This window comes from Meles meles, chromosome X, assembly GCF_922984935.1.
Source record: "Meles meles chromosome X, mMelMel3.1 paternal haplotype, whole genome shotgun sequence".
In the NCBI taxonomy this organism is placed as follows: domain Eukaryota; kingdom Metazoa; phylum Chordata; class Mammalia; order Carnivora; family Mustelidae; genus Meles; species Meles meles.
The window spans coordinates 102,400,698-102,531,003 of record NC_060087.1 but is presented as its reverse complement, the minus strand read 5'-3'; the positions used below and the strand labels follow the sequence as shown (position 1 = coordinate 102,531,003).

General features: G+C 45.5%; 3 protein-coding genes across 4 annotated transcripts; 2 read left to right on the top strand and 1 right to left on the bottom strand.

Annotated features, from left to right (window-relative positions):
• Positions 1 to 33,564: 33,564 nt before the first annotated feature.
• Positions 33,565 to 83,369, top strand: TMEM255A (transmembrane protein 255A). Of its 2 annotated transcripts, XM_045994427.1 has the most exons (10): positions 33,565 to 33,761; positions 40,453 to 40,595; positions 49,750 to 49,812; positions 51,864 to 51,953; positions 57,293 to 57,361; positions 58,522 to 58,593; positions 58,988 to 59,076; positions 67,288 to 67,450; positions 73,328 to 73,471; positions 80,950 to 83,369. In XM_045994427.1, the coding sequence occupies exons 1-10, from the start codon at positions 33,704 to 33,706 to the stop codon at positions 81,106 to 81,108; spliced, it is 1,050 nt and encodes a 349-aa protein (XP_045850383.1). In that variant the 5' UTR covers positions 33,565 to 33,703; the 3' UTR covers positions 81,109 to 83,369. The 2 variants fall into 2 exon arrangements, with proteins under 2 accessions (XP_045850383.1, XP_045850384.1); XM_045994428.1 differs by lacking the exon at positions 58,522 to 58,593.
• A 1,051-nt stretch (positions 83,370 to 84,420) lies between these two features.
• Positions 84,421 to 92,322, bottom strand: ZBTB33 (zinc finger and BTB domain containing 33). Its single transcript, XM_045996020.1, has 2 exons — positions 92,097 to 92,322; positions 84,421 to 89,411 (listed from the first exon to the last, which is right to left on the bottom strand). The coding sequence occupies exon 2, from the start codon at positions 89,407 to 89,409 to the stop codon at positions 87,391 to 87,393; it is 2,019 nt and encodes a 672-aa protein (XP_045851976.1). The 5' UTR covers positions 89,410 to 89,411; positions 92,097 to 92,322; the 3' UTR covers positions 84,421 to 87,390.
• Positions 92,323 to 101,730: 9,408 nt separating this feature from the next.
• Positions 101,731 to 114,449, top strand: LOC123934735. The gene is made up of 5 exons (XM_045994820.1): positions 101,731 to 101,737; positions 102,903 to 103,302; positions 104,908 to 105,060; positions 113,990 to 114,060; positions 114,253 to 114,449. Exons 1-5 carry the CDS (start codon positions 101,731 to 101,733, stop codon positions 114,447 to 114,449), a joined length of 828 nt encoding a protein of 275 aa, XP_045850776.1.
• The last annotated feature ends 15,857 nt before the right edge of the window (positions 114,450 to 130,306 follow it).

Below are 130,306 nucleotides of genomic sequence, written 5' to 3'. Positions count from 1 at the left end.
TGACATACCTCCTAAAAACTATGAGAAACTTAGAGCACTGGAACTGTAATCACTTCTTTCCAGATACTTCTTCATTTTTTTAAAAATTGTGAAATATACTTACAGATTTTTAGACTTTCTTTTTAAAGTCATTTTTAAGTTCCCAGCAACATTGAATGGAAACTACAGAGAGTTCCCATCTATCCCCTGCCCACTCCTCCACTATCAACATCCCACACCACAATGGTACCTTTGTTACAGTTGGTGAACCAACACTGACACATCATCATCACCCAGAGTCCATAGTTTACACTAGGGTTCACTTCTGGTGTCAAACATTCTGTGCATTTTGACAAGTGTATAAGGATACCATTAGAATATCATGCAGAATAATTTCAATCCTCTGTGCTCCATCTATGTATCCCCCCTCCCTAACCTTTGGCTGCCACTGACCTTTTCACTGTTTCCATAGTTTTTCATTTTCTAGACTGTTATATAATTGGAATCATACAGTGTATAACCTCAGATTGGCATCTCTCACCCCATGTATTCATTTAAGGTTCCTCCGTGTCTTTTCATGGCTCAAGAGCGGTTACAAACAAATTTGATGCATAGAATACTGCTGTGCAGCCCAGTGAAAAATTTTAAAAAGTTAACACTGTAGGGAATCCTACTACCCAGGTCAAGAAATAGAAAATAGACAGCTCTCAAGAAATAATCTTCTTCCCATGTGGGGAACTTCCAAAAGACAACTAGTCCAGACTTTTCAAAATATCAATAATATGAAAAGAAAGGTTGGAAGGTTTGTTTTAAATTAGAGAAATCTGTAGAGACAAAGCAACAAAATGCAATATGTGAATCTTGTTTTGTTACTGTCCCTACCCCCCCGACAAAAAAAGATGGATAAAAGACATTCTTAGAGAAATTTGAATATGGAATGTTTATTAGATGATACTATAGAACCATGTTAGTTTATTCAAGAATGATAATACTATAGTTATTATGTAGGAAAATGTCCTTATTTGGGGAAGATGCATACTGAGGTATTAAAGGAAACTTTATCCTAATGTCTGAAACTTATTTTGAGATGGCACAACAAGTTTTTATATATATATATATATATATATATATATATATATATATATACCACTTCCAGCATGACCGTGTGAGGAGCTCTGTAGATCAGTCCTCTGATGAAACTGGTGAAAATTATGGGCAAATATATGCAATCATTAAAGGTCTCTAGAAATGATCTTAAGGACATATATCAAATTAAGAAACATCTATTCAAGAAAATCTGTTAAAATTTGGTGAGAACATGGAGTGTCTATGGTATTTGAACCAAGACCTATTCCCTCAAGACTCCCTTTCTTAACCCTGTGAGGAGGGAACTCCACTCCAGATTGGTGCAGCCAAGAACCCAGGGCTCCAGCTTCTCCTAGCTCCCAGTTGGAGCACTATTTTCTCAGGGGTAGCAGGAGGTAAGCATTTCTCATCTGGCCCTTAGCTACCTATTGTGGGGTCTTAGATCCAGTGACTGTGAAAAGGTGCAGGCTTCCTTCTTCCACCTAGCCCCACTTGTGGATGGAGGCATGGCACCGCTGAGAATATGGGGATCCCAATCACCCTTGCCCTGCCTTGTAAGGTGGTGGTTCTGTATTAGGAGAAGCAAGCTTGGAAAACTTGAAGCTACTACTCTTTGTTCCACTGAGCACTAAGCTTCTAGAGTGGGGGTGCCATCAGAGAGAAGTGCGCCATTATCCCCACCCTCAACTCTAGATCCATGGCTCAGAGACTTTGCTGGGGGTGGGGGGCATGAGAAGCAGGCCATAAACAGAGGTCTCTGAATGTCTTCCCAAAAGAACTGATTTCATTTGCAACTGTGTAGAGAAGTTTTAGTTTAAAGGAGCTCTCAAAATTAGTGGAGGTTGTGATGAAAGGCAATTGGCAGGAGACTAGTAAATTCACTAGTTTGCTGGAGAGAACCTAGGAAAGAGATACCTGGGAGGAGTCCTTCTGGGGTCAGAACAAAGGTCAAAACACTTCCCTTGGGAATTGTCCTTTCTGAATTTGATTGGTTCAGTCTGTGGAGAAGTTCAGGGCCCTGGGCGTTGTTGAAAACAGCAGAGCAGTCTACTGACAATGGATAGAGCTTAACCACTAGATGTGGTTAGGAAAAGAGATAAGAAGAACTTTGTGAAAACCACTGTCATCCCAGGGTGACTACTGAACTGCCCAAGGCTGCACCCCGGTGAGGAGCAACATCAGAGTCTTCACACTGTGGTAGTGGGGGGTGGGGGACAGACTTCGCTTAACTAATCCAGATGGTCATGAAACAAATCAAACAAATAAATAAACAAATTCAAATAACAAGCCATTAGAGGGGAAACCAATACCCAGAGTTGCTATAATATATTATCTAAAATATCCAGTTTCTAACACAAAATTATGAGACATCCAAAGTAATCAGGCAGTTAAAAAAAAAAGCAGGCAACAGAAACTCTCATGACGGTGTTGTGAACTGAATGTGTCCCCCGCAAATTCATATGTTGAAGCCCTAACCCCCAATGTGACGGTATTTGGAGGTGTGGCTTTTGGAAGGTAACTAGTTTGAGAAGAGGTCATGAGAGTGGGGCCATCATAGGATCAGTGTTTGTATAAGTGTTCTCCTTTTACCCCTGCTGCCACCACGCCATGTGAGGAAACAAAAATGGCGGCCATCTGTAAGCCAGGAAGAGGGCACTCAACACCTGGTGAACTGGCACCCTGAACTCAGACTTCCAGCCTCCAGAACCTTGAGAAATAAATTCCTACTGTTTAAACCATCCTATCAATGGTACTCTGTTACCCTTAGCCTGAGCTAAGACCGATAGTGACCAGATGATGGACTTGGTAAAGACTGCAAGGTAAACCATATAAACATGCTCAAAGAACTAAAGGAAATCATGATTAAAGAAGAAAAGGTATGATGACAATGTCACATCAAATAGAGGACCTCAGTAAAGATGGATAAATTATAAGAAGAATGAAATAGGGGTGCCTGGCTGGCTCAGTCAGTGAAACATGTGATTTTCAATCTCAGAGGTTGTGAGTTTGAGCCCCACTTTGGAAATACAGATTACTTAAAAATAGAATATTTTTTTGGCAGAGAGAGGGTGAGAGCAGCAGAGGGAGAGGGAGAAACAGGCTCTCCACGGAGCAGGAAGCCTGATGTGGGGCTCCATCCCAGGACCCTGGGATCATGACCTGAGCTGAAGAAGGATGCTTAACCAACTGAGCCTCCCAGGTAACCCTAAAAATAAAATCTTTAAAGAAAACCTATGTAATATAAATCCTGAAGTTGAAAAGTACAGTAACTGAGAAGAATTTCACTAAAGGGACTCAACAGTGGATTTGAACTGGCAAAAGAATTAGGGAGCTTAAAGACAGACCAACAGTTTATCCAATCCAAAGAACAGAGAAAAAAGAACAATGAAAAATGCAAAGATCTTTGGAGAAATGTGGCAAATCATTAAGTATACCAACATACCTGCAATGGGTGTAATAGAAGGAGAAGAAAGAGAGGAAGAAGCAGAAAAAACTATTTGAAGAAATAATGGCTGAAAACTTCACAAATTTATTGAGAAACATTTATTTATGCTTCTGGGAAGCTCAAAAAGCTCTGAGGAAACACAAAATGAGACCAGAGCAGAAAATGAAAGAAATACAGAATAAGGAATATATAAAGAACCCTTACAGGTCAATAATACAAAGACAAATAACCCAGTTAAAAATTAGGCAAAGGACTTGAATAAATATTTCTCCAAAGAAGAAATGCAAATAGCCAATAAGTACAGTAAAAAAAATGCTTGATGTTATGAGTGATCAAAGAAATACAAATCAAAACCACAATGAGATACCACTCACAAACATGAAGATGACTAAGAGAGTCAGATAATAACAGTTTTTGTCAGAGACTTGGTGAGGTTGGAACACATATCCGTGGCTGGTGACAGTGTAAGTGGTGCAGCCATTTCAGAAAATGGGCTGGCAGGTCCTCAAATGGTTAAACATAGAGTTACCACATGACCAGCCCTCCAATTCCCAGGGATATAACCTAAGAGAAATGAACACACATGTCCACACAAAAACTTGTACACAACTGTTGATGGCGGTAGTATTCACAATAGATAAAAGGTGGAAACAACCCAAATGTCTATCACCTGATGAATAGAGAAACAAAGTGTGATTTATTCACACAATGGAATATTATTCAGTCATAAATAGGACTGCAGGACTGTTACAGACTGAACTGCACTCCCCCCCAAATTTATATGCTGAATCCCTGACCTCCAAGATGACTGTATTTGAACGTAGAGTCCTTAAGGAGATAATTAAGATTAAATGAGGTCATAAGGGTGGTGAGTCAGTCTAATAGGACTGGCATCCTTACAAGAAGAGGAGGAGAGGGCACTTGGATGACTCAGTCAGTTAAGCATCTGCCTTCGGCTCAGGTCATGATCCCAGGGTCCTGCGATTGAGTCCCGCATCAGGCTCCTTGCTCAGTGGGGAGTCTGCTTCTTTTATCTCTGCCCCTCCCCGCTGCTAGTGCGTGCTCTCTCTTACTCTGTCAAATAAATAAATAAAATCTTAAAAAAAAAAAAAAGAAGAGGAGGAGGAGATACCAGAGACAGCCCTCTCTCTCTCCGCAGGTACACAGAGGAGAGGCCATTCGAGGACCCAGCGGAAACTTGGCCATCTGCCAGCTAAGGAGAGAGGCTTCACTGGAAACCGATCCTGCTGGCACCTTGATCTTGGACTTCCAGTCTCCAGAACTGTGAAGAAACACATGTTTGTTGTTTAAGGCACCCAGTGTGTGGTATTTTGTTATGGCACAGCAAACAAGCTAATACAAGGACGAATGCATGCTACAACATTTGTGAACCTTGTAAACACTTCTTTAAGTGAAAGAAGTTAATTGCCAAAAACCACATATTACATGATTCCATTTATATGAAACATCCAAAATAGGCAGGGCTGGGAGGCTGAAGAGATAGGGAGCTAATAGCCAAAAGTATGGAATTTATTTCTGAGGTGATGAAAGTGTTCTAAAATTGAATATGGTGGTGGCTACATGTATCTGATCATGCCAAAAACCACCAGTTATACACTAAAAATGGGTAAAATTTATGGGATGTTAATTATATCTCAATAAAACCGTTAAAAATATATATGTAGGGCGCCTGGGTGGCTCAGTGGGTTAAGCCTCTGCCTTCGGCTCAGGTCATGATCTCAGGGTCCTGGGATAGAGTCCCGCATTAGGCTCTCTGCTCAGCGGCGAGCCTGCTTCCCTCTCTCTCTCTCTGCCTGCCTCTCTGTCTACTTGTGATCTCTCTCTCTGTCAAATAAATAAATAAATAATCTTTAAAATACATATATATATATATATATATATATATATATATATATATATATGTAGCGGCACCTGGGTGGCTCGGTTGGTTAAGCATTTTATTTATTTATTTATTTATTTAAGAGAGAGTACATGAGAGGGGAGAGGTCAGAGGGAGAAGCAGGCTCCCCACCAAGCTGGGAACCCAATGAGGGACTCGACCCTGGGACTCCAGGATTATGACCTGATCCAAAGGCAGCTGCTCAACCAACTGAACCACCCAGGTGCCCAAATAAATAAAATCTTAAAAAAACAAACAAACTTGTTTTCACTTTAAAAAGAAAGAAATATATTTTTTTAACTTAGCCATTCTAGGGGCACTTGTATGGCTCATTCAGTGAAACGTCTGCCTTCAGCTCAGATCATGATCTGGGGGTCCTGGGATCAAGTCCCACATCAGGCTTCCTGCTCAGTGGGGAGCCTGCTTCCCCTTCTCTCTCTGCCCCTCTGCTCCTGCTTTCTCTCTCAGTCACACTTGCTCTCTCTCTCAAGTAAATAAATAAAATCTTGAAAAAAAATTTAGCCATTCTAGTGAATGTGCAGTGATTTGCACAATGGTTTTAATTTGCATTTCTCTGATAAAATTGAGGACATTTTTGTATGTTTATTGGTCATTTGGATTTTCGCTTCTGTGGAGTAACTTTTTGTGACTTCTTGCCCATTCTTCTTATTTTCTTATCACTTTCCAACAGTTCTGTATATGTCCTAGAACTCTATTTGCAATGCATATATTGCAAATATCTTCTGCTACTGTTTCATTCTCTTCATGGTGTCTTTTCTATGAACTGCTTAATTTTATTGTGGTCAAAGTCATCCATTTTTTCCTTCTGTGATTAACAGTTTTGTATACTGTTTAAGAGATTCATCACTACCTCAAAGTTATGACCATAATCATGTACATTTTATTTTTTTAAGATCTTATGTATTTACTTAATTGACACACAGAGAGAGACAGCAAGAGAGGGAACACAAGCAGGAGGAGTGGGAGAGAGAGAAACAGGCTTCCCGCTGAGCAGGGAGCCCAAAGCGGGGCTCAATCCCAGGACCCTGAGATCATGACCTGAGCCAAAGGCAGACACTTAACAACTGAGCCACCCTGGAGCCCCAATCATGTACATTTTAAAAACATAATTTGGCCCTCTAAATTTAGACGTATAATCTACTTGTAACTCATTTGGGCACATTCGTTGAAGTAAGGGCCCAATCTCTTTCCGTTTTTCTGTGTGGGTACCCAATCATCCCAGCACATTTTTGAAAAGAACCATCTGCTCTGCTTGGCTCTGCTTTGAAGAAGAACTTGCCATCCAGCTGCCAAGAGAGCAGTGAGCAGTTGGCCTCACGCTGCTGTGCCTCGGAGGTCTGCTGGAGCATTCTTTAAACAGAAGCCAAACCCTTCCCTGGTAGCCCCCAGCCACTGACGGAATCTGGAAGGTATACTCTGGCCCCAGCCCACCAGCTCCCTGAGCAGTGTCTCTAAAGCGCTCTCCTGGATGCCCAAACTCTCAGTCTGAGGCTCTCCGTTCTCCTTCTTTATCTTTCACAGATGTTACCCTCTAAGAAGTTATCTATTCCCCAGCCCCAGGCCCTCTGCCTCTGCACCCTTAGAAGCTGCACAAGTGCCCCCCTCCTTCCTTGACTCAAGGAGTCAAGAAGATTAACACAGTATGGTCTCTAGGGCCATAGAGATGGACAGCCCACAAGGGTGTGTATATATGCTGGAGTCTGGACAAACTCTGATCCTTTGCTGAGTCTCTGGATCGGAGTCAGGTTTTGGAACTCATTGACTGATGGTCCCCAGAAGGAAGGACCCTAAGTCACCAGGACAATTACATATCTTACACTAGCCCCAGTTCTTCCCCAAAGGGTCCTATGGCCATTTATGTGGGTGACTGTACCCTGGGGAAAGGGGAAACCTTTAGAGGACTGCTGAACATTAATACCCAGGTCTACTGGGCCTGTAGACCTACCACGTGGTCATTTCCCTGCTCACTGAGTCTTCAATGGCATTGCCATGCTTAGCAGCTGGAGTAACCTCTGCTTAGGTCTTTGTCATGTGTCATAAGAACTACAGTAGTAGAAAGGCCAAGTCAAAAGTTCTGAAAATGCAGCCCATAGATGGCATAGTAAATCAAAATCAATACTCTGCCCCCTGCCCCGAGACGGGGTATGGCATAGATCGGGCACCTTTAAGGATCTCAATGACGAAGGGATGGTGTTCCCCATTCGATATACCAGTATAGACCCTGCAGAAACTGAATAGGCCTTGAAAGATAACTAGAGATGACTGCAAGCTCAAGAAAGTAGAAGCCAATCACAGCTTCTGTGGTAGTCATGGTACCTTTGCCAGAGCAAATTAATTTGGCTTCAGGTACATGATAGATGCCCATGATTTGGCAAATATGTTCTCTACTATCTCAATCAAGAGAGAGAATCAGAAAGAACTCACATTCATGCCAAATGTATAACAATCTTCAGTTATAGTTTTGTCCGGGGATGTGCTATTTCTTCTGCCTTCTGTCATAACATAGTTCAAAGAGATCTGGCCTCTCTGGACATCTGCAGAACATCACATTGATCCATTACATCGATGATCTCATTGTCCTGATTGAGCGGGATGAGCAAGAGATGACTAGCACTCTGGAGGCTTTGGTAAGACACATGTGCTCCAGATTGTAGGAGATAAATCCTATAAAGATTTAATGATGTTTTTAAGAATCCAGTGGTCAAGGGCATGCAGCAAAATCCCTACCAAAGCAATAGATAAATTGTGGTATCTTGTAATCCCTACCACAAAGAAAAAAAGCACAACACCAGGAAGGACCATTTGGATTTTAGAGCAAGTCATTCCATACCTGGGAATACCGATCCACTCCATATACCCAGGGATGTTGAAGTCTATCACTTTGCAGTAAGTCGCAGTAAGTCCTTCTTTGCAGGAAGTCTGGGTGGTAGAAGCAGCCCAGCTGCTTAACCCCCGTGATCCAGCAGACCCTATGGAGTGGGAAGAGTAAGGGGTGAGAAGACACGCATTGTAGAGTTTCTGGCAAGTCCCAGTGGCCTGCGGTTACAAAATGGGGACAGAGTAAAATAGGAATGGGGCTTATGTAATCTGTTTGAACAACCCTTGGTAATCCTTTGCCTTCTCCATTTTAATTGCAAATAGGCAAGGGCAGCAGCCCCAGACTGAGGTGTGTATGATTACTGGGGCTCAGGTTTCTCAGTAATGGACTTTACTCACTTCACCAAGTAAGCCACCGGGACTAGCAGAGGCGATAGTGGAGTGTAAGAGGAACTGAGAATGGACAGTGGGAGAGGAGACAATGGATTCCAGCTGTCGTTCTGGGACCGACTGCTATGGGTTTTTTCCACTAACTTCCCTCTTCTCAGTTCTACTAAGGAAGAGAATCCCATGGGAAAACTACAAAAACTTGTTCCCAAAAATGTATGGAGAAATTGATCCGCTCAGCACCAGGGATGTACTATGGCCGCCATGGAGAAAGAGAATGAGAAAGAACTTGCTGTTGAACATGGAGGAAGTGCTCCAACCTGGCAATTCTGCCCAGTGTGGGGACCCCTCTAACTGGTCATCTTTGCTCTAGAGCTCCCTGTTGGACTGGCCAAAAATTGATTAGGTATGTATCACAGTTGGAGGCTCTTTGCTGCACAATCCTGCTTCCTTCTCTTTGCTCTTTCACAGGTGATACTCACCCCACTCCCAATAAACCTCCCGCATTTCTAACTCCATTTCAGCATCTGTTTATCAGGGGTCTTGAAATGACAAACCATCGTCTCTCCATTTCTCTTCAGTAGCATCTTTGTCATATAACAAGTCTCCATATATGTGGATTGTTTTAGGGCTCTCTTTTGTCTGTCTGTGCCAGTATTATACCATCCTCTTTACTACAACTTTATAATATGGCTGGTATTTGGTAAAGTAAGTCCTCTCACTTCTGCTTCTGCTTCTTTAAAAGCATCAATAATACCTTTTGTGTTTTGAGATACATTTAAAATTTAGCTTTTAAGTATCTCTCTCCTTTCTCTGTGTCTCTGTCTCTGTCTCTTTCTCTCACACACACGCACACACAAATCATGGGGGGAGGTGATTATAATTTCATTGAATCTGTATTTGGGGAAACTGACGTCTTTACAATATGAGTCTTCTTATATCTCTTCTATATAGATCTTCAGTGTCTCTCAGTAAAGCATTATAGTTTTCCATATAGAGGTCCTACACACACTTTATTGAGTTTATTCCTAGGATTTTAAAAAAGGTTTTATTTATTTGAGAGAGAAAGAGAGAGAGAACAAACAGAGGGAGAAGCAGAGGGAGAGGGAGAAGCAGACTCCCGACTGAGCATGTAGCCCGACATGGGGCTCCATCCCAGGACCCTGAGATCATGACCTGAGCCGAAGACAGAGGCTTAACCCACTGAGCCACCCAGGTGTCCCTATTCCTAGAAATTTAAAAAACTTTTTATTTTGAAATAATACCAGACTTACAGATAATGTGCAAGAGTGTACTCTATACCCTTCACATACACAGACTGCCCAAATTACCAATTTTCAACATTTGCTTTCTCTTCCCCCATATATTTTTCTGAAACATTTAAAATGTAGTTCCAGACTTGATGTTCCTTCTCCTCTAAATAAATATTTCTTACAAACAGAACTTCTCATATTTAACTACAGAACAATGATCAAAATAAAAAATTAGCACCGATATCATACTTTTATCAAATGTACTAATCTTAAATTTAAATTTCACCAATTGTGACCCTGGTCATTTTTAGGGCAAAAGGAAAAACAGGATATAATCTAGAATCACACACTGCATTTAATTGTCTTTTTAGACTCCTTTTAATCTTGCTTAGTTCCTCATTCTTTGTCTGGACCTTGACTTTTTAGAGAGCACAGGCCAGTTATCTTATAGAATATCCCCCAATTTGGATTCTTCTGGTGATCCCTCATTATTAGATTTAAGTTATGCATTTTTGCCGGGAGTAGCAGAGAGTGATGCTGTGTCTTTTATAGAACATCAAATTAGAGATACATGATAGTGCTTTGTGCTTTTGCTCACAATGTTTATTAACTGCAACCATTTGGTTAAGGTGGTCCCTAACAGGCTTCTGCACTGTAAAGTTACATTTTACTCTTGGTAATTAATACAAATCTATGGAAAGATGCTTCAATACTATGTAGATATCCTTTTCCTGGTTATATTCTCACCCACTAGTCTTAGCATCCATTGGTGATTCTTCCCTGAAACAAGTATTATTACGGCGGTCACCAAATGGTGATTTTCTAGTTCTACATTTATTAGTTGGAATTCTACTGTAAGAAAATGCTTTCCCTTTCTGTTTGTATCAGTTAGACTCATCAACATTTGTTTTATTCTATGGTGGGTTTTATTGTGAGTTTGTTTTTGTTTCTGTTTTGGTTTTGTTTGTTTGTTTGTCTGTTTTTGTTCTTATTAGGTTTTTTTGTTTGTTTTTGTTCTTTGTTTTAGTTTTTTTTCCCCCCCAGAACCTAGGCAAATTGGCAGGGTAGTGAATCTGTTTATAGTTGTAGCTTGGGGCGGTTATTGTAGTTCCTTTGGTAAAATCTACATTTCCTTTCTTTTTTTTTTCTTTTTTACCATCTTACATAAATCTTATTATCTGCTCACTCTCTCTATATATACCCCACACACACTTATAATATTTATACTAGTGCGATAGCAGAATGTATTTTTTTAAAGGTTTCCCTACTTTCCAATTTATTTAAAAATGGTACTTTTGAATGTATGCATTTCGAATACACGACTAAGAGTTTATATCTCACGGGTAGTTTACATCTGGTTGGGGCAGTCTGCAGACATTAGAGGTAGCTTAGCATTCTAGAAAGGGCTTGTTGTCACAGTGTCTAGAACAGTACTGTATGCTTCTTGGGCACACAGTATTGTCTGATGAATTTGAAAGAAGCAAACAAGATATGGCTTTATTTTCCCCTTGACACTCCCTTGGACTAATTTTGAGCCTCAATGGGAAGTCACTCAGTAGGTTCGTAATGTACATGACAGAAATAAGCTTTACATACTGGTTTACCTTCCTTTAGCTTTGGAAATTTACCCTTGCCCTAGTTTGGAAAGTAAACTCTAGTCCTTTAATTCTCATTTGTAACAAACACATTAAAGACTACATTAAAATAATGCCTAAAGATTGGTCTTACTTAAAAAAGACTTGCTTCTACGATAAAAAAATTTTTTGTATGTATTCTATGGGTTACATTTCATTACTATCATTATTCTGTTCATCAAATTATCCCATATTGGACTATCAGAAGTCATTTCAAGCTAACTTCATTCTTTGAGTAGCTCCTTATTTTCTAGCACCACAAGATATTTCTGCTGTCCCAACCTTGGAATCAGCCATTTCTCCATGTAGCCCTGGTTCTTTTTACTAAGGAAGAGTAGATCTCAGATTCTGGGCATTAGATGTGCCCAAAGTCATTAGAGCATTATCAGTACTTGGTCTTACCAGTTGACAGAGCCATAAAATATGCAAGTGAAACTTATTACAAACCATGAGTTCATACTGATAGCTTGGATTGAAATCCAACAGCACAGAGTTCGTTCTAGCTTTCTTCCCTTCCATATTGTAGCTTGAGAATTTTTAACCTATACAACTGAAAAAAGCCTTACATACTAACTAGAGTATATTATTTGGTTATAATTATTTTGTTTGAGGGTATATAGTCAAAAAATTGTGTTCAAACATTTCTTGGGTTAGTTTTTTCTCCACCCCAAACCCTAAAGCGTTTATGTTATCTGTTTGAAATATGTTATATTCATTTGTTTCTTTTTGTATTCCATTTGGGTTTTCTGCCCTGCAGAGATACATGTGAAGAAAAAAGAAAGATTGACTCATACACAGGGGAAATAAGGTAGTCAATAGAAACTGTCCCTGAGAAAGCCCAGATGTTGGAATTACTAGACAAATATATGTATTTTTTAAGTAGGCTCCATGCCCAATGTGGGGCTTGAACTCATGACCTCGAGATCCAGAGTTGCATGCTCTACTAACTGGGCCAGCTGGGCACAGTAAGATGACTCATTGAAAGTGCTGAAAGAGAGGTTCCCGGATGGCTCAGTGGGTTAAAGCCTCTGCCTTCAGCTTGGGTCATGGTCCCAGGGTCCTGGGATTGAGCCCCACATCGGGCTCTCTGCTTAGCAGGGAGCCTGCTTCCCCCTCTCTCTCTGCCTGTCTGCCTACTTGTGATCTCTGTCTGTCAAATAAATAAATAAATAAATAATATATTTTTTAAAAGTGCTGAAAGAAAAAGACTGTCAGCTAAGAATTCTATATCCAGCAAAAGTTTTCTTGAAAAACAAGGGAGAAACCAAGACATTCCCAGATGAAAACTAATGGAATTTATTGCTGGCAGCCCTGACCTACAAGCAATACTAAACGGAGGATCTCAGGCTTGAGTGAAAGAACAGTAGATAGTAACATGAATCCACATTTAAAAAACTGATAAACTTCATTACATAGGTAAATATAAAGTGGTTTTTTTCTTTATAATGCCTTGTTTTAATCACCTCTTCTTCACCCCATCAGTGAAGAATGGATTCCCCAATGTGGAATTATGGGGATGGCCAAACACATGATGCCGGACAGTATGTAGATGAGACTAACAGTAGTTTCTAAGTCACATATACTCATAGTCCAGGGGAAGAGGACACCACTTGCCATGGATGGACATAAGGGGTTTGCACTTAAGAACAGAGTGAATAAACAGGGTCAGTGGGAGGCAGACTTTCTAGTATCAAGAGGGTGAGGTGACCCTTGTTTCCCACAAAGGATGTGATTGGCTTGTTTGAATAATTCCATGGGCCAGCAGAGAACTGAGCCCAGCTACTCAGGGATAAACAAGAACTGTGCCAGCTTCCCCATGATAAGAAGAAGTTTTTTGTTTTGTTTTGTTTTTTGGCTAGGGGACCTTATCCATGGGAGCAGAGTGGAGAGGTGAACTTGTGGTTAGTCTATTTGGGGCTCTCCTGATTTTACCAGCTGTCAGGGCAGCACAGAATATTACTTTTAGGACTGACATCACACCTGACCCCATGAATGTCTTATCAATTTCAATCTTGGTTATGACTGAAGTTTTTAGGGAGTAGAAGAGCCTCCCTAGGAAGTGAACTAAGTACTTGACCAGGAGGAAGAGGGCCATGTGGTGAAATGATGGTCAAAAAACATGAACTTTAGAGGGGTTCCCCTTTATGTTCCAAAAAGGCATTTGAGGGACCTGTGTGGCATTGGTACAGGGAGTACGTGTCCCCAGAAGCCATGAATTTAGACTAATCAATGTCTATAGTGACACCCAGTGGGGAGGGGTGTCCATTTGCCGCTCTGTAACTTAAATAAAAGTTATCTGAGGAGCTCATAATGCCTTTCAATTAAATCAACTTCATGGGCCCTATAGGGGAAATTCCACTGAATGCCTTCTTTAAAAGCCAGCATTGTATATTCTGAGAAAAGAAATGAGTGCACTTGTCACTAACAGTAATATAACTCCAAAGGTGATAAGGAACATCCTTGGTAAAGCCTTGTATTGTGTGTGGCCTTAGCATATGTAGAGACATGTGAGCTTCATTTATATTTTGGATATCTGTGAGGGAAGAGATTTCCAGAGTTCTTTACTCCAAAGGGGGCAACTCTCTCTCTCTCTTTTTTTTAAGGAGAGTCACATTTATTTATTTATTTTTAAAGATTTTTATTTATTTGTTTGACAGACAGAGATCACAAGTAGACAGAGAGGCAGGCAGAGAGAGAGAGGGGGAATCAGGCTCCCTGCTGAGAAGAGAGCCGATATGGGGCTTGATCCCAGGACCCTGAGATCATGACCTGAGCTGAAGACAGAGGCTTCAACCCACTGAGCCACCCAGGCGTCTCCAAAGGGGACAACTCTTAGGCAGTGGCCCAAGGGTTTTTAAAAGTGTGCAAATGAGGGCCACCTGGGTGGCTCAGTTGGTTAAGCTTTTGCCTTTGGCTGGGGTCATGATCCCAGGGTCCTGGGATTCAGCCCCTGCAGGGCCCTGGGGTTGAGCCCCGCATTGGGCTCCCTGCTCAGTGAAGAGTCTGTTCCTCCCTCTCCCTCTGCCCCCACCTCCTGTTTGTGTTCTTGCTCTCTATCAAATAAATAAATAAAATCTTTTTTTAAATGTGCAAATGATACTATTTGCTGACCAAGCATCCAATGTTAAAATGACTACCTGAAGTATGGCCAGTTGTACTGACTCTTGGGGTTGCCATCCTTTTCAGGGACTCTCCGTTATGGAATGAAAACTGTCAACATTCTACTGAACTCCATCATGTATGATGGTGCAATGCCATCCATTAAGTGTCTGGACTCCCATTACTGGTCACTCAGTCGATCCTAAAACAGTCCCTAGGTAGCCAAGAGTCTGGGAGAAGTTTGACCTCCTCTAGCATCATGGCCTCTAGCAAGTGACTGAGGATAGAGAAGGCCAGCCTCCTGTATGTGGAATCTACCAGAGAGTCCAGGTTTGGCTCCACCTAGTAGCAAGGAAGTCTCAGTAGCTGTGATCTGCTTGTGGGGTACTGCTTCCATCACACAAAGCATAATGGGCAGCTGGGTGTAGAAGGTCACAGGTTAAGGGACTGTGAGAGCCTTGACTTTCAGAAGATCTCTGTATGTGGCCAGCAAATTGCTGCCCTAGTAGTATAGTGCAGGGCTATGAAGGGCAGTTTCTTATATTAGAAGCCTATGGACCACTTTCTGTCATCATAGGTTGTCTAGAGATTCCAGGAGGCATGAAAGAAGGCATGAAGGAGTGTCTGAGGACACTAACAGGAGTGCTTGTTGATTTCAATTTGGACATATTCTGGAGCTTTTTGTTGGAGCCAACAAGGTGGCTCCAGTTTGCAAGCAACAACATGAATGAAATAAAGTAAAATTTTTAAATGAAGAATATGGTATCTCCAGAAAACTCCCACCCCCCAAAATCCTAGAAGATATTGGACTTGTATTAACATTGTGGGTGCTGAAATGGTCAACAGGTATTTTCTTCGGTGTCAGAGATGGAAAAACCCTCAGTTTAGTAAAGAATTTTCGGGAATGCAACAGAGATGGCGGGGCCTTGCACTATGTGTGGCAATGGTCTGTCCCCTTTTTGTGAGGTCCTTTATGAGTATTTCTATGTTGTTAATAAATGTGTCAAATGAATCTCCCTGGAAGAGGATGTCATCAATGTAACATCGTGTCTGTGTTTGTAGAGAAAGGTGGTTACAGTTAGGATCTTGCTGGCAAAGACCGTGTGTAATGGCAAGGCTGCTGAAGTACCCCATGGGTAGCCTGGTAAAGCGTGTCCTTTCAGAGGTGAAGGCAAACAGCAGCTGAGAGCCTATTGAAATAGACACTGAACAGAATATATTATTCAAATCTAACTAGCAAAATATTTCCTAGTGGATGGAGTCAGTCATTCCAATAGTCAGTATTGGCTACGGGGGTCTTAATGGTTAGGGCCAGAGCACTGATGAGTGGTTACTTACTGTGAGGCACCCTTCATTCTTTCCAGGTTTAAGGACAGGTCAAACCGAGATGTTAAATAAAGAAGCAGTGGGGATAATCACCCCTTCACCAATTAGGTCTTCTATAATAACTTTTAATCCGTCAGGGCCCTGTTTTAAGTTACATTGGGCCATCTTAACTTTTTAAACTGGGGAATCCATGGCATCTCACTTAGCCAAGCCAACTGATAAGGGCCGGAGACTTTATATAATTTTCACTTATTACTCAATTGGGTCAGAATGTCTATGCCCACTAGATGATATTTTAGGGTAATGGGTGCTATGACCATGGGAATTTAGATAAAATAATAATTCTAATTGTTAAGGTGAGTCATACCTATTTGTCCTTTCTTTTATATTCAGCAACTCCCTGAAGATTATAGAGAGTACCTTGTTTAAATTTAATGGGTCCCCAGGTATAACTGTAATTTGAGTCTCAGTATTGATCAAGTCCATGTAGGTTTGCCAGTTGGTGCCTTTCAGCAAATGCTGACTTTAATTCAGAGCCTATATTATAGGGACGCAAAAACCAGTCAGTGCCCTTTTGTCTTTTTGCTATACAATTCTTTTAGTAAATTTTGGATTTCCAATAGTGTCAAATTGGGTACCTTTGTTTCAATTTAGTTTTTTTTCTTGTAGCCCTGAGGCGTGAGCATCTTGGTTGCCATAAGCAACAGAATGGTGTAGCAGAAGAGATTTGGGTACACAATTCCACCATGATCTACTCTTTTCCCCACAAGGGCTTCCTTCTGTTCTCCTATTTTTCTCTCTGTAAAAAGTCCCTAGTAAGAATTTAGATTTTGGGATACCTGGGTGGCTAAGTTGGTTAAGCATCTACCTTTGACTCAGGTCATGATCCCGAGGTCCTGGGATTGAGCTCCGCCTCTCCCTCTGCTCCTCCTCCTTATTGTGCGCTCTCTCTCCCTCTCTATTAAATTAATAAAATCTTTTTAAAAATTTTAGATTTCTAGCCAAGTAAAGCCTCAACTTTTAGTTTCTGTTTCTGCCCACTCATCCGTGATGTGGACCTTCTTGATGGTTTGGGGAAATGTTCAGGGACCCCGAGACCTGCCCCATAGGCAGCTGTCTCTTCCTCCAGAGAATACCAGTCAATCTTTCCTGGGTTGAGGTCCACATAGAGTAAAATCACTTTGTCTGTGACCTGCATGGGATCCATCAAGTCCCATGATCACAAGATTAGCCCTTTGGCACACTGGTGAGCAGCAGTGTTGGGCAAAGTCCAGGCACTCTGGGGGCTTATGCATTGGGAAAGCAATTAAGTACCAACATACTCCTTCCCTTTTTATTTTTTTAGAGATTTTTTTTAACAGACAGAGATCACAAGTAGGCAGAGAGAGAGAGGAAGGGTGAAGCAGGCTCCCTGCTGAGCAGAGAGCCCCATGCGGGGCTTGATCCCAGAACCCTGGGACCATGACCCGAGCTGAAGGCAGAGGCTTTAACCCACTGAGCCACCCAGGAGCCCCACTCCTTCCCTTTTTAAAAATCAGTACCTGGGCCATGGGTTACCCCTGGATGTGCACCTCAATATCTCTGGGGGGGGGTGTCAGGAGATCAGACATGACAACAGCAAGGAAAGTAACACCTCATGAGAGAAGCAAAGATACTCGTCTGAACAACAATGATGGTTAGGCAACTGAGATGCCATGCTTCATTCTCCCAGGATGGTGGCCTCCTTCCTTTCCAGAAACTTTACCAAGAGGTGTCCCCAGGCCCGTCCTGGCAGCGCACAATCACAGACAAGTTTGACATGGCTGCCCAAGCAGCCAGTGACAATAAGCAGGCTACACACAGTCACCAGAGCACTACAGCCTCATCCTTGGTAGTTGGGACTCAAGTGCCAAGTGATTAGGATACTGCACGTGCTGCCTTCACAGTCAGAAGTCTCAGGTACCACCTGCCAACCCCAGACCAAACCCAATGGTATGTCATACTAGGGTAAAGTCAATTAGCAGCAATGCTTGTCATGAGGATTGGAGCATTTTGAGTGAGAAGAGACACCAATACCTGGAAAAGAGCACAGAGTGCCCCACAAGCTGAAGTGCAAGTTCATCAGCTATTGGCAGCTCTGTCCCAGGCAGCATTTGCCATATCATGGAAGCAGTTAATTAGCCATGAGCCCTTAATTAAAACTAACCAGGTGTCCATGGTCATGGTTGGTCTATCCTCTTCATGATGCCAATTGTTTTGATCATCTCTTCGATGAGGGAGGGATTCTTCCCTAGAATTATGGGGATGACTGAACACACAACACCCAACACTGGCCACATGAGATTGACCCTGTTTATTAGTCACAGACACTTACAGCCTGAGAAAGGTGGGCACTGTATATCACATAGAGGCATACGGGGTTTGCACATGGGATCAGAATGTACAACCAAGCATTGCGGGAAGGAAGTAGGCTTGGTAGTATCAAGAGGATGGGGTGTCCCCTGATTCCCATGGGAGAATGTGATTGGCTTGTTGAAATCATTCTATGGGCTGGCAGGGAATGAAAGCCCACTACTCAGGGATAAGTAGGCACCATGCCTGGTCTCCATGATAAGGAGGGTTGTTTGGCCAGAAGTCCTTAGCTGTGGAAGCAGAGTGGGGACAGAAATTTGCCATTAGGTCATCGGAGGCATTCCAAAGATTCCCAGATGTCAAAGCGACATGCAATATTAATTTTAGACTATGCATCACATTCCTTTTTCCCCTTTCTGATTTAAAAGACAACTGCACAAAACAATCATGATTAACCTGTATTACTGGGCATCTAGGGTACAAAGATGTAACTGGTATGACAATCAGCACAAAGGAGGGAGGAGGCAATGGAGCTCTCTTGGAGCAAAGTTCTTGAATTTTGACTCAATTTTTATAGGTCAATATGTTCATTTCAGTACCCGGGGAGGCCACTAAGAAAATAACTGAAAATATAGTAAAAAAAAAAAAAACCCAATAAGGTAATCAAAATGGTAGACCAGAAAATAATCCATTTAACACAAAATTAGGCAGTAATGGAGGGACTGATGAGCACAAAAGACATGAAATAGAAAAAACAAATAGCAAAAGAGCAGACGTGAATTTCACCTTTTTGATAATTACATTAAATCCAAATAGATTAAACACTAGTATCAAAGGGCAGAGATTGGATGAAGGGATAAAAAAGCATGATCTAATTATTTGCTGTCTACAGGAGACGTGCTTTGGATTCACAGACACAATTAAGTTCAGACTAAAAGGCTGGAAAAGATGTATCATGAAAACAGTAACCAAAAGAGAATTGGAGTGGAGATCCTAATATCAGGCAAAATAGACTTTAAGACGAAAATTGTTAGTAGAGGCGAGGAAGGAGATTTTATAATAATAATAATAAGGTCAATAATTCAAGGAGATACAGCAATTATAAATATATACACACCTAAAAACAGGCCGCCTCCACAAGGAAGAAGTCAAACTCTCTTCGCAGATGACATGATTCTTTATATGGAAAACCCCAAAGACTCCACCCCTACTAGAACTCATACAGCAATTCAGTAACGTGGCAGGATACAAAGTCAATGTACAGAAATCAGTGGCTTTCTTATACACTAACAATGAAAATACAGAAAGGGAAATTAGAGAATCGATTCCATTTACTATAGCACCAAGAACCATAAGATACCTGGGCATAAACCTAACCAAAGAAGTAAAGGACCTATACTCGAGGAACTACAGAACACTCATGAAAGAAATTGAAGAAGACACAAAAAGATGGAAGACTGTTCCATGCTCTTGGATTGGAAGAATAAACATTGTTAAAATGTCCATACTGCCTAGAGCAATCTATACTTTTAATGCCATTCCGATCAAAATTCCACCGATATTTTTCAAAGAGCTGGAGCAAATAATCCTAAAATTTGTATGGAGTCAGAAGAGACCCCGAATTGCTAAGGAAATGTTGAAAAACAAAAACAAAACTGGAGGCATCACATTACCCGATTTCAAGCTTTACTACAAAGCTGTGATCACCAAGACAGCGTGGTACTGGCATAAAAACAGACACATAGACCAGTGGAACAGAGTGGAGAGCCCAGATATGGACCCTCAACTCTATGGTCAAATAATCTTCGACAAAACAGGAAAAGATGTTCAATGGAAAAAAGACAGTCTCTTCAATAAATGGTGCTGGGAAAACTAGACAGCGATATGTAGAAGAATGAAACTCGACCATTCTCTTACACCGTACACAAAGATAAACTCGAAATGGATAAAAGACCTCAACGTGAGACTGGAATCTATCAGAATCCTAGAGGAGAACATAGGCAGTAACCTCTTCGATATCAGCCACAGCAACTTCTTTCAAGATATGTCTCCAAAGGCCAAGGAAACAAAAGCAAAAATGAACTTTTGGGACTTCATCAAGATCAAAAGCTTCTGCACAGCAAAGGAAACAGTCAACAAAACAAAGAGGCAACCCACGGAATGGGAGAAGATATTTGCCAATGACAGTACAGACAAAAGGTTGATATCCAGGATCTATAAAGAACTTCTCAAACTCAACACACACAAAACAGATAATCATATCAAAAAATGGGCAGAAGATATGAACAGGCACTTCTCCAACGAAGACATACAAATGGCTATCAGACACATGAAAAACCGTTCATCATCACTAGCCATCAGGGAGATTCAAATTAAAACAACATTGAGATACCACCTAACACCAGTTAGAATGGCCAAAATTAGCAAGACAGGAAACAACGTGTGTTGGAGAGGATGTGGAGAAAGGGGAACCCTCTTACACTGTTGGTGGGAATGCAAGTTAGTGCAGCCACTTTGGAGAACAGTGTGGAGATTCCTGAAGAAATTAAAAATAGAGCTTCCCTATGACCCTGCAATTGCACTGCTGAGTATTTACCCCAAAGATACAGATGTAGTGAAAAGAAGGGCCATTTGTACCCCAATGTTTATTGCAGCAATGGCTACGGTTGCCAAACTGTGGAAAGAACCAAGATGCCCTTCAACGGATGAATGGATAAGGAAGATGTGGTCCATATACACAATGGAGTATTATGCCTCCATCAGAAAGGACGAATACCCAACTTTTGTAACAACATGGACGGGACTGGAAGAAATTATGCTGAGCGAAATAAGTCAAGCAGAGAAAGTCAAGTATCATATGGTCTCACTTATTTGTGGAGCATAACAAATAACATGGAGGACATGGGGAGATGGAGAGGAGAGGGAGTTGAGGGAAACTGGAAGGGGAGATGAACCATGAGAGACTATGGACTCTGAAAAACAACCAGAGGGTTATGAAGGGGTGGCGGGGGGGGGGGGTGGAGGGGGGGGTGGGAGGTTGAGGAACCAGGTGGTGGGTAATAGGGAGGGCACGTACTGCATGGAGCACTGGGTGTGATGCCAAAACAATGAGCACTGTTATACTGTAAATAAACAAATAAAAATAAAAAAAAAACCAGGCCGCCTCCATATATGTGAAGTGAACGCCATCAGAATTGCAGGAAGAGGGGCGCCTGGGTGGCTCAGTGGGTTAAGCCTTGGCCTTTGGCTCAGGTCATGATTCCAGAGTCCTGGGATCGAGCCCCACATCGGGCTCTCTGCTCAGCAGGGAGCCTGCTTCCCCATCTCTCTCTGCCTGCATCTCTGCCAACTTGTGATCTCTCTCTGTGTCAAATAAATAAAATCTTTAAAAAAAAGAATTGCAGGGAGAAATAAACAATTCAATAATAACAGTTGCGGACATTACCTCCAAACATATAGAAATGTTTTAAAAGATTTTATCTTTTATTTGACAGAAACAGAGGCAGTGAGAGAGGGAACCCAAGCAGGAGGAGTGAGAGAGGGAGAAGCAGGCTTCCTGCCAAGCAAGGAGCCCGATGCAGGGCTCGATCCCAGAACCCTGGGATCACGACCTGAACTGAAGGCAGCCGCTTAAAGACTGAGCCACCCAGGCACCCCTAGAAATTTTTTTAAAAAGAAATGCTATAAACAGTTGTATGCTAACAAATTAGATAACCAGATGAAATGGAGAAATTTATAGAAAGACGCATTACCAAAGCTGACTTTCAGAGAAATCGAAAGTCTGAGTAGACCTGTGCAAGTGAAGGCATCAAAGCAGTGGTCGAAATTCCCACCAAAACAAAGCCTAGGACCAGAAAGCATCACTGGTGAATGCTACCAGAAGTTTAAAGAAGACTTAACACAATCCTTTTGCTCAAGCCAGAAACCTAGAATCTTTCTTGGTTCTTCCCTTTCCATCACCCCTCCCCCAAGTCTCCCAAGCACTTGGCACATAGTAGGCATGTATTCATTTCTTCAGTGAATATTGAGCTCCTACCACATTCCAGGTATGGATCTAGGCATTAGACTTACAACAGTGAACAAAACAAGTCCCTGAGCTCATGGGACTTGCATCCTAGAAAATGGATGAATGAGTCAGTCTTAAGTTAATACTTACATCAGGCACCACTTCCCCCACCTCTTTTGCCTGGGTTAGAAACCTCTTCTCAGTCCTTTCTCGGTATCCAGCATACACCTTTACCACTGCATTTAGTTTTCTGTGCTGAAATTATCTTTTTTTTTAAATTTACAAATCTCTCTCCCCTACTTAATTGTTTACTCCTTGAGGGCAGGATCTGAATCTTATCTATTTCTAGCATGTGGCACATAGCAAGTATTCAACGATGGTTTATTTTGTGCTAGTGAAGGTGTCTTCTAACTTTGGATAACATCTCTGCTTGCTCTGGTCCAGCTCTACCTCTAGACCTCCCCGAACGCATACACAACTTAATGCAGCTGGGAACACTCATCAGTTTTTTGTTTTTCCTGGATTCCAGATTCCTTTCACATATAGGGTCCCAGGGTGCTGCCTCCAGCAAAGCCTAGGAGAAGTCTCTCTCTCTCTCTCTTTCTTTCTTTTGAAATCCTTGTTTTATTCTTTGGCCTCCCCCTTTCTTTTTTTTTTTTTTAAAGATTTTTTATTTATTTGACAGAGAGAGATCACAAGTAGATAGAGAGGCAGGCAGAGAGAGAGAGGGAAGCAGGCTCCCTGCCAAGCAGAGACCCCGATGCAGGACTCGATCCCAGGACCCTGAGATCATGACCTGAGCCGAAGGCAGCGGCTTAACCCACTGAGCCACCCAGGCGCCCGGCCTCCCCCTTTCTTCTTCGAAATAACTATTTCTCTGTCCCTCTCTCCTTTAATCACTGGCGCAGTGGGAATTTCCACTCCCCAACCTGCACGTTGTCCCACCCGGGAAATCCTTCCCCACCGCCAAGACAAGTAGAAGGCAAGATAGCAGCCGCACCCACCTCCAGCGAGGGAAGCTTTCTCGCTGGTAGCAGGAAGGTTGTGCTGGTGGTGGCTGTATTTTTCCTGTTGCTTCTCCCTCGACCTCTTCCATGTCTCGTTCCTCCCTCCAGGCTGGGAGTCATGAAGTGCTCTCAGCTACACATGGAGAAGATACTGTTCAACGCTTTTTTTGAGCTTAGAGAGGCCTTGGGAGATGCTACCCATTTTAATCCTCTTGCTTCCAAAAGGCTACCCTTTCCAGTGTAAACTGGGTCCTCAATAATTCCAATCACTGCCCTCATCCCAGGTCGGATCCCCGTGGTGATATCAGAGTACGCTCTGGAGGGGTTGTATGGCCATTTTTCAAACCAGGGACCAAAGATCAGCAAGAATTTGTGCCTAGCTCATTCAACCTCTCTCTACTCTTGGGGCAACATCTCACACCACAGATACTGTTGAGGACAGTGCAACAGAGTCAGCTTGGATGTAAAGCATACTGTGTCATTTGAACGGTGGGACATGGCAGTCACCCGGGTCCTTGCTGCATTTCCTGCCTGTTAGAGAATGTAGGACTGATGACAGAATTTCTGCGAGTCAGTATAATAGCCTCTGTGCTTCTGATGGAAAAGTAGGCCAAGAAGGGTTAATTAGACCAGGGGACTCTGGCCATTTTATGAGGAGAGGCCATTTTTCATTCCACTGAAGCCTTGAGAACACCTCTTGGCGGGCGGGGGCGGTGGGGGGGAGGCAGGGGAGGGACGCCTGTGTGTATGTGCCAGCGTGTCGGAGGAGGCTGTCGGGGAAGGCCTTGAAGCTGGGGGGGGGGGTGTTGCACGACGAATGATGGATCTGAGGGGCCCGGGGAATGGGTAATAATGATAGGAGGGGGGTTAAAGGAGCAGACAGGAAAGACCCCGGGGGTGAGAGGGAGGCTGACAGCTAAGGTCCTCGGAGTGGGCAGGAACTGACAATCTGACAGTGATGACCCACTCAGGAGCCAGAGGGGGGCTGCCGGTGCTTGCTGCATTTCCTTACTAGTTGATCCAGTGTTCTAGCTGGGGCCCCCTGGGCTGGACTAATAATGTACGTGCCCCACTACAATGCCAACACATCAAACAAGCCACCATTAGAACAGGATCATTTTCCTGCAGGCAGCTGCTTGCTGCAATCATTCTGCTGATTAAATTTCATTCTGGAAAGTACTGCACAGACATTAATCAGGTGTCACAGCCCCTCCATCCTATAGAGCCAAAGCCTCTCTGACCTTTAAAAATACATCCAACAGTTGCTAGAACACATCTCCCTGGGGAGGACGGGTCTTCGGGCCAGCTCTCAGAAATCCATGCTGTCCTAGCCCCCCTGCCTCTTCCCTGGAGACAGAATAGGGTAACAGAGACCTTTCTGACATTTTTGCCTGGGGACTCTGGTCAGTCTTCTGTCCTGGCGGTGCCAGCAACCCCCTGCGTATGTGGATTTGAAGTCTGGAAGGGTTTCCCCATCTCAAAATAGCTTCCCCCCTGGCCTGCTCCATGGCCTGACATTTTCGCTGTAATAAGCACTCCTCCCCGTTAAAGCACTATACTCTCCAGAAATCCCCTGTTCAAACAAACACAAAATAAAACTGGCTTAGCTGGAGGAAGAATCCATAGATAATAACGGCACCTATACCATCACAGAACACTGTTCCTTGCTTTCAGTGTGCTTTGCCGTATGCGCTCATGTATCATCGCACATCAACCTTGTGAAGAAGATACTCGTATTAGCCCCATTTTGCAGACGTCAAAACGGAGGCTCTGAGAGATCGAAGCGGTCCAAGGCCAAGGGCTAGATGCCAAGCCTTCAGCACTGTCATGCTAACACAAATGAATCCTGACAACTGAATTCTACAAAAAAAAAAAAAAAAAGAGATGGACTTTGGTGGGGGTGCAGGCAATGATCGACATCACCCCCAAATAGGGGGGCAAAGAAAAAGCCTTTTACGTAGCCAGAAGGCATGGCGGAGACCGTCAGCACCTGGGTAAGAAAGAGGAGGCAGATGGGGGGAGAGCAGGGGAGTGGGGGGGGGGATAGGAGGGGGGTGGCGAGAGGGGCGGCAAGCAGCCTGATCTCCTACCATGTGGGTGTTGGCATTTGTGCTCCCCTATTTCTTTCCCTCAAGACAGTAGGTAGGCAAATAAGGTGCCTCCCTCTCTAGCTGGGCTTTCCTGCCAGAAGTCGTGGAGAGAGACTGGAAGTGAACAGAGGAGGGAAGGTCCCATATTTTGGTCCCTGAGCTGGGCGGCCCTGGGTGATGGTGCCGGGTCCGCCCACTCTCTTCAGCCGGTGCGCGTTCAAGTGCAGGGCGTTGGTATTAAGATAGAGCGTTGTAACCCTGCATCAGTAATGTAAGACAGCGTGCTGCCCTTAGCGCGGAACGTCGCTTAAAATGCAGAGGGTAGCAGACTGCAACTTAATTGGAAAGGATGCCTTGGACCATTCGGGACGCTACAGAACATTTGGCATAGCCATTAAAAACTGTTCTCCAGAGCCCAGGAAACTAATTGCAAATGGTTAGGTAATGCACAGCTGATGGAAAGAAGATTTCCCCTTAAATTGATTCCATGGTATATGTACAGGGATATTTACTGCAGTACTGCTTGTAACTATGAAAAACTGGAACTAAATTAAATGTCCAACCACGGGGGGTTGGTTAAATAAGTCTGAGATGTTGACACGGTGGAATGTTAGGCAGCTGCTGGGGGGAAAAAATGAGGTACATCTATACAAACTGATGTGGAAATCTGCCCATGAAACAGAATTGGGTTGGTTTTTTTTTTTTAAAGTAAGTTGCAGCATAAGAGTTACGGTTTGGCTCTATTTGTGTTCAATACCTACGCGTGTAAATGTGTGTGTGTGTGCATGTGCACACCTGTATATGCATAGGAAAAATGGAAAAGTCTGGGGAAATACACACCAGACTTTGAACAGAGGTTGCCTCTTAAAAGTGAGATGGGGAAGGGAAAGACTTTCCCCTTGTAGTTTATACACTTCTGGGCTGTTCGGCATGGAGGTGTCGGCTGTTTGCTCAAGGAAAGCAGGCTTTTTTGGACAACCCCTCCTCGTTATAGCGGGTCTCTGGGCTCCTGGGCAGAGCCGAGGGCCATGTCCGGAGTGAGGGGCATTTCATCTTCCAGGGAACTTATGACGGTTCCAACTGAACTGCAAAGCTGTGTTTTTTCTGAGCACTCGGACGCTAAAATGCAACCTTACCAAAGGATCCCTCGCTAATAAACAAAGCTGCTCTTTTTCTCCCTCTCTCTGTTCTGCCTTTGCCTCAAATTCCACCCACCCACCCCAACCCAGGCAGAGTTCCTTTTATCTTCCCAGACAGGTCAGTCTCTCAGAAAAACTCTTCCTTTCAGGCAATTCGCAGAGTAGACAGCCCCCTACCGGCATAATTTCAGGGGCATAGAAAGAGCTGGACCAGAAAAAGTACTTGCCCCCTACCAGCACCAACAAGCCTTAATAATCACGCGATGAAAGAGAAATACAAATTTCCTTGAAAGAGGTGACAGGTATTGTCTGAAACTTGCACATTGTCTGAAACTTGCACTCGGGCAAGGACGACTGAAAGCAGAGCCGTGTGTCTGTGTGAGAGAGAGAGACACACACAGAGAGAGGGAACCAAAGCAGGTGGGTCCTGAGCAGCCCCAAGCCCATACTGCAGGGAGGACAGAGTGCAATTTATGAAACATTCACAGGTTTATTTAATTTGTACATAAGCTAGAATTTGGAGGGTTTTGGGGGGGCTCATGTTAATAATATATGCTCGCTGAACATATTTGGAAGACACAGAAAAGTATAAAAAAGAAGGTAGTCATCTATAATTCCACTCCCCAGAGTTAACTACAGTAAATATCTTCATGGCTTTCCTTCTGGTCACTTTTCTCTACATATATATGCAATTTTAAACAGAATTGAGAACAAAATATACAACCCATTTTTTCACTCATTACTGGGGATATTTCTATGCCCTTAATATTTGAAAACACAATCTTAATAACTATATAACATATGCACCATATGGCTGTGTGATCTGGTTAATCATATCCCTAACTTGGAGCATTTCAGGGCTTTTTTTCCCAATTTTTTTCCTTATTATAAAGAACATTGCCATGGACATCCTTGCACATAAATCTCAGTTCAGACTTCTCTTTCCTTAGTGCAGATTCCCAGAAGTGGAATTACTGGGTCACGGAGTGTAAACATTTTTAAAGGCTCTGTGGGGCAGTTTGAACTGGGAGAAGATCTATTGATTCCCAGAATCTACTGAACACAAAAATCCTCTCCAGTTCAAACCCGAACCAAGCAGTTGGATGCACCCCTCCCCCACCCTGCCTGGGACAATGCCACATCTAATTAGATGTTTAATGGATATTTTTTGATGGGGATACAGGGAAAGGATGTACTCAGCTCTGTAATTAATTAGAGGAAGGAAACAGGGCAGTTACAGCTCAAATGAACGCTATTCTGCCGTCCCCAGCAACCGTCATTTCTAGCAGGTAAACCAGAACATCCAAACTGTGAGACCGACCTGAGACCAACCGACTGATCCTCCAACCCAGTCCTGTGGCCTTAAGGCCACTCACTCTCATCTCCTGCCCTTTTCCCCCTGATTAAAAAGAATATGTCTGGTGAATTTTTCTGTATGGATTTTCCTTCAATAAATAGTTTACTGTATAAAATATGGTAATGATGTTTACCCACTGACCGGTCTCGCTCTAACCTTAACATTAGGTGACTATTAACCTCTGTTAAATTTATTCGAAAATTCACAAAAGCATTATTTAGTCTTCGAATATCAAGATTTCCCTAGAGTATTCATTGATGCATGCGTTATTGTTCTCTGTTGCTGGTTTATGCCTTCAAATTAGGGAAGTGTGAAATTCTGTGAAAAAATAGACTTTGATCTTAAAAAGAAACCCTCCCTCTGGTAGTAAGAAACAGATGTTTTTCTGAACTTTCCTATCAAGAATACACTGGAAGCATGTATACCTCTCATATTTGGATGTTATTGTTAATTTTCCAAGCAATGTGCTTTGAAATCACAACCATTTCTTTTTTTTTTAAGATTTTATTTATTTATTTGACAGAGAGAGACACAGTGAGAGCAGGAACACAAGCGGGGGGGGGGGGGGGGGAGGGAGAAACAGACTTCCTGCTGAGTAGAGAGCCCGAGGCGGGACTCGATCCCAAGACCCTGGGATCATGACCTGAGCCAAAGGTAGGCACTTAACCCACTGAGCCACCCAGCACCCACAACCATTTCTTTATATTCATCTTCATAGACTTCTCCCGATGCTCTTCATCACACATTAGTGATCAGATAGGAGTTGTAATTTCCATTCCTTGCTCATAAGAGCTAAGTAGTTATTGTAACATAAATTGAAGAGAGTTTTGTTGTGCGAGAATCACTACCGTTGGGTTTGATGGACTGAAGATGGATGCCGTGTATTTGAGCGCTATTAAATGGAACTTATAACACTTAACAAAAAATATTTTCTTTTATTATTGAAAAGTTTACTTTTAAAAATGGAATATTTCATTCTCAAACCGAAAAAGGCATGCGTGGAGAAAAAAAATCAGGAAAAATGTATCTCAGCCCCTAAATTGTTATCTCTGGAGAGCAGAATTGAGGGGAAGAGGAATTTGCTGTTTCATGTGCCTCTGCAGGTTGGAGAATTTTTACAGGGTCATGTTTTAATCCAGGAAGCAGAAAAAAAACACAATGATTTAAAGTGCCCTGTATTCAGCAGGTATTTAAGTCCCTACTACAGACTGGGCATGACTAAGTGACCATTACAGAAATTTTGAAAGCTACGGAAAAAGAAGACTTTGGGGTATGTGCTACATAGCGCAGTGATGAACGCAACAGTGAAAACAACTAAGCAGCTGGAGGTTTCTAAGGTTCTTGCGAACGGTGACACTGTGTTTTCTCCCTACAGGGACTGCTCTCAGCCTCTGCCTCCTAGACCTGTGGTTCCCACCCAATGTTCCAGCCCCGCTGAGCTCCCACTGAGCTTTCTGGCTCGCCCCTCCTATCGCTGGCTGTAACCAGGTATGTCTTAAGTGCACAGACATCTCCTGTGCACTCTTGGCAAAGCCAAGAGACTGTGGGGATCCACACACGTGCTGGACATGCTGAGGGTGGGAAGACCCTTTGCCACAAAATAGTTTGGAGGACAGTTTGGCAATATGGATGAAAAGCCTTAAAAACACTCAGCGCCTGGGTGGCTCAGTGGGTTGGGCAATTGCCTTCGGCTTAGATCATGATCTCAGGGTCCTGGGATCGAGTCTGCTTCTCCCATTGCCCCTCCGCCTGCTCATGCTCTTTCTCAAATAAATAAATAAATAGTAAATTGTAAATGAGCAGCTGACAAGTGGAACCAGTCGAGCCTCGAGGGTGAAATCACACCCTCAAGCAGACTCTCCTCAGTGACGATTCAGTTGTTTGTGGCACAGGCGCTGGGGACCAGGCATTGACCTAAAGTACAACTCCAACCTCAATTAGGGATGTTTGGACTCTTTGAGGTTCTAGAGGATTCTGAAGCTCCCTTCTATTCTTACTCGACTCAAGCCTACGAACGGAAAGGATAACCAGAGTGGACGGATGATGGCTGGGATGTTTCCATGCACGTGCGTGCGTGCTTTTGGGAATAATTGTGTGGCCACCATTCCAAACACGCATGAACGCCCTGACGTGCACGTATCCATGTGGACAGGACTCCTCCAGCCCATCTCTCAAATTTGGAATCAGGAAGGCTCTACAGTGATTTGGTCAAATTGATCTTCAAAATAAGGCAGTGATGGAGCGCTACAGCTACACAGGGTGAATGTGTGAGAGACAGAGCGCCCTCTGGCATTTTTCTAGTGGTCCAAAGCCTTCCGGGGAGTGCTCTCATCATTGGTTTGAAGAAGATGGAGAGAAGCAGGCGCATTTCCTCGTGCTATAAAACAGTTTGCAACCTAGGGCAACATCATATGCTTGATTAAGCTTGCAATGAAAAGGATTTATTTTAAGCCATTTTAATAATTTCTTCTTTATCAGAAGCTAACCAAGCAGTTTTAATAGTAGCCTTGCTGGCATGAAAGACCTGTTCCTTCATCTAGATGGCTCTCCTATTGGTAAATTTTACTATGAGCCTATTACCGTATAAAATCTACATGCGTTCTGACTATGAAAAAAAAAATCTATGAAAAAAAAATCAGGGTGGAGCCCATGAAAAAATTGCCTCTTGCTTTCTAATTGTCCAGCTCATTTAGAGTAAAATGACCTTTTTTTTTTTTTTTTTTTTTTTTTTGAGGAAAAGGGGTCTTTGTACCAGGCTTGGTCGAAATGTGGGTTGCTTTTTTTTTTTTTTTCCTTTTCTTTTTCCAAGCTCCCATTCTAGTCCCTCCCCTTATCCCAGATGCTCTGTCCAAATAAGCACACCATTTCTGGAGAGAGGACTGCCACTACTCACTGAGTGGCTGCAGCTGCCGCTATGGTCACTGCTCCTGCTCTCAAAGTCATTTTTAACTTGACTGAGAGCCTGCTGTGTTCCAAGTCCCATAAGGTACCGCAAGAGACAGGATGAAGGAAATATAAGTATACAGTTCTTCTAAATAGCGAGCTCCTCTCATACTTTTTAAAATACCTTTCAATTTTCATGCAGGATTTGGGAATACAGATGTTGCATAAAGCAAGCCCCCCCCCCCTTAAGGGTACCTCACTCGTTTATGGCTTTGATTATAAAGGTCAAATTACATGGGCCCTCTGTGTCATTTAATAGGCAGTGTGCTAAAGTTGGAAAGGCCTCTGTCCACCGACACCAGCACAGTAACAAGTTTCTATTTGGCTTCTTCGGGGATCTCTAGCTCTCTGGTTGCTAGAGGGGAGCCAAAATCTCCAAAGAATGTGGAAATCTGTCTTTTCCAGCCTGTGTAAACTCTTGTTTCTTTTTTTTTTTTTAAGATTTATTTACTTGACAGAGAGACACACAGCGAGAGAGGGAACACAAGCAGTGGGAGTGGGAGAGGGAGAAGCAGACTTCCCGCTGAGCAGGGAGCCCCATGTGGGACTTGATCCCAGGACCCTGGGACCATGATCTGAGCTAAAGGCGGATGCTTAAGGACTGAGCCACCCAGGCGCCCCTAAACCCTTGTTTCTTCAAGACTACTTCCACAGAAACAAAACCAGTTAGTTATGAAGTACTCCTGAGAAATCAGCGCTGGTTGCAGGAGATCTTCACATTAAGTACATGAGATACTTAGCGTGAAGAGGGTGGGGAGAGATAAGTAAACAGGACTGAAGACAAACACGGCAAAAATATAAGTACATGACTGCTGTCTGCCCTTGTGGGGCTTACGGAGATTAACACTCGAGCCAAGCATGCTTAAGACACACACCTGTACACCAGTGGGCATCCTGTCTCTATCTAAGACATATATCGCAGATTTCTAAACCACATCTACAGTGTAAGGCTGCTGATAATACCCTCACGGGGCATTCAGCCGGGCCCCTGGGGGGCCCAAGTGTTTTACAAAGGGCTTCCTTTTTAACCTTCAGGAAGCATCTTTTCTTCCTTTGGAAGATGGGAAAGGGCAAGGGCTCTTGGTTCATTTTGTGGATAAGGAAACAAAGTCTCCCAGTAGATTAGTGAGAGCTGGAAAGAACCAGAGTTCTCTTCCATCCCATTGACTCTCAGGAGAGTTTTGTACTTGATTTCTTTCTTTCTTTCTTTCTTTCTTTCTTTCTTTCTTTCTTTCTTTCTTTCTTTCTTTCTTTCTTTTTCTGGGAAGACACGGGGAGAGCATTGCCCCAGTCATCAGGGGAGATGGTTGGAAAGAGACCTGGCAGTGGGGACCTGGGAGCTCTCACTGAAACAGAATGGATGCCTTCAAACAGGTAAATTCCGTGCGGGGCTCACAGGGCTGAGTCGCCAGAGGGAACTGCCAGCCCAGCTGTAACCCTCTTCCTCACCTTCCGCCTCATTCTGTTCTGCTGCTGTTTTGAGGACTCAAAGCCACTCTCTGGGCAGACAACGTAGTGATTCCAGCTCAATATCCTAAGGGCCTGGAAGGATCGGTTAGGAGGGGCTTTGCTGTCCTCCAAGATCAAGGACATTCCCCCTTCACCTTCAGTTTCCCTTAGCAATCCACAGTGGATACTGGCAGCCATGACTGTTTCACTTTTTCCAAAGCTACTGGCGTTTTCATCCTGTTGTCCCTCTTGGGGCTAGAGTGCCTTGAGTTTTCAATATGCCATATAGAGTAATCTTCCTTTTCAGCTGCCATAGCAGCAAGAGCACTGACCTGGGAGTCCAACAGATCTAGGTTCAAATCCCACCTCTGCCACTTACAGGCTGAGTGGCTACAGGAAAATTTCATGCCTTCTCTGCGATTCAGTCTCTTCATCTGTAAAATGGGATTATGGATACTTCCTCTTCCTGCCTTGCATGGCTGCTGTGATGAGAAAATGAGACCCCTGACCTAAAAGCATCTTGGCCGAAGCACAGACTGGAATGGTGCTGATGCAGAGTCGTATTTGCTTTAGCTGAATCTCCTTCTAGCTCTTAGGGGGCTGTTGGTTCTAGAATTCTCAGATCTGGTGAATAAGGCTGTGTTTCCTCTCTCCATCTCTGCATAATTTTATACACTCTGGTCACATCCCTTCCCAGCCTTCATCTTTCTAGACTAAAGAGTCTGCGTTTGTTTAATCTATCTTCATATGGCAGCCCCCTCTCCCCTCCCCCATCCCCTTGATTATAGAGTGGCCCTTCTCTGGATCATCTCCAGCTCCATTATGTCATTCTGGAAGCACTAAGACCAAACCTGCACAAATGTGTGTGTGTGCTCGCGCGTGCGCTCCTCGTGTGTGTGTGTGTGTGTGTGTGTGTGTGTGTGTGTGTGTGTATTCATCAGCTCTGAACCTCTGACTCTGCCCCCTACCCAATTATAAATCCTAGAACAGGACGTTTGCCCAAGACCCTCTCTCCAAACTACAGAGAAGGCCGATTGGCCCCAGGTGTAGCCTCCCCCTCTTTCTCTGCGCAGCCCTGAGCCCCAAGGGGCTAAAACGGCTCCCTGTCTAGCTTGGGAGGCTGGGAGGTGGATAACTAGGATGGGGGGGCCGAGGGGGGAGGATGGGGGGGGTCTTGCGCAAGCGCACGCCGCTGCTCGGACCGCCAATGCTGCTGCCTCCCGGAGCAGAGGGAGGCAGAAGAGGAGGGAGGGAGAAGAGGGGAAGGGAGGGGGAGGCGGCACTTGGGCTGCAGCTTGCAACCGGAGGCAGTCTCTCTCGGCTCTCGGAGGGACGGGGAGCAGCAGCCGCGGAGTAGGATGCTCTGCGGGGCGCCCTGAGCCGGGGGCGCGTGAAGCAGCTTCAGGGGCCGGGGCCACAGGGCAGCTTTCACCATGCATCAGTCCCTGACTCAGCAGCGGTCCAGCGACATGTCCCTGCCCGATTCCATGGGTAAGTCCAGCCGCCCTTCCTAGGGGCGGCGGCAGCTAGGGGTGAGTGCACTGCCCTCTGGACTGTGAGCGCCCGGGCCGCCCCGGGAGCCGGGAAGCGGGGCTAGGTGGGGGTCCGCGCACCCCAGGGTCTGGGTCGCGGACCAGAGCCCCAGGGGAGCGGCCCGGCGGGGGGCGGGGGCGACGCGGGGAGATGCGAGCGCCAAGCTTGCGTCGGAGTATCCCTGCCCCAGAGTGCGGGTGTGTGCGTGTTTGTGTGCGTGTGCCGACAGACTTGCAGCCAGTGGTAAATTCCAGCTGTCTGGGGATCAAAACACTTCCCTGCAACCTGCGCCTTCGCTTTCCATTCGACGCTCCCTCTTTGCAAAGTCCCCGTCACTTCTAAGAGCTCACGACTAAAGACATTAGGAGAAGCAGAGTCCTTGCCCCCTCCCAATTCTGTGGAAGGTGCCCAGAAATTCAGAGCTGCAGTGGTGGCGGGGGGCGGACTTGCACCTCGCTGAAGGGGGGGGGGGGGGTTTGCGCAACCCTGGGGGATGGGCGGGGGGGGAGAAAGGAGGGGGTCTGGCGGGAGGGGAATTCCTAAGGAATCACTCAAGACAGCCCAGCCCTGCCATCTGCAGCAGCAGGATCAACATTCCTTGAATTTGATTCCTATTCTGCTCCAAATGCACGGAATAAAAATGCGTGAGTGTGGAAAAAAAGGGGGGGGGGGGACGAGTGAGAGCGCGAGAAAGAAAGAGCCAGAGCGAGCCCGCGCATCTTCTGAAGTCGCGCTTTCTCTCTCGGGGTGGAATGGAGGGGGAGGGGGGGACCCACTAGCCTGATTTGGTTCAACACTTTTCCTCATCACATCTGGGGACAGCTACCTCTAGGCTTCAACTTGGCTGCCCCTCGAAGCTGCTTTTTGGTAGTTAGAAACAAAACACAAACCCAGTCCCCCTCAGCTGTTAGTCAGGCACCTTCCCAAACCCTATGATTTCACTGGGCGGAGAAATTAATTTGGAGCCCGGGAGAGCGGGAGGGGATTGTCAAACCATGATCCCACCTAATCTTAAAATTCGCCTCGGATACACTCTAACCAAATCGAATTATCTCTTGCCAACATACTTTACATTCTGCAAATTTCCTCCGTCCAGAATTCCTGCTATCCAATCTGCTTAGGTCTCCGGTGAATTTGCGGGAACATCTCAAGAGGAGGGGGCGGGAGGAGGGTCGAACCCCCTATGTGAGCTCTCTATTGCCTGCGGAAGACTGGGTCTCAACAGAATTCGTTCACCGGAGGGGCCCCAGAAAGTGTCATCTCCTCGATGGTGGGAAGATCCGTATATTCAATGCTTTGGCATATTCAGCATAAGAATTTGTTTGTTTGTTTTTTATTTTTAAGGTCTAGTTATTTGCAACGTGGTCCAAATGAGGCCAAGGACTTGGGTCCGAATCCAGAACCCAGCAGTACCAGATTCCCTCCAGCTGTCTAACACAAGCGCGCAGGCACACACACACACACACACACACACACACACACACACACACATACACACACGCGCGCACAAACACACACGCACGCGCGCGCACACAGGAACACGGAATGCACTCCTCACCTTGGCCAGCTGTGGCGCCAGCGCAGCCCCTGGCTCCCCGACACCAGACTGTTGCGCCAGGGAGGGGTGTGGGGGGAAGAGTGCGAGGGCCCGAAGCACGCAATCCAGCCGCGGGCCACAACCACCTGCAACGCGGGCCTCTCGCGCCGGGCCGTCTGCCTGTAGGGGAGCGGGCCGGTTAGGGGTCCAGGGCTTTAAATGTTGCTGCTTGACACACGGCTCTGTGGGTTGGGAGCAAGACGAAGAGAGTTCTTTCTTGGGTTCCTAGGGGCCCTGGGCCAGTCTTGGGTTTCTCGAAAGGTCTGCGCAACAAGAAGCTGAGTGGGCTTCGCCCAGCCCAGACTCGATACTGCGGGAGGAGGATCATAGAGCCCTTACAGACGTGCGAGCCTGCTCCACGCCTCCCGCTTTGTAAAGTCCGCAGACCGAGGGCACTAGCAAATTCCTGAGTCGAGTGGTAACCCTGGGTTTCCACAGTTTGGACAGGGGAGTCTCCCCGGAGTTCCCTGGCTCGGGGCCCGCACAACCCAGGCCTGAATCAGCGTCTAGGCTGTTTAGGAGCGACTCCCACTCAGCTCTGGCAACGCCACTTTTCCTTGCATGGCGGGGGAGGAAAAGTGGAGGTGGGGGTTAGGGTTTCAGCCCCCAAGGGACAGCATTTCTGAGGGGATTCCCCCTACAGGCAAGACACAACCGCAGCCCAAACAATAACATTTAAAACATACAGACACACACTGCACCAAGGTGCCTGCATGCTACGTTTGCTGGCTGCCTGGGGATGAGCAGTTAGTACAAGGCTGGGAGCAGAGGGGGCACTTGGCAATATGAAGATGGTCATTTGAACAGCGCCCCTACATCCCCCTCCCAGCAACCCCGTCTCCCTTTTTGCAACACCGCCCCCAGGCGCTGAGGCACCTCTACTACAGCGGGGCCCTCCTTCCCTCCCAAATAACACACGTGTAATTCACCAGCGGCCTTGGGCGCCTCTGTTTAAAGAACTGCGAAGGGGGGGGGGGGCGGGGGCGGTGCGGGATATCAGCATCTTTAAGGAAATGTTTGGGAGATTGGCAGAGTCTTGAGGCTCTTGTGTGGGCAGCCACCTGTTTACGGCTGCTCGAGGCGGGGACTTCCCAGGACCCTCCTTGTGTGCCAAAGCTGACTCAGGTAAGCAAAGCCTAATTGGTTCAAAAGACGAGCCCCCCAAATTAGTCAGTCATCAACAACATAGTGTACAGGACAGGCTATTGGGCCCTTGTCCTGGCTGCACTCTGATAGCCATTACACCCTATAATCAAGGGGGTAATCAAGAACATGCACAAGGTAAAACATGAGTAAGCAGAGACAGTCATCCCACCTTCTGGCAGCCCACACCTTCGTTCTTGTCAGCTACATCATCCTGGAGCTGGATTTATCGTGTGGGCTGTGTACCAGACCCACAATTACAACGGTGATCGTAGCAGTTACAGTTAACATGTGTACTGAGCAAAGCATATAGGGACTCTGGAACATGAAATAAGGAGCGATTAGAATACAGTAGGCTTGGGAAGAAAAACTTTTGGAGGAGGTGAGTTTTGAGCAGGTTTTAGAGGAAGGGAGGGACTCACATTCAAAGACTGCAGTGCGGGTGGGGGCTCTGACCAAGGTGGGGGGGGACCAGGCTGTATCTGGAAGGGTGGAGACAGCAAATAATTGGGTGCTTCTAGAGCGTCACGGGGAATCTGGGGTGGGGGTGGGGCACTGCAGAGAGGGAGGGCTGCAGTAGCTTTGCAGGGAGGCTGCTGGGGGCGGAGGGGGGGCAGGCGATGCCAGTGACGGGATTTCAGACTCTCCCACTGCTGTTGGTTGCAGGGGTGGCTGTTGTCCTTTAAACAGAAATGTACTGGGCGCCAAGTAGGCAGGCCAGTGAGAGACACTGGGGGTATTTGGTACCGGGGGACCAGAAGCCTTTTAGTTCTGGGACCCCGTCAGGTGTGCCCTATTTTAAAAAATCATTTCTATGAACACAGCTTATATTCATACAATCCCCCCCACGTCTTTTTGATTAGAAGGGAAACGGTTCTGATATGTTGCCTCTTGTTTATTCAACAAGTATTGACTGCTCGCTAGGTATCAAACACTGCTATAGGCACCGTTTTCAAGTACCTCCAGCTTTGTTTAAGCACCTTATGGTATCCGCCGGAGGTTTTTGGTGGGTTGACTAAGTAGACAAAATCAGAATCAGATGTTCCTGTGTTCATGGGCACATCTAAGGCAGGCCCCAAATTGTACCCTAATAAGAGTAGGGCTCCCTTCTAAAACGAAACAACCCAGGAAAATGTCCTGAACAGACACAATGAGCTACCTTCTAGAAGCCTGAACCACACGTTCAGAGAACAGGTGTGTCTTGTTCTAAGTAGATGTGACTTTTAAGTCGAATTGACACTAAAGGTAAATGGAGAGGTGATTCTTCACTTTTTAAAAGCATTCGGCCCCCTCTCCGGGGTTCCTTATGATGGTCAACTCCCCAGGTTCCACTAGAAATAATTTCATCTTACACAATTATACTCCTTCTAGTGACTTTGGGGAGGGTGTGACTTGGGAGAAGATGTGAAGGAGACAGGGAAAAGCTGTTCAACCTAGTGATGAGAGTTTTCTTAGGAATTTTCAAAGCAAATCCTATCCGGAGGCAAGGCCCCTGTCAATCTGTAGGATCTTTGCCCGAGTTTCTCAACTGACTGGATTCTCAATTCAGGTTCTAAAGCAGGGGGGAAAATAGATTTTCAAATGACACCATGTGGTTTGCTGAGTCACTTTTCTGACCTGGCTCCTGTGCTTTTAAGAGCTGGAGTGATATTTGCAAAGGAGACCCAAGAGCTGTGAACAGGATTTAAAGCCACTTGGCAGGGAAAGAGCAGGCGAGTGATACTGAAAAAAATTAGAAAGACCGTACACACGCTCCCCCCTCCCACCGTTTAGTCTCTAAAGTTGTGTGTTTTCCGTGTGAGATGTTGAGACACATTTGGTGTCACAGAGATACCCTTGGTGTCTCCAGATGTTCCCTCGCTGTCTTTTGTTCATTTGAGGCAGGGGAGCCCTAAGATGGGGTGAGAGAGGAGAAGGCAGGTGGAATTGGGAGGCGATGTTGATAGGTTTAGGTTAGAGCCCCTCTGCGGAAACCAACTCGCAGATTCACTGAGAAGCACCCATCATCAAACAGACTCGAGGACCCTGGTTTAGACATTCATTTAGGGCCCCTCGAGATGCCGACAAAGGATAACTAAGCTTCAGGTGAACAGGAAATAAATTTGGGACCCCCTTCTCCTGCCCCACCCCTCCAGACCGCCTCTCCCAGCCCTGCTCCGAGCATTTCCACCAGCCAGCTTGCCATTTGCATCCCAAACAGCCATCTTTCACGAAGGGCCCTGATGTCACAGGTGTCACTAGTGGTCCTTTATGCTCTTCCCCGTGGAGGCTGGACTCAGGCCCCACTGGAGAGGAGCCTCATCTCCCCTCTCTCCCCACCTCTGTTCCCAGGTCGAGGTCTGGCTCTTCATAGTCTGTGGGTGCCTATAACCGCTCCGGCTACTTCTACATTTCAATGTGAAATAGTCTCAGAACGGGATCGCATTAGAAATGACCCTGATGAGTCATGTCCCTCACTTTCCAGGCTGACGTCAGGGGAGACCGCCAGCCCCTCCCACCTCCCTTGGAGCCCTCGGCGGGGCCCGCACTGGGGAAGACAAGATGGATGGTGGCTCGAACCCAGGGTTGGCACTCCTGGCACTCTGCGTCCACACCAGGAGGGCAGAGCGGCTGGGGGCTGCGCGGGGCCGGGCCACAGCCCTTCCCTCCCCTACCCGGCCTGGGTCTCGCTCGCTGTCTCACCTCCCTCCCCCTTCCTTCATCCCCTCTCCCCTCCCTCCCAGTGGTGCAGTCTGGGCGGCTTCAAAGGCAGCTGCTGCCTTGAGGCTGCAGTGAGGCCTTTCAGAATGACGAGGTCCTGGGAGCAGATTCTAGTGGACTCTTTAGGCCCATAAATGCCACTCAAGCTGCATGGGTGGGCGACCCCATCATAAGGCTCCCCGCTGCTTCATCCTTCTCGCTAGAGAACTGGACTCTCCCACCACCAACGCCCCCCCCCCCCCCCGCCCCCCTTTGCTTCTGTTTATAGAACTCCTAGGTGGGAACTCATGCCTGGTACTTCCCGCTGAGAGTCCCTTTCCTCAAGCCACAGAAATGCAGGCAGAGTGTGGGGCGGTGCTTGATTCCTTTTTTTTTTTAATTAAATTCAAAAGTGAGTCTAGGTACCATTTTTCTATCTGACTTAATAAGCCTGTTTTCCAAAAAAAATATTGGTTTGTGCTATCGTGTCTGATAAGCACTGAGTGGAACGGGTTTCTTGTCATTTATATTTATGTCACCCTCACATAAGCCTAAATGTGTATAAGTTATAATCTTCCCCATCTACCTCCCCTGATACATATCTTTGTGGACTAATGGCCTCCAAACACTTACTTTATTACACACATTTATTATGTGACAGATCTCGCCAACACACCATTTTAAAGTTTATACACGAGGTGGCAAATGTCAGAAATAAATGAAAAAAAAAAAAACCCAGTACCTGGCTTGGTTGTGATATTTACACAGCAAATGAAATTTCCTATCTTCAGCTTATGAAAAAACCCTTCTTGGTCGCATACTAGCTTTAAGATATTTTCATTTAATATCTCCACACGCACACTTCCCATTTATCATACACCTCATAATTTAGCCTAAAAAAACACTCTACTAAGTAGGTATGACACATCTTTTACAGAATGCCGAAAGCCCCCACATTTGTTTTTGTTTCATTTTTATGTAACTGGTAAGATTTCTTCTGTTGTTCATTTTCCAACTGGAAATATGGTTTTTTTTTTTTTAAATTATAAACGTGGCATCTGACGATGGCAAAAAAACTGAACGCCATCCCTTCCCAGTAATTCCTCTCCCCAGAGATAACCTCAGCGACCAGCTGAAGTAGGAAAGGAAGACCTTCCTAATGATTTTTCCTTTAAGTCCATTCCTTCTCTGGCTGAAATGAGCAATTTCAGCTTCTCTGTGTGCTTTCAGGAGCCTTCAATCGAAGGAAACGAAACTCCATCTACGTCACCGTGACCTTGCTCATTGTGTCCGTGTTAATTCTCACGGTGGGCCTTGCCGCCACCACCAGGACCCAGAATGTGACCGTCGGAGGTTATTACCCGGGAGTTATTGTAAGTATAAAAGGCATAGGTAGGTTTTGGTGGCTTTCTGGCTCGTCTTTCAGGTTCTACTCTGACGGTTTTCAATTCTGCTCCAGTTTCTAGTGTTTGCTCAGTTTTTCCTCCTTGAGGTTTCCCTATATGTGTTTAGAGAGGCAACTCTGGGCCCATTAAGAAGAGCACTAGACTGAAAATCAGAAGAATTGGGGTTCTATCCAGAATAGTGGTGTGATCCTGAGCAAGTCACCTCATTCTTTAGGACCTTGGTTTTCCGGTCTAGGAAGGGTTACTAACTAGCAGTGTTAAACCTTAGCCTAAGGTCCTTTTCTCTCGGGGCATCTGCTCTCCTATATATAATGGGGCTCCCTGGATCTTCCTGAAATCTGACCACAGCTTGATGCTCTGTGACCGACAGCACTGATCTCCAAAGAATATTTACTTCTAAAATGTATGTATTTATTCATTCGTAAGTTTGAGGCATGTGCCTAAAACATACAAAAATGGAAATCCTAAAGATTAGATTAAAAAGCAATAATTTTAATACCTTCATACTAACACTAAAATTTCAAAGAATGAACATGAAAGATAGTGGCTATAGATCCTTATTTGAAATACCCCACTAGATGATTTTGACTGTTTTGGGCCTACATGTCAGATATGACTAGATTATCATTGGCATTGGTTGAAGATTTTTTTGTTGTTGTTAATTTGAGCAGAGTTGACACACCGTGTTGCGTTACTTTCAGGCATACAGCATAGTGATTCAGCATTTCTAGACATTATGCTGCTGCTCTCACCACAAGTGTCGCTGCCATCTGTCCCCGTAGAAGGTGCCATCCTTGTTTTTTAACGTCAGTCCCACAACGTGGCTGACAAAAAGCTCATCCTGAGACAAGTGTCAGCTCTGCCATTTTCTTGTGGCTCGCTGCTGCTTACATTCTTAGGGTCATCTTTAATTTGTGCTTTCTTAGCAGGGGCCTTTCCAAAGCACTTGCCCATTTTGTAGGGACTGGTTTACTAGATCACATAATCCGAATACACATTAAATGCCCCGTCAGCAGCAACTGGTCGCTGCTAGTATCTTGGCATCTCACGAGGGCGGGGGGGGGGGGGCGCCAGTGACCGTCTGTTTCTTGAAAATTTGCAAGGCTTAATTTCTTTTTTACCATTTTAGATAAACAATAAGTGGGAAATGAGAGTTCAGGTAGTTTCTTCCATAAATCAGAGAATTGCTTTACCCATCCATCTCCGGGGTGCACGCAATCCGCTCTGGAAACCCCTGGGCTCTTAATATACAAAAACCTCATTTTCTACCAGATCGTCGTGTTGTATGCTTTAAACATAGACACTTTCATTTGCCATTTATACCTCAACAAATCTGGGGAAAAGAAAAGAAAAAAACAAACATGAACTTCGTTCAGATCGGCACACACTGCTTGTTGAACCCAAAAGCCTAAGTCTAGAGGTTGGGTCACAGTTCACTATCAGTCGTGTGACTTCCCAATTATAATTTGCAAGTAATTGTAGAGAGCGGGAAGGAAGTTTAGGACAATTTTTTTTTTTTAAGTACAGCAAAGAGGTCAGATGTATTTGTGTTGTTGGTTTTCTTCTTTTTTCTTTTCTTTCCCTTTTTCTTTTTTTGGAGAGGTGGGGTGGGAGAGGGAAGTCAAGGGAGAGGAAAGGATTAAAGATGGATGCCTTTGACAAGCCCACACTGTGAGTGACCAAGCCTGACGCCGGTTGCCTAGGCCACGGGTTCCACAGTCAGCCTCCTCAATAGCCCAGGTTAGCCAGACTCGGGCTGTGCCTCCCACCTCCCAGGAGCTGAAGGCTGCCCAGTAAGTTCCTTCCCCGCTCTTGGCCCTTGGGCCAGCAGGGCTCCCTCCGGCCAACGGCAGGTGTCCCACAGACACCATTCAGTGCCCTCTGTTAAACATGTGATATGAGAACTCACCCAGTCCACTTCCTGTGGTGAGGCAAGAAAGCCAGTTGTCAGCAGAATTGGGTTTTATTTTTAAACACAAGCAGGGGGGTGGGCGGTGAGGAAGAAAGGGGAGGTAAGATTGCACTTTGGTGGCTTGGAAAGGCAATTTATATAGGGTCTGTATGACTTTGTGTGCCTCAGGTAGCAGCGCTTTATAGAATATTTCTAATGGAGGAGCAAATGCTCAGGACAAGATTCAGACTCTCCATGGGTGAGGAAAAGGTACTTTGTGTGTCGTTTAAGAGTAGGAACTCCTATTCTAGAATGGTGACTGTGAACCTTCTTTGTAGAATATGGGCCCGTGGGTGGCTAGGTTAGAGTACATTAACAAAGGAAGGAGGACGAGTGATTGTTGTGATTGTTGTTGTTCGGGTACCTGATGTTCTGCTAGCCAGGAAGTTGAAGCAGTGAGGGGTGTGTGTGTGTGTGTGTGTGTGTGTGTGTGTGTGTTTGTGTGTTTCACTGAAAGCCAACATAGAAATGTTAAGAGGAGAATCATCCCTAAAGGACAGTGTGCCCCCATGGTTTAACCTTTAAAAAAGGTGCTCTCGGAGTTCCTGTAGATTGTTTCTTTTAAAATGGGTTTTAATTATCGAAAATGAATGGGGAAGATTGCAGATTGAAAAACGGAAAAATGCATTTGAGGTCAGATCCCATGGTAACAAATACAGTAACGACTCAGGCCTGAGAAATCCAGATTTATCCGGAAATGGAGTGCTTTCACGAATCGAATCTTTTGGTTATCAGAGAGGTTGGTACTCTATAAACTCTAAGCCAATGGTTTCTCTACCTTGGTGTGCATAAGAATGAGCCGGGGAAGCTGGGAAAAATGCAGACCTCAGCTGCCTGCCCCCCAGAGAATCTGATCCAGCAGGTTCAGGTAGGGGCGGGGAACCTGAATTTCCTTTTGATGAGCTAACTTTTGATTGAGAAAGTAATACACATTGAATCTGCATTTTTTAAAAAAGATTTTATTTATTTATTTGACAGAGAGAGATCACAAGTAGACAGAGAGGCAGGCAGAGAGAGAGAGAGAGGGAAGCAGGCTCCCTGCGGAGCAGAGAGCCCGATGCGGGACTCGATCCCAGGACCCCGAGATCATGACCCGAGCCGAAGGCAGCGGCTCAACCCACGAATCTGCATTTTAATAAATAGTCCCAGGAGAATCTAATTCGAGTCCACCAGCAACAACCGGGAGAACTAAAATCTAAGAACTAAAATATGCTCAGCCAACCCGAATGAACGTAGTAGAGCATTTTAAGATTGGTCACTTGGAATATAAATGATTCTTGTATAGAAATGTGAAAAATATCAGGCTACTTGGAGCTCTGCTGTTTTGGGGTTAACTCAAAAAAAAAAAAAAAACCCACCACAGAATCATCCTAAACTTCCTTTCTGCTCTCTCCAATTAATTTGCTGGTTAAATGTGTTAACAGTACGCAAGAATTTAAATTTTTGAAACAGACAAATCAGGGAGCTGTTATTAGATTAAAAGAAGAGTTACCTTACATACAACCCATTTAAATATTGAGATCTCAGGCATTTTAAAATGTAATTATATTTGCACAGCTCAAACTCAGGTGAAACTTTTCTAGGGCATATGAATTTTGCCAAGTGAGATGCCTTTGTACAGTGAGGTGCGTTATAATCGAGCCTAAGCCACTCTCTCTGAGCTAGAATGTGGTACCATCATCCTAAGACACACGTACACACACGCATCTTTAGAGACATGCCGATCTGTACAAGCTTTGCGATTTTTTAAAAAATGAAAACCGATAAAGACAAACTGGCTTATGGTTTTTACTGTCCTCGAATGTTCGAGACGTATTCCATTCCTGAATAAGTTTTCCATGAGCTTTCTGCAACCGGAGGCCTAAAAAAACAGGGGGCTCGGTTGTTGTTGTATAAAGTGAAAAGGGCCAGAGGGAGAGAGCCTGCTCCTTCTCTGTAATGCTTTAACCTTAGATCCAGGAGAATGAGGCCTTGAAATGTGTTTCCCCAGCAACCCACAAGATGGGGTTGGCCACCTGATTAGCGTGGAAATCCTTTCATTCTTGTACCCTCTCCCCAGCTGTTGTACGTACGGTTAAGGCCCATACCAGCCTGGATTTCCTTTCAGGAAAAAATAAAATAAAAAATAAGAGTTTCAGCCCCTTTTCCAAGGTGTGTGTGTGTGTATGTGTGTGTGTGTGTGTGTGTGTGTGTGTGTGAGAGAATTGAAAAATTATATCAGAGTTACCATGGCAGAGTAGGAGACTGAAACAACAGGCATCATTTGAGGCAATAGCCCAGAAACTTTCTTTAGGCAAGTGTGGCTTCAGCTTCACATGTGAGGACCCTTGATAAATCCAACAAAGTGTAGATTAAAAGAATTGACTGCTAAGGAAACGTACAGAGCTCTGGATAGGGGGATTTTGTGGTTTGTTGTAGACTGGGCAGAAATTTTGTCCACCTCTTGTTGAAAATATTTCTAAAATATAAGAGCATTCTAAAATAAAGTTCCTACCTTAGGAAGTCCATTTCAAAGATGAGACTCGAATCTGGGTTTGCTCAATCAGATGTCTAATGCCGGCAAGTTTTGTCATTGGCTCCTGTTGCCTCCTTACCATTGTCATTCAGGGTTCACTGAAGGTGCCCTTGGCGCTCTCCCATTCCCCTTCTTTTGCCAAAATTGTCAGTTCCTGGCCCTGAACACAACTTGGGTTTTTCTGCCTTGTTGCTGTGGTTTTCATTGTTCGCCCTGGTCTGGAATGTCCTCCCTCAGCTCTCTCTCTCTCTATTGATCCAGACGTTCTGTTCTATGCCAACTTCGAGACATGGCTGGGACGTTTTTTTCAACCCCATGGGTCCACAGTGGTGTCCACCATCTTTGAACTCCCTACCATAGAGTTCTCCTACTCATGGTTCCAGAAAATACCTACATCCCCCTTTATGGCATATTCTTTGGATTTATTTATTCAGGTCCACCATCCCTTATCAGAATCCTTGGGCCAAATGTGTTTGAAAATGTAGACTTCTTTTTTTTATTTTAGAAAGATAATACAGTGCATATATTATGTTATCTAACATCCCGGTGAGGTCTTGAGAACCACCCCCATAAGCAGCTCCTTCATATTTCTCTAATAAACTGTGAATTTTTATACTAAGTGGATAAAGATTATAAAATAATCTCACATCAGTCCAAGGTTTTGCCACCAAAAACCAAAACAAAACAAGTTAGTTACCAAAAAACAAAACAACCTTTTGGTTTTAACATCTTTGTGGATTTCAGGATTATGGGAAGAAATTGTGGACCAGTTTACTTAATTACAGCTTCTTGAGGTTGAGTCTATTTGGTTGTGGTATCATACCTGCCCCCAACTTCTGGCCTCCAAATCACAGATCTAGCACAGTGCGGGACTGCACAGTAGATGTCCAGTTAACACGTATTGAATGACTAATCCTTCTGAGCGTCAGAGCTGGGTGTCTGCCGCAATGACTGGGAATCAGCCTAAGTTACAGGGCCCAGTCCAAAAAGAGCCCTTAAATCTGACTTTGATTTCTAATGGTTTGACTTTTTCTTCAATGAATGGAGGGCAGCCAGAACAAAGCAAATTTGTTATTTATTCAGGTAATGGGGAATCAAGATGGAGGTCCAAAGGTCTGCATTTCCCGTGATTCCATGCAGTTCTTAAGGGGTGACCACAGAGCTTTCCTTTCTGAGGCCTCAGGAGAGTAAATAGTTGACTAGAAGCAACTGCCCACTTTCAGGAAGTTCTGTTGATTTGTCCTTTTTAATTTTCAACCCCTCAGCTCTTCTTCAAATAGGACTTTTCACTCCCTCCTTGCAGGAAACTTCTTTCCTGGAGAGGGAGGGGCAGTGACGAAGGTCGCTATTCTACTAATGCACCACAAATGCAGCACAGTGTGGCTGAAAGAACACCAGCTGTTGGTCAGGGGACCTGTGGACTAGTCCTGGCCCTGTCATTAACTTGCTGTAAGCGGGGATAAGTCCATACAATTCTCTCGGCCGCCATTTTCCTGTCTATCAAATGGGAATGGCATCAGCTCCAGTAAACTTCCATAGCGTTACTGTGACCAAAATGGAGGACACATGCTTCTTTAAATTCGATGTCTTTCATATGTACAGTAGTTTTAGCAACACTGGTGAGTTGATCAACCTGCCATCCAGGTGAATGAGTTCTTCTAGCCATGACTCAAAAGATGTTATAGTTCCCTGCCTGGTGAACTCTACCTATCTTTGACCCCATTTAAAATGCCTCCTCCTTTGTGAAATCTTAGAACTACCACTTATTTAGCATCCTACCTTATGCAACTCATACCACATACTTCATTTTTTTTTAAATAAAGAGAAAGAGAGACAGAGATAGCAAGAGAGAGCAGGAGCAGGAAGGAGAGGGAGAAGGAGACTCCCCATTGAGCAGGGAGCCTGATGCGGGGCTCGATCCCAGGACCCCCTGATCATGACCTGAGCCAAAGGCAGATGCTTAACCGACTGAGCCACTCAGGTACCCCCCCCACACACACTTAATTAAAAAATTTTTTTGTAATTTGGGTATAGTTGACACACAATGTTAAACTAATTTCAGGTGTACAACATAGTGATTCGACTTCTCTGTACATTATGTTCCGCTCACTACAAGTGTCACTCCCATCTGTCCCCATACAATGCTAGGACAGTACCATTGTCTATATTCCCCACTCTGTGCTTTTTAGTCCCATGATTTATTCATTCCATAACTGGAAACCTGTATCTCCCACTCCCCTTCGCTCACAGCCTTCCCCTCTGGCAACCATCCGTTTGTGCTCTGTATTTATAGGTCTGATGCTACTTTTTGTTTGTTCACTCATTTGTTTAGTTTTTTTCAGATTTTAGATATAAGTGAAATCATATGGTATTTGTCTTTCTCAGTCTGACTTATTTCACTTAGCATCATACCCTCTAGGTCCTTCCATGTTGCCACAAATGGCAAGAGCTCATCCTTTTATGGCCAAGTAATATATATACACCTTGCATGTATATACACCTCGTCTTCCTTACTTATTTGTCTATCAGTGGACACCTAGGTTGCTTCTATATCTTGGCTATTCTAAATCATGCTGCAATAAATGTAGGGTACATAGATCTTTTTGAATTAGTATTTTTGTCTTTGGGGGGGTAAATACCCAGTAGAAATCACACTACATATTTTATCTCCTTTCATCTTCCCGGCAGCCCCATGTGGTAGTTAGCTGTGATTCCCATTGTATAGATGGGAATACTGATGCACAGAGTGGGTAGGACTAGTCCAAGGTCACACAGTTCACAGATAGTGGGGCCAGGGATGTAATACAAAATGAAAGATCATCTTCTCCTATAGCACTATTTTATCCCTTTCCTGTGGTCCTTAACCCACAGTCCGTCTCTCCTTCACTGGACTACAAACTGCTGGAGGGCAGAGGTCATATCTAATTATCTGACACAAGTATTTAGTGAATATTAGAAAACCGAATGAATCAGAGTGGATTCGACTGGAACAGAGAGAAAGGGAGGGAACTGGATGAAGTCACTGGCTGACCTGGGACCTGGGAAAACATGAAGCTCTCTTATGAAATTGAGCAAACAATGATAGGATTTTCCAGCTCAAATGAGGTTAGAGCTGCTCAAAAGGTAAATGTCTTCAAAAATAGTAAAAACCACGGGAACAATATGTACTGAGTACTTACTGTGTGCCAAGCACTGTGCTAAGTTCTTGGAATGTATCTTCCTGGTTCATGCTTGCACAAGTCCAATGAGGTAGCCCCTGCTAGAGTCCCCATTTCCCAGATCAGGAAACTGAGGCTGCAGGAGGCCAATCCGTCTGTTCAAAATCCCACAGACAAAGGTGAAAGAGCTGGGGTAGGAACCCAGGCTGGTGTGAGAACCAGGTTTTAATCAGTATACTTTACGACAAGACATTTAAATTACATTTAAAATAAGAGCCGTCGGTGAGGTGGGCGGAGTTTAACTGTTGAGTGTGGATGTTCTCAGTAGAGTCTTGGGGGGCGTGGGATATACCCTCGTGCACGTCGGCGTCTATTTCCCAAGAAGTGTTGCTGGCTGAGTGGCCAAATGAGTCCTTGGAAATTTGTATTCATCCCTTCCGTCCATGCCCTTTCATTCTTGGGTTTCTGAGACCAGCACTCAGTGCCCCCATGTTGCCCCACCCCGTTCCTGCCCCGCCCTCAGTCCATTAGATTTCCAAGTTCAGCTGTAAGGCGTGGGGGACCTCAGATGGAAATAGATGTCCCTGTGAGCCACGTAAAGCTGTAGATGGAAACCTGGCCCATCAAGGAGGCTAAAGAGACCTGTAACTACATCACCGAGCTTGTGTTAAGATTTATTGGTCCGTGCTCACCACTTTTTACTTATTCCATTTTTATCCCTACCGACAGCCATCGGTTAGGGATCGTGTGCAGCTGAGCCTGGCTTACTCAGTCCACTAATGGCAGAAGGGAGAGGATAGTGGGACCTGCTACAGCGAGCCATCTTTCCAGCCATTTAGGGAGATTGTTTTTTTAGGGCTTTACACGGCCATTTCTGTTCACCCTCTAATGAATGCTTTCTGTCCATAAATGAAGCAGAGATGGAAGAAGAGGTGAATAAGTGCTAACATAAATTGCAGTGGGTCAGCCACAAATACAGGCTTTCAAAAAATAAGATTGTTTTTTTTTTTAAGTCTAGGTTAAGGTACTTGCTGATTTCTAAAGCACTTCCTGGGTTTGATTAGTGGGCCGGATGCATCAAAAATTGCTATTTCAAATCTTTACTTTGTATTCCATGTATCAGAGTAGACGGTCTCCTTTCCAAAAAAAAAAAAAAATGAAGATCAGACTATAACGTGTGCTTTTCACCATTATCTGTCTCTTACTGAGTCTTACAGTCACGCGCTAGGTAATAGATATTGACATTGAAATAGGCAGACTCTGAAAAGCTCTGGTTGACCTTTGCTTTGAGTTTTTGGGCACATGAATTTCTTCTTAGGTCTGATTCGTTTCTATAAGGAAAAATGGGCAAATGGTGGGAGAAATACTTTTATTGAACACGTCGTATCTGTGTAACAGCTGCACGTGTCATATCAGACCTTGTTCGTTGTCCTGAATCCCATCCATTGCGTGGGCAGGCTGATCACCTTCCCATATGTTTGCCATGTTGCTTTGCAGCTCGGCTTTGGATCATTCCTTGGAATCATCGGATCAAACCTCGTTGAGAACAAACGGCAGATGGTAAGTTTTCATAGCTATGGAATCGTACTCTTCATCTGGAAAAGCTCAATATTCATATGGGTAACTAACATGCTTCTTAAGGTTTCCCAGGTCGGGCCACAGAAGAAAATGCCCCTTTGCCTTTTCTCCTCAGCCCCCGAGGAACTTACTCTAAAGTGACCCTGTGGTATGGGACTTGTTCCCGTCTTGCCCAACACTTCCTTGGTGCCCTGGTTAGTCTCCTTAGGTGAAAGGGATAGAATATTCTGGATCTTGCCCTTTGCTTTCCTCCTCCCTCTCTGATGCATACATTTGCGGGAAGTTTTTGCAGAGGATTCCTGCCTTTTAGGATGTTACCCTCTAGGAGACTTCAGTTAAGAGAACAAATGGGCCCGCCGAAGACAAAACAGCGAGCCAACCTAACGTATTCCCATTACCCAGAGCTCGAAGTTAAGTGTGTTGTAAGGTTTGAAGGAAGAACGAGCAGATTAACAGGAGGCAAAACTTATAAAGTTCTATGTCCTAATGGGGGCCCACAAGGGCAAGCTGCTGGATTTCCTGGCACCGACCGAATTGCAAGAATATTACAGTTTTAGATGCTTGTAAATCAGGATGCCTGGACAGTGGTCAGATGGTGCGCTGATTAGGCTCCCCCAGCACAAGCCTCTGTGGCACCTAGACTTTGATAATGGGGTCTATTTAACAGCAAGTTTAATCAGATAATGTAATAGCTCCAGAACAGAGGACTCCAACCGTCTGTTCTCCCCCAGCAATGTGGGGAATTCCCTCAGGGGAGCGTTCAGCGTTCTCTTCTTCCATTTCACCTGGACTCCCTGCCTCTCCCGCCAGTCCTGTTTGCTCTCTGGGCTTACATTATTCAAAATAACGGGGGAGTTTTAATTGCAGGGCTGATCATCGCATAGCTAATAATGCCAATTTCACGACAGCGTTCATCCATTATTTACCAGTTCTCTGTAGCGCTGTGAAGTGAGATTGATGGGCAGAGGCTTCTGAACAATCCTGAAGGAGAGAAGTATTTCCTCCCAGCCTGCTGAGAAGGAGAACCTTAGGGTAGCCTTGACTTTGATTTGATTTTGCCCTGGAGAGCAGTTTAATGCCGTGCTCTTTCCCCTTTTTCCCCCAACAAACACCTCGAGGAAGAAAAGGACTGATTCTGTCTCCTTCTGAGGATCGACCCTGGGCAGATGGTGGGTTTAGGAGACACCTATCCCCACCTCCACCCCCCACCCCCGACCCTGGAAGCGCCTTCCCCCACATCAGCTTGTGCTATCTCCCTTGTATCAGAAGACAGATTATTAGGGAAATTTGTTATCTAACATGATCAGAGTATAGGGCAGTCTGGTGCAAGCAGAACTTTTTCTTAAAAATTTTCATAAGTACTACACAGAGTTGATCGGTTCCAGAGACTTCCATCCTTGGGAGATGTCTTCGGTATTTAAATCTTAATAAGTTGAATGTGCCTTCCTCAACCACACAGAAGGCCAGGTGGGGTTGTGTGGGAACTCAGAATCGTCCCCATCTCCATCGCTGCCCACAGTGAGGGGTTGAGAGGAACGCTGGCCCCGGGAGTTGGTGGGCACCGGGCTCTTCTGTAGACTGGATGGGGACCCCGGGCGCACCACTTCCACTCTTTGAGCCTCCAACCCCACAGTAAATAAAACAGGGGTTTGGGCTACGCGATGTCAAAGGTGCAACATTGTTCTGAGTCTGAGGATGGAGGGACACACAGTCAAATTCATCCACAGGGAGAGAATGTTCCTCCGCAGACAGTATGCTCGGTATCAGCAAAGCCTCCTCTTGATCTGGTGCTCACAGACTCACAGAGTGGATTTCTTAGCTTGCCCTGAAAATGTAAAAAATGCCTTCGGCGGCCCCTAACCCAGCCTCCTCCGGCTCCCACTCATCCTGGGTGATTGAAAAAAAACACCCCGTGGGGCGACCGGCCACAGTTTGCCTTTGGCTGGCTTTCTCTTGGGGATCCTGTAGTATCTGGGAGCAGCAAGAGTGGAAGGCTAACAGACACCTGTGTTGTGTCCCCCCCTCCCCCACAGCTGGTGGCTTCTATCGTCTTTATCAGCTTCGGTGTGATCGCGGCCTTTTGTTGTGCCATCGTCGACGGGGTCTTTGCTGCCAGACACATTGTGAGTACTTTCAGCCCTGGGTCAGAGTTAGCGTGCCAGAGAGCAAGACTTCACGGAGCGTGTGCAGGGCGTGTGTGCTAAGGGCTGTGCCAGGTCCAGAGAGGGGGAAAACGGATCCCTGTCTCAAGTCGCTGAGCGACAAGCTGAGGACGCCGCTCACCCCCCAGTCATCTAGAGAACCGGGGTGAAGCTGGGGATATGAACTCTAAGTGCCAGAGCCATTTCTCTTGGACTCCAGTAGCCAGGACAGGCTTCCCTGAACCTCCTTTGACATGAAAGTGTGATTTGGAAAGCAGAGGCAAGGGCACTGGGGCGGGGGAACGGCTTGGAAGGGACGCTGGGGGCAAAGAGGTAGGGAGAAGCGGGAAGGCGTATGAATTCTGAGAGCCTTGGAGGTTTCAGTAGCAGCAGGAATAAACCCTGAGCACAGAGTCACCTCTTCACAGATTCCTGAACCTTGCTGTCCCTATAACAGGGGTTGGGGTTGAGTGATGTGACTGGGGTCCAGAGAAAATAGGGCTAGAAGCTTCCACTCAGAGCCCAGTCCTGGAGTTGAGGGGCCAAATCCTCAAAGCTGTGCCTTTCTCAAGCACAGTCTCATTTGACTCCTGAAACCCAAACTCGGGCTCTTCTCTGAGGAAGCCTGGGGTTCAGGGCATTCCCATGTGGCTCTCCACAGGAGCCCTTGCCCCTCTTTTTGTGCTTTCCATTCCACACGATTCCATACTATTCTGCCAGGGCTGACTTGTCCATTAGGCACAATGGGCACAATGCTTATGACCCATGGTACTTCTAGGGTTTGATAAAAATATTATCATTTTTTTTCAAATCAGTAGAAAAGGGATGAGTTTTTAGGTCAAGGAGAAGTTTTCACATATAAATATATTTGTCTTTATACCAAAGCAGTCATTAGATATAATTAAAATAAAGAAAATCTAATTTTCGCTATCTTTTAATGGAGAGAGGGGCCCACAAAAGCAAAAGTGCCTACGTCCCAGGGCGGTCAGAGCATAACCCTGATCCCTCACAAACCAAAATCAAACGCAAGCCACGGCAACTTACTGGGTCCCAACGAAAGACACAGATACTCCTGTTCAGAAAATGAAAACATTTCATGAGCTACTTGGAAATGTTTTGTTTTCCAAAACAGCCAATTTAGAGCAAACCTGTATTACCTGAAGCTTCTCTGGATTAATGATATTGGCAAATAGTGCCGGTCATCCTGAGGCAGTGGCCTGAGTATGGTTGGATCTGGGGAAGGGTGATCTGTGATGTTGTTATTTCAATTCCAACTTGCTCTTGAACCCTCCTCTCAGGCGTAAGAGTCAGTCTGTCGTTGGCCAAGATTAGAGGAACTCATGCGGTCAGTGCTGCCTCACAAAGAGTTTCTCAACTGGTGACTCAGGAGGTCATTTCTGGGCAGGGGGCAGAGTCAGGGGTGGGAGATAGAGGCTCTTGGCCCAATTTTCTTTTCGGGGTCAAGAATTTAGGGTGCCTGGGTGGCTCAGTGGGTTAAGCCGCTGCCTTCGGCTCAGGTCATGATCTCAGGGTCCTGGGATCGAGTCCCGCATCAGGCTTTCTGCTCAGCAGGGAGCCTCTTCTCTCTCTCTCTCTCTCTCTGCCTGCCTCTCTGCCTACCTGTGCTCTCTCTCTGTCAAATAAATAAATAAAATCTTAAAAAAAAAGAATTTAAATGTAGGTCCTGATATCAGACCCAACCCTTCTGATCTTAGCTGAGGGCAGCCATCTTCTTCGTCTTTTTCTTCTTAGAAAGAAGAAAAATGATACATGGGGGACTTGTGACATCCACAAGCCTACGACCTTCACGTAACAAGTCTTAGCATTTCTGCATCTTACCCTCTGAGTACACACCTATTTGTGCAGTGAGGTTACCGCCGATCCCAGCATGGGTGCCGTGTTGCATTCAACAGGAGCCATTTTCATAACAATAATGCCTTGTTTTTGTGGAGTGCATTTAGCTTTTCAGTGTGCCTTCCCATCTATTATCTCATTTGAGACCCACAGCAATCCTGTGAGATATGTAGGGCAGACATTATTATCCCCATTTGACAAGGAGTAATCACTCCGAGGCAGTCTCCATGGTAACAGAGGCCTAGTGGCCAAGAAGCCTGCAGTAGATTTTGACGACATCATGTGCTAAAATGGCTTCCTCCTTTTCCCTCCTACTCCCACTTCTGATGTGTATTTATTTTAAACAGCTTTATTGGGTCGCCTGGTGGCTCAGGCAGTTAGGCATCTGCCTGCAGCTCAGGTCATGATCCCAGGGTCCTGGTATGGAGCCCCACTCAGCGGGGAGTCTGCTTCCCCTTCTCCCTCTGCCCACTGCTCTTCCTGCTTGTGCACTCTCCCTGTCAAATAAATAAAATCTTTAAAAAAAATAAATAAACAGCTTTATTGAATATAGTTCACATCCCATATAATTTGCCCATTTGAAGTGTACAATTCAACAGGTTTCAGTATCTTCACTGTTACAAGCAAACCATCACCACATCAATTTTAGAAGGTTTTCAACACCCCATAGTCTGGGCTCTCACCTCCCTATGCCCTCCCCTCAGCCCTAGGCAACCACTAGGCTACTGTTTCTTCTCTGTAGATTTCCCTACATTAATTAGCCTTTCGTATTAATGGAATCATATATATTATGGTCTTCTGTGACCTGACTTCTTTTCATGGAGTGTGATATTCTCGGGGCTCATTGCACTGCGCCACGTGCTTCATTTCTTTTTATGGCCAGGTAATATTCCACTGTATGGATATACTACACTTGGTTTGTCCATTCACTGGTGGACATTTAGGTTGTTTCTGACTTGTCGCTTTTACCAATAATGCTGCTGTAAGCATTCAGGTACTGTGTGGTCTCATGTTTTCATTTTCCTTGGGTATATGCCTGGGAGTGGAATTGCTGGGTCGTATGGTAACTATGTTTACCCTTTTGAGGACCTACCGACAGTTTTCCAAAATAGCCACACCATTTTGCGTTCCTGCCAGAAGTGTATGTACGAGAGTTCCAATTTCTGCTCATCCTTGCCAACTCTTACTATCTGTTTAATTCTAGCCATCCTGGTGGGAAGGACGTGGTACCTCATTGTGGTTTTGACTTGCATTTCCTTGATCCTCCTCATGTTTTTTTGATCACTGGCCTCTATCAGAGGCAATGGGGAAAATTCCAGTTATATTTACTGGAAGTTTCCTCTAATGACTGCCTACCTGTCTCTGACTCCAGGCCCTCAGTACTTCCTAGCATTAGTGGCCTGCAGTAGGGCTTTTGACTCGGAGATTTGGGGTAAGCCTGGATGAATCTTTAAGAAAACCTTCCTGCTTATGCTGTATCTGTCCTGTGATATCTGCCAGTCCTCACGGACACCCAGGGAATTTTGAGGAAGAAGGCTTTGATTGACAGATGGCGATATCTATTGGCCAGTTGAATGAAAGGCACTTTTGGACCCTAGCACCGCTTGGGTGGGCTAAAGCCAGCCTTTTCTTTTTCTTTTTTTTCTTTTTAATAAATAATGTATTTTTTAAAAAGATTTTAAACATAGGGCTCGAACTTACAGCCCGAGTTCAAGAGTTGCATGCTCTAGCTGCTGTGATGGCCAAGGCGCCCCTAAGCCAGCTTTTTCTGTTGTTGGAGTCCTTCAGCGCCATCTTGCCCTGTTCTTTTTCTTGGCGGGGGGGCATGTGCATTTCCTCTCAAGACCTACCCTTCTTACACACCCCTCTAAATGCGTCTTGTTCCTTCTCTCTCTCTCTCTCTCTCTCTCTCTCTCTCTCTCTCTCTCTCGTCTCCTATTTTCCTTCCCTTCCCCTCCCGCTAACACAGCCATTAGCCAGCTGGGAAAGTTGCTTTACCTTCTTGTGTCACAGCAGCCTCCCTCTCAGGCTTCGTCTGAGTGCCATACGAAACGATGGGCGGGAACCGCCCTGAGGGGACCTGGCACAGAGTACCACTCACTATTGCTCATGAAGCAATTTGCATTTCTGTCTCTTCACTCGGAATTGGTAGCCCGTCAGATTAAAAAGGTTGCCGAGCCTGAGCTGAGTGACTTTTTCCTACCTCCCGATTGGGGTCTCAGTGCGACACGTGGGCAACCATCACGTGTGAACGTGTCTGTTTTCATTTAGTTGGTGGCTGAACACTTTCTGCAGAACCGGGAAGTCAGGAGGGCTATGACCAGCACTTCAAGCCTCCCCTTCCCCAAGATAATAAGGGCCTCTGCTATTTTCCAAGCACGGAAAATAAACCTTGCTGCGTACGAGCACGAGAACCTTCATTCCTTTCCAGTCTGACTCTAGCCTAAGCCAACATTAGACAGACAGGAGGTTTCACATAGAAGCCGCTGATGGAAAGTCCTGGGTCCTTGGTGGGGCTGCAGGCTGGGAGGCTGGAGGCCCTGGGGTACCAGGAACATGATTGCAGATGGCAATCATGTGTGGGGAAAATCAACCACCAGGGTTATTGAAAATGGTGAGAAAAGGGGGGGCAGGAGGAAGGGTGTTTTGGCCAAACTCTGCGGGTCGCTTTGCAGAAACTGCTTGTCCCATCCTAGCCTGCTTTTGGCCAAAGACTCCTACCCCTTGGGGGATGTTTAGCATCACCCCAAAAGTGAACAGCGTCCCCTGCCTGCAAGTTCCCAGGCAGCGTTGCATCGTGTCTGTCTGATCTACCCCAACCCCCATGCCGGAGAGCTCCCTCACCAGGAAGCTGGCCAAGCCAGGAGGGTAAGTCAACTGTCCTTGAGCCCCATGTTAGTCTCTGGGCTTTCGCGGTATTTTCAGAGGTCACGGTCTTCATCTAATCTGTGTAGTTGAGTGAAAATGGCTCATTGTTCAGCTGAGTTAGAATCTACAGCAGTCCCAGCAGCTGCTCAGCCCCTTGGGGCTTGCTTCCTGAGCTCAGGTGATAATGAGATCTCATCTTGGGAGCCGGGCTTCCTCCTTTTGGGAATACCATGTTGCAAGAGTGCTGCATCTTGTTCCCTGGGGACTCTGCGCAGGAAGCTGGAGACTAGAAATAAAAGAAAACCAGAGAGAAAATTTCAAGGAACTGATTTCTCAGTCAATTTCCTAACTTCTCATTAACCAAGTGGCCCGGTGGAAAGCAGTTATGAGAACATTTGTCTCTAATCCTCAGATTCTTGGGCTCCATAGATGAGCCGCTCTCAGAAACGAACCCGACCCGCTGCCTGCTCGTGTGCGTGCATGTGTGTGTGTGAGCGCGCGCGCGTGTGCGCATTTTCAGATGTTTTATAACCAGTCAGAGCACTTGCTCCTTTGTTTTCCAAAACCCAAACACTTTGGTTTGCTGTTTCCCTTTCCAGGATCTGAAACCACTCTACGCTAACCGGTGCCACTATGTCCCCAAGACATCCCAGAAGGAGGCTGAGGAGGTGAGCCCGAATGAGGCTGCGTGCTTTACCTTTTAGGAGGGTCTTCTGTTCTGCCTGAAACCCCCTTTCTTTTACTCCTTTTCACAGGCCTAAGGCTTGCCACTAGGTGTCTGTAGTTGATTTGCTCAGTGGGTCAGAGCACAAGCGCTAATGAGGCCACGGTCATAGGTTGGAGCCTCCTGAGACCTAATCAGATTTACTTTGCTCTGTGGCCACAGGCTGCCCCCGTGACCCCAGCAGGCAGCTTCTCAGTGTGTGGCTTCCATCCCAAGAGGGACAGCTGAGTTCAGGCCCCAAGGCAGGCCCCGCCCCCGGCTCTGCAGATGATGGTTTTGTTGCTTGGATTAGGTGGCCAGCTGGAAGAAAATCAGGAGCCCCACCAGAGCCCGGGGTCTGGACTAGGGAGGCAGAGCCTGAGTCCCACACGCAAGACAAGTCAGGAAGCCAAATGAGGGCCATTGAGAAGTCTGGGTCACTTTGCATGGCAACTTCTCCCTTCTTCCATGCCTCACGCAGAACCAGAGGCAGTGGGCAGTGAGGGGAAGCTCAGCTCCGTGTCACTTTCAGAAAGTGACCCAACCCACTGCCTGCTCAGCGAACACATAATAATTGCCCCCCAACCCAGAGAGCCCTCAAACATGAAACTGCCATTCGACATAAAGTACTGTCTGAATGGTGCCCTTGGAGTTCAGCAAAGTGACGGCCTTCCTCCCAAGGCACCAGGGCAAATACTTCTATTATGGCCCTGCCTTTCACCTGCTCCCCCTCTCCCCCCATTGCAAATTCACCGTTTTTTCTAACTATCCTCGGGTTCGAAGGGAGGAGTAGAAAGGCGCGTGTGCTGAGAGCTTATCAAAAAGGCAGTGAGCATTTACATGAAGGACCAGATATAAAAAAAAAAAAAAAGTGTCCGCATACAAGCACTTCATTGCATCCATATGGGGAAGGGAGTCTGGAAAAGTTCTTGAAAGATGGTAAATGGAAAAACTTATTTTTAAATTGTTTGCAAACTCGAGGTGTGTAAAAATGTCATTGATGTTCTCTTGATTTCGTGCTGATCGCTTTCTTATGTTAACTTGGTGACTGTGAAAATATTAATAATGACTTCCATAGGTTTGCTTGTAACCCTGCTCCCCCTAATCCTATTTTTCCTATATAAGGTCATAAGTTCCTCAACCAAAAATTCTCCTTCCGCGAGGGTTATGAGGAACCTTACCCAGGCAGCTAGAGAGGTACTATCGTACTTCAGCCTGCATGTGCTCCCCTTCTCCCCGCTCCTGTCCCCTGGCACCCCTTCCCCCCCTGTCCTGTTTCCTACTGTCATTTGTTCTTCCATCTGTCCTTCCATCCATCCTTCCTTCCTCTGCATCTCTGACCTTAGGGATGGGGCACTGAGGGCTGTGGCCGGGATTGGAATCGACCCCGACCCCTCGGTGGCTTGTCTCAGGCACAAGTTCAGCCAGCCCAGGGCCCAGCCCCATCCCTCTCCCATGCGGGGGTGTTCATCTGACAGCTGTCCATACCGTCCTTGCCGTCTCCATCAGTCACTAACTCATATTTCCAGTCCCGGAGGGTCATGTCCTTATCCTCGCCAGCCCGCCCCCTCACTGTTGTGTGTGCCCTCAGGTGAACTGCCCTCACCTCAGCCGAGGATTCTGCACGCCTCGTATCCGGGGCAACACCTGCTTCTGCTGCGACCTCTACAACTGTGGCAAGTACGTGCTGAGCGGCCAGGCTCTGGGAATGACTGTCTGACCCCAGTGGGGACTATAAGGGCCAGGGAGGCGGGGAGGGGGGTGGGAGGACAGAGTGCAAGGGCACACTGCTGTCCAGATCAGAGAAATGCATGATGTTGGTCTGTCAACAGATTTTGGCTAATAAGCGTTACTTGCCTCCCCTGTGCCAGGAGCCGTGTAAAGTGCTATGGAATATTTGATCTCATTTAGTCCTCATCTCTGATGCATGTAGGATGATCATCTCCATTTTACAGATGTGGAGAGTGAGGGGTGAGGCTCAGAGGAAGCAGACACCTGGCCCAAGTTCACACAGAACTCAAAATGGTAGAGATGGGGTTCAAACCCAGTTCTGTCTTAAGTCCAAGTTCAACAGCACTCCACAAATAGATACTGAGCCCTTTCTCTGGGCCTGGCCCTGTTCTAGACCCTGCTGATACAGTAGCAAATAGAATAAAAGTCCTTACCCTGATGAAGCTGATATTTTATTAGGGAAAACAGCCGATAGCGTGCGAATATATAATATGTCAAGGGTTCATCAGGGGTCTGAGAAAAAAATGAGCCAGGGGTGGTAGATAGATAGTGACAAGGTGAGGAGCCTATGTCCTATGTGAGACAGAGTAACCAGGGAAAGTCTCTTTGAGGAGGGGACATTTGTGCACAGACCTGAACGAAGGCAGGGGGCAACCCAAGTAGATACCTGGGGAAAGAGTATTTCAAACAGTGGGAACAGCAAGTGCAAAGGCCCTGTGGCACCGAGCAGACTCGGTGCTAGTCCTGTCACAACCACCCTGGCTCTCTGCCCTCTAATTGCAAAAACATCACTTATTCTTTCTTTCAAAACATATTTAGGGGGTAGGAATACAAAGTCTACCACTGAGGAGCTCACAGACTAGTGGGGATGTGTGGATGACTGATTACATATGCCAGAGTGTGATAAGTAGAGTGGGGATTAGTGGGCACATTGGGGACCCTGGTTACCCAAATGACTGAACTCAGAGTTGCTGGGGGACAGTGTCAAGGAGGAGGTGATGTGGGCGCTGAAGTTTAAAGGATGAGTAGGGAGTTAGGAAACAAACCAAAAGGGGGTAGAGGTGGGGAGGGCATTCCCAGCAATTGTGGGGTGGGGCCTGTTTGACAGGGGGTAGGAAGCAACCACAGAGAGCTCACAGGCCATGGGAATGACTTTGGACTTGACCCTGTAAGCAATTTGGACTCAACGCCAGACCCCATAAGCCACTGAATGCTAGAGTGTGGAATATGGGGCGCTGAGGGCCTGGAGAGGGAGAGAGGAAGGGAGTTGGCAGAGGGGGCCTGGCTGGAGCTAGATCCAGAAGGATCAGAGCAATGCAGCCCCCTCCTCACTCCCACTCCCTCCTCTTGGTATTGGGGGGGCCCATCACTCTGGTTTGAGAATCAAGACCTGGCGGACTAGAGGCACGGAGGAGATGCGGGACTCACACAAGCCCTTTACCTCCTTCCCTTGTACCAGCCTCATTTCGTTAAAAGGTTTGGCGGGCGGAGGAAGAGAAACTTAAAGACTCAAATGAGGTTTGGGGATTATCTGGGAGGTTCAATTATTCATGTTGTAATAATAACTAACACTTGTAAAGGACTTCCCTCCTTCGCAGCGGTGATGGAGAGGCTGGCTATAATTGTACTTCCTGAGCTCATCCTTCCAAAAATGATCAAAGGAATGTAAAATAGGTCCCACGGGAATTGGGGTTATTTTGCTATCTTTCCTTTTTCTCCCCTTGCCTCCCTTTCCCTACTGCTGTCCTTCTCTCCCCTTCTTCCTTCTCTCTCTCACTGTCTCCCTGCTCTCCCCCCTCCTCTGGTCCGCTACCTCTCTATTCCCACTTCCTGGCTTGGGGTGGGGGGACGGGGGGTGGGGTGGGGGGTGGGGTCTGGGAGCTGGCCAGCACCACAGGCCTGAGATGGATAAGAGGGGAGGCCAACCCGGGGAGGGCTGCAAAGTGATTCCTTGCGCACACACCTTTCTCTTTGCAATTAGGTGTGTTGCTGGAAAAGGTTTGCACAAACTAAACCCTACTTTAAATTACGTTTAACTGAGTCCTTAGGTGAAATTTTTTTCCGAAAGTGGAGCCCCAGTATATCTTCCTGTCAATCTGAACTTGAAAATAACTGACTTTCTTACTTTCTTAGAGCAACTTAGGCCAGGATGGTCTTTAAATTCTCTAAAGGAATTTTATGAGGAGCGGTGCTAAACTCTGGGCTCTCTAGAGGCAGGTTTGAGAATCATGACTTCATCTTATCTGCATCCCCAGGCCCCAGCACAGGACCAGGCATGAGTAAAGACCTAATGAAACAGGAGTGACTTTTCTGGGAAAGTACCAAAAAGAAGAACACCTTCCTCACCAGGAAGATAAAATATTGGCCTAGGCAACTAAGAGGGGTCATGGGGATATTGTCCCTAAAGATCTTCAAGCCTGGAAATGGTTTCCACCGACCTGATGCCCGGAGACCAACCCTGGGCATCAGTCAAGGCCCTGTCAGCAGCGCTAAGTTTCCAAAGGCGAAGCCACTAGGAAAAGACTTCCTGAACTTTCCATCAGGAAACAGTCTCAATGGGGTCATAAACTAGGGCCATGAGATTTGAAAAGGTAATGGTCCTACAATAGAGGGGATAGTTTTTCCTTGTCCATAGGCTTTTTCCAGTCAGTGCCAAAGAGACCTGAACTCCAGGCCTAAATATAGCTAACAACAAGCATTCTGAGAGATGTGGGGACTTTAATTTTGCCGAGTGTGTATTTGTTTTCCTCACACAAAACCTATTTTTAATCAATTGCCAACTCCTCCAGTCCATTTCCTGGAAAGGAGGCCAAGAAATAAAAAAAAAAAAAGTGGGAACAAAAACATCAGGCAGTCATTTGTATAGTGCTATGGAAACAGAGTTTCTACTGTCCCCTCAAACCCACAGACCTTCTCTGACGTCAAGGCAGTGAGGTTTTAATGCCAAACATAGATTATTCCATTTAGCCTTGTGCAGGAAGGTGGCTTTCTCTAGGACGCAGCTCCTCAAAGCCCTTCACTCAGCTTTGGAGAGGTCAGGTCAATATCACTGGTTGCCAATGCATCACCTAAAGGAAATGGAGGGATATGGGGTAGTCTGTCAGCTGTCTCCACTGGTAATAAAACAGAAAGAGATAGCTTACTTTCATTCATTCCTCCCTTCAACAAACTTTTATGGAGCTCCTAAAATATGTGCTAGGGACTGTTTGAGAAGACTAGGTATGGAGAAAGCATAACTTTACCCTTACGGAACTCAGTTTACCAGTGGGGGTTGTGGGGAGGGCAGCTTAGACCCGCTTGCAGATTCCCAGGGTTCCAGGTCCCTATGGAAGGGCAGAAGGATGTCCTGCTGCCTTATCCAAGGTCTGTTGCCTCCTCCTTTGTTAAATGATGACTGAAACACAGAGAGATTATCTGTTTCTCCACGCACACCCAGCAAGTTGAGAGCAAGAGGGTGAAAGCCTATATTGGGCAATCAAGCTCATGATCAATGCCACAATCAGTCTTTGAGCTCAGTTACTTATTCACCAGGTTTATTGATGACTTAGAATGTTTCTACCACTGTGCTAGGCAGTGAGGGAGACACAACAGAAGTGTAAGAGAAGACCGTCACCCTCGAGAGGTTACAATTTAGGTGGAGACATTATGTTCAACTTGACTGTAACCTCCGCACCCAGCCTAGCTCTCGGCACTGAGTGGGCCCTCAAGAAACACTGGATTCAATGACTAACTGAATTACTGACATTTGCGAAGTGCCAGACTAAGAGGAACGTGCTGTCTGAAGTTGTGGGAGTCCAGGGAAAAAGCCAATGAATGGGGCCCTGGAGTCCTTGTAGAAGACACTAGAGAGACGGTACGGAAGCTTCGAGTAGTGGGAGAGGTTAGGACAGGCAGAGAACAGAAGGCAGCACCCTCCATGCAGGGACAGAAATCTGAGCATAGGTTTGGAGTAAGTAGCCAGCATGGCCAGGCTGGGGCTCCTGGGAGCTCCTGGGGGCTCCAGGCTAGCTGGAGTGTAGACTCCCTTCTAGAGTCGGATTATGGCAGCCTGAGGAATTGGGACTGTTTTTCAGGAAGGTAATGAACGGAGAGCCATGGAGGATTTTGATTAAATGAATGATTTAGTTTTCAAAATGTTCAAAGAAGCTTAATCGGGCAGTGGTAGGGTCTGGTGGGAGGGCCTTACAGTCTAGAGACCCAACCAAGTGGAAACCGGAATCTCACAGAGAAACAAACCACATTCATTTGCTAAACCCTGAACCAGGTCTAAGCATTAATGTTCTTTCGCTTCATGGTTAAGTAAAAAATACTTCAGTAGCTGCTGAACCTGCTCAAACTGGAACCAAACATATAGTATCTAAAATTATTAAATATTTTTAAACAAACCACTAACCTATCACGGTGGTGTGGTCTGTGCATTTCAAGTGTCAGTGCTTCTAAGAACAAGAGTCTAAGGTTCATTGCCAGAGGCTGGCTCTACGAAGGGGGGAAGAAAAACAGTTACATGTTTTGCCAGGGGCTCTTATTAAGTGCTGGAGTGGTGCGTTCGTGCATTCTCTCATTAAATCCCCCAAGCTCGGAGAAGTTAAGAAAGTTGCTGAGGGTCAGACAATAAGTGACAAGAGCTGGGATGCAAACGTGGTCCAACTCTAGAGTCTTCTGTGCAGTACTGCCTGTCTGTGTGTACTCCCGGCCTGCCCTTGGTGTGTTGGGAAGTGGACAAAGATAACCTGGGGGAAGTCAGAAGCTGACTCTTCAGCTTCTCCTGCGCCCTGACAACCCCACACTCACCCTGACCCACCGGCCTGCCTTTCGGCAGTCCTGTCTGTGCCTCTTTGTGGCAGTAAGCTATCTTTCTTTTCACTGCATATATCTATTAATAAGTGATACTCTTGAGAGTAATGCCGTAAAATCCCAATAAACACGGGATAAGTTCATATTTTATATCAGAAGCAAGAATTTTTCAAGAAGATAATGAAATAGGTCTTCTTTCCAATGTTATGCTTGTGGTTTTGTATTAGGTTCAATGAAAAAGAAAAGATATGTCCAAGTAATATCCAAAAAACATAGCATGAAGTATAAATCTGATTTGCTTGGTTGTAATTCATAATGATAGAGTAATAGAATTCCACAGTGACCTATGTTGGTGGTGCTCAGTTTTGATTTCGAGAGGCAGCAAAATGTCATGGTTAAGTACAAACTCAAGGCCAGAGTGTCCGAGTTCAAATCTCACCTCTACCTCTTAATTTCTGTCTCTGCCTTGATTTTTCTCATCTGTATGTAACAGGGATAAAAATAGCCCCAACCATACAGAGTTACTATAGAGACTGACTGAGTTAGTGTTTGCAAACTGCTTAGAGTAGAACCAGGTAATAGTAAGGACTATAGCACTTTTTGCTATTATAATTGCATTATTTTTCAGAATTGTAGATTTGATCGACATCTCTGATGATAGCTAGGTATATGTATTCTTATTTGATACTCTCAAAAACAAAATATTCTACCTGCCACGAGTAATAATTAATTTGGAGTTACTGTGTTCATGGATATATGCAGGGAGTCACGGGTCTTTAAGCTTTAGGCAATAAGATTTCTGTGTATCTCTTCCTGCTTATGGGTGGGCTCCAGCTCTGCCCTTGAACATACTGAAATCCAGTTCAAATTCTGATGAATGAAGACACCTTTAAAATCTTACTCTAGAAGCTTACTATTTAAAACAGTGGGTTTCAGGGCACCTGGCAGGCTCTTGTCCGGGGAAGTGTGTGACTCTTGTTCTCTGGGTTGAGAGTTGGAACCCACGTAGGGGGCAGAGTTTCCTTTAAAAATAAAAAAATAAAATAAAATAAAACAGTGGGTTTCAAACATCGGTGAGCTCGTTAACACAGATCCCTGAGCCTCACACTAAGACATTCTTTTTTTTTTTTTTTTTTTTTTCTAGTATGACCTGGGCTGTATTGTTTCATGTGGGGTTGCTCCCATCAGCTCTATCTTAGGCGTGAGGTCTCTGGGATTGTGAGCACCTCACACTAAGACATTCTGCCTAATTCTGTGGGACTGGAGCCAGGCCTGGGAATCTGCATGTTTAAGCATCTCTTTCTCCAAGACATATGCGCGCACAGACACACAAATAATGCACTGATATACACAGGCAAGCGCGCGCGCCCGCGCGCACACACACACACACACACACACACAGATGGTTCTGATGCAGTCTGTCCCGTAACCGCGCAGATGGCAAGTCCTTAGAAAAAAACACTGAAAACACTGATTGTAAAGAATCCTAAAATAAAATAAAATCATCTGTGATGCTGAAAAGTCTTTTCTGGCGTGAACAATCCCTCCCTGATTCACTTTGGAGGTTAACCTTCAATTTTTTTTTAGAATCACAATACTGGAGATTCGTTAACGATTCCCAGGCCAAGTTGTAAGCTAGTTTGCAACATCCAAGAAGACAGGAACTTTCAGTGAATCAGCTCAAGTGTTTATGTAGCACTAGCTACGTGTCAGGGACCTTAGTGAACAAAACAAACGGACTCCCTGCCCTAGAGCTTCCATTCAGGTCCAAGAGAAAAAGACAGGAACGAGTAAGTGCTAGAGACTCGCAATCCAAGGAGGGTAAACCTGTCAGGCAGCTCCGGCTGGGCTAGAGGGGGTGGCTTCAACAAGAGACATTCATTTGCTCAGAGTTCTGGAGGTTGCTAGTCTGAGGTCAGGGTGCCCACATGGCGGGGCCTGGGGAAGTCTCTCTTCCTGGCTTGCAGACACCCACCTTCCCCACCCCCATCGTGTCCTCACCTGGCCTTTCCTCGGTGGGTGCCGATGGAGATCTCTTCCTCTCTCTTTCTCTCTCTTCCACTTTCTATAAAGCCATCAATCCTATCAGATTAGGGCTCCACTCTTCTGACCTCATTTAACCTCAATTACTTCCTAAAATCCCTGTCTGTATCGGATTGCAATCGTAGTGGGAGCTAGGGCTTCGACTTGCCAATGTTGGAAGGGGACACAATTCAGTTCACAGCAAGTCACATGAGAGACGGTGGCCGGGCGGGGAAGGCCTGGGGGTGTCCTCGGACTGAGTGCCCAGGGAAGGCCTCTCCAAGGAGGTGAGATTCAGGTTTTGGGCAGCAGCTTGTCTTCAGTTTTTTCCTGGGGCGATGTTTTTGTGTTTGTTGCTGTTTTATTTTGAAAGAGGAAATGGGGAAACCTTTGAAGCCTGAATTCAGATGCCAGCTTTCCTACTTATGGCTTGGGCAAGCCCCTAACCTCTCTGTGCTTCAGTTTCTTCATCTGGAAAATGGGAATGGTGATAGGACCCACCTCATAGACTAGCATAAGGATTTGCCGTGCTAATAGAACTTTCTGCCTCCAGTGTGGCTCTTAGGAGTGCGGCTTCTGAGCACTTGAAATGCGGCTGGTGAGCCTGAAAATGGAATTTTTTGTTTTACTTCATTTTAATTAATTTAATTAAACGGTGCCATGAGCAGTAGCTACCATATTCAGCAGCACAGATTTCATGAATTCACATATGTAAAACGCTTAGCACTGGGCCTGGCACGGACCGAGTGCCCACATATGCTATCTAAGACTGAGCACTGTAGCCCTTTTTGCTATTATAATTGTATTATTTTTCTTTTTTAAAAAATATTTTATTTATTTATTTGACAGAGATCACAAGTAGCAGAGAGGCAGGCAGAGAGAGAGGAGGGAGCAGGCTCCCCACGGAGCAGAGAACCCAATGCGGAGCTTGATCCCGGGACCCTGAGATCATGACCTGAGCCGAAGGCAGAGGCTTTAACCCACTGAGCCATCCAGGCGCCCCTTGTATTATTTTTCAAAATCATGGATCTGATCGACATCTAAGATGATAGACAGACATGCATACATATTCTGTTAGTGATGGTGACAAGGGTTTCTCTGGTCAGTGGGTGGTTTTTTTTTTTTCATTTATCTTTGGATAAACAGCAGTCACATTTTATCATAGTGCCTTGCTCCCCCAGCACATTCATGGCTGTGCTGTCCCTCACCAGAGCTCCCCACCTGCTCACCTGTCTTTTTGCTGAGCTGCTTGATAGCCAGAGCTCTGGGGGGGTGGGGGGGTTGTGTGGGGGAGAGACAGCCTGCTCCCCGGGGACTGACTGGTGTGTTTCTCTCCCCGTCCAGCCGCGTGGAGATCACCGGTGGGTACTACGAGTACATTGACGTCAGCAGCTGCCAAGACATCATTCACCTCTACCATCTTCTCTGGTCTGCCACCATCCTGAACATCGTCGGCCTGTTCCTGGGCATCATCACTGCCGCGGTCCTTGGAGGCTTTAAGGACATGGTAAGGAAAGAAGTGCTTTCCCATTGCAGAGGCCCCTGGCGGGGGCCAAGGTACAAACTAGGAGGCTGGAGGTGATGGGGAACTCATGTTTTGAAGGGAGGAATCAGAGGCAGTCGCTTTAAGAATATAGCCGCCTTCAAACAACTCAAGTTGAAGGAGCCAGGCAATGTCCTTAGTGTGCAAACATTTCTTGTTAACATGAGTTGCCCGTGTTCTTGAGGCACGTTCTGGGGGCGGGGTTGAGGAGCTGGTGGCCTCAATTCTCCCGTTCATGCTGGTTATGTAAACATAGCCTTTCGTGCTCCCCCGCCCGCCACACACAAATACACACTGTTAGCAGGAAACCTTTCTGGATAGTTTTCCCCTTAACAGATTGGGGAGAGATGGAAGTAAAGAGGTTTTTTTTTTTTTAGCTCAGGTAAGAGTAATGCTAGTCTCCCCCTCCCCAGGAATTTCACCCTGTAGTTTCTCCAGAAAGATCATGTGTGCCAGCCCTGAGCTAAGCTGCTTGCTCGGTCTTGCCCTCAGCCTCAACCTCCCTGAGTTCCCGATCCTTCCTCTCAACCTCTCGCCATATTTGTGCATGCGTGCGCCATACAAAAGTGTGGGAGGACTCAGCCCCCAGTAAGTGCCCTATAATAATGGGCTTCTTCCTCCCTTTGCTTTTAAAGCATTTTTAAGCATTTCTTTGCTCATTTAACAAACCTTGACCTCTGATTATGGGGATAATAGCTTTAGTGATACAGTTGTCAACCTGGCTTCCTATTAGAATAGAATCACCTGAGGTGCTTAAAAGAGCCCAGATGCCTGGACCCCTCCTCCAGAGCTTCTAATTTAATGGGTCTAAATTGAAGACCCGTCATCAATATTTTTAAAAGTTCCCCAGGTGGCTCTGCTCTGCAGCCAGGACTGAGTACCACTGCTCTAGAGGGGTCCCACTTGTGTTTAGGGAATTGTTTTGTACCTAAAAGAGGTTCTCCTTTGACCCCGGAAATGAGGCAGATAGCCCCTAAGCCCCGGGCTGTTTTTGTCCCATTTTGGGCTCCCTGAGGAACAGGAACCTGAAAGGCGGTTTGTAATTTGACCTTGGATGGTCAAAAGGCTCAGCAATGGAAAGTGAAAGGCGGAGGTAAGACAAGGGAAAAGTAGACACTCTAGAGCTGGACCAGGTTGTCAGGAATTTGAACGTTCCTGCTCCTGACTCCAAGTCAGGAGAATTCCTTCCCCGCTCACATCCAGTCTGTCTGTCTGTCTTTTTTTCTCTCCCTCTCTCACACATGCATTTCCCCTTTTTTTCCCCACTTTTTATTTTTTTAGGGAGAGAGAGAGAGCGAGAGTGGGGGTTGTGGTGGGGAGGAGGGAGAGGGAGACAGAGAATCTCAAGCAGACTACACGCCCAGCACAGAGCTCGATGCAGGGCCCGATCTCATGACCCTATCACAACCTGAGCTGAAACCCAGAGTCGGGCCCTCAACTGATTGAACCATCCAGGCGCCCCTCATGCACACATTTCTCATTCCTACGCCCCTCCCCACGCCAGGGCAAGCCGAAGCGTTAAGGGGTAGGGGACACATCAGCATACGTGGGACCCTCGGAGGGAGGAGGTCTTGTAGGTCTGGGCCTGAGGGAGCTTTGGGGTGAGAGGGCTTCAGAAAAGCTGTTTCTGGGTTGAACAAAGAATACCCCGTGTTCTTAGAGACTTTCCCCAAGGGGATGGGTGAAAGCCGAGGCACCGTGTAGAATGTGAGCCAGTCTGGCTGGAGGAGAAGCTCTGGGGTTGGCGAGTTGGGGAGATGGGACCGCGGGATGGGTGTTGAGGGTTCTCTGGAAGGTTCCTAGTGCTTTCGGACCTGGGCAGCGAGCTGCCCTGAGGCTCAAATGCAGTGGGTGGCAGCTACTCAGCAGCCTCCATGGGGTTCCTGCAAGGAATCGGTTGACCATCAATGTAGAGGTTTATTTCTGGAATCTTCATTTCACTGTGACTTTTGATCTTTAGGGGGAAAAGGGGTTTGTGGAGGATCTGTCCTGAGAGGTAGCAGTGATGGTCCTTTACTCTATACAAAGGGTTTTTGCACGATTACTTTCTTCACTCCTCCTCACTCTTACTACCTGATAAGGTAAGTATTTCTGCCCCCATTTAACAGATGAGGAAATAGGCCAACAGAGGTCAAGTGACTTACCCAGAACTAAACAGCAGAGCTGGGAATGGAGCCCAGCTTCGTCCGATGCCAGAGCCTTTGCTTTTTCTACTGTACCCCAGCTGCCCAGACCAACGTTTGGACATCCCTTTCCGGTTCTACAAGTGTTTTAACACACATTACCTCCTTTGTTTAGCTGCTTTAATTTAGAACAGTTGAAAGCGAGTTGTTTCCAGCTGTCCGGAGCTTCCTTAGGAGGGAAGGGGGAGGAGGGCCAGGGAAGTACAAATACCGGGCCTGGGAACTTGGTCAAGGACCAGAGGGGAAAACGAAAGACCAGAGCAAAGATCAGGGGCAAAGCATTCAATTCCTGAGATGGGAGAGAGATTGGGAGTGAAAGATGGGGGCCAAGAAGGAGCCCTTAGTTCGATGGCTTTACTAAAATGATATGTGCTGTAGGCCATCCTGGAACATCAACCAGGTGAGCCTAAATATAGTCCTTGGCCTGGGTCCAAACATGGTTGGGGACTCGTGGTGTGCCTCCCCACTGAGCAGCAGGCCCAGGGATCTGCAGGGAGGCCCACTGGGGGCTGGCGGGTGAAAGCCATTCCTAGGGAGTGAGGACAGGAGCCAAGGGCTGGGAGCTGGCAGCTGTTAGGAGGATCAGCTAGGAGCTGCCGCTTCCAGAATGTCCCCTCCTGAGAGGGACACAGATGGGTGTTCTCATTCCCTTACCAGAGGAGGCTTGGGGAAAAGGATCTTTGAGTAATATTTGATGAAGTGTCTTTTGACCCAAGATACAAGTTGAGATGGGTCTTTAAAAGGTGACTGTATCTTGCCGTTTTCTCCTCATTGGTGTCTCTGGTTTGGAGGAAAGTGGGGAGGCACAAAAGTGGCACTCTTTCCAAAGTCAGCAATGTCTCGTCTAGGCAAGACCGCGTTCACCATTTCCTGGGCCGCCTCGTAACCTCTTGTTTCCCTGAAGCTCAGAATGCGACTGATCAGTAATGGGGAGTCTCATAACCTCAGAGCCCCAGAGATTTTTTTTTTTAGATTTTATTTATTTATTTATTTGAGAGAGCGAAAGTGAGAGAGAGCCAGCATGGGCGGGGGAGGGTCAGAGGGAGAAGCAGACTGCCTGGTGAGCAGAGAGCCTGATGTGGGGCTTGAGCCAGGGACTTCAGGGTCATGACCTGAGCTGAAGGCAGCTGCTTAACCAACTGAGCCACCCAGGCCCCCCCAGAACCCCCGAGTTCTAAGAGAAATATACACACTGCTGTATGCACACACAAATAGACACAGAGAAAAATCACAGTTAGCAATGTAAGGCCTTACGAGACACTTACTTGGAGCCATTTCTTTGGCTCCTTCCCTGCCCAACCGTGTACCTCCCTTTGCTCCCCGGGCCTCTATTGCCCTGTCCATTCTGTCTACACTCTCTATCCTTGACTCTCCTCTCTCTTGTGCCTTTCCTGTGCTCACTCAGTCTTCCTCTTCTGCCGCTGTCTCTGTAACAGTCATCTTCCTTTCAAAGATAATCCCGCCTCCCCCTCGCCCCCCCCGCCGTCCTCCCGCCCCCCTTCCCCCCCCCCCCCCCCGCCCTCCCTGGCCTCGCTGAACACACAGAAATTTTTATAGATAGAGTTTACATTCCATGATTGTTTCTCTCTGGCTAGGCTTAGTTTATTTGCATAGAAGAACTGGTTTCATTTTGCAAGAGCTTTTAGGAGGATGTGCTTTTAATTGACAGAAGGCCAAGGGAACATGCTTTCTGGGACTTCTTTGGGGATGAAATTTCTTCTTAGCATTCTGGTGGAGAGGTAAGGGCGTTTCTGAGCACTCTTTCTCTATAAAGCGAGCCAGCCCTTGGAATGGTCAAGAATCTCAGCCCTCTCCCACACGTGGGAGGGGCTGACAAACATTTCTCTTCTTGTCTGGGAGCTGCATTGTAATGCCTGAGGTTTGTAGCTCTTCAAACCTCCGGGAGATGTAAACAGTAACCCACTCCAAGGAAGAGAGCAGCAGAACTGTGTTGAAACTTGCTATAAGGAAGCTTCCTCTGCCAACACTCCCAACGTGGCTGCCTGTAGCCATTGCCAAAGCCTGCCCACACGTTTTCATCACTCCGGGGAAGCTTCTGCTCTCCGCTAATGTGGAGTAGATATGTACCAAGAATCAAAACCCATTGACTTTGCAGATAGCTCTTGGTTATCCACACATATGGCAGCAGTATTAATGACACAGAAAATCGGAAAAACATTGACCCCACACCTTGACCCATGCGGCACTCATAAGGGCCTGCTTGGGACAACTGTGTTTGGGAACTAATGGTCAGTGGCCACTTCCTTTAGCAGTATATTTTGGGTTTTATTCTTTTCTTTGTCTTTTGGTTTTTTTTTTTTTATTGATTTCAACTTTTCTATAGGTTTGAATTTTTCAAAATAATAATTTGGGGGGGGGAAATGACACCAGTAATATACATTTAAAAAAAAGTGAACCACCTACATGGCTCAGTCAGTTAAGGGTCGAACTCTTGATCTCAGCTCAGGTCTGGATCTCAGGGTCATGACTTCAAGCCCCAGAGTGAGGCTCCACACCCATTGTGGAGCTTACTTAAAAAATAGTGGGGCGCCTGGGTGGCTCAGTGGGTTAAGCCTCTGCCTTCAGTTCAGGTCATGATTTCAGGGTCCTGGGATCGAGCCCCGCATCGGGCTCTCTGCTCAGGGGGGAGCCTGCTTCCCCCTCTCTCTGCCTGCCTCTCTGCCTACTTGTGATCTCTCTCTCTCTGTGTCAAATAAATAAATAAAATCTTTTTTTAAAACGTATATACATACATAGTTATTTGGGTCTTTGCTTTTATGTAAGTCAGGAATCATGTTATATAACATAGTGGGATTTTTTTCCCCAAGATTTTATTTATTTGAGAGTGACAGAGAGCATGAGTAGGGGGGAAGGAAGAGAGAGAAGCAGACTCCCTGCTGAGCAGGCAGCCCTACACGGGGCCTGCTTTCAGGACCCTGGGATGATAACCTGAGCCGAAGGCAGATGCTTAACCGACTGAGCCACCCAGGTGCCCTCATTGTGTTTTTTGTTTTTGCTTTTGTTTTTTGACAGAGATCACAAGTAGGCAGAGAGGCAGGCGGTGGGGGAAGGGGTGGGGACGCAGGCTCCCTGCTGAGCAGAGAACCCGATGCGGGGCTTGATCCCAGGACCCTGAGATCATGACCTGAGCCTAAGGTAGAGGCTTTAACCCACTGAGCCACCCAGGCGCCCCTCATTGCAGTTTTTTTAAGACTTCTTTTTTTTTTTAAGAGATATTTTAGGTTCACAGCAAAATTAAGAGGAAGGTATAGAGATTTCCCATGTCCTCGGTGCTGCCACCCCACACGTAGCCTCGCCCATTAACTATATCCCCAGCAGAGTGGTACATTTATTATCAAGGACGAACCTACATCGACAAGTCATTATCCCCCAAAGGCCATAGTTTACCTTAGGGCTCACTCTTGATGTTGTAATTCTGCGGTTCGGACAAAAGTATAATGACATCATTATACTACCGTAGAGTAGTTTCACTGCCCTAACAGCCCTCCACATCTCTGCCCCCCACACACAACCCCTGGCCACCACCGATCTCTTTAATGCCTCCTTAGTTTTGCCGGTGGCTTTCTATTCTTATTATTTAACGCTGTATCCCGGGTGATGAACGCTTATGTTGTTTCGCATCTGTGTTCTTCTACAGAACCCAACTCTGCCGGCGCTGAACTGTTCCGTTGAAAATGCCCATCCGACGGTTTCTTACTATGCTCGTCCTCAAGTGGCGTCCTACAATACCTACTACCATAGCCCTCCCCACCTGCCGCCATATTCTGCTTACGACTTTCAGGTATGTTTTGAGAGAAAAAGAACTCTCTGTGACTCTTGCTGCTGTTCGTGCTGCCTTGTTCTCTCCCTGATTACGGAACCTCCCTACCATGGACGAGGTAGCCAGGCCCTCAGCCCGACGGCCATCAGCAGCCTGTGGGGACTAGTGACCAGCTTATAGACAACAGCAAGGCGAGATAGGAGAGATGGGGATGGTGGGAAAGACACAGGAAACAAAGAGATGGAAGAAAAGGGAGAGAAGGAGCAAGGATGGAGGTGTCCCAGAGCGCCTTGACCGGCACCCAGGAGAGGACGTTACTCATTAGTACATCAGTAGGGACACCTGTCCAATCGTGGCTTTTCCCATTCTTCCGTCACTGAGAGAGGCCTAGTCTTGCTCTTTAACACAACAGACTCTGGCCAATGGATTGAATAGCATCAGTAATAAGGAACAATTCCCTGGTTTTCCTCCAGACTTCCTTAACTAGGACTATACAGAGAAAGGTTTTTTTTTTTTTTTTAAATAACAACCCCTCTCCCCTTTTTTGCCTTGTTATCACAGAGATCCGAAATAGAGTTACCAAATTTTCACTTTCCCCTTTCCTTTTGAGCTGAGACGAAGCACAGAAAAACAGAACCAAGAAAGACACTTAATTAGAAGGCCTTCATTGTGTGCTGAGCACTGGGCTAGGCACTTCAAGGAAACAAGCAAAATGGTCTTTTCAACATTTACAGTGATTGTCAACCCTTGACCATAGAAGAGCGGGATTACACAGAAATCTGGTTAATTGAAAATTTGAGAACCAAAGGAAATACCTTTGAAAGGAGAGGAGCCCATAATGAATTTGCTTCTCCTAAGGACCCCTGGATGCTCCAAGGGGACATAAAGGCACAACTGTTTGGGGATACTTCCAATTAGCCAGCCAGTTTACAAACACAAAGCCCTTGGGCAACCTAATTTCAGCTTTAGATTCACAAAATAATTGAACCTGGAAAGCCCCGTTTTGTTGAAGACAGTGCCCTTTTGTTCAGCTCCAATGCTGTGCATGGAGGTCTAGGCCTGTATATTGCAACAGTAACACATGTGACCATGGACTTGTTCACTCTTATAAAATGCAGAACCAGAACAAGGAGGTGTCCATCAAAGCTTGGGAACAAATTGTGCCGGAACTTGTTCTAAAGCCTACGGTGTTTACAGGTAGACACAAAGGGAAATCATTCCCCAAATAAGTATAGACTGGGAAACACAAATCTGTTCAAAAAAGGCATAGATAATTTCAGCAGTGACAGAGGCAAAAGGAGTCCTTTAAGAGACTGCGGGGATGGGACCCCTGGGTGGCTCAGTCAGTTAAGCATCTGCCTTCAGCTCAGGTCGTGATCCCAGGGTCCTGGGGTCGGACTCCCAGCTCAGCAGGGGGTCTGCTTCTCCTTTTCCCTCTGCAACCCCCTCATGCTCTCTCTCGTGTGTGCTCTCTCTCTCAAATAAAGAAAATCTTTAAAAGAGAGAGAGAGAGAGAGAGGATGCAGGGATGTTGAAATTAACACAGGAATAAAAAGTAATAAAAAGTCATCCCTGGGGGGTGCCTGGCTGGCTTAGTTGGTGGAGCATGCAATTCTTGATCTCGGGGTCTGAGTTCAAGTCCCACGTTGGGCATAGAGCTTACTTTAGGAAAGAAAAGGTCATCCTGGGATGGAGGGGCCACAGACACATAGGTCCAGCCCCAGAGGCTGCCTCTATTTATTTTTTATCAAAGCAAATTATGTTGATTATCTTGATTTTTAGGAATTTTCACTTTCTAATGAACTCCAAAGTAGGAACAATCATCCCCCTGGTGATGGTCCTTGTATGCTCTAAGATAGGAAGCCTGTCTATAGGGTATGGAGACATTTCTCTGTCCATTGTTCCTCATTCAGACACTACCTCCGGGATGAAGACAAGATTGACAATGCCGTTGGTGACTCGGGCTGTTGGCTTCAGTCCCGTCACTGTTTGTTCTGCTCCCATGCGCCAGGCACTGTGCTAAGAGCTATGGATATAAAGATTGATTGCATTAAGAAATCAGGGACTTGAGAGGCGTCCGGGTGGCTCGGTTGGTTAAGCGTCTGCCTTCGGCTCGGGTCATGATCCCAGGGTCCTGGGATCCAGTGCCTCATCGGGCTCCCTGCTCAGCTCACCCCTGCCTTTGCCTCTCCCCCTGCTTGTACTCTTGCTCTTTCTCTCTCACAAAAATAAATAAATAAAATCGTAAAAAAAAAATGAAATCAGGGACTTGAGTGGGGAATGGTCAGGGGACAGCAGTAGAGATAAATATAAATAGACAATTACCCAGAGTGCTGTGGAAACCCAGAAACAGGGTCCCTAGCCCAAACCTACACTACCGGCAGGGATTTGTGGAAGCCTCTTCTTTTTAATAACAGCTCCCATTCACTGAGCCCTTGTTCCGCACCAACTGTGGTGCTGAGGTCTTCACGTATGTCATCCGATTTATATATCCAATACAAATATCATCCTTTGGGGGAAAGAGTCTTGCCATTGCCCGTCTCTTGTCATTTGAGTCTGTCTGACTCTAGATTGGCTTGAAGAATTCTTTGGGGAAGCTATAAATCTGACCCCAGCATATATCTTTTCCCCCAGTTATTTTAGGGCACTTATATTTTTTTACCGATTTAAATTATGGGCTTCCTAATCATGACTGAGAAGGGGTCTCTAGACAGTAAACTCTCTAATAATTTAATTATTAAATTTCTCCCCACTCCAGGAGCTACTGGGACACTTCTCATACCTCTCCTGGTTCTTTTTCTAGATTTGAGCTGTCTCTGTGTTTCCTCATTGGAGACTTCAGAGTCGGGCGGTGTGGGTTTTGAGTGATGTGGGTTTTTAAATTTCTTTTAAAGACTTTATATATTTTAGAGAGAAAGAGAGAGAGCACTTAGGCAGGGGGGAGAGCAGAAGGGGAAGGAGGGGAAGAGAGAGAATCTCCAGCTGATTCCACACTGAGAGCAGAGCCCACCTGGGGCTCAGTTGCAGGATCCCAAGATCATGACCAAGAGTCAGACACTCAACCGACTGAGCCACCCAGGCGCCCCGAGTGATGTGTTTTTAGGTAAACTGTTTCCTTCTGGGACTTCAGTGGTGTGCTTGAATTGAGCTTTCTTTTGTTCACCAACTTTCATTCCCTTCTAGTTTCTTTTCTTTTTTAAGATTTTATTTATTTATTTGACAGACAGAGATCACAAGTAGGAAGAGAGGCAGGAGGGGTGGCGGTGGGGGGGGGGAGCAGGTTCCTTGCTGAGCAGAGAGCCCGATGCAGTGCTCAGTCCCAGGACCCTGGGCTCGATCCCAGGATACTGGGATCATGACCTGAGCTGAAGACAGAGGCTTTAACCCACTGAGCCACCCAGGCGCCCCTCCCTTCTAGTTTCATAGGAGGAAATACCAGTCTTTACCCAGGAAAGCCAAGAGGATGAGGGAACACCTTGCTTGCATTCCCAGAGAAATAGAAAGCAATCAGCAAAACCGCACACCAGCTCTGACGATAAAAATTCCAGAAGGACAGACCTACCCCTCCCTCCCCCGCCACCAAAAAAAGCCAGAGCTTCCTTATGATCTTCTCAGATTGGAAAAGGGCCCACATCGCAGATGACTTTTCTAGACTTTCTTCTAAATGACTTCCCCATTCGGGTCATTTCTAAATAGGACTATATATGTAACTTTGTGTTTGAAAGCTACTGCTCCTTTTTACCCCAAGGCTGACAGAAGAGAGAGGAAAAGGAGGAATAGGATTTTATTTTAATCCCTCCAAGTTGTGTCCTCATTGGGTAGCTGTCCAGTTAGGAAGCTTAGGAAATATTCCTTGTGGTCAGACACGATGAGGGCTTCGCTCAGGTCAGATGGCCCTGAGGAGGCTGTGAGTGCTGAGCTGGGAGAAACGGGACTCTTGCAAACATTGGACTCCACAGTGTCCTCGCTTCATGAGCTCCCCATCCCCCAAGGCAGGAAGGATCGAAACTGAGGCTATCTTGGCCTCCTCACTAACCTCCACACTCACTTCCGTAGCCCCGACGACGCTCATTTCCCTCCTACCTGTACATTGATTTTAGCCAAGTAGCCCAAATTCCGCAGGGTATAAGGCATAGGGTTCTACTTGCGCTGGGAAATTCAACGCAAGGGAGCTTTATGTAACACCTCAAGGGTTCCAGCTGTACTTCCCAGTCTGGCCCCACCGGGCGGGTCCCCCCCCTTCACTAACGGTGAGCTGCCTCCTCTCCTGTCCACCTAGTAAACAAAAGTCTCAGCCTATGCAAAATGCAGACACCTCTGTTTATGCTCTTTATTAAAGTCTGTGAAGGTACCGTAGCCACCAAAAATGACCCACTAGAGGTTGGACCCGTTTAATGGGAGGATCGCTTTAGTCCTGGGGGAGGGGGTGCATGGCACGGGCTGCCAAAAGCCTTAGAAGGCTGTGGCTCCCCCAGCTCAACCGTTTTTCTGTATTTCCCCCTCGCCTACCAAGTGTGTTCCACCGGGCAGGGGTGGGGCTGGGGGGGTCATCCTCTGGTAGCACCCTCAGCCTGCGGCTCACCCCCCTTCTCGCCCCCGCCTCCAAGGAGCGACTGGGCAGGCGGCAGGCTCGAACTGACCACGGTGGCCCAGCAGTAGGCTATTTAGATGCTTTTCATGCTTTGTGGTGTGCGAGGATTCAAAGCTCTGTTCTGCTGAGCTGCCTGTCCCATTAGTAAAGTCGACTCCCACTCCCAGGCAGGAACCAAAAAGCACCAGGCCAGCTCCCCAGCTGTAACAAAGCCAGATCCTTCCCAAGGTGCCTGCTGGTTGCTAGGAAACTACGTGCGGGTCCTGTGGGCCTTGTCTTTCCTCCCCCCCCCCTTGTCCCCCCCAGCCCCGGGCCCCAAGGGTGTGTGGACTGCAGCCAGTCAGCTTCCCAGCTCTGCCAGCAGTCCTTCAAGTTGATCCTTAAGACTCCCAGCATCCTCAAAGGGAAGCGAGAATCATACCCTCCCGGCCGCTTGAATCCTTCCCAAACATGAAAGCAAGAAGTGAGAACCAAAGGCCATTGTGTCACACCCCCCCTTTTACTATCAAAGTGTGCAACTGCCACCCTCGGCAGCTGCTGCCCACGGAAGCTTCTCGCAGCCCCTCCCGGGACAGAACTGCCTCTTGCTGCGCTGTTAGAAGCCTGTGCCTCCTGTCTGGGAGCACCTAAACCCGGCCGCCTGGTTCTCACCCTCCCGTGGCGCCTTTAGAAGGGCCAAGTGCCACGTCTCCAGTCCCTGGCCGGGAGACTCTTGTCCCCACTGGGCTGAGAGGACAGTGCTCTCCCTTGAAAGCAACAGGGGAGGAGGGAGGGAGGGAAGGAGGGAGGAAGGGAGTCCTGTAGTGCAGAATGGAAAATTGGGAACTCCTCCCAGAGTGGAAAGAGAAATTGGAATTTTAGCAAGGAATCGGGCTTGTCTTAAGTCCACCGACTCAAGTTGCTTTGTCTTTAAGGTTCTGCAGGTCCTTTCACCCTGTCATTCCTTCACTCAGGGCTGAAAGAACGAATGGGGCGGGGGAGGAGGAGGGAGTGGTGGGAGCCTCATCCCTTGTAGGTCCCAGCACAATGTGGTTGGATATTTCAGTGCCATGGGCAAAGACCTAGATACCTGGAGAGCCCTTTCTAAGGAGTGCAGGGGTGAGGACTGGCGATTAGGAGGCTCAGCCAGGTGGTCTCAGGCTCCAGAAATCTCATGGCAAGGCCAACTCTCGGTAGCCCCAGACCTTTAAAAATAACATGATTGACTCAGACTGGCCAGCCAAAGTAAAGCCATAACCTCCCGCAAACAGCACTCAAACTGTTGAGAAATTGTGGTGTAAGTGGGTCTTTTTTTTCTTTTAAAAGCCATATCTTAAAAATTATTTATTTATTTATGAACGATTGAGAGAGAGAGAGGGAGTGGGGGAGGGGAGCAGAGGGAACAGATCCAGCAGACTTCCTGCTGGACCTGGAATCCCACCCTGGGCTCCCCGAGATCAGAATCTGAGCTGAAACCAAGAGTCAGTGCTTAAGCGACTGAGCCACCCAGGTGCTCCTTTTTGTTTTTCTTTTCCTGTACCAGTTCCTCCTAGAACTAAGATACACCAGAAAATTGCAGTTCTCCAGCCCTGTTCATTGGCTTATTATGTTCACCCTTCCTGAGAGCCTAAAACCAGCCTCTGACCCCCTGCCGTCCAGGTAGTCCCCTCCAGTCTCCAGGCCTCAGCCATGCACCACCGCCAGAGCAAGGAGAGGTACCCACAAGATGTGACTGTATTCTTTGAAAATATGTTTTACTTTTAAAAAACATGCCAAGTTGGGGCACGTGGGTGGCTCAGTTGGTTAACTGTCTGCCCTCAGCCCTGGTCATGATCCTGGGGTCCTGGGATCAAGTCCCACATCAGGCTCTCTGCTCAGCGGGGAGTCTGCTTCTCTCTCTCTTTCTCAAATAAGCAAATAAAATCTTTTTAAAAAAAAACATACCAAGTTCATCTGATATATTCCTGAGGTTAGGATCACTCATTCAACATTTATTGAGTACTACTACTTGCCAAGCACTGTTCTGAGCTCTGCGGGATATGTCAATGAACAAAATGAAAACAGGCCAACTCTCCTTGAGCGGGAAAGTCATCAGGGTCAAGGGTACACATGAGCCAGGGAAAGGGAAGTAGCAATGACTCCTGATGTGTCAATTCACTGTTTTTAAAAAAGAAAAAGAAATCTCTAGCCTCTCCCTTCCCAAAGACTACCAAAGTCAGACAACACGAAGTAATACTGAATCCTACGTTGCTGCAAACTGGCAGGTTGTTCCTTGTTCTTACACTGGTGTTCTCTCCTCCGCGCCCGCGTTCCTCTCTGCTCTCCGACCTACCACCCGCTTGGGTAGGTGGGTCGCAGTTAAGATGAAACAGAGATTGTCAGACTTGGAAAAGCCCAGATCCGAGAAAGCCCAATTAACCTCTCTCACCTTAGTTTTTGTTTGGTGTTTTGGTCTGTGAGATGGGCTCTGGGACGTATTCTGGCGGCCAAGACTTTCCCAGGCATTACCGGCTTAACCTCTGAAGTTCTTAAGGCCCAAAGTAGCTTTCCGAAGACCAGCGGGGATGCTGTTGCCGTAGCTCGAGGGAGAGGCCCTGAAGGCTTGGGCTGTAAACATGGACAGGGAAGTGGTGGACTGAAGAGACAACACAGAAGTAGGAGTGACCAGGTGGCTGGATGCAGGGCTCAAGGGGCTGGGGAGGAGGACCCCAGGCTCTCCGCGCGGGTGCTGTGCAGCCTGAGTGACTGCGACAGCGGGACCCCCCCCCCCCCCCCCCGGCTGATGCCCCGCGTGAAATCTGTGAGGCTTAGGAGCGCTCTGTTCCAAACAGAAACACACCTGGTCCATACTCGTTTTTTAAGTAACGATGGGCTGGGGGGTGGACTGGGACCCAGCTGCTTTAACTGGTGTTCCGTTTTTATTACACAGAATTCCGGTGTCTTCCCATCCTCCCCGCCCTCCGGACTTTCTGATGAGCCCCAGTCCGCCTCGCCTTCGCCCAGCTACATGTGGTCCTCGAGCGCACCGCCCCGCTACTCTCCCCCCTACTACCCGCCTTTTGAAAAACCACCACCTTACAGCCCCTAAAGAGGAATGCCTGCTGGCTATTGAGATTATCGTGGCTTTTGTATTTCTGCTTTAGTGGAAGTGTGTAGGGTACAAAATTTAAAGTGTGATTCTTATGCATAAAGTTTTACGAAGGCCTGCCAAGCTAGGGAAAGATAGGGATGAAGCTTATTCATTTATCAGTGCAGAGCAGGGGTGGCTAGGCTGAACCCAGCGCTTCCAAAAAGGGCAGCGCACACTCTAAGCAAGGCTGGGGAGCCATCCCAGCAAGAAGCTTGTCCCATTGGGACCTGGACCTGCGTTTCCCTATGGCTCCGCCTCAGTCCTCTGCAGCAGCAGCAGCAGCGGGGCTTGCCACCTGTTCCACTTTGTGTAAATGCAGTGTCGTCCTCAAACCCTTGACAGACCACCACCCTAGCACCTTGGGTTGAGCACCTGGTTTATCTATAGGCCCTATCTTTCCCTACCACTGAAGTCAGTCCCTAAGGAAAGTTTCCCAGCTGGAGCTACCCAGTGGTTCCAATGCAGAGAGTTTTGGCTAAGATTTTGTTTGCTTCTGTCTGGATGTCAAAAAACGCTGCCTGTATCTTGTACTCCTTTCTTCTCTGTGAGTATTGTAAAAATGGCTGTTGTGATCGTTCAGCTCAGCTTTCGTTATCAGTACCTCCCAAAGGGAAAAGTGCAATATTCCCTCGAGTAGTGGGAACAGGACTGATTGTTTAGGATGCGCTGAAACACAAAGACCAACGTGTGAGGTGTTTTGAGTCGATCTCAGTGACACATTCGATAACTTAAGAGACGGAGGTTCTGCCATGTGGTGCAGTGTTACAGAAGACATTGGCTATGGGAGATCTTATGGTTAAAATTCAGAGTTTAAAACGCTAGGCTAGGTTCTTGGGTGGTGATGATGAATTGTTACTAATCTTTGTGACTATTTAATCTTCAAATATTGTGCTTCAATCCCAGCAAACCGCACGTATCCCGCACCCCACCCCGAGAGAATCATCTGTATTTTAATGCCACTGCTGTCCTTGGCCCTTTTTTCTGTTGAGACCAATCACGACAGTGTTCAAGATTATGAAAGTGTTACAATGCCGCTTTAAGTCTGCAAAACCTCAAAAGTAGCCAACTTGACAAATTCTTAGGTGTTACCGTAGATTTCACATCCATCTGGCACATTGTGGTAGGCGTTTGTATGGTTCTTTTAATTATGCATAGCTTTAAACCATCCACCTGACGAATTTAACACTTCGGCACCCATGCCTTCACTTCAGAAGGAACACTTTCACTGCGATCTTACGTTAACCTGAGACTTGAGTGATTTAAAGGAAGATAGATAATCCTACACTTGTGTAATGTAAAAATACAGGGGCTACAGGAGGGTACTTAATTAGTTCTGCAAACACAGAACGCATACTGGAAAATTTTCCGGCCCATTTCGCTACCTCCCGACTTGATGGATTAGAGGTAGCAGGCAAATGCTGGTGCTCCCATCTACCTTGTAGACACCCAGCCATCAAGAATTATCAAGGCACAAGTGCCCTCATTGTTCACAGTAAACGTTTGCAAAGCATTCGGTTTAACTTCCGGCATTATGAATGATGTCTCATCCAGAATTCAAATCAGGAAAACTAGAATCCTTTTGCGTTATATAAAATTACTATTATTTTCTACAGTTCTGAGCATATTAAATTCTATTGGATTTCAAAAAGGGACTAACGACCAATTGACTTACTATACAAATACCAACTTGTACTACTCAATGAAAATTTCTTGCCATTTACACTACCTTTTGCTTTAGTGAACGTGTATGAGTATCTGATTTTTTAAAAGGCACCATTACACAGTATATCCTACATTTATCACATTTCTTAAAGTGTTGAGACTCTGACTCATTTCTATGTATTTTTCTTACTTTACAAAATAACTTGAAACAATAGATTTTGTAACACTTAATTTGAGCAGCTTCTTTTTTTATTACATTGAATTATATAAAGTGCATGTTACCTTAGAAAAATTAATATTTGCTGCTTTACTCTTTTGCAGAACATTTGCTGTAATGAAGGAATTTGTATTTCCGATATGTACCTTGACTGCATTTTGTAATATTTACTGCTTTATTCCTAATTCTGCTTTAAAGTGTTGAACTGGGCATGAAACATTAAAATATTAATCCAGAACCTCTACAAACTGGATGTTGCTTAAAATCTGTATCACTGCCATGTTGGAAACCCAGACTGCTTTTGTGATGTTTCAAATTAATAAAACTGTCCTCCTCCGTATCCACTTACACGCGTCTTCATGGAACCCACAAAAGTACCACAAACACTCCAAAGCAACTGACAACAGCCCACTCACGTTTGACTATTATGGTTCAAGGTACAATGGGGATGCTATGAACCAACATATAAAACCTTTTAGAAGGTAGAAGAGGGACAGTGAAGTATCCTCCAGACTGAGTAGTCATTTTGAGACCAAACAAAGCAGAAAGCGAGCGAAGCAAGCCACTCCATACCGTGGACAGTCTGACTCAGGGTAACTCACTGAGGTGGGTGGGTGGGGGGGTCGCTGTGGAGCAGGCCGCAATCGACGCACTGCACAGCTGTTCTCCAAAGTCCGGACCTCAACCCACAGATTTTGCAGAGCACTGTGGTGAGGCCAAAGTATAGTTATCTAAAGTAGTGCCATCTGGGGCGTCTGAGTTGGTTAAGCGTCTGCCTTCGATTCAGGTCATAATCCCAGGGTCCTGGGATCGAGCCCCGCATTGGGCTCCCTGCTCAGCGGGAAGCTTGTTTCTCCCTCTCCCCCGCTTGTGTTCCTTCTCTCTCTCTCTCTCTCTCTCTCAAATAAATAAAATCTTTTAAAATAAAAATAAAAAAACAAAGTGGTGCCATCTGTGTGCCAGAGGGGAGGGGAAGAAATTGTTAGCTCTCCTAGCTGTTTCGACAACTTTAGGAAAGATCAGAACAAGCCTTCCTACATTCTGGTCAGGGCATACGTTAACCTCCAAGGGCCCTGGAACGTGTAGGCCTGAGGGAGGTCACTGCGCAGACATGAAGACGACGGAGAGCCGAAGACGGAGTCGGTACTGTCGGCACCCCAACAAACCTAGTGGGGAACTTCGTTGTGCCGTCGTCAGAAACATTCCCTGAACTGAAAAAATAGTAGAGTCTATGTAATTTCGTTTCTTTTTTTAAGTGAGCTCTATGGCCAATGTGGGGCCTGAACTCATGACCCCCACGCCCCGTATGCTCCACCAACTGAGCCAGCCAAGTCCTCCAAGTCTATATCATTGCTGAAAGATAACCTTGTAAAAAATACACTCGAAAATCAGAATTATAACATTTTATTTTTGCCATAAGCTCTACGAACTAATACCAGGAAATGGTTAATGAAAAGTAGAACTTAAAGTCATATGATAGGAAAGATTGTACAAGTATGAACATTACAGTACTGGGTGGAAATGAACACGGTTTCGTATGATTGACAGAGGTGAGGAAGCCAGTGCTGTTGAATTAACATTTAATCCTTTAGATTAGGCATGCCTTGACAATACGAAATACCTTGACCATTTTTAACCATTTATCTTTTTGGTACAATGGAAAAAAGACAACATCAATTCCTCATAGTAGTTGCATGTGGGGGATCAGTACCGAGATGAGAATGATCATTTAAAATCTATTTTAAAGTAAATCTTGCGGGATTGCTATGGCATTTAAAAGTCTTTGCTTAGTTTGGGCATTTTCATTTTCTGTCATCTCTTTCAGCACACTGGTATTTTCAAACAGTTCCTATCCAGAAGGCTTACAGGTAATTTAGTGTAGGAGCAAATGTGCAGCCAACTTGAAAGAAAAAAGAAGGAATTTAGTAGCCAAAAAGCGAAGTACGAAATAGGAAAACATCATGGTAAGTTTTAAACAGAATCTTGCTACAGATCTCCAACCTGATAAACACCGGGAGTGAATGGTTTCAGCACCAAAGGAGTAGTTCACACAAATTCTGAACTTTGGATATAGAAACTTCTGAAAAAACTGAAGACCTTGATATGCATGCAAGGAAGAGTCTTCTGGCAAAAATACAAGTTAACTTTCCAGTTTTCCTTCTCCCCAGAAAACTCTACAAGACACCTTCATTAGGCACAGAGTTTAAATTTTATACTCAAAACTGACACAGAGCACAGCAGCAGGGCATAATAATTCTGTTCGTATTCTTCAGAATGGACAGTTTTCCCTTACAGACTCAATACCTGGTTTGTCATAATAGCCTTGTTAGAAACTCTTAAGTTTTATTATGATCAACTAATTTTCCTAGCAGGTAAATTTGAAAGGTCTGGAAGCTCTGCTGGCTGTCAGTATCATTCACACTTACAGAAGTAATTATGTCTAACTGGTGAAAGAGCATTAATGAAACTCACACAGATTTCCACCGGAAATATTTCTGAGTGCACCTTATAGTCAGAGTAATGTTGTCAGTATCTGCACAGAACGGAAACAGATACTGTGATTCCAGAGATCCGAGTCTTAAGTTCTAAGATAACTTAAACTTTTCCAAGGATTAGTTCGCAAAATGGTTTGAATGTCAAGACTCAGAACAGAAAACAGACAGATGCACATCATTCTAGCCCTTGGTAAGCAGAAGATTATAGCATTTTTCTTTCTCGTGTTATTGCAAATACTGAGGCCTGATACCCTCTGCTACCAACTGAAACACTGAAACCATTATCTCTGAATCTAGCTTACCGTCAGAAGAATGATGTATTCGTGAAAAATTATGATTAAAGCTTTAAGTTCAAAGTCAAGAAATAGACTATTTTTAAAAATACATAGTTAAAGGGAAAGAAAATATCTATGTTGAATTAAGAAATATTTAAGCAAGGTTACAAAGGACTAACGACTATTCACAACAATCTTTTTCAGTATCTATTAATTTTTTTCCTTTGCAAAAAGTAATTTACAGAAGTTCAACACATTAATCCTGTTATAAAGGCTAGGCTATATATTTGTTCCAACCTGCTTCCTTTTAGTACTAGCACTTCAATGAGTTTTGACTTTATTCTCTAAGTGTTTTAAATATGTGTCACCTGAAAAGGAAGAAAGGTACACGTATTGTTCGCAAGATAAACGGGAATCAACAAGTCTATATAACACTCCTTATATAGTTTCTGATTGCTATAATGTTGCAGCACTTTGCAGATGGAATGGAACTTACTTTAGAAGGGGTAAAAACCTAAAAGGTCTTGTGAAAGGAAAATACTAGATCATGAATTCAACTATTTCGAATGAAAACTTTCTATTAGAAATTCTAAGTAATATGAACATTTAAAAATATATACCGATAGCCTCCTGCCTAAAATATGTAGGAGTCTCATTTCTGGAATCTATCATTTATAAAGATTTATACATAATGAAATATTTATTTGGTGGCTTTCGGATTCGAACTTTGAAATTTCAGAAGGGGAACATTTTTAACCAGATGAACAAAAAGCGAACTCTCCATTCACTTCCACTCTCTATCATGTAAGAACACAGAATTCAAAACAAACGCAACAGAACTTTTCCTCTCCTCCTGTCTGCAATACAGAGATGTGTTTTCCATTAACATCTCTGCCCACAGAGGCCACAACTGCGAAGGTATATATACAGTAGTCCAGCCACCAAAGTCTTTTCCAGACAATGGCAATAAAAGCAAAACTCAATTCTAATTAGCTAAAACTCTTTCTTCAGATGAGACACTTGTCTGTGCGGCCATTTTCATGGCGGGAGGGAGGCAGGAGGTTGCTATCCATTTGGACTAGCGGAATACACAACCAAGCAGACTTATTCTGCAATTTTCCAGAGCAACTTTAGAAGTTCTTGTTTACTTTTTATGCCACATCCAAAACACAACACACATTTATAGTCTCAATATTAAGATAATTGAGAATTCAGCAGTAAAGTGCTAACATGGAAGGGGAAAGTTGTAAGATAAACTAGGGTATGCTAATAACTCCAGTTATTTTCAAAAGACATTCAGACTGCTTCAAATTCTATTCAGGAAACTATCTCTCCAAGCTTTTTTTTTCTTCTTGCCTCTTTAAAACGAGCTGAAAGCTAACTATACAAACAGATACTCGGGCGGGGGTATCTCAATCTCTACTCAAACTTTCAGAATTTGCTTCTAAAAATTATCAACAAATAATCCAACTAGACTGCCTTCAGATGATGTGGCAGGTCAGATGAACTCGTTTTCACCTTTATTTGTTTTACAGGTCTCTTGAAACCCCTGCCCCTGAAACGCAAACCAAACTTTTGGAGATTTCCAAGTTCAATAAGATTCTGGTATTATAAATTCAAACTCGGTACTGCCATCTGTTACATTCTGTTTAAAAATTGAATCATTTTCCTGCTGAATAAAAATATCTTCCCAGGTCATTGGCTTGTTCTGAGGAGTAGATGCGGTCCCTACTGCAGGGTCTTTCCCAGCATCGACCTTATAGCCAACAGCATCATCCTTCATTACAGGCATAGTGCCTGACCTATCAGAAAGATACGCGTATTGTCTGATCTGCAGGGACCTGCATGGATGTAAACGATAAAGCTTTGAGTCTCCAGAAGGATCTTGACTATGAACTGACTTTATGTGCGAAGACATAAACTGATAGTTGATGAAAGATTTGCCACAGGCCAAACACTGGTACCTTCGCTCCCCTGTGTGATGAATTTCGTGTTTTGTGCGATATTCTGCAAGAGGAAATACCTTCTCACAGTAACGGCAAGGGTACTTCTTCTCCCAGGAATGAATGTTAAAATGTCTCCGCAAGCTTGTCAGACAGACATATGACCTTTTGCACACAATACAGATATAATAGACCCTCCCATCTACTATTAACTCATAGTGATCATCATGTTTTACTTTCATACGTTTGTTGGGCGTCTCACCGCTAGATGTTTTTGGTATCTCATTCTCAAGTCTGGCCTCCCCTTCGTCAGGGTCATCTTTGACGGGGATCACTATGTCATAAGTATCTTCTCCGATATTGGCATAAACCTTGCAACCCGTCGACAAGCCTTCAATCTCAGTAGCTGTATCTAAGGTAATGATCTTCTGACCCTCCATTAGATGTTTTGATCCTAAACCTGCATCATTAGTGTTTCTAGTAATTATATCTGAAATTTTTAAAGAATTGGAAAGTGGCTCTTGCAGAAGTGTAGGAATCTGCATCTTCTGTACCAACGATCCATCAAAAGTGGCATTCTGGGGGATCTCAGCCTGGGGGACCAAAGATGTATTACTGACCGCCGAGTCGGGACTGGAGCTAATAGTGTCATCATCATCATCTATAATTTCCTCCTCCTCCTCTTCATTGGCCTTGTTTCCTGTTATAACAGCACTGTTTGGTGTCTGCTGATTCTGCACAAGCAAATTGATTGAAGGAGACATATGATTTGGAAGTGAAGAAGTGACATTTGGTGGTGTAGTAAGTGGTGTCTGGTTTAGCAAAATAATGTTGGGAGTCAGATGTGTCGGGGCTGAAGATACCAGCAATTTTTCACTTCCTTGCGTCTGGCTCAGAGTTGCCTGATTCACAGAAGTAGGAAGTTTCTGAGTAGGTGTGAGATTTGGTAAAGGGGGAGAGTTATTAGTAGCACCAGGAGCAACATCTGAAATGGCAACAGAACCTGGGTTAGGCTGGACCTGAGCCACTGCATTGGTACTCGGCAAAGTCTCCTTTGCAGGCAGAATCTCAGAGCAGAAAATGACATCATCGTCATCATCATCTGAATCGGTAACAATGATCTTTTTTGTCTGGTAATCTTCAGCAGATAAGGAAAAAGACTCGGTTATAATAGGCATTATAGTGGCCCCGTTATCTTGGGCTTCATCTTTTGACTTTTGTATTTCAAGGTTCTTGTCACCAGAACCAGGAGGTACGGTTTCTGCATTACCGTCCTGAGATGTACCTGAGATGCTTTTAACCTGTGACAATGGGACACCAAGCTCTGCTATAAACTTAACCCCTAACAGCTGCCCTGATTTTATCAACTCATCAAGTAAATCCGATCTAACACGAACAATTTTAGAACTATAGATATAATTGAGAATTTCGGCAAAGATCTCTGCTCTTATAAAGCTCAGTTCAACAACTTGCCCGGCAACTGAGAAGAGCTGATGGAAGTAAGTACTAGAAGCTGAAAGAATATTCCTGTGGGCCCGGAATTTTCGGTCTTCCACGATAACGGTAACGTCACAGAAGAGTCCATGGCCACGTTGCTCATTCAGGGAGTTCAGCAGACTGCCAGAATATTGAATGTCTGTAGCAGAAATCAGTTTTCTACTCTCCATGCCTGTAAGAGAAAGGGAGGAGGAAGGGGTGGGAGAAGATTAGAAAAGAAAAACAAGAAGCACGTCATCATTTCAGAATGTAAGCTGCAGCACCATTCAAAGGTGTATTCAAATTTTAACTGAAGTTCAGCATAAATTTTTGGCTTGTATATAAACTGTTCACACAGGCTGGCTTTTGGACCATGCGTCATATCTCATGACTTCCCCCTGAGAAGAGACGAGTTTTTTTTTTTTTTTTTAATTTTTTTTTTTTAAAGATTTTATTTATTTATTTGATAGAGAGAGATCACAAGTAGATAGAGAGGCAGGCAGAGAGAGAGAGAGGGAAGCAGGCTCTCTGCAAGCAGAGAGCCCGATGCGGGACTCGATCCCAGGACCCTGAGATCACGACCCGAGCCGAAGGCAGCGGCTCAACCCACTGAGCCACCCAGGCGCCCGACAAGTGAGTTTTTAATTGATCTGCAGATCTGAACGGTAATCTCTTCCTCTGAATCTCAGATACATTGTGTCGCCACTAAGCAATTTTTAAGACTGGAATTAATTTTCTTAGTTCCACTTTTGGGTTCTGTCCCCAATAAGACTCAAGAGTTCATTTTTAACGATCTTAAAACTTTAGGGAAAAAGTCTTCATCGTGAACACACAAAAGTTACTTCACCTGTAAATGAATGATTTAAGTGTCAGAAAAGCTTACTGTGTGCAATAGCCATCCTATACTCTTCCTAAATTTTAACTGATCCTAAGAACACATTCAAAAGTTACTCCCTACAGCCAATGACCAAACTGTTTATAAACACTGACAATTATTACCTCCAGACGTTTTTGTTCTTATTTAAATCGGGGTGCCTCACCTAGATAAACTATGAAACACCTTTTTTGCCCTCTCCCCTTTCATCATCTCCTTGCCCCTTCCCCTCACCTCTCTACTCTTACAATCTCCAGAGGTGAAATGTTAGAGTGCCAAGCGAAGTCAACAGATGGTACTGTGAAAAAAATAAGACAAAGGAAAGGTCACCATTTCTTAATGCTTATTTGCATGAAAACACGAAACATTTCAATTTGTTGGTAAAGAATTATGTAAAGAATTACACACACTGGTATGAACACTTTTTTTATACCAGATGTGTTAGTGAAAATGAAAACATAAACTTAATGGAGCAGAGCAGGCAGTTACTCTAGAAAAAGGTGGGGGGGGGTCAGTAAAGAGCAATACTGTGTACCACTCCAAAACATTCTTTTTTTGTATGTCACAGAATACATTTGCAGTAACAAGGGTGCCTAGTAGCTTAAAATATATACACATATTATATATTTAATTTTTATGTATTTAACTTCTATAGAATACACACACACACACACACACACACACACAATTGGCTGATAAGTACTTTAGGTAGAGAAACACTTTTATTGCTAATATTCTTTCCCTTTAATGTTACCAAAATAGTAGCACTGTGGTCACAGTGCTTAAGTTATATACACGTGGAAGGCGGGGCCTCTCAAGCATCTTCGAAATTTTCAAAACTGCAGCTTAAAAACAAAAAGTAGGCAAAAAGTCTAGAAATGAGGATTTGAAAGATCATTTGTTATAAGGCATTGCTCGTTTAACAGTATCAAGGAATTCCAGGTTACCCTGAAGGCACTCATCAGAAAGGGTGACCTTTGGACAGCGAGCCAGCCACCAGGGTTTCCGAAAGACGGGATTTCGACCGAAGTCGCTTTTAAGTAGGTAGACAGGTTTTCCGAATAGTTGTTGTCGTTTGCAAATGCGCTCTTGGAAGGAGGCAATGCATCAAGCGTACGTGTCCAGGTGACACTGGGAATTGGTTTCATTTTGTTTAGATTTCCTCCCGCTTTTCCCCGTCAGGGTGGGCCCAGGAACTGCACAGATCGCTCTGAACCCAACCCGAGATCTGCGACCTGCCTCCGGAAAAGCCATTCCGCATCGGTGGGAGACAAACCCTTGACGGAAGGCAGGTGAAGGTGGAAAAGAGAGAAACGCCATCCGCAAGCGAGTAAAGCCAACCGACACGCGGCTCCCTGCGGCAGCTGAACCCCATCTTCCTTACTCCACCCCCTCTTCCCTATTTGCACCCAGCCGGCTGCAACCGAGGTGGTTTTTTTTTTTCTTTTTTTTCACCCCAGTTCACGCGAAAAGGCAGCTTCCTGCAAATCCAGATGGAGGTAGGAACGCACCGCCAGGGCGGGGGTCCGCCGGCGAGCCGGGGAAAGTAGAAGGTGGCGAACGGGAGGGTGGGGTGTTGGGAAGGGATGAGGCCAAGCAGGCGGCATTGTTGTGCCCTGAGAAGGGGACGGAAGGGGAGGATGGGCCGGGCAGAAAAGCTCTAAATCAAAGTAGGGGCTAGGAGGAGAAAAGGAGGCACAAAAAGGCAGGCGGAAGGCGAGGAAAAAGCCAAGTGGGTCCCCGCGGTGGGCTCCCCATGCACCGGGCCTACCCAGGGCACCGGCAGCCCCTCGGCCCCTGACGGCGGAGGGGACCGCGCCGCGGCCCTCGGGCTCGTCCCCTCCTTCGCTCCCGGGCCCACACAAAGAAAGGGCCGGAGGAGCGAAGCCTCCGACTCCGCGGCTTCCTGGTTCAAGTGAGGAGAATGCAAACGCAGGCGCGGCCCAGCGACGGAGGCAGCGGGCGCGCTCCCTCGCCGCTCCCGGCCCCGGGTCGGGTCCTCACCTGCTTCCCGGCGCCGCCGCTTCTCCTCGTCGGGCCGCGCGGACGGGTGGGAGCCCTCCAACGACCAGAAGCCGGACTCCGCGGCGATTCGGCTCCTTCTTTAAACGTCGCTCCAGTCTTCGTCGACGTCGACGCGGCTGCCGCCACCGCTGCTACAGCTGCCCCACGCCACCGACAGAGGGCACAGCGCGGGGGCGCAGCGCGGAAGCCGGAGGCGCCCTCCTCCTCCGAGCGCAGTTCGGCTCTTTCCGGAAGGGCCCGAGCTCTAGGCGGCCGCGTTTCGGCGGCCGGCGCTGCCTTCGGCTCCTTCCGCGGGGGGCGGAGTGAGATTGGGAAGCTCTGGGAGCTCTCGGCCCTTTCCGGAGGGCGAAAGGGTGGGAAAAAGGGAAGGGAAAGATGGGGTTATGCGGTCGGTCTCCCGCGGCTGGGATCCTAAAGTCGGCTCAAGCTTCTAGGGCGTGAAAACTTTTGGAGACCATACGAGTTTCATTTCTTTTACAAGTTTGAAACGGCTCTGTTAGCCCGTCTCTTAGACGATAAACCACCTTGAAACAGAATCTGAATAAGTATCTCCAAGTTGAATCGATTGACTCAGGATGACTCAAGTTCTAGGATGACAAGTTAACAGCGACATCACACTATTTTTAAGAAATCAGTCTAGGGTTTGGACCCCAGACTGCCTTCTAAATTGAATACTAAATGATGCAGTACTATCTTAATCCCTTCATTTCGACTATCCTTTACCGACCACCTGTTTGAGCTATTCCAAATCTCCTGTTAGGTGCCGTGGAATACAAAAATGAGTAAGCCAAGGTCTCCTTTCCAAAGAGCTCAGTAGATGGTTATACCAACGTCGACAAAAGTACCTGTCCAAGGTTATAGAACACAGAGAAGGAAATAGCAAACTAAATGTTCCCATTTGAGCTGTATCTTGAAAGAGGAATAAATCAACACTTGCACTGTTTTGTTTTGTTTTTTAAAGATTTTACAGGGGCGCCTGGGTGGCTCAGTGGGTTAAAGCCTCTGCCTTCAGCTCAGGTCATGATCCCAGGGTCCTGGGATAGAGCCCCACATCAGGCTCCATGCTCGGCAGGGAGCCTGCTTCCCCCTCTCTCTCTGCCTGCCTCTCTGCCTACTTGTCATCTCTGTCAAATAAGTAAATTAAAAAAAAATAAAAAATAAAAAGATTTTACACATTTATTAGAGAGAGAGCCCACGCGCTTAAGTGGGGGGAGGGGCAGAGAGAGGGAAAAGCAGACCGCCCGCTGAGCAGGAACCACGCAGGGACTGGATCCCAGGATCGAAGGATCTCTACTGAGCCGAAGGGCCACGCCCAGCCATTGAACCACCCAGGCACCCCTAAATTAATACTTCATTGTTAATTTATTATTTTTATTTACATAGCATTTCCTTCTCAGGTGGTTTTGGTGTCTGACACATAATTGTTGTTCAATAATTGTTTAATGAATGAATAAATGAATGAGTCCTGGTAATTTTTAAAAATTTATTTCTTTATTTGGCAGAGAGAGAGATCACAAGTAGGCAGAGAGGCAGGCAGAGAGAGGGAGGAAGCAGGCTCCCTGCTGAGCAGAGAGCCCAATGGGGGGCTCGATCCCAGGACCCCCAGATCATGACCTGAGCCAAAGGCAGAGACTTTAACCCACTGAGCCACCCAGGTGCCCCGAGTCCTGGTAATTTTTGAAAACCCTCTGGTAATACACTTCTGACTGAGTACCATGATGAACTGAGCAACAGAGTGGGCGTTTGGAGAGCAAAACCTCTCCCTTTCGGCTGATTATTAATCGTATCCAACTAAGGAGCCAGAATATTAGATTTTGTCTTCAACAATTAAGCCATTCACTGCCTTCATTCTCTTTTTTAAAAAATACGTATAGGATATTTCCTCTATTTCCCAATACTTGAATTTGCCCGTTTATCTTTCAGTCGGAATCCTTGTGCCTCCTTCATACAAAAACCTTGCTGAAAATGCCCATCAGGATATTCCAGAATGAAAACAAATCTTACTGTATCTAATTTTCTTCAACATGAAATCAGACAAGAATGTCACCATCGATCCATCCCTAATCTATTTTACATTGTCAATAAAGTAAAGCCACATAGAAAAATACCAAAGTGGTGTAATACAGTTGTATTTTCACGTGGAAATAAGAAATCCATATGAAATTCCTTAGGCTCTTCAAGATTTTGTATTGTGAGAAAACAATGTGCGAATTACTGCGTTATTGGACTTTTAAAAAAAATTAGGACTTAAAATTATGAGTTTCATTGTTTAACATAAAGACATTTCACAGGAAATAGGAGTCCACTGTTGTAAAGGAAACTAAAGCAGATGGTTAGTATTTTCCTGGAACTGAGCACTTAACAAAATGAATTAGCAGATTTAACAAAACTAGTTAGCAGATTAATGACCATTAATGACCATTTTCCTGAGTCATCCTTGCCCAAAATTTAGGAGCAAAAAAAAAAAAAAATGTTTTTAAGAACCAGGACAAAGTACCTCTTGAAAATTTAGAAACTCTTTGCCTTTCAGTAGCTTAGTTGACTAAAACTAAAATGAGATGTATCTTTGAAATACAGGTCACAGTGGTAGTAGCTACACTCTTGATATAAAATGTTGGTTACCTCTCAGTAAACTGGAAGACATGATGTCATTTCTTTTACACCAGCATTACCAGCACCAAGGTGGCCAAGAGAATTGCCTTGCCTTTTCCCCTTCCCTGAAAGGGCTTTAAAAATGTGGAGCCCTGGGCGCCTGGGTGCCTCAGTGGGTTAAGCCTCTGCCTTCAGCTCAGGTCATGGTCTCTGGGTCCTGGAATCGAGTCCCACATCCGGCTCTCTGCTCAGAAGGGAGCCTGCTTCCTCCTCTCTCTCTGCCTGCCTCTCTGCCTACTTGTGATCTCTCTCTCTCAAATAAATAAACAAAATCTTTTGAAAAATTTTTAAAAATGTGGAGCCCCAACTAAGATATAATGAAAACCTGTTGTTTAAAGGTAGGAAACCTTCTCTTCCCTTCTAGTCATGTCCCTCGCCCCCCAGCCCAGCAGAAACTAAATTAAAATGTAAAAGTTACCTATACCCAAAGGGGATTCAATGATCAGGAAAGGAATTTTCTGGTAGGAAAGCAAAGGACACCAAGAAATTTGAGTGATCTTCACGATTGCCTCTTGGACAAGATCATTGGAGAGTTTCATCAATTTTCTGTTTCTTGGCCAGTCATTTCATCTTTCACTTTCTTTTTATCTGTAGGCTTAAGCCTACTTCAAATAACACAGTAGATTTAAAAGGTATTAAGCATTTCATATTCTTGGAAGGTTTTTGATTGGCTGATAATAGAATCAGTTAGGTTTTATAACCACATTGTCAGCGTTTGCTTGCCTTGTTTGAACTTGATTATGAATTTTTTGAGGGCAGCAACTGTCCTCTCCTGTATTAATATGCAAAGAATCTTGTGGGCGCTTAATATATATTCAATGGATGATGATAAAAATTTAAAAAATGACATTCATTCGGTTCATGCATAATAGAAATAATACTTTCCCACAGAACTGTTTTGAGTTTCAGTTTCCAAACCATGACATGCTGTTGACTGCTTCCATGTCTGTGCCTGGAACCCTGAGTCTGGAATAACCATTCATTTCACATCCAGAGTTTGTCTCTCCTGTTGGTTGGCAAGTGCCTGGTCTTCTAGAAAGACACAGTTCCTCACTAACTTACTTGTGAAGCTTGACTTGATCCACTCAATGGTAGATAAATATGGCTACTTAATGCTGAATGAACGAGTGTCTGGTACCTAATGAGAGCTGGATATACATTTGCTTGTTCATCTCTATCCCCTTTTCTACTTAATCCTAACAATTTGCTCTTTAAGTGACTTGATACTGCTGCTTCTCTTTTTCTTCTTAAAGCCTTCCAAACTCAATTAGATAGGGACAGATAACACTCTGAATAGGAAAGAGGGAGTGGACAATTGCTAACAATAATAGAATCTACGGAACAACAGCAACAACAACCAGGTAGCTTATTTCAAATATGAAAAAAATTGAGGGAAAATACTACCCATGAGTTCTTTGTGAAAAATTACTTGGCAATGTGAAATAAACTCAAATAAGAAATGAGTCAAAATAAAAAATTAAGAACTGACATTTTGCAGTGAGCCAATCTATTCAAATGGAGGACTAAGACCAAACAATGACTATGTGACAGAATGAAACCATTATAAACCCTGACACAATAAAAACCCATTCGTTCATACGTTCATTAAATACATGTCATTTAATACCTGCTCTGTGCCAGGCAATGTGGTAGGCAGTGTGGATACAGTCAAAAAGTCAAAGTCCCAGTCTTCGTGGAACTTAGATTCTAATGGGAGAGACATATGATAAACATATGTGCATATATTATCTAAATGTAGAATATCAGATAATAATGAATGTTGTGAAGAAAAATAAACAGTGTTAAGGGATAGAGAACTATCAGGTGCCACTGTAAACAGTGTGGTTATGGAAGACCTCTCTGAAAAGATAATGTATGAGCAAAGAACAGAATAAGCTAAGGGAAAGAGCTATGCATATATCTGGGAAAGGACATTCTAGGCAGTGGAACATGTCAATTCCCCTCAACCAAAGATCACCAGGAACATGCCCATAGTTGACAAGTTGGGTTTATTATTCTTTGCAGGGAGGGAGAAGGCTCACCATCGGGGAACTGTGGGGTGTTTCAGTAATAAGACATTAGAAAGAACCTGTTGTAGTATTTGGGTGATTTAGGGGATGATCTAAGGAAAGGGGAGCTTCTTCTAGACCAAATGCTGTCAGAAAGCAGCACTGTATGATTGGGCATCTCAATAAATCTTATTTCTAGGGAGGGCAGAGGAGAGCAGGAATAAAGCTGTAATTGATAAAGTAGCGGTCACCCATTTTGGCCAAGAGAGGGGATGTCTGGTGTTTTCTGAGTGACACAGTGACATTTTTTAAAAAAAATCTATGATTAGACAAAACTATAAATTGGTCTTGTTTTGCCTTACTTCAGTCTCCTAGTGACTTTGTCTTAGATTAATGTTATGTCCAACAGAAGAACATGGCCTGAATGCCCTGCTAGCTTCCAGATATCAGGGCTGCCTCCCCTTCCCCATTCTCAAACAGCAAGTAAAAGGCTATAAGGAATAAAATTTAGAGGACGTGGAGGAGGTACAACAGTGTTCTTCTCATCTTTAACCAAAACTGGTCATTTAATACTGCATTATCATTGTACGTGACATACTTATGTTGGGTCGGCGGCCCTGGGAATGCAGGAAGAACAATAAAATGGCCACCAGGCCGCCATCTTCCCCTATCCAGGATTTTCCTGCCAGAAGGACATCTGTCAAGGACATGTCACCCTGAGTAAACTAAAACCTATGCGAGACACAGAAACCAGCCACTTTGGGACTTTCCAACCCCCAACCTCTAACCTTACCAAATATGGTTCCCTGGCCTAATAAAAGCTCACTCAACCCCTTCCCACTTGCAACTTCCCCGACTCTCCTCTCCTGAGTTGCGGAACCTCACCCAAGGGCGCCTTTAATAAACTTAAACCTTGCCTTGCGCCTATCTCGCCTGGTGTCATGTGTATCTCGCCTGTAAAACCTTACATTTGGTGCCGAAACCCGGGAGGAGATTGAGCCCCCACTTCGGTGAGGAGGCTCTCTCCTGTCCCTATCTGGACCTGGACCTGCCTCTCCGAGTGCCACTTCCAAGACCGTGGTGAGTTTCCCCTGATTCCAAGTCTCTCTGGAAAGCCCTGTCCAAATCGCGGCCTCGTCAGGGCTGACCCCGCCGGTCACCAGGTGACCCCCCGCGACTCTGGGAGTTGGGAGACGTCCTAACCTCCACGGCAGTTGACACAGTCTTTCCGCAACCCAGTGTTGGACAAGGGGACGCCTTCCTCCAGCCCTCGGATTGCCCGGCATCGAATCATGGGGACTTCCCAATCCAAATTCAACCCCAAAACACCCCTAGGGTGTCTACTGGCTAACCTTAAGACCCTGGAACTGGACCAGGACCTGCGAAAGCAACATCTCATACATTACTGTACTGTCGCTTGGCCACAATACCGATTAGACAATTAGTCCCAATGGCCTCCGGAAGGCACGTTTGATTATCAGATTCTCATGGACCTAAATAACCTCGGCAGACACCAAGGCAGATGGGCAGAGGTCCCTTATGTTCAGGCTTTCTGAACTGGCACCCTCGTCTACCCCTCCCCCTCCCCACTCCTACCCCAACTCCTGGAAAAAACTTACCCCTTCCCATCCTGGTATTGCCCCCACCGACTCTCCCCTCGCATCTCCTTTAAGGCCAACCCCGATAACTACATAAAGGGATTCCAATATCTGGCCCGGGCCTATGACCTCACCTGGCACGACCTACATGTGGTCCAAACCACCACCCTCACCACAGAGGAGAGGGAGCACATTCAGGCTGCTGCCCGGGAACATGCTGATCAGGTCCATCTCACTGATGCCACCATGCCCGTTGGCACTCAGGCGGTCCCAGCTGTAGAACCCGGATGGGACTATCAGAATGGCCAAGATGGCTGCCAGCACCTCGACCGCATGGTCCAGTGCCTCGTTGCCAGCATGCGGGCAGCCTCCAACAAGGCAGTCAATTATGATAAAATTAGGGAAATCATTCAGGAACCAAATGAAAACCCAGCCATATCTCTAAACAGACTTACTGAGGCGCTGACTCAATACACTTGCTTAGACCCGGCCTCCCCGGCAGGGGCGACTATTTTAACTGCCCACTTTATTTCTCAGTCAGCCGCCGACGTTCGGAAAAAATTAAAGAAAGCAGAGGAGGGCCCTCAAACTCCCATTTCTGATCTGGTGAAAATGGCATTTAAAGTCTTTAACTCCCGAGAGGAAGCAGTGGAACTTAAGCGCCAAGCCAGACTCCAACAGAAGGTCCAACTGCAGACCCAAGTCCTGGTAGCAGCCCTGAGGCCAGCAGGTTCTGGGGGTCAACAGAAGGGAGTGCCTAACCGTGCCCCTCCAGGGGCCTGCTTCAAATGCGGAGCTGAGGGACACTGGGCCTATCACTGCCCCAATCCCAAAGCGCCTACTAGGCTGTGCCCTCAATGCCGCATGATGGGCCACTGGAAATCGGACCGCCCCAGCCTCGGGGGATCCCCGGCGCCTCCACACGGGGGTGACCCTGAGACGGTAAGTCTCCGATTGGAGGATGATTGACGAGGCCCAGACTCGGACATCCCTCTCACCCACGCCGAGCCCAGGGTCACACTCCAGGTAGTGGGTAAGTCCATTTCCTTTCTGTTGGACATGGGGGCTACCTATTCCGTCCTGCCTTCCTACTTGGGTCCTACTCGTTCCTCCCCGGTCGCAGTCATGGGAATTGACGGTACTTCCTCCACTCCAAAGGCCACCCTCCCCCTCGCATGCAGCCTGGATGGGTTCCCCTTCTCACACTCCTTCCTCATTATCCCTTCCTGCCCTGTTCCCCTACTAGGCAGGGACATCCTCCACAAACTTTAGGCTACCATTCGTCTCTCTCCCTCTCCCTTGACTTCTGCTCACCTCATCCTTCCCCTACTCACCTCTGACTCGTCCTCTATCCCAGACTGTCTCCCCTCCGTAGACCCGCAGGTATGGGACATTTCCAGACCTGTAGTAGCAACCCACCACACCCCAGTTAAGACACGACTCAAGGAAGGGTCTACATTTCCTTCCCGCCCACAGTTCCCTATCTTGATGACTCACCTACGAGGACTTAAGCCTATTATCGACCGGCTCCAGCAACAGGGTCTCCTTATCCCCATTAACTCTCCATGCAACACCCCCATCCTTCCCGTTTAAAAAAACCCTATCACCTGGTATAGGACCTAAGACTCATCAATGAGGCAGTAGTCCTACTCCATCCGGTGGTTCCCAATCCCTACACCCTCCTTTCCAACGTCCCCCCACGCACTACCCACTTCTCGGTCCTGGATCTCAAAGACACATTCTTTACTATCCCCCTCTATCCAGACTCCTATTTTCTCTTCGCCTTCACCTGGGAGGACCCCGAAACACCTATCTCTGGACAATTAACCTGGACGGTCCTGCCCCAGGGCTTCCGAGATAGCCCCCATATCTTTGGTCAGGCCCTGGCCACAGACCTCCAACAGTGCACCTTTGCGGCCAGCACTCTCCTCCAATATGTAGATGATCTCCTCCTCTGCAGCCCCTCCCTCCCTTCCTCTCAGGAGGATACCGCCACTCTGCTCAATTTCCTGGGCACCAAGGGATACCGAGTGACACCTTCCAAGGCCCAACTCTGTACCCCCTCAGTCGCCTACTTGGGAATATTACTAACTCCCACTTTCAAATCCCTCACAGGAGATCATATCCGCCTCCTCCAAGACCTACAACCCCCTCAGAACGCGGAAGACATACTGTCATTCCTAGGACTGGTGGGCTTTTTTAGACATTGGATTCCCAATTTTGCCATTCTGGCCTGGCCCTTATACCGGGCCGCCAAAGACACACCACAGGGACCTCTAACCGACCCAGGCTCCGTCAGACACCTGTTCTACCAGCTCAGGAACCACCTCATTTCCGGACCGAGTCTGGCCTTGCCCGACCCTTCAAAGCCTTTTCAGCTTTTCACTGACGAACGGTCTGGGCTGGCCACCAGCCTCCTGGCCCAACCAACTGGTCCCACCTACCGGGCAGTGACCTATCTCTCCAAACAACTAGATGTCACTGCCCAGGGATGGCAGCCCTGCCTCAGGGCCCTAGCGGCAGCCGCTTCTCTTACAAAGGAGGCCCTCAAACTTACCTTAGGACAGCCCCTCACGGTCTTCTCTCCCCACCGACCGGGAGACTTAGTCAGCCACAATTCCTTGGCACAACTCACTCCTTTCCATCTTCAACTCTACCACCTGTTGTTCACAGAACCTCCAGGTCACACTCTGTCTCCCCTCACATAAATCCCGCCAACTGTCTTGCCGACACCCTCGTCTACCCCCACTCCTTCCCACTCCTGCTCTCAATTGCTGGAAGAACTTACTCCCTCCCATCCAGGACTTTCGGATCGGCCACTGCCTGACCCCGATCGCACTCTGTTCGTGGATGGGAGCTCCCTTATAGCGCCGGATGGACAGCGACATGCTGCCTATGCAGTGGTCACCCTAGACGCTATCACAGAGGCGGCCCCCCTTCCCATCGGGACTACCTCTCAAAAGGCAGAACTCGTGGCTCTCCCCAGGGCCCTTCACTTATCTAAGGGTCAATGGGTCACCATCTATACTGACTCCAAATATGCTTTCCTTATTACCCACACCCATTCTGTCCTTCGGCGAGAAAGGGGATTCCTCACGACCGAGGCAACCCCCATAATCAACGGGCCTCTCATTGCCAAACTTCTTGAGGCTCTCAATCACCCTACTGAGGTGGCTATCGTCCACTGCCATGGCCATCGGACCTCCAAGGACCCCATCTCTTTAGGGAGCAACAAGGCCGACTCTATTGCCTGATAAACGGCCTTAAACTCCTCACCAGCCCCCCTCCCATTCCTCAACACTCCCCACAATCCCTCGTACACTGATGAGGATATTCGGGCCCTTGAGACATTAGATGGCAGGTTAGGCGATAAGGGATGGTATTGTGTCCAGGACAAAACTGCCCTCCCGAATGGCCTAATCCACACCTTCATTACTGACATCCACCAGTCCCTTCACATTTGTCCAAAGGCCTTTACGAATTTCTCCAACCTCTCTTTCACCACCCCCTCCTCCCCCCAGAAGGACATCTGTCAAGGACATGTCACCCTGAGTAAACTAAAACCTATGTGAGAAACAGAAACCAGCCAATTTGGGACTCTCTAACCCCCAACCTCTAACTTTACCAAATATGGTTATGAGCCCCGCCCTGCCCTGGCTTAATAAAAGCTCACTCAACCCCTTCCCACCTGTGACTTCCGCGACTCTCCTCTCCTCAGTCGTGGAACCTCGCCCGAGGGCTCCTTTAATAAACCTTGCCTTGCGCCTATCTCGCCTAGTGCCGTGTGTATCTCGCCTGTGAAACCTTACAACTTATACTAAAACATTGTTCATTGTTTATCAGAAATTCAAATGTAAGTTGGTCTACTGTTATTTTTTTCATTTTGCTAAATATGACAACACTATAATAAATACGCTGTCAGCAGAGTAGAAGTACCTTGACTACTTTGTGCTTTTTCCTCCCGTTCCCCATTTAGATTTAATTCAGGGTAGACTCAGAAAAAAAGATGTGATTCGACTTGAGCCATTCCTATATATCATATATGTACATGTAGACACGTATATCTGCATATATTATGCATACATACATATATACACATACCCATGAGACACACTAAGCGCCCAATATTATATAATATGTTACACACAGAGCCTCACAGAAAGCACCTGAAACACAGCGGAACTGACTGTGTTGTTGATATGGCCATTCTGTGAAATGTACCTTGTGGTCCGTAATCCTTCCCCTCGGGTATTTCAAGTGTAAGGCTAAGACAAGCTCTCTGATCCGAACGAGACCCGCAGAGCCTCCTGCGGAACTGGAAGGACGGGCGCTCCGAGCCCATGGCAGCAGCGGCGGCTTATTTACACGGATACACCACCCGTTTCACACGGGCTGGACGCCACGTAGGCCCGGGGAAGGGTTTTGCCGACGTACCCGGAACGCTTTCGACGTTTTTCTCAGCTTTGGGCGGCTGCGCAGGTCGTTTCTGGGAGCCAGGGCAACAGAGATTTTCCCAGGCTCCTGAGCGTGTTCCCTACTTTGGTGGCAACGATGGTTCCAGTGGCCCGCTCTACAGTCCGGAGACGGAAGCGTCGGGATCTGGGGGGAAGCGTCGCCGTTGTTCGTGAAAGAGCGCGGAGCTGGACAAATCCGCCCGTGCGCCGTGGGGCCGCGGCTTTCGCTCTCACTCTTGCTGACTGCGCGGGCCCCGGAATGGCCAGCGCCGTCAGGGGAGTGGCCCCGACCGAGGATCCCCCACACCAGCCCTGCAGATCCCGTTCGCGCTCTCGCTCTCCAGAGAGGCGATCTGTGCCCGGCGCCCCCCCAACCCCGCCAACTTCGCTTCTGCCTCCTGGTCCGCTTCCCGCGCCCCTCCCGGAGCGACCATCCGCGCGGCCTGGCCTCCGGGACGAGGAGAGGCAGGAGGTGAGTGAGACGGACGCACCTTCGCCCGGAGGAGCCCGCCTGCCTTCATCGTCCATCCCACTAGCACTCCTCTCCCTTCTCCCTTCCTTGCGCCCATTTTCATCTTTTTCTTCAGTCTGCGCACCGCAGCCGCTTATTTGCCCCTTTCCAACCTTTAATGCTCACTCATCCTTGGGCGCCCTCCTCCAGTGCCCCTGGTGTCCCATCACCTCCTTCCACCCCTCCACCCCGTTCCCGGCATCGTAGCAGCCGTGGGCAGGGTTCGCAGATTTATGTATAGCATTTATTCGCGTTATGTCTCATTCGTGAGCATTATTCTCCACTGGACTGAGTTCGTGGAAAGGAGGATTTTATTCATTACAGAGTATACAGCGTCTAGCACTTAGTGAAGAGCTCAAGCACGGTGGGTTGAATGAATGAGCAGATCGGTTTGAGATGATAACAGGATATGTAAACGGAAATTCTTTGTAGGGAGTTGGGAAGGGTTGAGATTATGGTGATTGTTTTTTTAAAGTACTTTCTCTGCCCCAGGTGGCGCTCCAACTGACAACCCCAAGATCAAGGGCTGCATGCTTTACCGACTGAGCCAGCCAGGCGCCTGGAAACGGGTTTAAATTGTAAAGTTAGAAGAACCTTCCTCCAAGAATGTTCTCTAAAAGAACATGCCTTTAGAGTGACTGGATGAATGTAGAAAAAGTGATGTGCTCTAATGGAGATGAGGCTACCTAGAAAGGTCTTGTTAAAAGGGGTCTCAATCTTGATCTTGAGAAATGAGGGGAGGGTGAGATTCAGTTTTCCTCTAATGTGAGTATTGGAGTGGAAAAGTAATTTAAGAAGAAGGAAAAGAGATAATTATTGCTATGTGAGTGTTCATTGAGTGTGTCAGGTACCATACTAAGGGCCTTCCTTGAATGTGGTAAAAATTAAACATTTAAAAAACATTACAGGCATTGAGAGGTAGGTTGAAATTACAACAGTTGGGCGATGTCTTGATTCTTTTTGTTCCAGCAGTGGCGGTAATAAGGCATAGGACGATAGTCTCTGGATTCAGACTGCCGGAGTTCGAAGCCCTATTTTGCCACTTAATCCCTGTGTGGCCTTGAGTGTGGAGAGTTTCGCCAAGCTACTCCATGGTGCTGCTGCCTGGGCACCCATTTTGTTTGGCCAAGTGGCCTGCAGAGACCTTAAACTTAACACTAGCCACCCCCCACCCATGCAACCACGTGCCCTAGATAGCAGCCCACAGAGTCACAAGCAAATGTTAAGTTCCGGATAGGATTTCCCCAGTAGCCCTTGTGATCAACGGTCTCCCCTGCCTCCCAGTGCCTGTATGGTCCCTAAGATAAGGTCCCTGTGGGGCTTACCAAAACTGCACTCTTGGGGCGCCTGGGTGGCTCAGTGGGTTAAAGCCTCTGCCTTCGGCTCAGGTCATGATCTCAGGGTCCTGGGATCAAGCCCCGCATCTCATGGGGCTGTCTGCTCAGCAGGGAGCCTGCTTCCTCTCTCTCTCTCTGCCTGCCTCTCTGCCTACTTGTGATCTCTGTCTGTCAAATAAATAAATAAAAATCTTAAAAAAAAACTGCACTCTTTTCTCTTTTGCTTTAGATTGACTGATCTCACCCTAAACTGGGAACTCCGAAGTACCATACCCGCAGACCCTAATGAAAGCCCATACCCCAGGTCCTGTCTCCATCTGCACTCTGCTTTGACCTCCTTGTGTGGCCTCTGGAGGCATTCCCTGTACTTCCTCCAGGCCTTGTGAGTAATTAACTGCTCTATTTTAATTTCTCTTGTGGTCTGTTGTTGAACTTAGGCTCACCATCTAGCACCCTGTGCTCTACTTAACAAATGTTATTTGAATTCGGAGTCAAAACATCAGACAAATTACTTCACCTCTCTAGCTTCATTTATTCACCTATAGAAAGGGGATAAAAACAGTTCTGATATTTTTAGAGTTGTTGCAATGAGTTAGTGCCTGGAACAGAATATACATTCCTGTTAGCTACTAGGGTTTCATGCCCGGGAGCAGAGAGAGTAAAAACAGTCCTGAGTATACTGAAGACATACCTCTTCGAGTTCTGTGTTTCATAAGGGTACTCTCAAATGTGTGTGCCAAACCAAATAGCTTCTTCTATGCATATATATATAGAGAGAGAGAGATACAAAAGAAAATAAAAATCACAGCTTCGTAGGTGCAACTTTATAGATAGATAGATATAGGTATTGATATACACATATCTTTATATATCACAGCTTCATAGGTGCAACTTGATATAGATATAGATACACACATATTTATATATATATACATGTATCTATATAAAGTTGCACCTATGAAGCTGTGATTTTTCTTTTTTTTTTAAAGATGTTATTTATTTATTTGAGAGAGAGCACAGTGGGGGGGGTGGCGCAGAAGGAGAGGGAGAAGTAGACTCTCTGCTGAGCAGGGAGCCTGACACAGAGCTCAATCCCAGGACCCCAAGATCATGACCTGAGCTGAAATCAGCCGCTTAACCAACTGAGCCACCTAGGCACCCCAACCAAATAGCTTCTTATTTTAGAATTCTAAAAGATGGAAGAACAGCTTGGGTGAGATTTGCGTTTATGCATGACTTATCTCACTAGTACAGATGAAACCAGGCAGCAACAGGGACTATTTTAATGGTCTCCTATTCACCTTGTTGGTCAGGGAGGGCTTTCCCTCCTAGGTTACAGGACACCTGACATTGGGCAGATGAGATCCATATGCTGGCAGGGTACTAAGACCCACCACTCAGGGATAATCTGGAACTGTGCCTGTTCCCTATGATGAAGAGGGTTGTTTGGCTAGGGGACCTCACCTACAGAGGCAGAGTGGGGAGAGGAATTTGCATTTAGGCCAGTGGAGGCCTTAGTACTGGTTTTCCGAGATGTCAAAGCAGTACATAGTAGTGGGCCTTAATTTTAAGCTTTACACCATAAGAGCTGCGTGCCTTTACAGGCTGGCAGGCATCACTGGCCCTTATACTCTTCATATATTCCAAGAACTGTTATTTGTATGTTTATTTTTAGATTGCTCCTCAAAGTCGGAGACCCTCTGAGTCCCACTCTGCATAGTTCTAATAACTTTTCTCTTGAAGAAAGAAAGAAAGATAAATTTATTCAAACAATGAAACAAAATACATTTATTTGTAAGGATTTTTTGAAAAACCAAATAGAGACATAAGCAGCTAAATTTTGGAGAATTATGCCCCCCTTTTTTCCTTCTCAGTTTATGCATAACAACAAAAATTGAAACAGAAGGAATTACAAACAAAGAAAATTATTTTAGTGTCCTCCAAAGAGCTATAGACAGTATACTCCGTTTCCAAAAAGGAACTAAAGGGAAAGCATAGAGTGGGAACAACCTTGAATCTCAATGAATGTAACTTTCGTGACCTAGAACTTTTCTTTTCAGAACTCCCTTTATTGTTGTCTCCTTCTAGTGCTTCATTTTTTAAAAAATTGTCTTTACTGATTCTTAGGTTTCTGAAAACTAAAGTGATAACCAAATTGAAATAGACTTCTTTTTCCTCTCATAACTATGTGTAAACGAGTGAAGTTATTTCCGGGTGTAAAACTGTTTGTGTCGCACATTGCAGAAGACAAAATAAGCAACTAGGAGCTATGTCATGTGTGAGGCAGAAGAAATGCATTTGACAGCTTCCCAGGTTGCATTTCTAGCCTGGTTGCTCGGGCTGACTGCAGTCTGTACCATTTGCACTATCAGAACATCAGATCCTAAGTGTTGAGTTTACATTTATGCCAAGTGTTTATTAATTTAAAGTTGAAAATGTAAGGGGAAAATAGAACTTAACGGGACCTATCAGATTAGGGACATATATGCAAGCACCTTACAATCTAGCCACTGAGTTAACAATTTGCATGCCAATATCTTCTAGGAGATTAAAGTGAGAGAGGATTCAAGATTTGGGAGCTCCTGAAGTATGAAGACTATTCCCAGAGAATCCTTGTTGTAGACTGAATTGTGTCCCCCCTCCCCAGATTCAAATGTTGAAGCCCTAATTTTCAAAGTGACTGTATTTAGCAGTAGAGCCTTTAGGGGCACCTGGGTGGCTCAGTTGGTTAAGCATCTGCCTTCCACTCAGGTCTTGATCCCGGGGTCCTGGGACTGAGGCCAGCATCGGGCTTCCTGCTCAGCGGGGAGTCTGCTTCTCCCTGTGCTCATGTGCACACACTTGCTCTCTTTTTCTCTCTCTCATATGAAGAAATAACATCTTAAAAATGAATCTTTAAAAAAAGAATTAAAAGAGGTAATTTCAGGTTAAATGAGGTCAAAAGGCTGGAGCCTGAATTCAGTAGGACTGGTATCCTTAGAACAGGAAGTGATACCAGATATCTCCCCCCCCGCCTTCTTGTGTGTGCACAGAGGAAAGGCCATGTAAGGACACAGGGAGAAGTTGCCAATCTACAGGCCAAGAAGAGAGGTCTACCAGAATTCAGTTCTGATAGCACCTTGATCTTCATCTACTAACCTCCAGAATGGTGAGAAAATAAAGGCCACCCAGTATGTGATATTTTGTTATGATATTCTTTTACTTTACAAAATAGAAAAAAAATCATTAAAAAAATAATAACATGGAACATATGTAAGAATTAAAACATGTTGCCAGTGGATTTTAGCTAAATGTTCTCTTTAAATTATAATTCATGGGGTGCTAATTTCTTCTTCATGGAACGGTTCAGTATTAATGGTACATTTCTATTATTTTGAATTTCTCAGCTAACTCAGTAGCAGATTGCTTGTCAGATTTTAGCATTACAAAGGGATTTTTAAAAATGAATATACCAGGGGCACCTGGGTGGCTCAGTGGGTTGAAGCCTCTGCCTTCGCTTCAGGCCTGGAATCGAGCCCCGCATAGGGCTCACTGCTCAGCGGGGAGCCTGCTTTCTCCTCTCTCTCTGCCTGCCTCTCTGCCTACTTGTGATCTCTGTCAAATAAATAAATAAAATCTTTTAAAAAAAGTGAATGTACCAGTATGGCTTGGTTTAGTTAATTTTGCTAACATCAGTAGTCTCTGAAGGCTTAATGCTGCTTCTATTTCCTTATTTCTTTCCTCCTTGGTGCTATTCATAAGCATTTTTTCCCTCTCCTCTATTTTTATCCCCCCTCAATGATCTTTGTCTACCATGGGCCTCAAACTCACCACCCTGAGATCAAAGGTTGTGTGCTCTACTGACTGAGCCAGCCAGACCCCCCACCTCTCATCTATTTCTGGGTCTACTTTAGGTTGAGTTGAAACAATGTGCTTTGACAGGTAGAATTTGTAATTTGTGACAGGGTGATAAAGGATTATCAGAAATTCATTTCTTTTTTTTTAAAGACTTATTTATTTATTTATTTGACAAAGAGAGAAAAATCACAAGTAGGCAGAGAGGCAGGCAGAGAGAGACAGGGAAGCAGGCTCCCTTCTGAGCAGGGAGCCCAATGTAGGCCTCGATCCCAGGACCCTGAGACCATGACCTGAGCTGAAGGCAGAAGCTTAACCCACTGAGCCACCCAGGCGCCCCAGAAACTTGTTCTTACGGGGCACCTGACCAGCTCAGCTGCTGGAGCATGCAACTCTTGATCTCAGGATTGTGAATTCAAGCCCCACGTTGGGCATAGGCATACTTAAAAATAAAATCTTTTTTTTTAAAATAAAATCTTTTAAAAACAAACGGGGGGCTCCTGGGTGGCTCAGTTGTTAAGCGTCTGCCTTCAGCTCAGGTCATGATCCCAGGGTCCTGGCATTGAGCCCCACATCGGGCTTCCTGCTCAGTGGGGAGCCTGCTTCTCCCTCTCCCTCTGCCTGCCACTCTGCCTACGTATGCTCTCTATTTATCTGTCAAATAAATAAATAAAATCTTTTAAAAAATAAAAATAAAAAACCAGAAAACTTTTTTTTAAGAGAAATGATTTTAAGAACCTGAAATCATAGAATTTGAGTTGGAAGGAACCCTAAAAATAATATGTTCAGATCACATGTGATCTCCAGAAGAAAAGATTATATGATATGGAAATTCCCTTTTTAACTATTGTAGAATTTTAATAATACTCATTTTCGGAATTCTCTAAAACAGAATGAAATCTCTTTTTCCTGTGGTGTGTTAGCTTCTTGCTCTGGGGACAGAATGGTTGCTGCTCTGCCCTATGTCCTTGCAATCATGAGGTCTTCCTTCAGTCTTCCCATTTCTAGTTTTTTCCATCTTTCCTTATAGTTTCCTGTATTTACCCTGTGGTTTCATTCTGAAAAGATAAATCACTTTTTTTTTCTTGAGCAGTGTAGGTCCACAGCAAAACTGAGCACAAAATACAGCAAAATCCCATATACTCCCTGCCCCCAACATGGACAGCCCCCTTAACTGTCAGCATCCTTCACCAGAGTGGTACTTCTGTTACAATCGGTGAAACCTACACCAACACATCATAATCTCCCAAAGTCCATAGTTTACATTAGGATTCGTTCTTGATATTATACATTCTGTAGGTTTGGAACAGCTGTATGATGACGTGTACTCACCGTTATACTATCATACACAAGAGTCTGACTGCCTTAAAAAGTTTTCTGCTCTGCCTATTCATCTCTCTCTATGCTCCAACCACTGATCTTTTTACTGTCTTTGTAGTTTTGCCTTTAGTAGAATGCCGTATAGTTGGAACCATGTAGTATGTAGACTTTTCAGATTGGCTTCTTTCACTTAGCAGTATGCATTTACGATTCCTCCATGGATTTTTTTTTGTTCAAGTATAATTAACATATGGTACTATGTTAGTTTTAGGTGTACCATATAATGACTCAGCAATTTTACTTATCACTCATCTCAGTGGGTGTACTCTTTTTTTACTTTTTAAAGATTTTATTTATTTGACAGAGGCACAGTGAGACAGGGAACACAAGCAGGGGGAGTGGAAGAGGGAGAAGCAGCTTTGTGCTGAGCAGGGAGCCAGATGTGGGGCTTGATCCCAGGACCCCAGGATCGCGACCTGAGCTGAAGGCAGATGCGGAACAGACTGAGCCACCCAGGTGCCCTGGTGAGTGCACTCTTAATCCCCTTTATCTATTTCATCCACTCCCCTCCCCACCTTCTCTGTGGCAATCACAGTTTGTTTTCTGTATTTCTTTTTAAGATTTTATTTTTGAGTAATCTCAGCATCCAGTGTGGGGCCCAGACTTAAAGCCCCAAGATCAAGAGTTGCATGCTCCACTGACTGAGCCAGCCAGGAGCCCCTGTTCTCTGTATTTAAGAGTCTGGTTTTCTGTCTGTCTCTTTTTTTCTTTATTCACTCTTTTAATTTCTTTTTTTTTTTTTTAAGATTTATTTATTTATTTATTTGACAGAGAGATCACAAGTAGGCAGAGAGGCAGGCAGAGAGAGGGGAAGGAAGCAGGCTCCCTGCTGAGCGGAGAGCCCGATGCGGGGCTAGATCCCAGGACCCTGAGATCATGACCTGAGCCGAAGGCAGCGGCTTAACCACTGAGCCACCCAAGCGCCCCTCTCTTTTAATTTCTTATATAAGTGCACATATAAGTGAAATCATATGGTATTTGTCTCTCTCTGACTTATTTCACTTAGCATTATACCCTCTAGGCCTATCCATGTTGCAGATGGCAAGATTTCATTCTCTTTTATGTTTGAGTAATACTCCATAGTGTATGTGTATGTATATGTGTGTGTGTATACACACACACACATATACATACACATACACGACATCTATATCCATTTGTCTGTCATTGGACACTTGGGCTGTTTCCATAGCTTGGCTATTGGAAATAATGCTGCAATAAACACAGGGGTGCACATATGTTTTCTAGTTAGTGTTTTTGTTTTCTCTGGGTAAAAATGGTGGAATTACTGGATCATTTGGTAATTCTATTTTTAATTTTTTTCTTTAAGTGGCTCCACTCAGTGCACTCATGACCCTGAGATCAAGACCTGAGCTGAGACCAGGAGTCAGACACTAAACTGACTGAGACACCCAGGCGCTCCTCTATTTTTAATTTTTTTATGAACCTCCATACTCTTTTCCATAGTGGCTGTACCAGTTTGCATTCCCACCAACAGAGCACGAGCGTTCTTTTTTCTCCACATCCTCACCTGAAGTTGTTATTTCTTGTGTTTTTATTCTAGCCATCTGACAGGTATAAAGTGATACCTTATTGTGGTTTTAATTTGCACTTCCTGATGATGAGTGATGTGGACATTTTTTCATGTGTCTGTTAACCATCTGGATGTCTTCTTTGGAAAAATATCTGTTCAGGTCCTCTGCCCATTTTTTAATTAGATACTCATTTTTTTGGTGTTGAGTTGCTTGAGTTCTTTTTTTTTAAGATTTTATTTTTAAGTAATCTCCATACCCAGTGTGGAGCTTGAACTTGAAACCCCTAGATGAAAGGTCACATGCTCTACTAACTGAGCCAACCGGGCACCCCAAGTTCTGTGAGTTCTTTATATATTTTGGAATATTAACCCATTATCAGATCATTTGCCAGTGTCAGAGAGGTTACTGCCTGTGTTATCTTCTAGGATTTTTATGGTGTCAGGTCTCACATTTAAGTCCTTTATCTATTTTGAGTTTATTTTTGTGGATGATGTTAGAAAGTGGTCCAGTTTCATTGTTTTGCATGTAGCCAACCAGTTTTCCCAACAGCATTTGTTGAGGTGACTGTCATTTCTCCATTGTATATTCTTGCCTACTTTGTCATAGATGAATTGACCATAAAAGTGTGGGTTTATATCTGGACTCTCTACTCTGTTCTCCTGATCCATGTGCCTGTTTTTGTGCCACTACCATACTATTTTGGTTACTATAGCTTTGTAGTAGATCTTGAAACCCGGGACGGTGATACCTCCAGCTTTGTTCTTTTTCAAGATTGCTTTGGCTGGTTGGAATTCTTTTGTGGTTCCCTACAGATTTTAGGATTATCTGTTCCAGTTCTGTGGGAAATGCTGTTGGTATTTTGCTAGGGGTTGCATTAAATCTGTAGATTGCTTTGGGTAGAATGCTCTTTTTAATAGTATTTGTTCTTCCAATCCATGAGCATGGGCTGCCTTTCCATTTGTTCGTGTCATGTTCAGTTTCTTCATCAGTGTTTTATAGTTTTCAGAGTTCAGGTCTTTCACCTCCTTACTTAAGTTTATTCCTAGGTATTTGATTATTTTTAGTGCAATTGTAAATGGAATTGTTTTCTTAATTTCTCGTTCTGCCACTTCATTATTACTGTGTAAATGCACCGGATTCCTGTTGTGTGAGTTCTTATTGAATTCACTTAGTCATAAAATGCAGATTTTCCTTGTGTACTGTGGTGTCTGATGCAATGCATCCCGAACAAACTAGCAGTTCGCTTGTTTACTCTAATGACTAAACATGGTCTGGTGTGTGTGGTCTTTCTCATCTTCTTCTAGTATCTTTAAGGATGAATCCTAAGAACTTGGACACTTGCAATAAAGGAATTTTCTTTTAACCCCAGGTGTCTCTGATTGGTGACATACACACATTTGTCAACATTTCCGGTAGGTGGAGAGGCAGCTGTTTGAGCTCTGTTGTGTACAGCTTTGAACTAAGACTGGAGTTCCTTTCTGGGTGCCTCCTTCTGAAAGGTATAGCAGCTATTGGATAACTGGCTTTTTGCTCTTATGTCCTCTTTGGAATGTAACAATAAAAATATTTTTTAAAACAAAAAAAAAAGGAAAATAGTCACCCCTATTAGTTGTTGTTTTAAAGTCTATTTTGTTTGGGGCCCCTGCTGGCTCAGTCAAGTGCAACTCTTGATCTTGGGGTGATGAGTTCAAGCCCTACATTGGGCATATAGATTACTCAAAATTTAAAAAACTTTTTTAAATAAAGTCTATTTTGTCTAATATAAGTATTGTTACCCCAGCTTTCTTTCCACCTCCATTTCCACAGTAAATGTTTTTCCATCCCTTCACTTTCAGTGTGCATGCGATTAGGTCTGAAGTGAGTATCTTGTAGGCAGCATGGAAAATATCAATCTTACAGAGCACCTGGGTAGCTCAGTTGGTTAAGTGTCCGACTCTTGATTTTGACTCAGGTCATCATCTCGGGGTTGTAGGATCAAGCCCTGCATTGAGCTCTGCATTAGGCAGAGAATCTGCTTGGGATTCTCTCTCTCCCTCTGCCCCTTCCCCCCTTCTCTCTGTGTCTCAATTAATAAACTAAGTCTTTTTTTTAAGATTTATTTATTTATTTATTTGACAGACAGAGATCAAAAGTAGGCAGAGAGGCAGGCACAGGGTAGGTGTGGGGAGACAGGCTCCCCGCTGAGCAGAGAGCCTGACAGAGGACTGGATCCCAGAACCCTGAGATTATGACCTGAGCTGAAGGTAGAGGCTTAACCCACTGAGCCACTCGGGTGCCCCAATAAACTAAGTCTTAAAAGAAAATATAAATCTTACATGTTCCTTTCAGTTTGAATAGTGTTTTGTGAACACTAAAGCATGCACATGTAAATGATTATTATGTTATTTTGAAGGTGGTAGACCCTTGAACTGTGTACCCTTACAAAGTTATTCCAGCATTTGCTTTTGATGGTTCTTGGACAACCGGTGTCATTACTGAAATTTTTTAATTCTGTATTTTTATACTCCATGATTCACGGTTTATCAGTTTTCTGATTCTTACAACCGTCTTTGTTAAATTCAGCTCTGATGAACACACACCAGTGGAGGACGATGAGCCAAAGAAAAGCAGCAGTTCAGCTTCTACTTCAGAAGGTATTTTTTTAACTACTACAGAGCTGCTGTATTGAGAAGTTGAAAAAAATGTTTATAAATAGTCAAACAGTAGACTTTGCTTTTACAAATCCAGTTGCCTGTCATCTGTTCTTTTTCAGTATTTCAGATACAGTAAAATTGATAATCGTAATACTTGCCTAGAAGTTAACTTTATATTTGTACTTCATGTAGAAGAAAAGAAGAAGAAGAAGAAGTCTAGTCATTCGAAAGAGAGGTCCAAGAAAAAGAGAAAGAAGAAATCCTCTAAAAGAAAACACAAGAAGTACTCTGATGACAGCGACAGTGACTCTGACTCTGACTCAGACTCCAGTGGTAAGAGGCCGGCATCGCTCTGCAAGCCTGGCTTCAAAACTCCTTTTACTTCGTAGAACCGATTTCAGAGGAAGGTTAAGGACAGTAGCCAAGAGGTGTTGAGCGCTGACTGTCTCGGTGCCAGGAGCCCTGCTAAGCGCTCGGTGTTCTCAGTGCTGTTCAATGCACACGTGGCTTCAGACTACGTCTTAGAGATGGGGAAATGGGGCGCAGAGCAGGTCGCGACACCGCACTCCGGCTCACACAGCTGAGATCCAGACCTGAGCGCTGTGACCCCAGATGGGTGGTGTCTAGCTGTACAAGGCACGTCGTGGCAGCAAAGCCAGCCCTACAGGGCTGCGTCAGCCCCAGGGAGCAGCTCTCTTGTGTCTTCCTCACACTCAGCGGGCACCTCTGTGCCATTTTCACACCGCACAGGCACACCTTAAAGGACCCCCTGCAGGCTGGCAGCTGATTTATGGAGGACACCCCCGCCCCCCGTGGTGTGGTACCTCACAGAAAGCCACCTTTTTGTGCCTTCTCCTGGCTGATGATTGACAGAGGGTGCCACCTCTGGGGACATTGCATAAAGGTGGCTTTTCCCCTGATGTCACTGGGGTTTCCTGGCTCCTATTGTTACTTTTCTTCCTCACTCCTGAAAAAGTAAACTACCTTTTTTTTTTTAAGATTTATTTATTTTAGAGAGAGTGTGTGTGCAGGTGTGCAGGTGGGAGGAGGGGCAGACGGAGAGAATCTGGAGCTGACCTCCCCACTGACCATGGAGCCTGACAACAGGGCTGGACCCCGCAATGCGTGAAATCATGACCTGAGCTGAAATGAAGAGGCAGCCGCTTAGCCGACTGGGCCACCCAGGTGCCCCTGATGACCTTTCTGAGAGCGCAGATGTGAGCGCATCTGTCCCCTACTTAAAAATTCCTTCAGCAGCTCTCTGTCGTCTTCAGGGTAAAGTTCGGACCCTGATTGATCCCTCTCTGATCACACATGCCCTGTTGCTCTTGCAGCATCCTCTTAGCCTGAGAACGACTGTCTCCTCAGTCTTCCATGTTTTTTCTCTTGCTTCTGTGACTTGATACAGAGAGTCCATCTGCCTGCAGTGCCGGTCTCTCCCTGCATGCGGCTTGGCTTACTCTCCTCAACAGTGGGCATGCAGTACTTTTGTAATAAAACTGATTTTGTTTTATTTTTACTTTTTTAAAAGATTTTATTTATTTATTTGACTGAGAGAGCATGCAAACAGGGAGAGCAGCAGGCGGAGGGAGAAGCAGGCTCCTCGTTGAGTAGGGGGCCCAACATGGAGCTCAGTTCCAGGACTCTGGGATCAGGACCTGAGCCAAAGGCCAACACTTAACCAACTGAGCCATCCAGGTACCCCAGAAGAACTGATTTTTATTTTTTTTTAAGATTTTATTTATTTATTTGACAGAGAGAGTGAGTGAGCGTGAGCAGGGGGAAGCAGGCAGAGGGAGAAGCAGGCTCCCAACTAAGCAGGCAGCCCGATGCGGGGCTCAATCCCAGGACCCCAGGATCATGACCTGAGCTGAAGGCAGACACTTAACCGACTGACTGAGTCACCTAGGTGCCCCAGTAAAATTGATTTGTAAAAGAGCTAGCTTAAGAGTCACCATTCCTGAAGCACCCTTCCCAAGCAAGCTAGCCTGATAATGAGCCTTCTCTGTACGCCCAGAGCACCCCATGCTTCCCTGTATCACTCCAGATTCTGATTATTTCTTTACCTCTGTCTCCTCTGTTAGACTGAGTGTCCCTGACCCCAAACACATAGGGTATTTTTCTTTTCTTTTTTTTTTTTTTAAAGATTTTATTTGACAGATAGAGATCACAAGTAGGCAGAGAGGCAGGCAGAGAGAGAGGAGAAAGCAGGCCCCCTGCTGAGCAGAGGGCCCGGTGCGGGGCTCGATCCCAGGACCCTGGGATCAAGACCTGAGCTGAAGACAGAGGCTTTAACCCACTGAGCCACCCAGACGCCCCAGGGTATTTTTCTTTTCATCATGAAAATACTCGGGAAAGCAAAGGGGATAGTATAAGTAATACCATATACTTACCACTCAGGTTAGACATTTGTTAGCATTTTGACATAGTTATTTCAAATACGAGTTTTTTGCTAAGGTATCCAAGGTAAATTATAAATATACTTTGATGCTAAATATCTCTATATGCAGGTCTTTAAAAAAAAAAAGACATTTTCCTACTTAACTACAATACCATTATCTCACCCAGTAGATTAGCCCTGGGTGTTCTGGGCCACAGGGACACCAGAATAACCCATCTCCATTTGGGTTCCAGGACACAAATGGCATTATAGGGTCCATCTGAGATTATGATGACAGCATGACCCACAGCGATGGGAGTCATATTTCTGAGAATTAAGACTTTCTGATGTCCCCAACACTTGGCCCTCCTATTCTTAAACCAAACCTTCAGTTAGAGAAGAGGGATTTGTTTGGTATATTGAATAGTTAATGTCTTCATAGAAAAACACAGCATACCAAGTTATATGCTATTGAGATTTTAAACCACAGTGGAGGAGAAGCTTTTTCGTTGTTGCTGAAATATCTTAGGAAAGTTAATACTGCACTCCCTCCACTCAGCTCACCCTTAGTGAGCGTGAACTATGTGCCAAGCTCTGGTCTAGGCCTATTGCTTTGCTTTTATTCTCCCACTTTTAATGTTCTTTTCTTTTTAAAGATTTTATTTATTTATTTGACAGAGAGAGACAGAGAGGGAACACAAGCAGGGGGAGTGGGAGAATGAGATGTTCCCTTTTGAACTTCTCATTAGGGATGAGATGTTTCCCTATCTTAGGTTTCCTATATTAGGAAAAGATGTTTCCCTATCTTTTTTTAATTTAAATTCAATTTAATTAACATACAGTATATTGCTAGTTTCAGAGGTAGATTTAGTGATTCATCACTTACATACAACACCCAGTGCTCATTACATCAAGTGTCCTCCTAAATGCCCCTCACCCAGTTACCCCGTTCCACTCCATCTCCCCTGCCGGCAACCCTCAGTTTATTCTATAGTTAAGAGTCTCTTGTGATTTGTCTCCCTCTCTGTTTTAGTCCTATTTTATTTTTCCTTCCCTTCCCCTATGTTCATCTGTTTTGTTCCTTAAATTACACATAAGAGTGAAATCATACAGTATTTGTCTTTTTCTGATTGACTTATTTTAATTAGCATAATACCCTCTTGTTTCATCCATGTCACTTGAAATGGCAAGATTTCATTCTTCTTGATGGTTGAAGTCATACTCTGTTGTATGTTTATGCCACATTTTCTTTCTCCATTCATCTGTCAATGGACATCTGGGCTCTTTTCATATTGTGGCTATTACGGATATTGCTGCTGTAAACATTGGGGTGCAGATGCCCCTTTGGATCACTACATTTGTATCTTTGGGGTAAATACCCAGTAGTGGGATTGCTGAATTGTAAGGTAGCTCTATTTTTAACTTTGTGAGGAGCCTCCATGCTGTTTTCCAGAGTGGCTGCACCAGCTTGCATTCCCACTAACAGTGTAGGAGGGTTCCCCTTTCTCCACATCCTCTCCAACATCTGTCGTTTCCTGGCTTGTTAATTTTAGCCATTCTGACTGGTGTGAGGTGGTAGCTTGTTGTGGGTTGGATTTGTATTTCCCTGATGCCAAATGATGTTGAGCATTTTTTCATGTGTCTGTTGGTCATTTGGCTGTCTTCTGCCCTTTTCTTTTTTTTTTTTAAGGATTTTATTTATTTATTTGACAGAGATCACAAGTAGGCAGAGAGGCAGGCAGAGAGAGAGGGGGAAGCAGGCTCCCCACCGAGCAGAGAGCAGAGAGCCGGAGGAGGAGCTCTATCCCAGGAACCCGGGATCATGACCTGAGTCGAATGCAGAGGCTTTAAACCACCGAGCCACCCAGATGCCCCTGCCCATTTCTTGATGGGATTCTTTATTCTTTGGGTGTTGAGTTTGATAAGTTCTTTATAGATTTTGGGTACTAGCCCTTTATCTGATAAGGCATTTGTAAATATCTTCTCCCATCCTGTAGGTTGCCTTTTAGTTTTGTGGACTGTTTCCTTTGCTGTGCAGAATCTTTTTATCTTGGTGAAGTGTCAGTAGTCATTTTTCCTTTTGTTTCTCTTGCCTTTGGAGACATGTCGAGCAAGAAGTTGCTGTGGCTAGGTCGAAGAGGTTATTGCCTGTGTTCTCCTTGGGGGTTTTGTGGATTCCTGTCTCACATTGAGGTCTTTCATCCATTTTGAGTCTATTTTTGTGTGTGGTGTAAGGAAATGGTCCAGTTTCATTCTTCTGCATGTGGCTGTCCAATTTTCCCAGCACCATTTGTTGAAGAGACTATCTTTTTTTCATCGGACATTCTTCTCTGCTTTGTCGAAGATCAGTTGACCAAAGAATTCAGGGTCCATTCCTGGGTTCTCTGTTCTGTTCCATTGATCTGTGTGTTTGCCTTGTGCCAGTACCATGAGATCTTGGTGATGACAGGTTTGTAATAGAGCTTGAACTCTGGAATTGTGATGCCTCCGGTTTTGGTTTTCTTTTTGAACATTCCTCTGGCTATTCAGGGTCTTTCAGGTTCCATACAGATTTAAGGATTGTTTGTTCCAGCTCTGAAAAATGCTGACGGTATCTTGATAGGAATTGCATTGAATGTGTACATTGCTTTGGGTAGTAGAGACATTTTAATGATGTTTGTTCTTTTCTTCCAATCCATGAGCATGGAATGTTTTTCCACTTCTTTGTGTCTTCTCAGTTTCTTTCACAAGTGTTCTATAGTTTCTAGAGTATGGATTTTTTACCTCTTCGGTTAGGTTTATTCCTAGGCATCTTATGGTTTTTGGTGCAGTTGTAAATGGGATTGATTCCTTGATTTCTCTTTCCTCTGCTACATTGTTAGTGTAGAGAAATGCAGCAGACTTCTGTGCCTTGATTTTATGTCCTGCAAATTTGCTGCATTCCTCTATCAGTTCTAGCAATTTTTGGGTGAGTCTTTTGGGTTTTCTGCATAGAGTATCATGACATCTGCAATGAGTGTAAGTTTGACTTCTTTGCCAACTTTGGATGCCTCTTATTTCTTTTTTCTTTTTCTTTTTCTTTTTTTTTTTTTTTTGGTCTGTTTACTGAGGCTAGGATTTTCAGTACTATGTTGAACAACAGTGGTGAGAGTGGACATCCCTGTCATGTTCCTGATCTTAGGAGAAAAGCTCTCAGTTTTCTCCATAGAGAATGGTATTTGCTGTGGGTTTTTCATAGATGGCTGTGATGATATTGAGTATGTACCCACTATCCCTACACTGTGAAGAGGTTTTTTTTTTATTTGACAGAGAGAAATCACAACTAGGCAGAGAGGCAGGCAGAGAGAGAGGAGGAAGCAGGCTCCCCGCAGAGCAGAGAGCCCGATGCGGGGCTCGATCCCAGGACCCTGGGATCATGACCTGAGCCGAAGGCAGAAGCTTTAACCCACTGAGCCACCCAGGCGCCCCGAAGAGTTTTGATCAAGAAAGGATGCTGTACTTTGTCAAGTGCTTTTTCTGCTTCTATTGAGAGGATCATATGGTTCTTGTCCTTTATTTTATTAGTGTAGTGTGTCACATTGAATGGTTTGCAGATGTTGAACCACCCTTGCAGCCCACTTGGTCATGGTGACTAATCCTTTTAATGTACTGCTGTATTCAGTTAGTTCGTATCTTGGTGAGAATTTTTGCATCCATGTTCATCAGGGATATTGGTCTGTAATTCTCCTTTTTGGTGGGGTCTTTGGTTTTGGGATCAAGGCTATGTTGGCCTCATAGAATGAGTTTGGAAGTTTTCCTTCCATTTCCTTTTTTAAAAAATTTTATTTATTTGAGAGTGAGAGAAAGGGCACAAGCAGGGGGAGTGGCAGGGAGAGGGAGAAGCATATGCCCCACTGAGCAGAGAGCCCGATGTGGGGCTTGATCCCAGGACCCTGAGATCATGACCTGAGCTGAAGGCAGATGTTTAACCAAGTGAGCCACTCAGCTGCCCCTCATTTCTATTTTTTGAAACAGTTTCAGAAGAATAGGTGTTAATTTTTTTTTTTAGGACTTTATTTATTTGAGAGAAAGAGAATGAGAGAGAGTGAGCACTTGAGCGCAGGGGTGGAGGGTGAGAGGGAGAAGCAGAAGCAGACTTCCTGCTGAGCAGGGAGCCCAATGCAGGGCTCAATCCCAGGCCCCTGGGATCATAACCTTAGCTGAAGGCAGCTGCTTAACTGAATGAGCTACCCAGGCACCCCAGGATTAATTTTCTTTAAATGTTTGGTAAAATTCCACAGTGAGGCCATCCAGCTCTGGACTCTTTGTTAGGAGATTTTTGATTACTGATTTCAATTCCTTAGCTGGTTATGGGTGTGTTCGGGTTTTCTATTTCTGTTTCAGTTTTGGTAGTTTATGTGTTTCTAGGAATGCATCTGTTTCTTCCAGATTGCCTAATTTGTTGGCATACAATTGCTCATCATATTGTCTTATATTTGTTTTTCTTAGGTGTTGATTGTCTTCTCTTTCATTCATGATTTAATTTTTTTTAAGATTTTATTTTATTTATTTGCCAGAGAGCGAGAGCACAAGTAGGCAGAGCAGCAGGCAGAGGTAGAGGAAGACTCAGACTCCCCACTGAGCAGAGAGCCGGATGTGGGGCTTGATCCCAGTCACTGGGATCATGATCTGAGCCGAAGGCGGATGTTTAACGGACTGAGCCACCGAGGTGCCCTTCATTCATGATTTTATTTATTTGGGTCTTTTCTCTTTTCTTTTTGATAAGTCTGGCTAGGGATTTATCATGCTAATTCTTTCAAACAACCAACTTCTAGTTTTTTAAATCTATTTTTTCTCATTTCTATATCATTGATTTCTGATCTAATCTTTATTATTTCTCTTCTGCTGGATTTAGGCTTTATTTGCTCTTCTTTTTCCACGTCCTTTAGGGGTAAGTTTAGCTTACACCTTTAGCTTACACGTTTGAGCCTTTTCTTGCTTCTTGAGAAAGGCCCGTATTGCTATATACTTCCCCTCCTAATACCTCTTGTGCTGCTTCCCAGAGGTTCTGAACTGTCATGTTTTCATCTTCATTTGTTTCCATGTATTTTTAAAATTCTTCTTTAGGGGCACCTGGGTGGCTCAGTGGGTTAAAGCCTCTGCCTTCGGCTCAGGTCATGGTCCCAGGGTCCTGGGATCGAGCCCCACATCGGGCTCTCTGCTTAGCGGGGAGCCTGCTTCCTCCTCTCTCTCTCTGACTGCCTCTCTACCTACTTGTGATCTCTGTCTGTCAAATAAATAAATAAAAATATTTTTAAAAAAATAAATAAAAAATAAAATTCTTCTTTAATTTCCTGGTTGACCCATTCATTCTTCAGTAGGAGGCTCTTTAGCCTCCATGTATTTGTGTTCCTTCCAAATTTCCTCTTGTGATTGAGTTCAAGGTTTAAAGCATTGTGGCCTGAAAATATGCATGGTGTAATCTTGGTCTTTTTGTACTGGTTGAGACCTGATTTGTGACCCATAATGTGATCCATTCTTGAGAATGTTCCATGTGCACTCGAGACGAATGAGTATTCTGTTGTTTTAGGCTAGAATGTACTGATATATCTGTAAAGTCCATCTGGTCCAGTGTCATTCAAAGCTGTTTCCTTGCTGTTTAGCAAGGATCTTCTGTTTAGATGATCTGTCCATTGCTCAGTGGGATGTGAAAGTCCCTTACTATTATTATATTATTATCAATATGTTTCTTTAATTTTGTTATTGAATAGTTTATATATTTGGCTACTCTCAAGTTAGGGGCAGAAATATTTACAATTGTTAGATCTTCTTGTTGGATAGATCCTTTTATTATGATATAATGTCCTCCTGCATCTCTTTTTACAGTCTTTGATTTAAAATCTAGTTTGTTTGATAGAATTGCCACCCCAGCTTTCTTTTGATGTCCATTAGCATGGTAAATGGTTCTTTACCCCACACTTTTAATCTGGAGGTGTCTTTGGGTTTAAAATGAGTCTCTTGTGGACTGCATATTGATGGGTATTATTTTTTTAAGATTTTATTTATTTATTTGAGAGAGAGAGCAGGGTGAGGGGGAAGGGCCAGAGCAAGAGGGAGAAGCAGGCTCCCCGCTGAGCAGGGAGCCCAATGTGGAGTTGATCCCAGGACCCAGAGATCATGACCTGAGCCAAAAGCAGATGTTTAAGCAACTGAGCCACCCAGGTACCCCTGGGTCTTGTTGTTGTTGTTGTTGTTGTTTTTTATCCAATCTGATACCCTTTATCTTTTGATTGGAGCATTTAGCTGATTTACATTCAGAATAATTATTGAAAGATATGAATTTAGTGCCATTGTATTACTGCGAAGTGGCTGTTTCTGTAGATTGTCTCTGTTCCTTTCTGGTCTTTGTTACTTTTGGGCGCTCTCTTCACTCAAAGGATCCCCTTTAATATTTCTTACAGGGCTCATTTAGTGTTCATGAATTCCTTTAGTTATTGTTTGTCCTAGAAACTCTATTTTGAATGACAGACTTGCTGGACAAAGTCTTCTTGGCTGCATGTTTTTTCCACTCAGCACCCTGAATATATCCTGCCAGTCCTTTCTGGCCTGCCAGGTCTCTGTGGATAGGTTTGCTGCCCGTCTAATGCTTTTACCCTTGTCAGTTATGGACCTCTTGTCCCGAGTTGCTTTCAGGACTTTCTGTCTCTGAAATTTGCGCTATTATATGTTGGGGTGTTGACCTATTTTTATTGATTTTGAAGGGGTTTCTAAGTGCCTCCTGGACTTGAATGCCTGTTTCCTTCCCCAGATTAGGGAAGTTCTCAACTATAATCTGTTCAAATAAACCTTCTGCCATAGTCTTCATTTTCTGGGACCCCCTATTATCCAGATATTACTTTGCTTTATGCTATCGCTGATTTCTTTTTTTTTAAAGATTTTATTTATTTATTTATTTGACAGGCAGAGATCACAAGTAGGCAGAGAGGCAGGCAGAGAGAGAGAGAGAGGGAAGCAGGCGCCTTGCTGAGCAGAGAACCCGATGTGGGACCCGACCCCAGGACCCCGAGATCATGACCTGAGCCGAAGGCAGCGGCTTAACTCCCTGAGCCACCCAGGTGCCCCTATCGCTGATTTCTTGAAGTCTCCCTCAGGATCCAGTCGTCGTTTTCCTCTTTTTTCTCGCCTACTTTATTTTCCATCATTTTGTCTTCTGTATCACTCTCTCTTCTGCCCCATTTATCCTTGGTGTTAGAGCCTCCCTTTTTTTTTTTAAGATTTTATTTATTTATTTGACACACAGAGAGAGATCACAAGTAGGCAGAGAGGCAGGCAGAGAGAGAGGGAAGCAGGCTCCCTGCTGATCAGAGAGCCCGATGCGGGGCTCGGTCCCAGGATCCTGAGATCATGACCTGAGCCGAAGGCAGAGGCTCAACCCACTGAGCCACCCAGGCGCCCCAGCGCCTCCCTTTTTTACTGCATCTCAGTGAGGGCTTTTTAAATTTCAGCCTGATTAGATTTTAGTTATTTTATTTCTACCATATGGGATTCTCTAGTGTCTTCTGTGCTGTTTTCAAGCCCCGCTAGTACCTTTATCATTGTTGTTTCGAATTCTAGTTCTGATGTCTTACTTGTATTCATATTGATTAAATCCCTGGCAGTGAGTATTTCCTCCTGTTCTTTAGGGTGAGTTTCTCTGTCTTGTATTATGTCCAGAAAAGAGTAGAAGAAAGAGAGAAAAGACAAGAAGAATAACACCACCAGAAAAAAACAAACAAACCAGAAGAAAACACAAACAAAACAAAATAAGAAAAAGCAAACAAGAAGTAGAACAGAACAAAACAATAAACTAGGCCCTGGGTGTGTTTTGATCTGTTTGTTAAAGGAAAATAGGAAAAAAACAAAAGAAGAACTAATAAATGTACAAAAATAAAATACAATGAAAGGAATCCCAAAATAAAAAAATACATATATATACATACACACACACACATATATTATAATACATATATAAATTAAAAAATAATAAAGAATTGAAAAAAATAATAGCTTAAAAGAAAAAAAAATTGAAAGACTAAAGAATAAGAAAAAATCACGAATGCTATATACTGCTTTCCCTGATAGCTGAAGTTCTGTAGTCTCTACGATGGGTAAACTCGGTGTTAGCCAGAAGTTCCTGCTGGTGTTCTGGGGGAGGGGCCTGTTGCGCTGACGCTCGGGTGTCCTTGCCTGGGTGGAACTGCGTCCTCCTCACCAGGGTCCCGGGCTCAGTGTAAGTGGCTCGGGATTGCACTGTGTGCTGCTGTTTGGCTTCCTGGAGGCTTTCAGCAGCCATGGGTGGGGGGTGAATATGGCAGCGTCCCGCTCTCAGGCCCTGGAGCTGAGAGTCTGTACCCCCCCATTCCTCAGTGCGCTCTCAGAGAAAAGCAGTTGATCACTCTTGTCTCCCCAGTTTCTGACCGCACTCTGGTCACCCAGCCTGTGACCGAGCATTTTTATCTCAGGCACAGGACCCAGTCTCAAGTCTCCAAACTTTACAGACTCGTGTGGCGCAGACCCGCACCTTTCCTCTCAGGGTAGGGAGGGGTCTCGCTGCGCTTCTGCGTTTGCTGGGCCCCTGCCCAGAGACTGATCACGCGACTGTGCGGCTGTTCTCAGTTCATGGTGACACCAGGCAGAAAGCCAGTGCATAGAACCAAGGTTTGCAGCCAGCTCCCCGCTCTGATGCCTGGGAACTCTGCTGCACTCATGCACCCCTGTTCTTGTGATCCCGGGGATCCTGAGACCACACCGTCCCACCTGGGAGTCTACCCTGCTTTGCCCCCTGTGCACCTTTAAGCCAGGGACGTCCCCCACCGTAGCAGACTTCTAAATGCTCTGGTTTGTGCTCCACTGCTTGTGATACTTCGCAGTAGTCTCTGTAAGTAGGCTCCCTCCCCTCTGCCTATCCCTGATATATTGCCCCAGGTTCACTGCTCAGTACCTCCTGCCTTCCAAAAAGCGGTTGCTTGTCTAGTTGTAGAATTGCATTTCTTTTCTCAGATCTCGTTGGTTTTTGCAGGTGTTCAGAATAATTTGGTAATTTTCTAGCTGAATTCCAGGGACCAGATGAACTTAGGGTCCCCTACTCCTCTGCCATCTTAACTCACTCCCAACAACAATACTCATGGTTTTGTATGCCTCAGCATTTCTCCACATCTGGGAGTTCTGTGAACCTAGTCATGTAGCCCCCTTCCTGTCTCTCCCTACCCAGCCCTGCCCATCCTGGATGGACCTCCAGAGTGTTGTGCTCAATTAAAGTAAGTCAGAGAAAGACAAATGTAGTATGACCTTACGTGTGGAATCTAAAAAAACCAAGAGGTGCTTGGGTGGCTCAGTCGCTTATGGGCAACTCTTGATTTTGGCTCCGGTTCCTGGGATCAAGCCCTGTCTCAGGCTCTGCACTCAGTGGGGAGTCTGCCTGAGGACCTGAGGATTCTGTCTCCCTCTCCTGCCCCTCCCCCGTTGATGCTTGTGTGCTGTCTCTCTCAAATCTGCAAAAAAAAAAAACAAAAAAAAAAAAAACAACCACAAAACAAGAAACCAAGCTTTAGATAACAAATGGATTGGCATTTGCTAGAGGTGGGGGAGGTGGGAGATATGGGTGAAGAGGGTCAAAAGGTACAAAGTTTTGGTTAAGTCATGGGGATATAAAGTACAGCATGATGACTAGTTAATACTGTATTGCATATCTGAAAGTTGCTAAGAGAGTAGATCTTAAAGCTCTCAGCACAAGAAAAATAATTGTAACTGATGACTGATGTTAACTAGACTTATGATCATTTTGCAGTGTATATGGGTCATTATGTTGTACACCTGAAACTGATGTTATATGTTGGTTATGCCTCAATAAAATTAATTTTAAAAACAAAACAACCATGTCAGTTGACCTTATTGTCCACCCGGCATCTGGCATCCTAATTAACGGAATTTACATTGTGTTTAATCCTTCTGGAAGTTTTCAAACTATAGACTGTGACACTGTGGGCCTCCTCTCCCTACCTGACTCCTCACTTTTGCTCTCAGATTCAGGGTCTAGGATCCTTCCTCTGCATGAATACATAATCTTAAAGAAGGCTGGTGTCATAGAGCTCATCTGTGGGAGATTCAAATGTACCAGTGGTCGAACCTCCATCAACACCCAGAGCCCACAGTGGGCTGTCATCTGGGCCAGTATTAGGTCCCTGTTCCCAAGACTGCTTCATAAAAAGGGTCAATTATATTTGCAAGAGAGAGAGAGGGAAAAGCATGGATTGAGTTTCTTAGAATTCATGCTGTAGAGTTTGAAAGTAGATGAGAACATTTTCTTTCCTTTTTGTTTCTTGTGGCTCTTCTTTCAGAACCTCATGAACGGACCGCTATGTAAACCCAGCAAAAGCAAGTCACCAGACTTTTTCTTTTCCTCTGAGTTTGCTTTGCCTGTTGGAGAAAGCAGAGAGGCCTAGGCCTCCCAGGTCCTGGCCACACGTGACTGGTGAGCCCAGCTGTGGCAGTAGGGGGCCAGCCCTCGGCGGGCTGCTCTCTCGAGCTGCTTTTTGGCTCCACTACCCCACCACTCGTTCTGCAGCCTGTTTCCTACGGTGCGTCCACCACATGCTCTGCAGCAAAGCTAATAAATGTCATCCTGATTTTCCCCCGCTAATACTTAGATACAACTTTTTTATCATCTCAAGTAATCACCTTTTGATCCCATGACCTACAAGTAAGTCAAACAGTGCTTGAGAAAATGAAAAAGTACTTCAAATTAACCCAGGTACAAATCTACCTTGCACCTATCCACCGCACAAATTCCGTAAAACGCACCTGTTTGTAATTGTACTGCCAAAGGGGGAAAAAAGTCCCTAGATGTCAGAAAATCCTGAAGAGAATACTCACTTACGCCTTAAGTAGTCTTATAACATTGAATTTGTGTGGTATCTGCAACCTCTGTATTAGAACTCCCATTTTCACCCTTTATTTTATTAAGATTTTATTTCTTTGACAGAGACACAGCGAGAGAGGGAACACAAGCAGGGGGAGTGAGAGAGGGAACATAATAAGCGGGAGGAGTGGGGCAGGGAAAAGCAGGCTTCCTGCCCAGCAGGGAGCCGATGCAGGGCTGAATCCCAGGACTCCGGGATCATGACCTGAGCCGAAGGCAGATGCCTAATGACTGAGGCACCCAGGCGTCCCTATTTTCACCCTTTTTAGGTCAGTGGAAGTTTATTCATTGTTTTGGCTTTTTGCTTTGTTGTTTAGACAAAATTTAGGGATGCCACTCCCTACACTGCTTTACCAGATGCTTAAAAACAACGGTAGGAGGACTTGGACTTGAAACTCTCTTCCTCCATCGGTCTCCGCATGACGAGGCCGACATTAGGCACCGCTATCCTGTACTCTGCGGACACATGACTCCCTGGCACCAGTGTCCGCATACTTACAAAATCCCTCGTTGTAGCTCAGAGGTTCTGCTTAGTTTTAAATATTTTAAATAACTGAGTACAGTTGAACTCTTATAACTCAGCTCCTTAGTGCATTAATGTAAATACTTCCAGGTCAGACTGGGTCTCAATATGACTGCACAGGAGACAGAAATACTCCTTTACAGAGGGCTGCCATCCACCCCAAAGAATTTCTATGTTAGGTGTCACACTTTATAGCAAAAAAAAAAAAAAATTACATACAGTACAGGTGTAGGAAAATGGTTCTGTACTTTATTTTCCCTCTATGAACCCATGTTGCCACTGGCAATGGGCAATTTCCATAATCTGGAATTTATCCCATTTTCTATCCCTTAAGGCCCCCGAATTGAAAACTTATTTTCCAATCATGGAAAAAGCCATAAAACCCAGTGCGAGAATGTCCAGGACAAAAGTCCTAAAGCATGTTTTAGAACGGCCCCCCAGCCGGTTGTTCTGAGGTTGACTCGCTTGCACTGTGGCTTCACTTACATCCATGCTGATCCCAAGCTCCTTTCCGAGAGGAGAAAACCACTAATGTCCCCTCTTTGGAGACGTGGATGGCATTAAATACACGGAGGTTATTTCATGCTTGTTTCAAAATTTCTATCCCCTTCATGCCGCCCCTCTCAGGACACTTTTCTGTAATACTCAGTCTGAGGCTTGCTTTGGGGGATGGTTTTTGCCACCCACGCAAAATATAAGGTGGGGCCAAAGAAATCAGTAACCAGGATACATGCTTTAGTGCGGTACTTAACATAAACATCAAAGTTATTGCAAAAAATAACTCATGATTTTAGGGGCGCCTGGGTGGCTCAGTGGGTTAAAGCCTCTGCCTTCGGCTCCGGTCATGATCCCAGGTCCTGGGGTCAAGCCCCGCATCGGGCTCTCTGCTCGGCAGGGAGCCTGCTTCCTCCTCTCTCTCTGCCTAGTTGTGATTTCTCTCTGTCAAATAAATAAAATATTTGAAAAAAAATAACTCATGATTTTAAAATTATAAAAATGTAAGTTGAGGTAGGACCTGATCCTGTACTTGCTCCACCGTGCTCTGGTAAAAGGTAATTTACAAAACAGGCTTCTTGGCAGCACTCTTTCTGCCCACGGGTCCTGTCTCCGTGCTTTCATAAACCACCATTGCACCAAAGATGTCTCAAGAATTCTTTCTTGGTCATCGGCTCCGGACCTCAGCCCACCGAACCTTGCCTAGGTTCTAGAACTTCATCAGTACCACTGAAAAGAAAAGTAAAATTTCCAAGAACTCTCATGAGTGTGCAGTGGAGTTTTCCAGAGGCCAGGGACATGCTATGCCCAACAGACGAAATGCACAAGCAGGAATGAGAAGTTCATCCGTTGTCTATGAAGCCAGACACCGAGACCTCGGAAGAAACACCAAATCATGCTCATCTTTTCACGGAATGTTGTCACTTTTGATTAAAAAGAAATACAGGGGCGCCTGGGTGGCTGTCGTTCGAGTGTCTGCCTTCAGCTCAGGTCGTGATCCCAGGGTCCTGGGATCGAGCCCACGTCAGGTTCCCTGCTTGGTGGGAGTCTGTTTCTTCCTCTGACCCTCCTCCCTCTCATGCTCTCTCTCACTCACTCTCTTTCTCAAATAAATAAATAAAATCTTAAAAAAAAAAAACACAGGCTTCTGGCCAACGTTTCCCTACTTGGATTTAAACAGTGCCTGAAAATATTTACCTTGATGCCCCGTGGGTCTGCCCCCACCCTGGAGTCTTGCGGTGGCAGGGGAGGGGGCGCCTGGTGGCCCTGGGCCTGCTAGGTGGCTTTTGGCTCTGAAAAAGGGCGGGGGGAGGGGAGAGGGACTCGGGAAGAGATCCAGAGAGAGGACCGAAGCCCTGGAGAACTAGCACCTCCAGAAGCAGCCGCAGGGCGGGGACACGTGGGAGTGTTTGGAGTGGCGTAAAATGCTTTCCATCCGTAGCTGCCAGGGGGTGAACGGGGTGCGGCAGAGGCGCTGCCGCCTGTCCCCGGGCTGCCGCCCCTCGGGAACGGAAGGACAGCTCCAGCTCCGGGCCGCCACCACCGCCTCTTCGCCCTCCCCACCCCGCCTCCACCCGGTCCACTTCGGACCGTATTTCCTCCTCTTCTGCTACCTTCACTGAGATCCCGGGAGAGGGCAAGGAAGAGGGCAGAGCGCGGGGAAGGGCTGCGACCTATGAGCAGCGGCGGCGTCCCGCATCCCGCCTCTCCAGGGGAAGGACGTCCCCTGACATTGGCCAAAGTACCAGTCTGAGCCCGGGCTCTGACCCCGCGGCTCTCCCTGGTCTCGCTGGCATCCCGCTGGTGAGAGTCAGTAGCTAGGTGTGATGGGCGGGACTTGCCGGGGCGAGCACGCGGCCGGGGCGTGGCCACGAAGTAGGCGGAGCGTTTGCCGAAAGAGCGCTGCCGCTAGGGGGCGCGCGCGGGGCTTCTA

What these genes read in the sequence shown, in the direction of transcription:
- ZBTB33 (XM_045996020.1), bottom strand. Translation starts at nt 89,409, where the DNA reads ATGGAGAGTAGAAAACTGATTTCTGCTACAGACATTCAATATTCTGGC.
- LOC123934735 (XM_045994820.1), top strand. An exon ending in GGGACGAGGAGAGGCAGGAG is followed by an intron (nt 103,303 to 104,907) that starts GTGAGTGAGACG and finishes CTTTTGCTTTAG; the next exon opens with ATTGACTGATCTCACCCTAA. An exon ending in CTGTACTTCCTCCAGGCCTT is followed by an intron (nt 105,061 to 113,989) that starts GTGAGTAATTAA and finishes TGTTAAATTCAG; the next exon opens with CTCTGATGAACACACACCAG.
- TMEM255A (XM_045994427.1), top strand. Translation starts at nt 33,704, where the DNA reads ATGCATCAGTCCCTGACTCAGCAGCGGTCCAGCGACATGTCCCTGCCC. An exon ending in GACCTCTACAACTGTGGCAA is followed by an intron (nt 59,077 to 67,287) that starts GTACGTGCTGAG and finishes CTCCCCGTCCAG; the next exon opens with CCGCGTGGAGATCACCGGTG. An exon ending in TTGGAGGCTTTAAGGACATG is followed by an intron (nt 67,451 to 73,327) that starts GTAAGGAAAGAA and finishes GTTCTTCTACAG; the next exon opens with AACCCAACTCTGCCGGCGCT.